This window comes from Blennius ocellaris (genome assembly GCF_963422515.1).
Source record: "Blennius ocellaris genome assembly, chromosome: 10".
Taxonomy (NCBI): Eukaryota; Metazoa; Chordata; class Actinopteri; order Blenniiformes; family Blenniidae; genus Blennius; species Blennius ocellaris.
The window spans coordinates 15,510,719-15,619,300 of record NC_137659.1 but is presented as its reverse complement, the minus strand read 5'-3'; the positions used below and the strand labels follow the sequence as shown (position 1 = coordinate 15,619,300).

Here is a 108,582-nt window from a genome sequence, read left to right as displayed (position 1 = left end):
GGGGATGTCAAAGCCAAACACGCAGCTGCTTTGCTTTAAAAGCACAAAGCCGCTCACACGCAGCATCAGATAAGATCACTTCGGTTGAACACCAGTTGTGAAACCTGCTGACTTTCCGAGACGCAACGTGTGCTCCCTTTTGCAAACAAACACCAAAGTTACATCTGCTGCGAAACTGTCAACATGAATAATAAATAATGCATCCAGGCTCCTCTGAGTACATGCATAAGCTTTCCATCACAACGTTTCTGAGCTCCCGTGTTGAAATATTGAAGTCCCACTAATTAGTTTAACTAACAAGTTTAGAGCTGTTGCACATTTTGCAGAAGGCCAACCGCTGCCATCATGGAGTGGCAGGAAGCTCTCTGGTGTCACTCCCGGAGCTGATAACGCTGCACACACAAAGGGATGGCAGTTGACCCACCACTTAAGGTCTGGCCGTGGTGAAATTTTACCTCATAGTCTTTATCTGATGCCAGATTTTCACTCTGTTTAACACAGTTCAATACAAAAATCCAGAAGACCTTATTTCAGAGTTACTTTTATGCCTGTACGACAAGACACAATAGTACAAATGATTGTAACAATTTAGATGGCTTAATTTTTAAAATAGATGCCTGGCATTGAATTGTGGAATATTTCAGATAGATCATTACAGCTCAAGAAGATGTTGGTTTCTCTGATCGAGGACAATATAGATTAATGGTCATAATTGTTTTATTTAACACTTAAAAAAAACTATTGTAGAGTTTTGTACTGATCTTTACTGAACAAAAGCCCTTTAAAAATAGCAAAAATATTTTTTTAATTTACAACATGCATTTAAGTGAAGGGATTCATCCTTAACAGGACACGATTTCTTTTACTGCAAACACACACACGGTGGTTTCATGTCCTGTAATTAATCAGCTCCTCATTAATTTTCCAAAATGTCTTAAAGTGTCAGTTAGTGCTACAAAAGACACATATAAAAACATTTAACTGTGTTAAATGGGTTTTTCCTCATTAGTGTGATGCTTTTACTGTTGCTTTTAGATGTTACTTGTGTTGACAATGACGACAGTAACACTGCTGCTGATGATGACGATGATGATGGTGATGATGATGATTACAATGATGATGATGATGATGATGATGATTCACTGCATTTCCATTAAAATAGAAATGGCTGGTCTATATTTGTTCTTGCAGCCATGGTGACGTCAGTGAAAACATGACATCAAAGGATGTGTAAAAAAAGAACCAAATAATGTGTGAGTCACAGTATTGAGGACGAGACGTAAAGTGAGGCTATCTATCTATCTATCTATCTATCTATCTATCTATCTATCTATCTATCTATCAATCTATCAATCTATCTGTCATCTATCTATCTATCTATCTATCTATCTATCTATCTATCTATCTATCTATCTATCTATCTATCTATCTATCTATCTATCTATCTATCTATCTCCACCTGACACTTCCTCTCACAGTAAATCCAGGGGGTGTTAAAGGGGTAAATCCCTGAGATCGTGTCCACGGGGGCGAAGAAGGAAGCAACTGGGGCAGATTCACATGCCTGAAGCTCTGTCAAACTTTGTCAGTATATGGCTGAATGTGGGCCATCGCTGGTGCAGCTTGACTTACTGAAAAAAAATTAAAATGGGGCCACAAGAGCCAGTGGCAGCAACCTGAGAGGCTGCCAGAATGTGGGTTAACTGTAGGTTACATAACGTGGATTGTAGACTAAAAGCTTGGTAATGGTTTGCTCTCTGACTATCAATAGGATCGCCTTTTAGGCACAGAATGACATTGTTAAAGAAATAATGCATTTGTACAGAGGTGCAATTTGTCACTTCAGCGTTGTTTACATGACATGTGAAAACAAATCTGAGCAAAAAAGAAAGAAAAGGTTGAGCCTCTATCAGTTTACGGATGGATGACTGCGTTCAGAAACTGAAGGAATACAAAGATTTGTGACAAACTGACTCGTATGTTTGCTGCCGAAGCAAAGTCGTAACTGGTTGTCATGTGAAATATTACTTTTGCTCCCATGACTCATCGCTTTGTCATTTATCTTTGCACTGAAGTGGCCTCAGAAGGATCAACCTCGAGAGACACGACAGCCCGGCGTGTGGTCACAGCATGCGCTAAGGAACAGGAAACTCCAACAGTATTGCACAGATGTATTTTTGTCCAAGCAGTGTGATTGTTCTATAAATAACACAGAAGCATCATGGAGCACTTTGATCATGTGTTAAAGAGTCACACCGCAATTTCAAACAATAGATCAATACTGAACACACTCCCAACAAAACCTCTTATAAATGACAAATACAATTTCTTTCCAATATCAGCGCAGCTTGGAATTAATTAAAACATTTTTTTGCATAAAATCTTATATAAATCTTTGTTATTCATGAGCTGTTTCTCCACTGTGATCTTGATCATTTTCCTCCATGCACCACCTCCCTGGTGTTTTACTCCCCATGCAGGTTCGCGGAAGAGAAACTCTGCTCCCAGCCAAAGTGGGTCATACTCTCATAACATACTTCCACATGAGTGCTGAGGCCGAGACAACCGGTCCCTCCTCTGGCCAGAGTATTTGGACCCACAGATATTTACGTATTAGTGTGGTTTTTAGCTCTCCGGGCATATTCACTGGTGTGAATCAACACGGGGGTGGTCAGAGCAGGACGTCAGAAGCATTTTGTGCTTGTCCATTTTTCCATGTATCTGTCTGACCAGCTGTTGATCTGATGCTCTTTTTGCCTTTCTCCTCAATGAGGAATGAGATTTGTTTTGTATCCAGTCGATAATGTAGTGTGACTTGTGTTTAAAATACACGGTTGCTTTCATTTTCTTAATCACTACATTGTTGCTGAGATTAAAAAGTGCTTCTGGTAGTACTTCAGAATAGCAAATGATATGTCTGGGGCATCAAACAAGGAAGTGAATTCCTTTGCTGTTGCGGGAAGTTTCCTGGAGTTTACAAGTGTCTGCGCACAGTCAACACAACTGGGAAACACCAATATTAAGAGGAGTCACATTCCAGTGAAAGAACATGAATACCAAAGAGAGTGTGTGTCACGTTTAATTAATGTCTCACCCGAATTTTATAGTAAGTTAGAAGGCAAATCCAAACAGCAAAGCCAGCATGAAACAAACAAGAAGAATTAACAGCTGTATTTAATTATATTTTATTTGATGTAATCCTGTGGGGATTTTTTTTATACTTCTTTAGAAGTAGAACTGACTTGATTAGGCCTTGATTCATAAAATCATAAAAAGTAGTAAAACTGTGAACATGTGCCCAGTGGGACCTTTTATAATGGTGTCTGATTTGGAGAGTAAATCACAAGCTGGAGGTATAAAGGTTATTTATTTACCAGCAGATCACCAATGGTAACAAACAGCTCAGTGTGACAGACAGGACTGTGTGTGACGTCACCGCCTGCGTCAGGACAGACAGAGAGAGAGAGCACTCACATCCCACAAGAGGAATATAGCCGCTGCTCCTCTTGGCTTCTGTTGGCCATAACACAGTCATAACACAAGATAAAAGACCTCGATGTTTTATTTTAGCGCCTTGATAATACATTTAATGATAACATCAATTCCAATGAGGAGGATCACCTGTAATTATATCAATACAATAAATCAAAACGCAGGCGCTAATACAGTAACACTATGCATAATTCGATAAATATGACATCGTTAACGTTACATATATAAAGGCAACACTTGTTATGTCATTTGTGTTCGGACTTTGCATGTTTCTCTCACGGGTTCCGCTCATGGGTGACTCCATTTTCTTTGCTCTAGAATAGCGGGGGCTCAAAAAAAAAAAAAAAAAAAAAAGAAGCTTATGAAACATGGCCAACATTAATAAACGGCTTTGTAAAGTGGGAACTGAACTTTTGACACAAAACGACAAAATAAGATGCGTACTCCCCATTTTATGAGCCTGCTGGTTTGAGAGCGGAGCTGAGGGCAGATTTAATGGAACCCGTTGCCCCGCTCGAGTGGCATAATCATTAAATAAATTAGAACGAACGACAAAACTTTGAAACGCTCTCAATCATACGCCTAACGGTTTTCGGGCTACGCTTGAGGCGTGTGCGCATGCGCATTGCCTCCTTTCACCGTACGAGGGGTGAACCATCTTGACGCGAGGCGTTGTGTCTTTGTGCGCTCGCTGGTACTACTGTGTGGCGTCACTCAAACACACAACGCTCAGCTGGCTGCTCCGACTGCAAGAGCCGCAACTTCGCTCACTTTCCTCCTGTCCGTCATGTTGCCTTCTACTGCTTGGTGAGTACTTCTCGAATTAAGTTACTTATTTAGTATTTAGTTTGACCTCAATGTGTGCTTATTACATTCGTGGAACTTTATTTTGAACGGAGCACTGACAGTTGTTTTTATTGTTACGTTTGAAATGCGCGTCTCCGTGTGAAGGGATGTTTTTATATCTATCGAGAGGTATTTGTGTGTGTGTGTGTGTGTGTGTGTGTGTGTGTGTGTGTGTGTGTGTGTGTGTGTGTGTGTGTGTGTGTGTGTGTGTGTGTGTGTGTGTGTGGCAGCTGAAGTTTGCCTCTCTGGTGCAGCAGTGGGGGAACAGTGTTGTTATTGTGAGGGACAGCGTGTGTGTCTGAGGTGAAGAGGTCAGCTGTCTAATGACCGTTATTAGGAGGAACAGGAAACGCCTCCCGCACTCCTCCATCGAAAAACGAGAAAAATAAAGAAGCACCTTTGTGTGACATCCGTGTTACATTCCTTCAGGGACCTGCACTGTGAATACAATAGTCGTGTTGTTGTGCGTCCTGGTGGTCAGTTTATTCCACTATGAACCCCTCCCACATTGGAACGTTTCTCTCGCCAGTGTTTTAGTACAGTTCACCCCCCCCCCCCCCCCCCCCCCCCCACCCCAACCGTTTCACGTGAACGCGCACGTGCACCTTAAGCTGCTGCTGCTTTGGACCTTTAAATTATTGATGTGCTCTCAGTAGATGCCTACTAGAAGTACTGTCAAGTCTATATACTCTGTCACATTGTAAATGTAATAAATGTGATATAACTAGGACTAGGCAGTAACTAGAAAAACGGTGTATTAATTACTCAACATGTCTCCATATATATATATATATATTTAAGGGTCATTAAATGGCCCTGCAAAGGTTTTTTTGTTGTTCTTCTTTTTAGCAGAGGCACAGTGTTGCAGCTGCCTCCACTGTGTAAACAGTGCAATGGCACAAGAGATGTCACTGGTATTTGCTGATGGCTCCAGGAAGTTGTTTCACTGGTTTAAGGTATTTTTGCTCACAGCAGACAATCAGAAGCCCCTTACGGCTCCTGGACCCCGATTGACTGTGCAGCAGTTACAAGCCTCCATCAGCACCCAGCCTCTCGTTGCTTTACGTTTACAAGTTTCAGATCATTCGGATACAAATGTTTTCAGTGGCTCGTACTAAGGAGGTGTTCAGTGCCTTTATGTCTGTAGTTACTAGGGAAGTTCAGTCTAAAAATTCAGGTCAGGTGTCATGCTACTGTTACATATTATGCATCACAGAATGACGTTCACGACATTCTCAGGTTAAACGGCTGTGATTATTATTGAAAGTATGAATCCATGCACACTGGAGCTATTTTCCATTGTCACTCCGCCACTGAAATAAATGTGAACAATCTGCAGCTGCAATATTCACACGCCACTCTTTTTCTGTAGTTTCACAAACCATGACCGATTCCCTAATAACACTCATGTTAGGGTTCATTTTCCATGTTCAGATCTAAAAATAGCAGCCGCTTGAACCACGGCACAGCCCCAGCATTCAAGCTCTGCTCCACCGTTTCCACATATTCTTCTCCAAAAACTCGAGGAATCACAGGAATGTTAATTACTCTGTGGGGGAATGAGAAAGAACAGTTTTTCCTTCTTCTTTTTTTTAAAACTCTCAAATGTTCAGCTGGTTGTAAATGAAAGTAGGTCACCACTGCATGTTGGAACACTTCTGAAACATCAATTTGTGAGACAATCATGATGAAAATGTTAATTAGCCTAAACAAACTTGTGGAAATAAAACCGGCTCGACGAGTTGCTTTGGAAGCTTTTAACATGAAAGAGTCCTCTCAAAAGGTGCCGTGTACCTTTCTCGAACAAAAACATGAAAACACGTCATTGTTGCTTTGTTTCTGAATTGCGACTGTCTGGTTTTACGTTATCTGTTGGTTAGAAGTGCAAAAGGTGGAGCTGCTGTTTGGATCAACTCTCACAGATTATTGGTCTCAGCATTTATTGACAGAGTGTAATATTTTTTTTTAATATAAGCTTCAGATTAGGCTCCACGTGCATTATAGATTGATCTTAAATGGACAGCAGCAAAAACAGAAAAAAAGGAGTACAAAGCAATAAACTGTTTTTCCTGCATCTGTTTTCCAGTTATGATTTCTGTTATGTTATGTTACCCCCAGTGGACAAAAGAAGAACCCCAGCTACTTTATGAAATATTGCAGTTTGTGTTTGTAATCCGTTTGGACCCATATTTTTCACTCCCCTAATCCAAACCAATGTCTTTCCCTTGTGCATCCATGCAGAATGTATATTAACCACAACAGCCAAACAATGAGAGGCACAGTGAAGAGGAAGTTTGCAGAAATGGATGACTATCCCTGCTACCCCTCCTCCTCCTCCTCCTCCTCCTCCTCCTCCTCCTCCTCGTCTCCATCATCACTCTCCTCCGCCGCCTCCTCGGAGTGGGAATCAGACGGGGAGAACATCTCATCTGACAACCAAGACTTCAGACCTCACAGTCCTTCTTCACCCACCACCTTGCCAAGTAAGTCCCCCCCCCCTACTTTCAAATAATACAAACCTCTTCCTTATCTGCCCACTTTTCCTTTCACGTCAGTGTTTTATAGCAGCGTCTCTTATCACCCTGCTGCAGCAGTTATGACCGACTGATAGGAAAACCTGACCTTAGAGCTGAGAGAGATAAAACACAGCCGACGAGTCCCGTCTGAAATGTCCGTCCAGTTGTGTTGATGGTCATTTGCCTACTGGAAGTTGGCCAACAGGAAGTTGTGGAAACAATTTGAATAGCCGGTTCACTTTAAACAAGTCGTGGTAAATGATTCAGATCACTTGTAGCACTTGTGATGGAAAATATAAACACATGTGGAAAAAGCTTCCTTAAAAAACAACCCAGATGGAAATAAAGAGAGAGAGAGAGAGAGAGAGAGAGAGAGAGAGAGAGAGAGAGAGAGAGAGAGAGAGAGAGAGAGAGAGAGAGAGAGAGAGAGAGAGAGAGATACTGCTTAAGAAACCACAATTTACATCTGATGTATGTTTTTGAACTGTTAGTTTTAGTTTAGTTTTTCTGTTGGTTTTGTTGTTGCAAAATCCAAAACAATCCTGGAGTGCAAAACTCATAACACACAGGAGCAGGAAGTGTGAGAGTGTGAGAACACAGAACAGCATGCCGATGGTTCAGAGAAGCACAGATCCCCAAAAGGTTCACATCCATTGTATCTGTAACGAGGCATCAGCAGTCGGTGAGAAGAGAGCGAGGGGAAGAAAAATCCTCACGGCCCTGAGAATGCAAGGGAATGAGGAAGGAGCAAAAGAGAGTGAGACATTTCCGAGAAAGTGAGAGACAGTGGTTGGAGATGCAAACAATCAGAGGGTTGGCAAGAGGCTTTCCTTAAAAGAATATGTGATGTCATTGGTCAGACTCAGACTCAGTACTATCTGCACCCCCCCCCCCACCCCATTAATCATGGACACGTTTGGATACACGACCTTCCTTCATCAGCTGGTGTACAACTTCAGTTATGTGTGAACGTCAGACACTTTGTTCAAGCCAAACCTTGACAATGAACCATGATGTATATATCCGATACTTCCCTTCCAGAAAGAGTCTATTGACTTCAGATGACATCAGTGACATGTTGTCCGTCCCCGTCCCTCCCTGTTCTCATCTGTCCTCCTCCGCTACAGGCCTCTTTCTCGGTATTTTCTTTCCACATGTTCAACTGTTGGCACAAAGTGCTGCGGTGAGGAACCTGCAGTGTGTCCTCTAGTGGCCACCCACAGATTGACGGAGCCCGTGTCACAAAGCTTGAAGACACTCCTACAGTGCCTGAACATAACACTCTATTGCTGGAAGTCTTTGGAGCCTGACTGTCAGTCAATGAGAGTTTTATTTATCTCTTTCAGTGGAGTGAAGCCTGTTTGCTTATATAACAAACAATAGAATTTGTACTGTGCAAGACAAGAGAAATGTGTCGGATTACGAAATGAAAATGATGGATTTTAATGTGTTTATTGAAAGTATTTAGAGATATAAGCATGCCTTCATAAGAAATGTGGATGATTAGAGCAGTTTTAAACATGGAAGAATGTTTTACGTTAAGATGAAATTTGCAAATTAACCCTTACTAGTGTATTTTTAAAGATATCTTTCGTTTGAGCATTTTTAATACCTAAAAGTTTTATAATTCTTACTGTTTATATTTTTACAACATTTCAAAGACATTACAAGTAAAAATCGATATGTGCCACTGATATATTACAAAATATTTTGTAAAATGTTACACTGACCCAAATAACAAAATCTACAGTCAAAAAATTATATTTTAAATTGGACAAAATCCTCAGTTATGTCTTTCTAAAGGATTCACTGGTATCATTGTATTGCACAGTTCTTATCATCTGGGAGATGATGCATGTTCTAATTATCGCTAACTTATAAAGGTTAGTTTTAAAGAAACAGATATACACAAAAAGATATGGATATGACCAAATATGGTCAAATGTCCAGTAAAAGTTTAATAACTGATGACAAATCTGATGTTGAATTGAAAGATGTGCTGACGACAAATCACTACGATTTATTGATATAATTGCTGAAAAGGAAGAGTAGAAAACTACACTGTAAGAGAGAAGCCCTGCTACCTACTGTTTATGACTAACTTGAAAAGTACTCTAATAGTTTTAAATTAAGGCCTCCATTATTAAAATCATGCCTATTCTTTTTCTGGAACAATACTTATGATACCTAATGAATGAAGATTGATTAATTGCGTTTTAAAGTGATCTATAGCCAGAAGGGATCATCAAGTAAGTTTGACAATGACTTTTAACAGCTTCAATTAAAAACCTCAAATAAGCATAAGTGTAACCCGCTTTTGCTGCTTGTCCTTTTTTGAATGGCCGATTATTTGAGTTCACGACAGGCTTTGTCAGATTGTCACATTGTTTTGACTCATTGTCAATAATGTGTTTTAGGTCGGTCCATCCTGAAGAGGCCGGAGCTCACAGGCGCTTGGTGCAGCGTGCGCTTCAGTCAAGTGACGGTGTTCAGTTTCCCACGCTGTCAGGGCTTCACCAGCGTGCCGGGCCGTGGGGGCGCCACCCTGGGCATGGCGCAGAAGCACAGCACCCTCCAGAGGTACACCGTGACAGAGCACGCGCTGGAGCAGCAGCACAGGCGGAGGGAGAGGCGGCGGGAAAGACTCCGAGAAGAGAGGCCGGAGGCATTGAAGAAGAAAGTGAGTGTGCCGGCGTCCTTTGCTCTCCGCCGCTCGTCTGCACGACGACCCCTGACTTTATCTGCCGCGTTCATTCCAGCTGGTCGCCGGTGGGGCCGCTGGCCAGTGGGAGGCCGACGTGCTCACTGTGGATCAGGTCCCGGAGGAATCCGCCGACGCCCACGCGAGTGACGCCGAGGTGGACGGTCGAGGCTTCCTTCAGCCGTTCTCCTCCAAACAGCGGCAGGCGCTCCTGCAGGCTGCGGGGGTGAAGCACATTGACCGGGAGGAGAAGAGGCAGCTTCACGCCCTGCGGCTCTCCAGGGAGTCCTGTGGATGTGACTGTCAGGGCTTCTGCGAACCAGACACCTGCGCATGCAGCCTCGCAGGCATCAAGTGCCAGGTACTACCACCACTTTTGTTTTTTCTTATTAAAGTCAATTTCCATGAACATTTTGAGAAAAGATTAAATGCGGTGATTAAAAACAAAAGTGTCATTTGTATCCCCAAAGGTCGACCGCTCCGACTTCCCGTGTGGATGCTCCAAGGACAGCTGTGGAAACACTCAGGGACGCATCGAGTTTGACTCCAGGCGTGTGCAGACACATTACATTCACACTCTCATGAGACTCGAACTGGAGGCCAGACTGCGGGATGAAACCCGAATCCCGGAGAGCCGGTCAGAGCCGCCAGGTGAGCTTCAGGAGTGCAACAGTCCCCCGGAGCAGAAGGCTCCAGAACACTGCTGTCCGTTTGGGTTCGCTTTAGAGGAAGATGGCCTTCCTCTCACCATGCCTGCTATGCCTTCCTTCCATTTCATCCCAGAGTGTCTGGTGGAGGAGGAGAGCAGCTGCAGCAGTGACATGACTGAGTCCTCCTCCTCCTCCTCCTCTTCCTCGTCGTCCTCCTCCTCCCCCTCCTCTGACTCTGATACAGGAATGCACATCGATGAGATTCTTCTTGAAGTTGATGGAGGCCAGACATGTTCTGGCACTATCTGTGACTGTAAAAATACTACCTACTCTTCATGCAGCCACCAGAGACACACAGGTGAAGCAGTGGTGCAGCTCAGCAGCAGCAGCTCAGACACTGTGGGACCGCGGACAATCAACTTGTTCACTGACGGGGCAGGCAGGACGTCAGTGACCGGTTACCTTGAAGAGAACGCGAATCAAGCCAGAGACTTCTTGGACGATAACTCTCTGCAGGACTTCCCCAGCACTCCCTCACCCACTCTGGACTATTCCTTTGGCACATACATGGACCTGAGTCTGTCCTCTGGTTCCGACCTGGAGTTCTTCGACAGCGACTACCCCCGTGGGCCGCTGCACACGTCTTTCAAAGGACACAGGCACACGGACACTCTCCAACACCTCCAGCTGTACGGCGCTTTCAGTCGGCCTTCCTATGAGTCGAGCACACAACTCCTGGAGTCGCTCATCGGTGTGACTGAACCAGCCACAGAGCAGATTTATTCAGTCACACAGCTTTCATAGACAATTTCCAGCATGTTCGCGACGTAACGAGAAACTGTGAAGGAATGAGACGTGAACGGCGCTGGTTTCATGTGTTTGTGTAAAGTTCTGTTCATGTACAGAGAATGATAAGGGGCATATTTTCACCAAGCAGGACACTTTTTCTATTGCCTAAGAAATGATTTGCCTTTGTTTCAATGAAATCACATTTAAGTAATTAATATATGTTTTTGGTATTTTCATGATTTTTTTAAGAATGATAACTGATGTTTTATTTAATTGTATTTAGCCTTGTTCACCTTATTTCTTTCCAGAAACATGGAAGATATGTTGCCCATTCAGTAAAAGGAGGTGCAATGAAGCCAATTTAACATTGCATGTTGTCCCAAGAAAAACAGCCGTATTCTGGAGGAAGATGATGAGATCCACATGATCTGATTCGAGAGGTTGTGAAGAATGAGTTGCACCATGGATTATCCGTCATGCGTTCATAATATTTCTCTATGAGAGTAATAAAATAAAAGATTTTTTTATTTATTTCATCTCTGAATGGACTTTTGTTGTGTCTGCTATTGGTTTGTGTTGAAACGGAAAGAAGACATTAAGGATTATGGAATAATTCAATCAAGTGTAAAGTAGTCTGATGCTTTAAAATAAATGGAAAGAAAACCTGGAACTGGTTCGCAGAGTTAGAACAGATTCTTTTGCAATTTGTGGGGTGCAGTGCGTTACACACCGCATAGGTCACCAAGTCCATCGCAAAATGTGTATAACAACATCGATGTCTTAACTAAATATATCTTATGAACAACAACAAGCAACAAAAAACGAAATAATGAATGTATGAATAACCTCCATGAAAACAAAAAACAAAGGATCAATTAGCACCCAGCAGAGAAATTTAACAAAGGGGTTAATAAATATAGTCACCAAAATCGCACAACGTGCCATCAATGGGACACAATTTGGACAACAGATAATTAAATCTTTCAGCTTTAAAAAGGCCAAAGATTAAAGTAATTTCAATGATCTTGTCCAGAGAAAGTTGATGTTTGGAGATAAGACAAAGTTGTAACCGAATGTCTTTTGGGTTCCTCCTTGGGGAGGAGTGAAGGTCTGATGGTAAGAGGAAAATGTTGTGAAACGTGTCAGGAGGTTCATGTTTGTTATTAATTAATTTATACATAAATATGCATGTTTGTAGAATATTAATAGATTAAATTGGAAGAATTACAATTTTTTTTGGGATCATGGAATATGTTATCATTCTTAAAAACCTTTTTTTGTTTGAGGAGTATTAGATTCCACAAAAAACTTGTACTTTTCATAAGGTCCTGAGTCTATTTCATTATCACTTTTCCTTCAGTGTAACAAGAACGCAATAGAATCACAGACGGTGCTCACTGCTCACTGCCGTTTCGCTATTATCACAGCTTCATTACTTTATCTCAGACAACAAGGACGAACACTTATATTATGGACGTGAACCGAGTCAGTGCACATGCGCAGTACGCCTGCGCGTGTTCGAGTATATCGACACTCTGTTGTTCTGGGCTGCTGACTGACGGCCTTCAAGTTCGTGCCTGTATTTTTATTTTTATTATTATTTTATGAAGGAGCCGTGAACAGATATGGGTTTATCTCAGAGCTCAGAGGTGTCCGAAGGAGGGACGTACGGATACCATGTCCACGTGGTAAGACCTTTTGACATGAAGCCGGCGGGGGCGTGTTGAGTAGTTTGATGCTAACTGATGCTAACAGATGCTAAGAGATAAACAGCGGACTGGTGAGGTGGCACAACCGAGCTCACTTTAATACATCTTCACAAATACGCAATCAGACAGCTTAAACATATCGTTCCTCCACCCAGCGTGAACATTAATTATATTACTCCGAACCTGTTAAAATAAATAAATGATTTCAGGGTTTCCCTTCAACTTTTTCACCTGAGAAATATAATAGATATATTAAAGTTGGGGCTGAAGTGATTAAATACTAATTCAAAATTCAACTTATTGAAGTGACTTCTTATTTGTACTGGTTGTTAGAGAAATCAGAGGAATCTGAACAAAAAAAATTGAACATGTAAAATATTCCTTCATGATGACACCCTAATAATAAATAAGTACAAGAGATAAATGTAAGTAGGGTTTTCCAGCTAAATGAAAAAGGATTGAGAATAACTGGAAAGTGTGTGTGTGTGTGTGTGTGTGTGTGTGTGTGTGTGTGTGTGTGTGTGTGTGTGTGTGTGTGTGTGTGTGTGTGTGTGTGTGTGTGTGTGTGTGTTGTGACATTTAAGATGACGTAAACAGGAAATACTGTTGTTAGGTATCATGGAGATTTTCTAACATAATCATCATCCCATATCCAGAATAAGCAAGTTATAGTATAGGAAACGGTCCCACTTAAAAAAAATTAAAAAAAACACCCCCTTAGAAAATATAGACACATAGCAGGTTTTGTTGTCTTACTAATTAATGTTATGAAAACAAATAAATCTATGAAATAGGAAGGTTTTATAAACCATGTTAAAGTGCTTTATGTTGATTTTTGCAGGTGCAGCCAAATTCGCCTGCAGAAAAGGCTGGGCTACAGCCTTTCTTTGACTTCATTCTTTCTCTGGACTGCAAAAGACTCGTAAGTTCATTGATTGTCATGGAGGAAGAAGCTACACAATGAGTCATTTGCAAGAGTGTAATAAATAGGAAAATGTCAAACTAAAATGTATAACTGCTATAAACATTTCCTTAAACTCCTTCCCCTTCCATCTGCCAGAATGAGGAGAATTACATGCTAAAAGAGCTCCTGAAAGTCAACGCAGAGAAAGCAGTGAAGATGGAGGTGTACAGCATTAAAACCACGAGCGTTCGAGAGCTGGAGGTGGTGCCCAGTGACGTGTGGGGAGGGCAGGGTCTGCTCGGTGCCAGTGTCCGCTTCTGCAGCTACCAGGGAGCCAATGAAAGCATGATGCATGTCCTGGTAAGCGGGAACTGTATAAATCCAATGTTCGTGAATTCAAAGTGGAATCTTTCATTTCCTCTGCAATCAAAGTGCCTAATCGATGTCCTTCCACGGACTAAACTCCCAGCGTGAATTGCTGCCAGCTGAATGACCATATCGAGTTACCATATACGCACTTCTGTTTGAATTCTCAACAGCACAATAATAATGAATCTTATCTATCCACTTGTAGGATGTGGAGGCCAGCTCGCCGGCTGCAGTCGCGGGGCTTCAGCCACATAGCGACTACATCGTCGGGTCAGATCAACTGTTGCAGGATGTAAGATTTTTTTTTTTTTAATCCTGCCAGAGAAGTATCTCGAGCGTGTGACACGACGGAAATGCACGTAGGAATACATTTGAATGACAAAACGGGCCGTCAATTGTGCGGTGGTGTTTTGTTTTTTTTTCCAGCCAGAGGAGTTCTTCTCACTGATTGAGGCTCGTGAAGGGAAGCCGCTGAAGCTGCTGGTGTACAGCACGCAAACCGACGTCTGCAGGGAGGTGGTGGTCACACCCAATGCGTCGTGGGGAGGAGAGGGCAGGTATGGGACGCAACTGAAATGAGCTCATATAACAGAATGCTGATTTGTTAATATCACTTTAGGGTGATAAGGTTTGTTTTGAAATTCAGAAGTAGTCATTATTTCTAACCAGTGGTTCATTTTACTAGAGTTAATAATTATTTTATAAAAAGATTTTTTTTTTAATAAATGTTTGCACTTGCTATTAGTTCCTTCCGAGTTTCAAACATATGGTCTGTGGACACTTTGGCCCACAGATGACCGTCGCTGCAGACTGGGAAAATTTAAAATGAAATTGAGTTTAATCCTAATGACTATCATGAGTATTTTAAAATGTTGGTTTGTAGTTTGGGTTGCGGCATCGGGTACGGCTACCTGCACAGAATCCCTGCAACTCCTGATGTCCCACAAGAGGAGTCAGACCCCCCGGCGCCCCCAGTTTCCTCAGACCCCCCGGCCTGCTTAGCTCCCTCAGACCCCCCGTCACCCCCAGAACCCTCAGACCCCCTGGTGCCCCCAGAACCCTCAGACCCCCCGGCGCCCCCAGAACCCTCAGACCCCCCGGCACCCCCAGAACCCTCAGTCCCCCCGGCACCCCCAGAACCCTCAGTCCCCCCAGCCCCCGAAGAGGAATCCTCTCCAGAACGGCCTCCGCATGGTCACACACAGGTCGGTATTATCAGCAGTGTTCCGACCAAAACTGTTCATCGCTAATTAAACTTTGTTTCAACGACAGGCAAGTACTTCATGTCATTAAAGTGTCATCTTACCTGGTTGCCTGCAGGCATCTTCGTCTCCGCCTCCAGTCCAAAGTGAAGATGTGTTGGACTCCGGTCAGATCACGCTGCAGGAAGCTCCTTTGCCTCCGCCCATTCAGAGAGTCATGGATCCCGGTCAGTCTACATACCGAATAACACGCATCGCCTCTCGAGCGTCTCACAGCCTTCACGGAAAAAAGTCCTCGGCCTGAGCTTTGCGATGTTTTATGTTTTGTTTTTTTTCCAGGTTTTCCAGATTCTGAAGACGGGGTGATCGGCGACGACCTTGAAGATTTGGTCGATGGGCTGGATCTGTCCATGTCCTCCATCGACATGTCCAACACTTCTCTGTCTTTGTAACCAATAAGGTTGAAATGTCAGATGCAATTTCTTGCTTTTAGGAGGCAAAATTAGAGGAGACGGGTTAGTTTCTGGCTCACTAAAATCACGAATACTTCCAAAGAACAGTATGCATCTATTGCTGCGAAGCACAGTGGCACTTTCACATTCTCTCTATTCTTTACTTGTTTTGTTGTATTTGTTGTACTGTGTGGAAGTTTGGGGCAAATGTTACTCAGAAACTTGCTAAAAGTGTTGTAAGAAACAATAATGCAGTAACCCTCCTTTTTTTAATGTCAGATATATTGAAATTTATGGTTGTGGTAAATTTTTAAACTGAAAAGTATTATGTAACAAGGAAGAGGGTTATACATTGACAAAAATACTTAAAAAAAAAAAAAAAACTTGTTTTTGGTGGTAGAACAGCTTCAAAAAAGTTAAAATGTGAACTTTTCTTAATTCAACTTGACAAAGAAAACAATCCTTTTGCTGGTATTTTGAAGAGGAAAAGTATAACAAATAAAGTTATATAGTTTTTTTTATCTATGGGCAATAAGGTAACTTAGAAATGTAATGTTTGTTTGTTTTTAAAAACAGGGATAAATATTGTGTATTAATTTAGAGTAAAAACAAGAATTCATATACACAATGAGGTAAAACGGGTGGTGGACAAACAAGTCCCAGTTCTTCCTCCTCCTTTTTGAACATTTGTTTCTTTTTTTTAACTAGAACATTTGTTTTAAACTTTTATTTAAAGTCATTAATTTCTGAATCATCAATGTTTTTCAAGCTGCCAGACTTGCATATCCAAATTGGTTTGTCACCATCTGAATGTTTTGATGTAAAACACAGGGCAGCTGCAGTTTTAGATTTATCCCCCCCCCTCCATTACCTGATTGTACGTGTTTGAGACGCTGAATTCACTGTCAGTCCTGTAGCTTGTGTTCAGTTCGTAAACTGTGTTTTTACCGTCGCCTCCCATTTCAAGGCTCTTGTGTTCATTTGGTGTTATTATCTATGTAAATTCTGTGATCTATGCAACACCAGACAGGTGCAGCCGGCAGGTTGGCCTGTGGTTTCATCCCGTTTTTAAAAGGGGAAAAAAAAAAAAAATTCTTTTTCATTGTCACAATAGGTGCTAGTGTGTCAAATAAGGAAAAGTATTTTTTGCTGCAATTTTATCAATGAATTGTCTGTTTTATTAGGAATGAGTGCGGTCGTTTTGATGGACGAGTGAATCGTTGGCGGTTAAACAAAATATCACTACAGTGAAAGAAGTGTCCTTTGTTTTTCTTCCTTCGCATTATGAAAACAATTACAATTCAAGACAACCATTTATAGTCCCCATAAATCTGTCATTGTTAAACCATTCCAATTTATTTCTTTGAATGCCTAAAATATACATATTTCACAAATTATTACAAGGGATACTGCAGTGTTGTGGCCTAATTGTGGTAACCATCCTGCTTTTGGCCAATTAGCGCTCACTCAATACAATCCCTCCCACCCCCCCTCCCTGCTATGGCATCACACACACGCATACACACACACACACACACACTCCTTGTGGCAAAAGTAACTCGAGAAGATTTACAAGGAAAGGACCCGTCGTTCAGCCTGGTGACATACCAGGAGAAAAACGGGTATCAGAAGCGTTTATTTCACTTTGGTGAATTTCCCACAGTGGTTGAATTCATATGTACTCTCGTAGGAGATTCCCCTTCAAGTTATATTTATGTTCCATTGAACTATTAAATCTAAATGAAATATACATTAGGAACAGCCCTCACTGTCATCAAAGTCACTGCTCATGAGCCAAACACAGAGCATGTAAGCATGAGTTACTGTTAAAGATATAAGTCTTATACATAGTTTCCCAATTCGCTAAAATGACTTGGACGACTACTAACATTTTTATAAGTCAACTGCAATTTCTGGCTTGCGTGAATACAAGAGATGCAGTTTGGTTTTTTTTGTTGTTTTTTTGTTTTTTTTAACCATCCAAGTCACATTACCTTCACGATCATGAAGTGAGGGTCCAGGGATTTGGAGAAAAAAATAACTTGGAGGGTTTTTTTTTTGTTGGTTTTTTTTTTTAAGTAAACTGTACAAGAACAGAATAAAACTGCTGCAAAACAAAATAAAAGTAATTTAAATCAAAAATGTTGTACATATATTTACAAAAAAAAAAAAAAAGAAGAAGAACAACATTCATTCCATTGATATCAGCACAGCTAAAAAGAAAAAAAAGAAAAGAAAAGACAAACAGGTGCTTGTGGCAATGAGGTTCAAGCTCCGGAGTAATTAGATGTCTACGCCAAGGTTAAGTTCAAGTTAAGATGGAGGAAACGGAAGAGATGAGGACTCCTGGAAGGATTACGACCAAGTGTACTCCTAAACCTGTGATACTGCTGAGACGGGTGCCGGTGATTGGAGCACGACGAGTTTTCTGGAATGTACTAGAACAGTCTACTACATCCATGTGAACACACACGCGCGCGCACACACACACACACACACACACACACACACACACACAAACAAGTATGTACTAAGTATGTAGTATGTGCCAATCAGGAAGGAAAAACATCAAAAGATCTTAAAAAAAAAAAGAAAACAGAACCAGTATGGACCACTTATCTCCTGGGGGTCTGTTGGCTGCACCGGCCTGTTCTGGTCAGTTCCCTATGATACATCGTGAGCCGCCTCCTGACAAATTTTACCGGGGGTCTCATTGATACTGCGACTCTTGACCACACAATGCGGGCGGGGGAGGGGGTTTAAGGGACTACATGTCAGGTGGTTGGTGATTGGCAAAATGACAAAAAAAGTTCCGCTTTTTTTTAAAAATCCTGACTTTCACGTGGACTTCTGCCTATAGTGAAGCGTCAAGTCCCCTCCGCTCTTCCAGATAAAATGTTTAACTGTTCGCAGGTCCATGTTGGGATCCAGAACCTGGTCGGGGAGGAAAAGATGAGGAAAAGTTCAGGAAAAGATGAGGGAAAAGTCACCCCCCCCCCCCCCCATTTTGAGGTGAGCGCCCCCACCTGGTCTTGACACATGAGCTCGATCTTTTCTTCGGCGAGCATGGCCATGTCCTCCTCCTTCTCCTGCTCCCCGGGCTTGTCGTTGGCCGAGGAGCTGGTGGTCTGCGACTCGTTGTCCAGGTTGATGATCTTCTCGTACACGTGCTCCATCACCTTCCTCACCTGGAGCATGTCACTGGCGGAGAGACGGTCCCTGCGACGCACAGCGCAGCATTAAAAGCGGCTCCACTCAGCAGCGTGGCTCCGACTTCCCTTGGTTAGTCGCCTGTGCCTATTTTAAGTTTTTGGAGTCGAATCTATTCGCGCACAGATGTTTGGTGGCAAAATAAAAAAAAATGGAAAGTGAGCCATAAGACGTGAAGATAATAATGATTAGTTGCCGTCGGGATATGCAATAAACCTAAGTGGTGGCAAAGCCTGTAACCTCATTAATGCATCTGTTCAACAAGCATCAACATTAGAGAATTATGTTTTAATCCGCTGGATGGAGCCTCACTGATAACTAGTGTGCTTTAAAAGCAAGCAAGCGACGTCTGCTAACAGGAAACGGGCCCCAAACAAATCAAAGTAAAAGCCTCCTGCTTGTGTTTTGAGACACAATTAAGTGGGTGACTTACACTTTGTCCTCCAAGGAAGGATTATATTTAGTTAATCGTGACATATTCCAATATAACAACCTCAATTTGTGTTTCTAAAAAAAACAAAGTCTCACCGAGTACAGATATAAAAGCATCAATAAATTTGTAATGGTCGCCTTCTCAGTTTTACGTTCACGTGGATGACACAATCTGCTCAGTGAAACAAATGAAAACTTACTTTTTTAGAGTTTTTGCACCAGAGGAAGAGTGGGGCTGGAGGTAGAATGGGATTTTGTTGAACTTGGGCATGTTTTTCTGAAACGGATGAAGAAGAAGCACAAAACAAACAAAAAAAATACATTAAATCATGGCGAAGGACAGCGAGTTGAGAACATGCAAGAAAACAAAATATGTTTTCTAACCGGGACCTGACTTTTTTTTTTTTAAACCGCCTTGGTTTTAGTTTATTCCCTGCAGTCACACTGCAGGCCACGTCACGGTACACCATGTACATCTCCATACTTTGCATTTGCCTGAAATCAACACTTTTGATGCATGCAATCACACGAGTGTGACGATTCTATGTCTACATTAAAACATACTTGTTCACACCAACATTAATTTATGCAAATATTTGAATTAGATACAATAGGGGGGGCACGACAAAGTTTATGTTGCTAAAGCAGTATTTATTAAACAGCACAATGATGAAATTGTTGCTTTTTTGTTCTCTCACTTGAGTTTGCAACGCAGGTAGAGATTTCTTTGCAAAAATATTTGCGGTCAGGCAGATTACATCTTGGGTCAAGTGTGCCTGGGCTGCCCCGCCCCCGGATTCACAGGCCAACATTTGAATTTCAGTAAAACAAACTTGTTCGCACCTTCTCTAGCTTTCTTCACACCGTATCAGAATCGCCTCATTCGAACACAAGTTGGTGATACTCACATCTACAGTTATATCGATGACCCACTGTGGGACCGTCTCGTTCAGCAGCATGGATTCAGTCTCGCCTCCTGAATCTCTACATAGCAACCTGCGGCACAAAGACGCACATCATCACCAACTGCGTTTGAGTGTTGTTGTTTTTTTTGACAGGCTTGGTTTCACATACCTCCCGTAACAATGACTCTCTGAAATTAAAGAGTTAAAATGCTATCTTAAGCATAAAACGAGGAGCGCGGGAAGCGCTGGTGTTTGGACAAGAATTCTGTGTGGGTCCATAACAAGGAAGAACGCCTGAGCTTCGAACTGTCTACCAAGAAGAAGAAAGGGGAGGGTCACACCAAATACATTATTTTTGGTTGATTCCCTTTGTATTTGGTGTGAAAAATCTATCTATATATACCTAAATATTCTTACTTCTCTTTTTCCACACATGCAGAGGACTTAACCATAGTATACCTAAAAAGAGTCCGTCCTCCTGCTTCTCCAAAGATGACCGGAGTGTGTGGCGGCACCTGGAAGTATCCGTTTCCTTTTTGGACCCTGTTCTCCTGCTCTCCGTTCACTGCGGGAACACGCAAGACAAACTGAATGAATCACTCGCTGAAAGCGGCATAAGGTGACCAACTCTTGATTGACTGGGAAAAAAAAAAAAAACTTCCTCAATCCCAGCATATGTTTGCATCGTGAGGACGACTCAGAGGAAGGACTCACCGTGGTTCGTCTCGTTCTCCTCCTCATCCATGGGGTTGATGCGAGTTCTGGGCCAGAACTCCAGTAGAGCCTGCAGCAACAGTCCGCCCAGGTTCACTTGGGGGAGGAAAGAAAGAAAAAAAAAAGAACAGCCAGGATGAGACGCACTGTCTTCACACCGTTATTTCATATTCACCGGCGTACAAAGTGTGACGTCCTACACTTTGGGTCGGATCCGTCGGAGCTGGAGAAGCCGGCGTCCTTTGCAGACACCCAGGCTGCGAAGCAGTCGCTCTCATCCAGAGTAATGGTGAGCATCTGGTGGGAAACACGGGGGGGGGGCAGTGAGTGTGACGAGCAGATGAAAGAAAACCCCCAAAGAAGAAGCTCTAAATTATAGAAACCACCAAAGAAAAAAAAAAAAAAAAAAAAAATCAGCATGAGTAGGTTTGGCACTTACCCCAGTTTTCAGATCTACAGAAAACCAATTTGGCACATAGACCATCTTGAACCGCTTTTTAATCTCCTCGTCGAACTCCACTTTACCCAAATCCTCACCTTTGCAAGCCTGGAGGGAGGAAATAAATCACAAAATGTTTCTTAAAAGTGACAATGTGTTCATGCAAGGCTTTTTTGTTTTCACTTGAAAGCGATTCACCAAATTCATTTTGGTGAACCAACAGTTCTAAGTGTCCCGAGAGAGGAAACGATTCATTCAGTATGTTTGTTTGTCTTCGCTTCCATGTGGACGTTGAGCCCCATAAAGAATCAGCGAAACAATTCTGCTGACACGTCATATTGTAAACGGTCTGCACTATTACCAGAAGCTGTGTAAGCGCTTAACAACTTCAATCCAAGTCGCATATTCAACAATCGAGAGAGACAACGCTGCCAGCTGCCGGGGGCCTTTAGGGACGACAGTTTTGCTTCAGGACGTCTGACAGGCAGGTTGTGGTTTACCTTCAGGACATCCCAAAAAGCCACGTTGTTGTTGGTATCTTTGGTGAGTATGTGTCTCTTGTCATTAAGAATGTGGCACTGTATAATACTGGCCCCTCCTGTGAAGACAAGAGATTTTTTTTTTCTCAAAATATTAAGAGAAAGCAACTTGGAAAGCGTTTTAGTCTCGGACAGGAAGTAAAGAGTTTACCCTTGATGACTTGTTCTGGCTGTGTGCAGAGTGGGGTCAGAGGGGTGCTGCAATCGTTGTCATACTCCCCCGATGATCTGAAGTTGTGCATTCCCTTTAGAGACTGCACACACACACACACACACACACACAGACCATCATCATCATCATTGGCCACCTTCAATCTTGCTAATCTCTTCCTTCCTCCAGCCGGCGGATGCAGCTCTGATTAACGTAATGCAATTATCTTTTGTGTATCACCAACACAATTGCAAAGCTGGCTTGATATTCGGTGAGAACCGCAGGGGGATTACAGCTGAATAGAATTAGGCACGGCTACATGAACAAACCGCTATCCGCACTTCATCACGCCAATAGTCAACCGGTGATCTCAGAGGCGTCACGCATGCTTACCCATTTATTAACAGATGACTTGGTGGTGGAGACCCAGATCGCTGGAGGCGGGTCAGCAGATCTGTCCAGTTCCATCTGGGCAACAGAGACAGACGGCAAAAAACCGGGTGGAATGATTCTTAATGGGAGGTGAAGGAAGTGTGGAAACCACACCCGGATACCCATTCACAGCAATACAGTTTACAGAAAGGGTGCTGACAAATCACAGAAAATACTAAACAAACCCAACAAAGTTTTTTCCCCAGTGTAAAAGTAGCTTTGAAACATTACATTTTCAACGGGAGGAATGGATTGTGAGCGGCACTGCTCGATTCTCAAGTTTCCAGCGTTTACACAGTGTGGCTCCTTACTTTGAGCACCGGGGCCTTCTCCTCACAGATGAGCACGCGGATGTCGGGGTTACGCAGGTCGGTGCAGTAGATCTTTTTATCTCTGCCACCGGGAATACACGTGTGTGAAGGCCTCGTTGACCTGCAGGGCCCCACACCCCCTCGTCGTGCACCCGGTAGGTGGCGATGCACCTCTGCTGGCCGAGTGACCACAGGCGGATGGTGCCGTCCGAGCTGCCCGATAGACACTGCGAGGAAAAAAAAAAAGGAGTGGCGGATATAGACTTCTAAAATCCCTCATTTTGGACGGTTGACATACTGTCGGGGGGGGGGGGGGGGGGGGGGGGGCTCACCTGAGTGCCATCCCGATTTAGCAGCAATGACTTCACATTGTCTGTGTGGCCTTGAGCTTCATCAGCTTTGCACATGTTCGAGGATCCCACACTCTAAGAACCTGAAAAGGGTAAACGAACGGAGCGGTTCAGTAAATGTCGAAAGTGTGATTTCTGACACATCCGAACAGCGTACAATGTTGACACCAAGACCAAACACACCCAATAATATGACGACACTGAGTTAAGAGTTTCTACATGACAGATGTTGACCCAAACCTTTTCTGTGGATCCTGAAACAATGACCGTGCCCATTTGATTCATAGCCAGACTATAGATGGAGTCCTTGTTCCCGCTGAGCGACGAGGCTGTTGGGAGACGAAACTGTGATGAGAACAATGTGCAGAGAACCATCAACAGTTGTCGGCGACGTTAAAATGTCCACGTACTGGTGACAGTGTTGTTGGAAGCAGTGAGTGCCGTTAGCGTGTTCACGTCCCAAAGAAAGATCTGCCGATCCAGGCCCGCCGATGCTACTAGCTCCTTGTCCTTGGCGTAAGCCAGCGCTTTCACGTAGTCTTTGTGTGTTCGTAACGTCGACATACAAAATCCTTTATGCGCGTTCCATACTTTCACTGTTGTATCTGATGAGGCAGATATCACTACAAACAGAAGCGTGTCAGTCAGAAGAGCAGATTTATATATAAAAAAAATATTTTTTTTAAACTGCCAGCAGTAGAAACTCACAAGTTTTGCCATTGCAGCAGAGAACTATGTCATTAACCCAGTCTGTGTGATGCTCCATAGATGCAATGTACGGGTCCTGCTACAATGATAGAAAAGACACGTTTTTAAAATAGTTACAAGGGACATGTGTACTTCCCACAGAGCCATATAATTAAAAGTGCCACAGAGCAATTTGGAGGAAATTATTTACACGTACACATTTAAACACGTCGCCTTATTAGTGTGGTTTGTGATTCTGCTCAGATGAGAAGCACAAACCCTCGACTCCCACTCTGTGATCAAGATATTTTATCAACGTGGAGGGAAAATCCGGTGCACATTGGATGGTTAATTTACTCAACATAATCTAATATCCTCTTCGTACACGTTTCATTTTATTCATGTCAGTCTGGGTTCTTTTGCATTATTCTAATAGCTTTGAAAATAACGAATAGACAACCAACAAATGCACTTTTTTTTCCCCTCCTGGTTTATTTTTCATAAACCTGTTTGAGTATTCCTCTTTTGAAGTGTAAGAAAAATGTATACATAATGCAGAATCTTCTTCATTTTAGAGGAAGTACATGACGTAGTGATTGTAACATGGCCAGCATATTTATTGACATGCAACAGAAAACTAACAACAACTTTACGGATCCTGGATGGCTGTCACAATTAAATGATTTCACAAATGGAGCTGGATTCAGTTGAGGGAAACAAACCCCCCCATCACATAGTAACAATGGAAATAACTAATAGTTCACCTCAACAAGCAATGAGGAAATGTGTAATGAGGGATTCTGGAATTTGTACACATTTGCTACCACCAGGTTGCATAGAATCTCAAATCAAATCTAATCAATTAGTAGGAATAATCCATTTGTTTGCTCAGTCCAAATCAGATTTATTTGTGTTGCTCCAATAGCAACATACCATCCCATATTTAAACCAAAGCCAAGCATGCAAGGGTAACTGTCTTCTTATGTTGCAAGACAAAGGAGTTTTATTATCTACTGTTCTGATACCAGAAGACTCTCAATCACATAATATTGTTAGCCCGAGCTGCTGAACAGGACAAGGACGAAAGAAGAGAGAAAAAAATAAGGTATTTCTATTAAATGGTAGCTATTAAAAAGCAAACCGGAGTATGTACATGGCCCCAGCTATCATCTGAATCCACGTCAGCCTCTGACATGACAATCGTGAGCTCAAGCATGTGTGAAGCATTTATCCAGTTATATTAGCATCAAATGGGAGAAGGCATACCGATCAGCGGGACACAAGACATACACGGTGAAAAACAACCTTTTTTTTTTTTTTTAACAAAAAAATAGTCATGGCAATATAAAAATGTATATTTGCACTGTAGACTGGGCTCGTTTTTTAAACTGGAGGTATTTCTATGGTCAAGAACAAACGCAATGTGGGGGGGGGGGGGGGGGGGGGGGGGTTATCGGCAGTCTCTGGTATGGATCTCAAACAAAGGAGGCAATATATATTGTGTGACGAATGATCTGGATGTGGAATCGAGGAATCTTGCATATGAATAACACATCAACAAACATTGTCATGTGAATTGTCTGTGTGATTTGACCTTAAAAATGTATTTCTGCACCGTGACACCTCCATGTCACATTGCATGCCATATTCATAGTTGTCTTATGACAAGAATATGAACTCCAAAGACATGAGTGATGTGAGCAAGGTGAGATGAGATGAGAAGTAAGAGGAAGCTGTACTTTGTGCTGGTAGACGCTCCATATCCGGATGATGGAGTCCCTCCCGGCTGTGAAGAGCCGGTTCAGAGCGGGATCGAGCTGGAGCGCGTTCACCCCGTTTCGATTGTATTTCTCCACCTCATCTCTAATGACATACGAAACCTGAAACACACAGGGAGGAAGCATGTCAGATGCTTCTATCCACACCACAGCTGCTCGTTTCCACAGCGCGCGCACCGCACACATACACATACACACCCCCGTGTTCACTACACGCTACCACCGCGATTCTATCAGTTAACTGTGAAAACGCGGAGTTGAACTAAAAGCATGGACGATATAATAGTCACGCTTGTGAAACATTGTAGTTTTGCGAGTGGAGAGAGTCGTATTTGAAGCGGACATCAATGTAGTAGCAGCACGACACAACCGGTAAGGCACGTACGTTTCCCCAGGAATTAGACGGAGACCGGACTCAGTGTAGCTAGGCTACCGTTAAACACCGTGACACCATCGCACCGACGGCGCCACAGCGAGCTTCTGGCACGAGCCGTCAACGCGGACAGCGATCTTTACATGTATTTCTCGTGCGAGTGTGTGCCACTTGTTTCGAAAGGCGTTGCACTCGTTGTCATTGGGAGGCAGCCGTTAGCGGAGCGCCGTTGGGAGCTCGCGCAAGCTAAGCTAACGCGGTTAGCCGGCTTGAGTCATCACACAAGAGGAGCAGCGCTGACTTTTCAAGATGCTTTTTCCCCCCCTGACGCGGATTCGCCGAAGTCCTTCTTCAGCCGGTGGGGGGGTTTAACCTGCAGTTTTCGCGCACTTGGTAACATCGCAACTCTTTGGATTTACCTGTACTTTCCTCCGCCCAGCAGCATTTTGCCTGTGATGCGTGGCCATCTTGCATGTTGACAGTCACTTCATGTGATGCTACTTCCGGAAAGAGTCCAAAACATATGGGCCTGAGCTCCATGGGAAATGTAGTTTTACACTCCAATCCACTTTACGTTTCTCGTCCTCGACACGCTCGAATAAGAGGCTCAGTTTGGAACACAACAATTATGAGCACAGAGCAACAGTGAGGCAAAGTTGTTCCCTAAACAGATTCAAGAGTGAGGAAGGAAAAAAGGATCCCAACGGGAATTTTCACCAGGTTGTTAAAATCTATACAGAATACTGATGTTTAGAAAACAATGCAGGAATATTTATAGGAAGTAGATCGATATACAAAGCCACAAACAAGTATGCCCAATGACTACAAAGAGACAATAAGTCAACAAACAGATGCAAAATGAGCCAGATACACAACTGAAGACACAAAACTGCTATAAATCCTGTCTATGTGGAGGTTTGTTTTTTTTTTTTAATGTATGTATCTTAATAAAATCTCCAATTCGATTTAATTCAATTGATTTTATTTGGAGCATACGTCACAATAATCGGAATACGGCTCATACTGCGCCTGAGATAGGATCGCCACTAGGGGGCGCTGTCCATACAAAACCCACTGCAAAGTGGGTTTTTCAGTTCTTGGAATTTTTTTTATTTTATTTTTTTTCCAGGAAAACAGAACTTCCCTCAATCCAAATGGAACCACACGGTCAAACTGTTCGGACGGCCTGACGTTGTCTGAAGTGAGTTCTATCCCAATTCGTTGACTTTGAGGAAATCTAATTTTTCGTCACTGCCGATTCAGAGTGATGTGGGTTTCAAACTGCAATGTGTGTACATGAAATAAAAGACACTTCGGTGAACACTTTTGGAGAAACTTAGATCCCACAGTGAAAGCGCACTGTTTGCAGCACTTCCCACTGCGTCTCCCTGAGTGGAGCATGATGAGGATGAGGATGATGATGATGATGGGACTCATGCAAGGCGAGGTAATCCTCTGTGGTGCCGCAGCATCCATCCTCATCCTCCCTCCCTCATGCTCTTTTGCTCAAGGACAAATGGAGGAAAGCGCAGCGGCTCAGGACCTCTCCTGCACGGAAGGTCCGTCTCACTGATGGGAGGCCGGAGGACAGACGGTTCAACGCACCTGTGGCTCACTTCGAACTGCCCAAACCCCCGGCGTTTCCCGAGAAGTCACTTCTGAGCGATCAACTTTGGATTTTGGCGACACTTTTTTTTTTGCGCCTCCTGTCCCCCCCCCCCCCCCCCCCCCCTTATTTTGTCTTCACTACGACGACAAAAAAAAACAAAAAAAAGCAATGCGACCCTTTTAATAAGTAGACATGGATTTTGATCGACAGGTTTGGCTGCTGATTCTTCTAAAACCTGAAAAACCTACTTGTGGAAATTGTGCTGTAAACCTCAAAGTTTCCTCTGTAAGTATGTAAGGATTTCTTCTTTTTCTTCTTCTTTTATTATTATTATTATTATTATTATTATTATTATTATTATTATTATTATTATTATTATTATTATTTTAGTTCTCATTGATTAGACTTTCTGAAGTGGTACTGGATGACTTGGAGTATTGAAATACGTTGAAAAGTAAGATGAAAAATGTTGCATTTACACTTGGGTTTTTTTTGGGGGGGGGGTCCTAATGTAACCTCAAATGTGATGTGTGATACATTGCACATTCATAAACCACCTCACATCTTTTCAATCTCCTTATTTATTGCTTTGGTGGTTTCCTTGCTGCTGGCATTGGAGTGACCTTTGAACGATTGTGGGAATTCGTTCCAGATTTGGGTGTTTCTCATCAGTTTATGAACTTAACCATCCTCCGTTTTGATTTTATACGTCTATATCTCCTGTAACCTAGGCATTTAAGCTATCTGCTGCAATTACATTGAAAGGTTTCAACTAAAGAAGTAGGTCATCAGTTCAGCCTGTGCACCTGGGATCCCAGTGTGAAGCTGTGACACATAACATGACCCAGTCAGGACAATATGTCCACTGACTTTCAAGCAAGCCTTTCACTCCTTACCAAACTTTTTTTTAAGCCACATATTGCTTATTTCGTGATGTATGGTCACTCGATGGCTGTTGTATGATCAGAAATTAAAATGAAAGAAAAACAACGCAGACAAATTCGGAACGGCCTTAAATCACTTTCTAATGACTAAAATAATTTCATGCATATTCAGATCATAACTCGTGACTTTATTTCCACGATTTGGATTTGCACGAGTTATGGTAGAAATATAGAATTAGTGCAGAAAAACACCCATCAGAAGTTGAGAAGTAAATAATTTTGTAAAAGTCACTGTAGACTTGGGAAAATTGCCTGGTTAAAAAAACTAAAACAAAAAATAAACCAAAAAGAACAATTTTCCTTTCAGGGATAATAATTCATGTTTTGTATAGTTACACTTACCACCTTTGATCGGCCGTCTACATTCGCAAAAAAAACAGAAAAAGTGGGAAACTGTCAGTGTGACGACGATTCAATCTCCCCAAGCTGTGGCCTTTATATTTGTGCACCCAGTGGAGATTCAGATGAAGGATAAAGGATATCAGAGCCTGGCTTCTATCTCTCCGCACTGGTTGTTGTTTAAGGTCTTCATTATATTTAAACCTCAATCATATTGTCCCTTGATGAACGTAAACACTTTATAACAAATGTATTTTTCTGAAGAGGCCAGTGGACAGATGCTGAGATTATGCTTCACTCACTGAGGTTTTATATTTTAACTCCGCACAAGATGATTTACCTGCAATTCAATGTGCTCAAAATTATTTAGTTGTGGGTTTTTGTTTTAGATTAACGAAGTTGGAAAATGAAAACAAAAAACAGATCCAATGAAAAGAGATGATGTTCTAAATTTTAATTCAATTTTAGGGGACAAAATGTAGATTTATTTTATACCGTTGAATTATGAGTAGTTTTAAACCTGAAGGTCACGTCATATGTGATCTCCTTTTTAGTGCACATGGATTCCCGAATGATCCTGCACAATTTATCATTTTTGAACATTATTTTAAACCACTTATAGATACACAGGAAGAATTAAGAATAGTACGGTAGGTCAAGTACTTTCAACCAGACGCCCTGACTCAAACTAGAGTTTGAATACAAGCAGACCTTTCTATTCTTAATATGTATCACCTGTTTACAACAAAACAACAGAACAAACAAAACACATGACATACATCTTTTTCACTTTTAAGCAGTCATATTTCAGACTCACTGTGTACTTGTGTGAGATTGTGCATGCTCTACTTGTAATCTAATTATCTTAATTATTTCCAGAGATGACGGCGATGTCACATCTGGCTATTACCAGAATTACATTTCATTCAACTCAGATACTTGCTCTGAGTGCAATGCATCAAAACCATTTCCAACGGCATGCAAAGCTAAACTGTGAACGCTGGCGGGTGACATCTTTGTGCATGTAAATTCACATTTGTTACCTTTTGATAGAAGAAATGCTGGGACTGTTTAGTTGAAGGGTTCGTGAGTCTTGACACCATGACAGAGCGTGCTTTCAACCTGTTTATCTGCTTTATGACGTGGAAAGTGGTCCGTAACCTCTTTATTTTGACAGCAAATGGGAAACGGCGTATGAGACCGGCTGATCTGAGATCAACCTGGGCCAAATAAGCAGATCAAGTCAAAGCAGATAACTAGCGTCTGGCTGGATGTGTGAAGGGATCAATGCATTTCAGGACAGGAGAAAATGGAAAACTCAACGAGCTTAGTCGAAATGAATGAGATACAATAGTATTTTCCTGTCAAAAGCGGAACAGAGAAAAGTAATCCTCTTTTTGGAGAGCTTTGTGAGTTATCAAAATACCAGAGTCTGTCACTGGCTAAAATGAGGGTGAATTTTTGGTCTCAGGAAGGTCTTTAGTGTTATCTTTTTTTTTTATAGCTTTGGTCTCTGATCAGATAACCTACAAATTGTCATAATGCTCAGCCCGGAGGGACAGAGTTTACCCATTATGAACAAAGTAGATGTACTTCTTTTAGACTTCAGATTTGGGACTTCTAGAAGTAGGATTTAGGCTTTGAATTCTATACTTAGCAGCATTTTGGGCACAAATAACCCACTGGTTAAGTTAGGGGGAAAACTGACTGCAGATTTTAAACAGGTCTCGTCTGTCTCTTGTCATTTTTTGGCAGTAGAATCGAACTCTTTGACAAATCCCATAATGTACATTGTACACATCTCAAATGTAGTCAGGATATTTACACAAGTATAGAATATAATTGTGCAAAAGTGTTTCTCAGAAGAAAAAAAAATTAATCCAACGTCATAGTTTGCTTCAGTTCACATATATCAACATTTGTCAATAAATTGTTTGATTAATTTTATCAGAGTTACGGTTTCTGTAAAATACAGTGATGTACAGTGACGTACACTAACTATGACCTGATACTGTATAATAGCACCAAATAAAAGACAGAAAAATCCTAATTCATATCGTCGTATATCTCACTAGAAAGTTGTTTTAAGGAGAGGAAATGTTGGACCTGGATATTTAGTCTCTTGAATGTTTAAGAAGAGAAATAAATGCTAACATATTCACTCAGAGACACTAACTAATCTGAAAAATCTGAATAAATCAGTGTTGGTGTCCACAGAATGAATAAAACCTGATTATTATTTGCATCATTTTCAATTCATTGAATATAACACACCCACACACACTCATTATTCATGGCCATGACCCCCATTTCCCCCCTTTTCCTATGATGTAATCAACAAGTGATCGCCATTTTGCTATCTAGTTCACATTAAATCATTACGTGTCGTTCTACCCAGGAATGATCCAGGAATATATTGTAAGCACTGAAAAACAGCAGAATGTCAAAGGTTTGTCGTGGAACACTGAACTAATGTGAAAGTATCAGACTGACGTCCAGTTGGTTGCAGATTTGAACTTTGATGTCATAACGAGACCGTTGCCCATTGCCATCTTAAACCAGTGCTGGTTAAACCACCCGGTGTGAGCTGTAGACTGTGGACTTAATCCCCCTGACACAGAATTATGGCTACTGTAGCTTGACTGAGATTACAGAAAGCAAGTGGTTACTGGTATCAGCATACATGTATGCATCCATACGGCCCTGAGCTCAAATTTGAGTAATGTTTAAGAGAACATGAGAGGAGGAAATGTGCATAATTGTGCTCTGCAAAGACCCCAAATACTCCATATAAGATTGTTGGGTGTATCTTGCAAGTACCCTCAATATTTTATTTTTCCTGGCGCTTGTCCGCTGTGTTAAGATAAAATAGTTTTTCTCCTGATATAAATTCATATGATATGTAGGTGTGGTGGAGTTCTGTGTGGAGTTCTGTACTCCCTGTGCATGTGCAGGTTTTTCTTACTTTCTCTGGTTTCCTCTCATAATCCAAAGGTGTGTATCAGGGCCACATAGTGTCCCATTTGGCAGGTATTTCCCTGACAAAGTTAAGATAGTACACATGTTAGCAAACAGTGGCATTTATACCATTTATTCTTCGCAGAATTAGCATATTCTCCTTGAAAGCACGTGTGTCCTGTTTTCTTCGACAGTCCAGAATCATGATTTCGAGGCCAACTGGAATGCCGACATTTTCAGTAGGTGTGGAATATTAGTGAGCATGGTCGTCTGTCGTCGTGAGCTGCGATCAGCTGAGCTAAACTCAAATTACCAACCGTGTGATGGTCTCTTCTAAATTAGGAGAAAATCTGAAACAGCACAACAAACTATCAAATATAACTATAAAAGATGCAGCAATATTGAAGCTGTTGATGAGCAGGTTGTGAAATACTCCGAGGGAAATGGTTGATACTTGTGTTAAAAAAAAATACCCAAAGGCTATTTAACTTATAGGTTCTAAAAAGCATTAGAGTCAATCCATCCATTTTGCTTAGCTTCATCTAACCTGGAGTTTGTCCCAGCTGACTATGGGTGAAGGTAAAATACTTCTTGGATACATAATCTAAAGGATGCAATTTCAGGAAAATATTTCATTTGCGACGATTATGAAAAGTAAAATACTTTTTTGTTGTGCCTTCTACTGATACAGAAATGATTTGGATTCCTTCAGACGTCAGTTCACGTCACGTTCACGCCTGAACCGCTCCACTTTGCAGATTACTGACGGTTTCTCTGACCACCTTCTGTCTCTGTGTCTCCTCATGTCCCCATTCTCCACTCGCAGCTGTAAGTAAACTCTAGTACAGGAGAATCAGGATGAAAAGATGGCAGCCATGCTTTTACCAACGGGTCCTGATGGCTTGCGGCCGTTCACTCGCGAATCCTTGGCTGCCCTGGAGCAGCGGATTGCGGCGGAGCAGGCCAAGAACGCCAAGGATTGCCAGGAGGCTCAGAGGAACGCGGAGTCTCCCAAACCCAGGGCCGACATGGAGGCGGGCAAACAGCTGCCGCGCATCTACGGTGACATCCCGACAGAACTTGTCGGGATGCCTCTGGAAGACATCGATCCGTTTTACTACAAGAACCAGAAGGTGAGAGTTTGTCAAGAGTTTGTGAGACTGACGGAAAAGTGGCTGGTAAGACGTTCTGGTGGATTTGCAACAATTAGAAAAGACATTAATTCTAACTTTGGTAAAGTCCATATTATTACAGTATCTCAGTTTTTAAAAAGGCCATAATCCCATAGGGTATATAAAATGCCACCCACCTGTAAACAGTATATTTAACATTGAACATACCTTGAATTTGAGGCAGTTTTGATTTGGTTCGATTCAATAAAATCTGCTTTTTGATTTACACGGTTTGAACGTGAGGGGAGATTGTGGATGTATTGGATGAAGCAGGTTTTGGAGAAGAGCCGCCAGACAGGAGAAGAAGAGAAAGACGTTGTCGTTATGAAGACCAATGAGATGCATCTGCAGACGGAGGCGCTTGAGAGGAAGCCGCCTCCCAATGGGGGTGGCCTCTGTTTTACTGGCACATCCTGTGAACCATAGGAGGCGGCAACACTCCTCTATGTTCCACCAGCCGTTGTTATCATCAGTTGTACTGTGAATTTAAATCCAAACAGTAATCTGCACCGCCACCAGTCCACTAATGCAAGAAGTTCTACTTCATAGTCTATAGAAGAAGGAGGAACTGAAAAACAAGTTGAACTCAGGTCTAATTCATTTAAACAATCAGGTTTTAATGCATTAAGATAAACATGGATAATTATCATGATTAGTATTAGTAACATTGTCTGTAGAGGTAGAACGTGCTTCACATTTCACACATGAATCGAAGAGTTTCAAAGAATAATTGACACCAGTTGGGTCAGCTTGAAATACACTTTAGTGTTTAATGTTGTGATGTTGTAATCTCCCCTCCTGTTAAAACTACACCCACAATTTCTTCTTGGTCAATTGCACAGTTGTTTTTTTTGTTGTTTCAGTCAATAACAGAACAAGAAGTGTTATAACACCACAAAAAGATCCTTCCTTTCAAAAGCTTAGCTGGATACTAACTTTGACCGTCATTTGTCTTGAGGCAACATTTTTAGAACCATGCTCAGACAACTGGATCCTGAAAATGATCTTAATTCTGTTGATGGGCATTGATGAGACCTGAACTGGAACATGCTGGTGTAGAAGTACCGTCAGGGAGGTACAGTGGTACATTAAATTGTCATCTGCGCTCGTGGTACCAATCCTTCAAAATCAGCAGATGTTTTCTGTGCCGAATTTATGACGCGCCGCTTTAAAGCAGCGAGCTGATCATGACCAGCGCTACTGCTTCTCTTGAGAGATCTCTTGTGGAGACAGAAATAGGATTAGCAAGTTTTGATTTGCAGAGTCGGTAGATCAGGCCGCCGCACGTTAATGTGCCGCTTATGGCGAGATGAAAAAAAAAAAGGGCCGTGGGCAGCCATTCTCAGGGTCTCTTTGTTTTGGCATGTGATGCGCTGCTGGATGGGAGGATTATCCAAAGAGGAGGGGAAAAAAAGAAATATTAAAATAAATGCCACATCTGTTAGGGAAAGGTTCAGCCCACTTTGGAGTTGCCTCCATTATCTGCACTGGCCCTACTGTATGGGCGCTTGCTGCTCACTCGCTTCTTGGAGGCAGAAGTTGTCCACAGATGGTCGCCGGCGAGGTCGATTCACAACAGAAGCTTTTCCATCTTCGTCACTCTGTCAGACAGCAGCCGAACTGCGACTCAGAGCTGCTGTTCAGTTTCTCTACAAAGCCCTGAAACTTTACATACTGAAACTTTATTCATAGATGTAATGGCATGTCACCTTTTTTTTTTTTTTTTTTTTTTTTTTATTTATCAATTGAGAATGTATTATTTTGTAAATATTGATCCATGTTTCTCTTTTTTCTCTTCTTTCTCTTCTTTGCAGACTTTTGTAGTACTTAACAAAGGGAAGGCCATCTTCAGATTCAGTTCCACATCCGCACTTTACATATTTAGTCCTTTTCACTGCATCAGATCAGTCGCCATAAAAATCTTAGTTCATGCATATCCTTTTCAAGAAGCCAGTTTGAAGGTTATTTTGTGTTTTCTGAGTTTGTTTATGATGCTCTTTACATGTCTCGCTGAGTCCAACTAAAACAGATGTTAAGTGCTGTTGATTTAACATTCAAGATTTATTATAGTTTAACTTATTCGATGAGAAAAAGGTCTCGTACAAATATTCCAATACAATTTTCAGCGTCTTCACATGTGGAATAACATGAATTGCTCCACAGAGAGCCAACGACTGTGAAGCGTTGTCATTTTAATAGTAGTTTTATCACATTATTAGTTGAGATTTCAGTATTTGCATGTCACACTGGTGGATAAGCCAATTTGTAATATTTAATGATTTCTCCCTGTGGACTTCTATTGGATTTTTCCATAGTCCCATTTTTGAAACGGCTCTGTGACTGTGCTCTCTGGCATCACAAACCAAATCCCTTCATATCCCTCTTTTAATCTCTGAAATGAAATAAGAGCAAGGAGATTTCACGTCATGTGATGGCTGCCTATTAGTTCTCAGACGGACAATTCATATTTTTCATACAGGATGGAAAAAATTTTTTTCTTGGATGTCTTCTGTGTTATTGATTACAGAGTGATGATAATGTATATAAAATACCAATACTTCATATAGTTTTTGTAATTGTTGTAAAATAGAAAAATTGCAATGATATGCTCTTATGTGGAAGCAGAACAAGATTACCTAATCACTGGGATGAATTAGCTTTGTTTTTTGGGTGTTTTTTTTACAATTAAACTTGTGTGGATGTTCTTTTCATTTCATTCCGAAACGTTTTAATTTTTATGATCACGTCATTGGTCAAAGTCCATCAGATCCTTTGTTATGATCTTATCCATGAGGACAGTAATGATATCACTCTCCTGATTTGATGCAACATGGAATTTACTTACATTTCCTATAATCTCCTCTTACTGCAGTCATAAAGCTGATGTCACGCACAGTCACCGTTTATCCTAATGGATATATTTCATAGGATCATTATGAATCATTCCGTTCTCCTTTGTTAATATTGTCACCAAACATTGTTCTGTGAATTTGTCAATCGTCATGTCACAATATGCTTTCCTTAACCGTTTTCCACATTGTTCAGCTACTTTATAATGTTCACAATTCTGACCAATTGCTTCTTCATGGCCATGTCCGACCCCCCACCATGGACCAAGTATCTGGAGTAAGTATAAGCAGTATTTCAGTTGTTTTGTGATTCGCAACTGTGTTACATGTGTTCTAATATAGAGTTTTCAATGGGGTTTGTTGATTTATCAGTGACGGGTAACGACTCACTTAACATGTAAGTATTTCATGATGCATGTGATATTATTGCATGCGAGACGGCATGGAATATTGAATGAAGACGACCCAAGGAATATTGTCCTGTGCATGATGTTAAAGATTTATCTCAGCATGCAACATATCTGCATTTATGCCTTCATTATTTTACTTTGTACACTAATTGATCGATGAGGAATATAAAATCGGACTTCTTTTCATGTGAAAGGTTACAGATCTCAACCTATCATTTGTCTGTGATTTGGCTATAATTAGATCAAACAAAATGAGAAAACTCCAAGTGTCATATGTTGTACTGTATTTGAAACATGTTTGTGAGTATAAATGACAATCATAAAATACCAGTTCCCAAAAGATCGATAGGCTGCGTTAAATGTGAATAAAAACATAATGCAATCATTTCAAAAAGGTCTTTTATTTATTATAATACCAAAAACGTCTTAACATATAACAGCAAGTGAGAAATCATATGAGTGCAAGACATATGTGTGTATTTGATATTTACTGGCATCATGTAATGTTAAAAAAAAAAAAGTAATGTGAGTTATTGTTGGAGTTCTTGCAGAGAACTCTTGTCCCATTCTGTTCTGATGTAGCACCACCTTACAGTCATCAGCATTAATAGCAGCCAAGGTTTTTGTTGCACGTGTTCCGACATTTTTCTTTTTGACGTATTGCAGCTTGAAATTCAAAATTAGCATGTTTTATTGTCAATTGCATCAAATTTACATTTTCATTTGACAGCTCAGTCCAACTTTTTTGAAATTGGTTGTTGTTTATACACTTTTCTTATTTTGAAAACAGTTTCAGCATGTTATTTCATATTTTGTCATTCTGTGACATATTTCCTTCATGAGGTTATTTTGAAGTCATATAACTGTGTTTACCGCTAATTTTGTGATAATCTTTAAAGCTCAGATTTCCTGACTGCATTTAGTGCTGAGGCATTAATCTCACTCTTCTGCTGTAAATATCTTCCAGGTACACCTTTACTGGCATTTACACTTTCGAGTCATTAATAAAGATATTAGCGAGAGGATTCTGTATAATGCCGTTCACCTTCTTGAGGGACCCGTGGAACTGGCTGGACTTCTCTGTCATTGTCATGGCGTAAGTCTCTCTCGTACTAATAATTTATAGCGACACTGTAAAAAGTCACATCTATAAAGTGTACGGATGAGGGACGAGACTGAAAAAAATGTTTTTAACATTATTTGTGTGAAATTGCTCAATATGTGTAATGCGAGCAGCAGATTAAACATGGCTTGAATAGAGAAATTGTGGAGTACAAATAACATTTTTGTGAGAAAAATCAGAAACATAAAGTGTGTGCACTCATGAAGAAATTATAATTTTTAGTAAAGAATGCAAAGAATACCCTCGGTCTGGTGGAAAATGCTCTTTTGTTTCAAGTGCTCATGACAAATCTGAATCAGCAGTAGAAGCACATTTTTGACAACATGTAATTACTGGCAAAAATATTTATATATTCTCAGGTAATAGTATAAAAAGCTGTGTTATTGCCGGATCCATTCAACAACAGAATGAAAAAAACACATTTCCAAATTGCTCCCATATAACTGGTTTTATGCATTGGCTTTAAGTTGAAAAGAGAAATCATATGCATTTCTGTCTGACATGTTTTCTCTTTGTATCAAATTATAGATACGTGACAGAATTCGTGGACCTTGGAAACGTCTCTGCATTGAGAACCTTCAGAGTGCTGCGAGCACTGAAAACGATCTCGGTTATTCCAGGTGAGTTCAAACTCATGACCCCCGATTCAGACTGGGCTCAGGCTGATTTAGCAAAGTCAGGCAAGGAGGATTCAAGGACAGTCTGACCAAGATACAGTAATAAGAATTAACAACTGAAATGGCTGAGGACAGCATATATGGTATTTACAGGCACGGCGTGGGGAGACAACACAGTACAGCCGACAACACGCTGACAAATTTATGTGCAGAGTTACAAGATTTTACGTGTCTTCTCTCCAGCTGTTTGTGACGTTACAAGCCAAGCAATGCACTTGTCTTATCTCCTCGTTTGAAGGTCTGAAAACCATCGTCGGCGCCCTGATCCAGTCTGTGAAGAAACTGGCAGACGTGATGATCCTGACCGTCTTCTGTCTCAGTGTGTTTGCACTTATCGGCCTGCAGCTTTTTATGGGGCTCCTGCGACAAAAGTGTGTCCGCAGCTTTGCCCACTGCGTCAACTCCTCGTACAGCAACAACACGTCTTTCATCTGCAACAACAGAACCTGGAGCTCCACCACTGACTTCATCACCAGCGAAGGTTAGTCACAACAAACCGACTGCATTGAAACCTGTACCGTATCTTTAGTATCTAATTAACCTCAGCAAGATTTAATTTTTTATTTTATTTTTTTATTCTAGAAAATTTTTACAAAGTCGAAGGAGCAAAGGATGCCTTAATATGTGGATACGGAAGTGATGCAGGGTAAGTGAGCGTTCTCTTTGCTTACGTCTTCATCCGCAGGGTGTCGCAATGACAAGGTTCACCTTCGAGTGACTTTCGCTTCACTGCCATGTCATTCATACATAGAAGCATGTGCACAGAGCTCAACACTGGTAGTTTTTTTTTTTTTTTTACTTCATAGAATAATGAACATTTTAGCTCTAATAGTTTGATTGTGTGACGCAGCGACATAACGCATGGAGAAATGATGATGAGGCTGCACACAAGACGACATGTGGCATGGATCATCAACCGGCCCTCGTGGAACCCTTTAGTCAGCTGGAGTTAGCAGCTGGAGAGCACTGGGGGGTCTTTGGAGATTTCATCATCTCAAAAGCTCTGTGACATGATGAGGTTAACTGGTGGAGGCCGGGTTGACTTTGGAGTGATATTGTGCTCTTGTCCTACGGGGAAACTGGCACTCATGACTTTGAACAGAACCTCAGACAAACGTGCATTCTCTTACAATGTGCAAAGAATCTAAAATATACCAGAAGGTATTCAAAGATTTATAGCTGCAATAGATAAAAATGTCAGGAGACGAAGATTCATCTGCAAAGGTATGTTTCCTGTGCAGTGATGAACTTTGTTCCCAATCAAAGGCGCAGTGTGAAACCATCCAAATATTGCTACTCAGCCGACGCACTGAATAATCCTGTAAATCCAAATGCATTTGAAACAAGCACAACAGGATGACTCTGACCATGCCAGGCCTAGTTCAGGGGTTATAGTGAACTAAATACCCATCTGTGTGAATCTGAAATCCTGCCGCTTTGACAAATGGCTTCCATTAGGTGCTCTTCTTAATAATACAAGATAATGGATGATAGCAAATAAAATGGTGATCATATAAAGCAGGGCATTTCAATTATGTCTCTGTTATTTATCTTCTTCTTTTTTTAAAGCTGATATATTAAATCTTTAATTAGATATTTTTAACATAGTGGTCTTTCTGTCTCAGCAGATGTTTCCCCTGAAGTTGAAACATTTTAGCACAAAATACAAATATCTTTTTCAAAAGCATTACAGGTTCTATGCATATTGTCTGTTGTCCAGGTATTGAGAGCTCATCATCGATATGCTAACAATTAAGTCAATCTGGTCTTGTCACCATTATGTAGCAGAATGACAGAGGGGAGGTTTTAAATGTTCCTTGTTGTTAACCCGCCTTTTAACGCTGAGGAGTCGCACAAAATAAATAGATTTAGCTTCAAATGTATTTTCATTTTTGCCTCTAGCCTTTCTGCTATATGAAGTACATCCATCCATCTTTGATACTGTTTTATCCACCATTGTTACTGAAGCTGATCCAAGCTGACTATTGGTGAAACCCTAGCCTTACACTTTTTTTACTTTTACAAGCTTTTTATTTTTATTCTGACTCTGTAATCTCTCCTCCAAAAACAAAGCAACTTGTTCATATCCCAGGTAGAATCATTCTATTCAGTGAATTTTGTCAAAGCAAGAAGGGGAAGCATTTCACGACATTCAGTGTGAAATTATGTCATTGAACTCCCTCACATAGAAGGTCAGTAATCTCAGACCGTGACTTGTCCAGCTGTTCCACCCACAAGTCTCTGAAATTGAACTGTTTTAATGTCTGTCGATTGTTTTTCTGTCATTGTGTGGAGCTCCAGCTTCAAATTGTAGCAAAATCCAGTCACACTGAGATTTGGCAAATTTTTCAGTTTTCGTTTTTTTTTATATATTTCTATCTTTCTGGGGGAGAGGGGTGGTTAATCTCACTCATAAGGACTTTTTTTTTTGTTTTCTCTTGTAAATCTTAAAACAGCTACATCATGTCCTAGAAAATCGTATCCGATAGATTTATATCTGTCTTTATTAAAAATGTAAGATTTCATGGTTCGACTGATGTTCCATCAACAATGACACAGATTAGTGGTCTGGTTTGCAGTTTATAGGTTAAATCAACCATATGCTTGCTGATGTTTTTTGTTGGCAAATGATTAAGACGGCTTTTTTAAACTTCTGGGACATTTTAGATGCAACTTTCTGAGGCTGGATGTGGAGACAGGCAAGATATTAAGCAGGTCAGGATGGAGGACGTAAAACATAGAGGATGCTTAATCTTTTGAGTGTATTCCAACAAGTAATCCCTGAGTAGATTTCCAAATTAAAGCTTTGGATACGTTATGATGACACACTGTCACACGCATGCTCACAAGCGCACATAGACACGACTTGGCACACATGCACACACACGCCCACGTATTTTCAGATGATATTTTCAGCCTCGATGGTTAACAAGTTTGTGGGAAATGATTTGCTCAAAGGCCTGTCCTGTTTCTAGTGGCGCCGACTGTAGAGTCCAGGCAAATGCTTATCCCCCCCCTCCCCCATATGTAAAAGCCATTGTGCATTAAAGATTATTACTGCCTGTATAGATAACGTTAATGTTTGCCCTTGACTATACTCATCTCGGCATAGAAATTCACTACCTTAACGCCACACAGGGAAAGTGACAGATGTTATTCTGTGGCAGCGAACTGATGTCATACTGTCAGAGGTCCATCCCTCCATCTTCCGCACTGATTTATTCAGCGCAGGGTCATTGCTTAACCCCTTGTCCTGCTGGAGGGAATACTCATGGTTGCTTTGTGTAAATCAGTTATGTGGCCGCATGGTAGCAGTTTAGTGCTTAGCGCTGTTGCTGTAGCGAGGATATTCTGATAGTGTCTTTAAATTGTTTGTACAGGTGGATGTAAGTGTCCGACTGCCTGTCCTTGTTTGCCCTGTGATGGACTGGTAACTCGGGTGGGCCAGGGTTCACTTGTCGTCGCTCATGATCGATTCCATGTTAGAAATAAGAAATATAGACGATAGTTGGATTGACATTCTGTCTTATAACTTGATTAAGCCGTTGATTTCGAAATAATAATGATGGCGATGATTGCAAATGGACCATTAAAGACACAGGAACAAACTGAGGGCTTAAATATGCACTCTGGGAGGCAGACCATGACAAGACAGACCAAACCACACCCAAGTTTTATCAGGGGATGAAACTTAGAGCAGGCAAGGAGTAAAAAAAAAAAAAAAAAAATCAGACATTAGGAAGCATGAGCAAACAAAAGAAAAAAAAACATGGATACCAATGAAACAATAGAAATAAGCTATGACAATGTTTGGAAGATTACTTTAATGAATGAAGTATTTTGTTGGTGCTTAATTAAGTATGTTACAAACTAGTGAATCTAACAAACTTGAGCGAGTCGTGAGGGATCCTTCTATGGCTCCTATATACAATCTGCCTTTATAATGACCTTATACCGTTACAAGTAAGTGCTAGAAAGGGAGATTTATTAGGTTTAAACTAATCATATTTGGCTTTTAGATTAAAACTCCCCCTTGAGTCGAGTCTACTTCTCACAAAGCATCAAAATATGAAAGAAGGGACAGTAAAAGGAATCTGCAATCTTTGAAGAGACCCTGCAGGGGTAAATGGGTAAGCAGATCGTTCACTGGTTGAGGCGCGTCGCAGAGCAACAGTGCCTCAGAAAGACGTCGCCGGCTTCACCCAGCCTCCTCTGCCCTCGCCGCTGGATATTAGTGAGCATTCCTGCTTAGCTGTCTGTTTGGTGAGATCTACAGCTGTCCTCACAGCAGTACTCTCCCGCCCAGCTGTTTGCCAGCCATTACGAAATTATTCCTAACTCAGATTGACATGACAGTCCGGCTTGTTCTCAGCTGCTGGACTTAAATATTTGCTGTAATGCCACTATGCTGACAATGAAGATCAGAGATAGAGGCACGGTGCTGAAAATTTTTTGAATTGCAATTTGATATCCATCTGGATCAGCATAATCCCTTTTGCTGCAGTGCATTTTAGAGCTCCGGTCTGAAACGTATTTCACGTGCCCTCTTCAGTAGAAACAATGGTGAGGATAGTGTATGTACTTACCGACTCATCCTCAGTGGGGTCAAAAGCAGCAGAGTGAGATGTAGATACTGGAGATATTTTCACCTCTGGTAATGCTGCCTTGCATGACAACTCGGCTATATTTGTCCCAGCTGCTTGTCAATTAATTGTGTCCAGTCTTTGTTTATCACTCCCGTGCTCTAATCATCGTCTCTCTCTTCTGCCTTTGATTGTTTAATGCATCACAGGAAGTGTCCAGATGGATTTGACTGCATAAAAATAGGAAGGAATCCAAACTATGGCTACACCAGTTTCGACACCTTCGGTTGGGCTTTCCTGGCACTTTTCCGACTCATGACACAAGATTGCTGGGAAAAACTGTTTCACCAGGTGAATGAGCCCCCAAATAATTGCCTGTCATTTGTTTTGTGTAAAACTCACACTGTTCATGTATTGTTCAAAGTTTGTTTGTTTTCTCTTAAATAATAATACTAATTTAAAAAAATAAATCTAATAATGTAGCTCAGCTAGTTACTTGTAGACACACTCTTAGTATCAGTAGCATTTGTTATGCATTTTCACATTTTGGGTGTCATGTATATTCAGGCGTATCTTGAAAATTCTCAATGTATTGTAATGTTGGCACTTGGAACTCACTCAGAAAGCTTTTCTTTTGTTTCTAAATAGAAATCTGGGACAATTTCTAGGGTATAAATTGCATAATTCTGCTCATTTCTAGCCATTGTTATGTTAACTGTTTCTCCAACTACTTGAGTGACTCAATACACCATCTTGTGGTGCAAACTTGGACTGCAAGACTAAACAGGCAGGGGACAATTTAGACATTTGCTGACTTTGATATCTATACCAGGACTCCAAGTGCATTTGTGGTGACATTATATTTATTCTTTTTCATTGATTGCTTTAGGTTAAACTGATTTACAGCGAACAAATATTGCATAATGTACTTTCAAAGAGACAGAACCTAAAACAGCTTATTGAAGAGTGGGTATTGGATATTAACTTAGCAGCTCCATGAACCCACATAAAAGTTTTCCTTAAATCATGCAAAAATACTTACTTGAAATAGGTAGACATTTTCAGCTATCTTTTCAACAGCAAATTAGACCTTGTTTTAATAAGAAAGAATTTAGTATGTATTTTACGTATTTATCCCTTTTTTATTAATGTAATTAAGCTTGTTACCCTCAACTGTTACCCTTCATTACACTGCCTTAATACCAACCTAAGAGCATGATGCAGGTTTTAAATGTCAGAATGTGTTCTATGATTTTTTCGTTTCATTTTATTCACATTGTGTCCTTATTTCTGCAGACTTTGCGCTCAGCAGGAAAGACCTACATGGTTTTCTTTGTGCTGGTGATCTTTCTGGGATCCTTCTATCTGGTCAATCTGATCCTGGCTGTTGTGGCCATGGCCTACGAGGAGCAGAATCAGGCGACCATCGCCGAGGCCTGGCAGAAGGAGAGGGAGTTTCAGCTGGCGATGGAGCACCTTAGAAGAGAGCAAAGAGTAAGAGCAATGCAAAAGCAATGCTTTCATAAATTCGAGTATGTGTAAGCTTAACAGAAACAAAATTTCTCTTCACACTGTGATGTCTTCTTCTACTCTTGAAGTTGGCAGCAAGAAGACAGGCACAGGAGACAGATTCAGTGTTGTCCCCAGAGCTGTCGCCATTCTGCCTGAAGACAGGAAGTATGCGACGGAGCAGCAGCAGAAGAAGAAGATCTCACAGGACACTTTCAGAGGAGACAGCAGAGGAAGCGGCTGACGAGAAATTGGAACCCGAGGATGAACCAATGGTATAGCAATCGGCAGACGCCCCGCGAGCTATCTTTTATGGTTTAAACCGTTGGAATTAATCTTATCGTCTGTGTCTCTGTAGCCCCCGCTGTCACCCATGCCAGTCCACCCACTGCTGGCCACGCTCTCCTCTCACCCCCTCAGTACAAGGCGAGGAAGCCAGGTCAGCATCTTCAGCGTTTTCCGGGCTCGCAACAACTCGGAGGCGGACTTTGGGGATGACGAGTACAGCGTTCATGGCGACGTCTTCAGGAGTCGTGCCAATTCCACAGCAACACCCTGGAAAAGGAGAGCAGGCAGCGTGAGGAGCCACTGCTCTCAAGTGTTCACCCCCAGCCTGAATGTCAACGGACGGCTGAACATCTCGCTGGACCACAACGGGGTCGCCTCCATGGGCTTGCTCACCCCAACATCCATGCCAGCTTACAGCATGGAGAGAGTCAGGGAAGACACAGTAAGTGAGAGAATCCTGCACGACCAGATTTTCCTCAAAATCTCTCTTATTGGATTCACGTTACACTGATCACTGAATGAAAAGACAATCAAGCTCATTTCATGTTATATTTTTTTTTTTAGGTATTTTCAGTCTATCGGAAGCCATCCAATGCAGAAGATACAAGCCCCAGACCTTTTCTCCTGCCCTCCCCGACAGTGACGGAGCCTCCGCCATTACCCAGAAAGAGAGGCTTTAGCTCCGTCAGCTTCCTCAGCGATGCCATGGATGGTACGTCCATCTCAGCATTGAAAACCTTCTCAGAAAATCATCTTATCTGTGCTAAATCTGCCTGTGAGAATTAGGTGTAGAAACCGTACCCATCATACAGCTGTCCTTTCAGTAGATGACTATAATCACCCATCATTTGTTTGAATTTGTTGCTGAAATGCTGAATATGAGCTCGTTGTGTGTAGAATCTATTTCAGAACATGACATACGATAACATAGCTCTTTTGCATAGAGTGAAAAGGACAAATGACACAATTTGAATAACACAAAGCTGCTTGTATAAAAATGAAACCTTCTTGAGTTTACACTCTGGTTTTTGTATGATCAGATCAAACGTTTATTTTCAGTCATTAACCTTTCCTGTGAGCTGATTTCTTTCAAATCTGCAGATATAATTGACCCAACCAATACTGTCATGTTTTCAGTCTGTATATTAACCTGCCCGTTACATCGAGTACGTGCAAATATTTAACCCGTGTGTCTCTTTGCAGAGCTGGAGGAATCAAGACAAAAGTGCAATCCGTGCTGGTACACTTTCGCCAAGAAGTATCTGATATGGGACTGCTGCCCCTGGTGGTTGAAGTTGAAAGAGTGGGTGAAGCTTATGGTGATGGATCCGTTCCTTGATCTGGGGATTACTATATGCATTGTGCTTAACACCCTCTTCATGGCCCTGGAGCACTATCCCATGACTGATGAGTTCAACACGATGCTCTCCATTGGAAATCTGGTAAGAGCATTTTTAGCAGTGAGTGTGGGGAAGAACAGTTTCCAGCATTTAACACACTCCGTCCTGAGTGCTGTGACGTGCAGAGGAGAGTGCTGAGATAAAGTTTGTGCAGCACTTTAGGTTGTTCAGGACAGGGGGTCAAGTGTTGGTAGGAATCTCCTCTTCAGATTATTTGTGATTATTCTTGGTAAAAAGGATTATTTTTAGCATCGGGAGTAGCAGACTTAGACCTCCTGTATTTTCATTTTGACATCTCCTCCTACTGGCTAGATGATAAAGTCTTTGCTTCTTCAGCTATGGAAACACAGTCTTCAGAAGACACATTTGATAAATAGCAGCGTCTTTGACAATTTCACTTCATACAAGTTTCTTTTGAGAAGTTGTTTCTGGAGTTTTTTGGACACACATAGAAATAACATTTTCACACACACAATTCCTAAAAGGATGATTAATTGATGGATTTGGGTAATTATGTGTCATTTTCGCAATTGTTGTTCACCACAGATATGAAAGAGTTAAGGCATGTAAGCATGACTTTTAGATGGCCTGAGAACAGATGTGAATCCCAGCTCAAAATCTCAGCTAAAAGATTTTAATAATCATCATGTGTCATAAAGCCAAAACATCTTTCAAAAGGCAGATAGAGACGATGGAATGCTGAAAGCCGAATGGAAATATTTGGTGTTAACAGAAAATGCAACACGTGAATATACCTCTTGTAATTTGTGTTGGTTCATTTTTCTCTTTTTTTTGTGTGTGTTTGTTTTCTCCAGGTTTTTACTGGGATCTTTACAGCTGAAATGGTGCTGAAGCTGATTGCCATGGACCCTTATTACTACTTCCAACAAGGCTGGAACATTTTTGATGGCGTCATTGTTTGCCTCAGCCTCATGGAGTTGGGTCTCTCCAATGTGGAGGGTCTGTCCGTCCTGCGATCCTTCAGACTGGTAACAGCAATCCGTTGTGCTTATCACTGATTTTTATTTATTTATTTATTTATAGACTTTCAAAAGAAGGAACCTAAAGCAATTTATACATAAACTCTTCACTCGTATGTCAAATATATTTCACAACTCTGTAATTTGTTTCCATCTTTAGTTACGAGTCTTCAAGCTGGCAAAGTCTTGGCCCACTCTTAACACTCTCATAAAGATCATTGGCAACTCAGTGGGTGCCCTTGGTAATCTGACGCTGGTGTTGGCCATCATTGTCTTCATCTTCGCCGTGGTGGGCATGCAGCTGTTTGGCAAGAACTATCAGGACTGTGTGTGCAAGATCTCCTTTGACTGTCAGCTGCCTCGGTGGCACATGAAGGACTTCTTCCACTCCTTCCTGATTGTGTTCAGGGTGCTGTGCGGCGAGTGGATTGAAACCATGTGGGACTGTATGGAGGTGGCTGGGCAGCCCCTCTGCATCCTGGTGTTCATGTTGGTCATGGTCATAGGGAACTTGGTGGTAAGTCCTTCTTATCCAAATATCAACATCTCTAATAACTAATGTTTCATGTGATTTCTTATTTTTTTGATTTTGTACAAATGCCACTAAAGCTGTCAATGAAAACCAGGTCCAAGTGAGCAGCATGGACTATGCAGTGGTCAAATGCTGAGTTTACACATTTATTAAGCATTAGTCAATCTCGAGCAGTCACATTAAATTTTTTTCATATTAATAAATGTGCGCCTTTCAGAAACCATATCCAAAATATGAGGCTAACTTGAATGAGATGAACTAGAGAAGGAAAGCTGGAGAAAGTCCATCAATGCATAGTCATGCAGGCTCAACACAGAAAGGCCCAAAGGCCTGTAATGGAGCTGACTAACTAAATAAATGAATTTATGTTTATGTTTCGTTTATGATGACTACAAAAAATGTGTTTCAATGCTACCAGCTGTTTCAGTTTTCATATGCAATGAATAACGCCACAAGTAATCAGGGTTATAATTGCACAAGTGAGAACTCTTGATTGCATTGCATTATGGCAAATGAAGCATCCTTCAATTAAGTTGCTTTCACTTTTGCCAGAGACACTTGGTTGGAGTGCTTTTCGATGTATGCATGCTGCTTGTAGTAGTATTGGTGTTGTGTTGTGTTTGCAGTCTCAATCTTCCCATCGTTCAGATTAACATTAGCAGATCATGTCTGGACTACGTAAGCCATCTGTTGTCCTTCCTCAGTCATATACATATGTGGACATGTTGTCCTGCAAACTGTAGCCACAACAGACACAGTGAGTTCAAGAGCAGCTTTACAGCAGCACCATATCCTACAGAGGTGAGCATTTCATGCAGCACTTGTAAACGGAGCCATTTACAGTGAAACTGTTAGCAGAGTACAGTGTCAAGGATAAGACGAGGCCACAAAACATTCCAGACTTTGCAGCAGGTACTGATTTTCACACATCGAATGCAGCTTGTGTATCATGGCATGCAGCTGTTCTTGCTGGAATTGCAAAATGTGTTTGACAGGTCTGTTTGTCCACACAGCGGGGCCATAGCGAGGAAGCATATATTCCCTGGACCACCCATATGGTGATTTATTGTCCAGCTGTCTCGATGTAAGCTAACGTTAATGAGAACAGATAGAAAAAAAAGAAGAAAAAAAATCCCGGAAGTATAAACAGCCGGCATCCAAAGGATTCATTTAGTCAGTATTGCTTTACTTCAAACGTGGCTTAATTCCAGCGTTGATACTTGATATATAAACTGAAGTTATATAACACTCTTTAGTGAGTCTCTCAGAAAAAAATCAGGTTGTTTTTTTGTTTGTTTTTTATGTCTATTTACACTTTCCCACAAATCTTTCTTATAGTTTTATAGTTCTTGACACTAAAATTAAATTACTATCCAATCTATTAAATGTTATTTTGAGATGCTACCAGTCTGTTGTTTCTCTCTGTGATATTCAGCACATTTGGATACTAACTCTGAACATCATCTGCATAAAATTTAGATAACTTGAATATCCTGCCCTGCTTTAAAAAGAAAAAAAAGAAAAGGATAGAGCTCATGAGGCTATGATAGTGTGGTTCCTGCTGGATGTGGTTCAAACACCTGTTCCCAGGATGCCCTCAGTCCCCTCTGCCATTAAATGTTAGTTTGTCCCACATTTAATCCTATGCTCTGAAATATAGCTGTCTCGCAGAAATGTTTTAAAACCTTTCTGGTTAACTCTTAACATGTTTGTTAATCTTTGGCAGGATAATGACGGTCGCTGTCTTTCATGCAGAATTAAATACATATTAATGCATACGTCGGGCGTTTCAAATATAAAGCCACAATGACACAGGTCAAGTAGCATGTAGAGTCGGTGTTTCGTTTTCAGCACATGAACCAGTTTTTTTTTTAATGCAACACCTGAAACCATCGTAATGATTACTATGACATTATCATTATGATTTTGAAAGGATTTTACTGTGCCTTTCTGCATGAATTTGCATTTTATTTTAAACTTATGTTTGCGTTGTTGAATGCATATGAGTGTGAAGCATACAAATCTCTATTTCTATTTTCGTGAGTAAATGGGCAAAACGTGTCTTTATTAATTATCTGCAGGTGAGATGTTGTCTTTTTGTAGCTTTTCTTAATGTTTGCTTCCTGACTTCCGCTACATCTTAAACACTCCTCAGCAGTGTCTCTTCACTAATTTAAAGTCACACTTTAATGAGTTCAATGAAAAAAAAACTGTCAGAAGCGTCACTTAGGTGTCGGCTGTTGGATGCAGACGCCTCCAGTGGCTCTATTGCCTCGTTAGAGCAAAGAACAGATCACAGTGGCGCTCCTTATGGAATTTAATGGACAGAAACTCTTTGCACATGAATCGTGGGAAAGCTGTTTATCCAAGGGATTATCCAGGATGCTTAGGGGCGAGAAGGTCGGAGGGCATTCATCACTAATCATCTGCTCATGCTCCCCATCTCTGACTGGCTCAGTGGCTAAAGATGATCCTTCCCAACTGTGCACATCACCCATGCACACGGGGAGTGTGAACACGCAGAGCACACACACACACACATACATCGCAGAGATGTGCCTGATGCCGCCGCTCTCTAAGCTAGTGGGCAGATTACTCTGGAGTTGGATGTTTTGAAACTTGACTTGAGAGTGGCTGCAACATCCGCAGCCATATGTGTGTGTTGCATATCTTTGCAGAATATCCTGCTGAATTACAATGCAGGATTTACCAATGTTGACAAAATAAATGGGACATCATGTCAGGCATTAGGTGCACTTGTCCTTTAGCTGACGGACTGAACTATGCTTTGAATGCTTTAAATACAAAATGCATGTAGATCCAATGACTGCGGCGAATGTAGCTCTACTGCTATTTTGAGGCTGAGGGGATATGAATGAGAAGCATTTGCATAATGTCTGTAACATAATGTCTGTCTGTTCGCAGGTGCTGAATCTCTTTCTGGCTCTGTTGCTCAGCTCCTTCAGCTCCGACAATCTCTCTGCCCCAGAGGAGGACGGCGACTTGAATAACATTCAGATCGCCATCGCCCGCATCCACGCTGGCGTCTCCTGGCTGGTCTCCAGCGTCACCAATCTCTTTAACCACAGCTTGAAGGGTCAAAAGCAGAAGGCCAAGGAAGTCAGTCAGGCCATAAAGCCAGTTGGGAATCACGTGGAAAGCAATGGAGGAATTTTTGGATGCTATGGAGAAAAGTATGTCATCCCAGAGGAGGACAGCTATATGACCAACCCAAACCTCACCATCGTTGTTCCCATCGCACCCGGGGAGTCGGATGTGGAGTTTCTGGAGGAAGAAGATATTTCCGAGATCTCAGAAGACGAAGACAACAAACCAGTGAGTTTAGCTAACTTTTGCATTTTAAATGTAATTTCTATTCATTACTGTTTTCCCGACATTTGGGGGGGGGGGGGGGGGGTAAAAAAGAAGAGTTTTCATTATAAATCTAAGCTGTGATGTGATGTCAGTAGATGTAGCACTTGAAAAAGCAGTTTGCTTTTTTGAAGAGGGACCAGATGCAACACACCCTGACATTTTACACACACTCACAGCATGACTGAATTAATCTGTGCGATGAGTTCACAAACTATGACGAGTGTAAATCAGGGGTTGTCAGAGAGGAGGGAGGATGAAACCCCCCTCGCAGCAGGGCTTCGACCATATTACACCCTCCCAACTCTTATGTATGTGTTGTCTTAATCCAAGCAGTAATGAATGCCAGATTTCCTGATCATTTTTATATTATAAGATCAAATGTTTAACCGTGGTGACAACCAGCAGGGAAATTATTATTATTTTCAATGAATCATTTCAGCCATTTTAGATTTATATGAGTGCAAGAAAATACAATATACAATACAAATGTGCAATAGAAATATCCTGACAATGTTCAAGATGTATACACTATTTTCAATCCTGCCATACCATTTTCGAAAGTTCGAAAGTCTCCTTGTTTGACAAAAAGCCTTAAAGTTGTCTCTTTGTTAGTCAGTCACAAGGAGGTTCTCCGTTGTCCTTGGATCATTTTGTTCTGTCTTTTAGGTTTTTTTTTTGGATCTTCTCCGCTCTGTTTCCACCAACATTTAATTGTATTTAATATATTTCATATTGTCTTGCTGTGTTCTACCACTGCACATGTCAGAAGTATCAACCATAGTGAGAGGTGAATGACAGGGCAGTCAGTGGCTTTAGAGGTGGGGGTGTATGTGAAAACACAAGGCGCTAATCTGTCCAGCAAACAAGGTTAATTCAGATGGACACTCATGTCCTGATTACAATCCAGATTTCAGACCGGTCAGGTTATTAAGAGTTAATGTCACGTCACGCAGTGAACATCTGGCCAATGGTCTCTCAAAATGATGAGCTTGTCAGGGGAAAGGGCAGCCAAAACAGAACATTATCATTGAATTATTATCACTTGATATTGTGAAAACAAGGTGCCACTAGCTTAACTCCATGTTGTTTAGTATGTTGCGATGAGTCACACTCGACATGAAGTAGTCTTGTAATTGTCTTACGAGCACCAAAAGCACAGATGTAAATTGCATTTAATTACACTGTTAATTATGTCTGAATTCCTTTTACATGCTTTACTTTAAAGGTGCTGCCGTTATTCATTCACTGCCTGGTTGTAATAGTTTATCGGAGGTTTTGAGTAAAGCAGAGCTGTTCATGCTTTTGGCAGCATCAGAATTTGAAATGTTCGCTGTGGAAACTACGTTACTAACTACGTTAGGGTCTGTGTCGTTCAAATAAAGCCCTGGCCATCCACAAACATGTCAGCATTTTTCCAAACTCCATGTGGGAAATTAATCAAGATGCAGCTTATCATGCCTCAGAGCAGCACGGCCATCAAGAGACATATTGTATAAGAATAAGTCTCATGCGATATAATACTGTGGCATTAACTTGTGCTTATGTAAGGTGTCGGTTAGGGAGCACGATGTGGCATCCACACATTTAGATTTACTATATATTTTGTCCACGATCCGTATGGTAAACACAACATTATTATACTTTGCCACAAAGACACACAATATGAATACAAAATGCCGGCTTCATGAAAAGGAATCATTATCAAATTTGCAGCCCTCCTCTTGCAGCACAGGAATAAACATTAGATTAGGACAAATGTTAACGTTTTCATTAGAAAGCTCTGGAGGGAAGGTACACAGAAAGTCCCGAGGGCTGTCCGTTGAGGCGGTGGCCGTGTCGGTCCTGTCCTGCCTGGCAGGCCGACAGACGCAGGCCAGATGTGGAGCCAGGCCCTGCAGAGCAGATTAAACTGACACAGCTGAGCGGCCTGTAGTCTGGCGTCCTCCCTTCCTCTTTCCATCCCATCCCCTGCTCCACAACTCAGAATTAGGCATCAGGGAAAATGGAAATGAAAAAAGCCTCCTCCGACCTGCCATCAGCTTAGCGGGACATCAGCAGCTGCTCAGTGTTAAAGACGGGTGCATTTTACGAAGTCGTTCCTGCGCCCCGCGGGACATATGCTGTCCAGGTCTGAAGATGTTCTGAAACTCTGGACGAGATGTAGAAAAGTGTCGACGGGGCATTCTGTCAGGGTATTTAGGTTTTAATACAGCAGCTTTTCCAACTCGCCATCGTGACACACTTGAAAAATGCTCAGATTCATGAATTGTTTTAAACCAAAGACACGTCAATTTGGATCGTCTCACATGGGGCCGTGGAACCTAAGATCTTTTACAGTCCCACTGACGGAAAAGTAAAAATAAATAAATAACAATAATAATTCTACTGGAGTTTTCTGGTCTGTGATAAGGATAACAAGACTTTTTGTGTTTCACAATTCTCACTGGTATCTTTCATCCAATGAGCTTAAATTAGTTTATTCTGTTTTTCCTAACTTTTTTTCTAACTTTTTTTCCTAACTAGAGGTAAAATTTCAAGAATAAGCCATGTCTTATGTTGCTCAGTAGTCATATCCTCCCTAAAGTGTACATCTTTCATGGTTGCTTCTATGTGGCTTTACTTATAACCAACTCTGCATATAGTGCTGACTCATCACATACTATCAATGCATATTGTTTATATATTTCAATACCGATGCTGCTCTTGTAATCTTTCCTGCACGTTCTGTGGATGTTCCTAATGCCATTTTATAAGATTAAAAATCCACCTTTGTCCTACGAATCTTTCCCAATATGTTGTTGTTGCAACACACACACAAATCCCATCAAAATTGTATTACGGCTGAGAGGAGATTGAAAGGTAGGCATAGTGTGTCAAGGTAAACGAGGTTTGATAGGATAAATCCACAGAGCAGAAACCGTTCGGTTTAGAGTTACCCTTCGAAGGAAATTGCATTTTAGAAATGCCACAGCAAGTTTTGGAAACAGAAAAGACCTTATTGTCGATCTGCATAGCACATTAGTAATGGGTGTCTGATTAATCTGGTGTTATTTTAACAGAGATATTTTACTCTGCAGGAGCAGATCAGCCTGTCAGAGGGCAGCACAGTGGATCTGAGGAAGCCGGGAGAGGAGGTGGACAATTTATCCGAGCTGGCTGAGGAGAGTATGGAGCCTGAGGAATGCTTCCCAGAATGTGAGTAATGAATGTGATGAGCAAACCAAGGTTACAAAACTAATAGTCCTGTTAATTGCAGATGTTTGAAAACTCTGCCTACTTACAATATATAACTTCATGATTATAATAAATGGCTTTATTGTATGTTCTTCTCCTTATTGTCCTCCTTGCTATTGTTTTTTTTATTACATAATGATGGAAGAATGAAGAATGAGAGAGGTGGGGAGGAAGATGGGAGGGGCTCTGTTTTTAAAATGCCCCCCTTTTTTTTGCTACCTTTGATTGTATGAAAAGTGCTTTGCAAAGATTGACCGACCGATACGCTGCCTTGTTTTTTTTAATGTGGCCGTCAGTTTGCACGAGGCACTGTCAGTGCTGCAACATCGACACCAGCCAGGGTCTGGGCCAGGTCTGGTGGAGGCTGAGGAAGACCTGCTACCAGATTGTGGAGCACAGCTGGTTTGAGACGTTCATCATCTTCATGATCCTGCTCAGCAGCGGCGCTTTGGTGAGGCTCAAAGGCACCGCTTGAAGAGTGAAGCAACGCCATACACAAAGTCATTCCGTTTCAATTAAGTACAAAGTTGACCCTTTTGCCGTCACGCGATCAATATCTGCATCCCATTTGCTCAGCTCTTCTCCTCGGGCTTAATGGGCAGATGCAGCTAACAGGGTGAATGTCGTTTCATCCCAATGTCCTGAATGCTTCATTATGAAGCAGCAACACTGAACAGTGGGCCTTTTGCACTCGCAGGAACCTGAATCAGTAACTCCCAAACCATCATAATTTCTTTGGAAATACAATTCTAAATTTGTAATTTAAATAGTTTTTCAGAAAAAAAAATAACGCTGGAATGCTGCAGGTCTGAAAAACTCGTGTTTTATTTGCTATTAAAGGATTAATTGAGCTTGAACTCAGCTGAGGGAGGATGGACGAACAAAAGGCTGATGTCAATGAGATAAAACCCTAAACTAATGCTGGATTGAAATCTGCATCATTCCCTCCAAATCCCTTATGTATGTAATCCATTGATAGAGAAAACTGTAAATCATGAACAATATGTATTTACATTTAACAGTTATTGATGCTAGTCAATGCGAACTTCTGTAATGATTCTATACACATTTGTTCTTATCATTTGTCAACTGTGATGATGTTGTGGGTTGTTTTTATTCCCCTCCCACTGCAGGCATTTGAAGATATCTACATTGAAAAGAGAAAAGTCATAAAGGTGGTGCTGGAGTATGCCGACAAGATCTTCTCCTATATCTTCGTGCTGGAGATGTTTCTTAAATGGATTGCATACGGCTTCAAGAAATACTTCACCAACTACTGGTGCTGGCTCGACTTTCTTATTGTGGATGTAAGTGATCGTATTGCTGCATCGTGTTTTGAGATTTCAGGGGCGAGTGTAGCTTGCTGAATGTCGCTCATATTTATGGGATTTTCCTTTCTGTGGCTGAACCATACAATAAGTGGATGTTGTGTGTTACGCCAAAACAAGCTTTAGAGAAGCCCCAAAGGTTTTTTTTTTTTTTTTTTATTGGCTTACGATTTCTGGTTCTATTCTGTCAGGATTTGGTCACGATAATCAATTGTTTACCGGTAACAGGAGTTATCTGGTGCACACTTGGGGAACTTAAATTGGTTCTGTAACCACATAGTTGTCCAAAGTTGCGCTGAGCATGCAGCCAAAGGCCTTGACTTGACTTCCTCTGATTTCACCTGCCGTTATACAGATTGCCACAGACCGCACTATTGTTAGGGTAAGTTGTAGTTAGCAGGTTCCAGGTGAGTATGGGCTCCGAGGTCGGAAACTTGCATCCGCATCACAAATTCTTATGCTTCCTCACTTGTAAATGCCCTTTGTTTTGATATCAAAAGCCACTGTCCCGTTACCCAAGCAATTTTATTTAAAAATGGTTGATTTTCGAAACTGTCTTTTTAATCGCCTACTTCGGGACCTTGGCTTTTCTATCGAAAACAAACGCAGTGCCATCCACTCTGAGGTTTATCTACAGAAGATCTGGTGTACTGTCTACGATACATCAAAGCTTTGTCTGAACAGCAGACATTTCTATTCTCAGCTTTACTTCATCAATACACCAGTTGAATTCATGTCTAAATTAGTGTCTAAGTTATGTACCAGGCCTTCTTTGTTATGTCTTAAGATATGAAATATAGCAGTGGTCATCATAATTATTTTCTGTTGACAAAGAAAATAGCATTATACTGTCTGTTTATTTTTGTAGGTTTTTGTCTGTACTCTCGTGGAGCCAAAGACTTCTGTAGTGCTGAAAATTAATTTTGAGTATCTTCTTTAGATATATTGGACAAACACATCTATAAATAGACTTTTATAAAGAAAAACAGACTATTGGGACCTTTTTAGCCCTAAATTGTTTCTGATTACCTTATTGGCCCAATTAAAAACAAATTGGAAATTAATTTGGCATATAGAGATATAACTTCTTTATAAAACTCACTCTATTTGATATATATACATATGTATATGCATATATAGCTGAGTATGCATACATGGACATGGTTTGTCTATACGTGCATACTTGTCTGTGTTTTGTCATTATCAGTCATGACATGAATCTCTCTCTCTCCCTTCTTTCATTTATATATCATTTTCATTCATAGCTGTCATCCATGGGCCATTCAACAGCGGAATACCATTTTGTTTTGTCTGTTTTGAATGTAGAATAGAGTGGAAGTCTAAATTTCCTTTAAAAAAAACTATATTATTAAATATCAAAAATGAAAGATTTGTGTTCCTAACTGTGGAATGTCCCAAAATATACACTAGATATGGCTCTTTTATTGTTGCTTTTCTCTGTATGTCTTCCGTGTATTCTAATTAAGACATTTAGTTCTGCAAGTAGAGTCATTTGTTTAAAATCGACACATCTGAGATTATATATGTTACTTTTTTTTTTTTTTTTTTTCAAAGTGCTGCTGTACTTCCTTCTAAAGGGTTGAACACAAACTCACCTGTAGATATAAAATGATTGCACGACTCTCACAGTTCATTTCTATTTCTGTATCCTCTTTAGGTGTCCTTGATAAGCCTGGTGGCAAATTCTCTGGGTTATTCTGACTTTGCGGCCATCAAGTCTCTTCGGACGCTCCGGGCTCTGAGGCCTCTCAGAGCTTTGTCCAGATTTGAAGGCATGAGGGTGAGAAACATGTTTTAATGTTGTCCTTTAATGCCACTTACTTCAGCAAATGCATATTTACCGTATATCGACAACTATTGTGGCCAGAATTGTGAACAGACATTGCTGTTAGGTGGTTAATTGACATCAAGCGAACCTTAACAAACCCAATAAAATGTATATATTTTCACTTCAATAGTTGATCACTAAAGTCTGAATAGATTTGCAGAATCACTATATGATGTAATATTCTCTGATGTTTCTTCTGCTTTTACCGTGTGGTGGCCATTAATGATTTTCTGTATCAATGACAGTAATCATCACAGGATTGGTTACAAATAAAAGCTGGTTCAGATGCTTTTGTCACCCGTAAGATTGTTAAGTATAAGTTCATGAAATCATTATATCTATTGGCAAATTGCACGTTTACCATGCTGTTATTAGCATTTATATCAAGTAATGGATTGCACATAGTAATGAGTCCTTGGAGTTACATTTTGTTGTTTATTTAATACGTTTTAGATTTAAGTTTTGTATTTGAAGATGGCAGAACAGCTATCAGACGATAGCCAACATGTTTTTTTCTGTTCAATGGATCGGTTAAGAAATCTGGGTAGTGGTGAGCAAATGTAGAAAATCACTAAGAACGTCATCTCACTTTTCAGATAATGACCCTTTTCTTGTGTGTGCTGCTCTTCAGGTGGTTGTGAACGCTCTTATAGGCGCCATCCCCTCCATCATGAACGTGCTGCTCGTGTGTCTGATCTTCTGGCTGATCTTCAGCATCATGGGGGTCAATCTGTTCGCCGGCAAGTTTGGGAAGTGTGTGAACAGAACGGGCTTCATCCACAGCGTCTCTGTCGTCAACAACAAGTCTGAGTGCCTCTCCATGAATGACACACAGTTTTACTGGACAAAGGTCAAGGTCAACTTTGACAACGTGGGACTCGGCTACCTTTCCCTTCTGCAAGTGGTGAGATTTCTTTTTTTTTTTTCTTTCTTTCTTATCCATCAATGAGTGCCAGTCAGTCACACCTCTACTATCACCAGAGATCACCTGGATATTATGACTTTTCGTCTATTCTCACATTGTGATAGCCTTGAGAAATAAAAGCTCATATAAACGTTTGCTATTATTTGAAATGTAATGTGAAAAAAACCCCAAAAAACTCAAGGATTTTTGTGTTTTGTTTGTATGGAGTTTAATACATCCTCTTGGTCTGCTCAAAATTATGAGCACAAAATTAATACTTCAAGTCAACTTTATTTATATAGCACCACATACAACACAGTCATTTCTAGGCGCTTTGAACAGAGAGAAACACAACAAATATTGAGAAGTATTGTCATTTACACATACCCTTTTTCTGTACAACAAAATAAACATTTATCAACTGAATAAAATGACAACGATTGTCACAATAGTTTGAAACAGCTCAACAAAGCTTTGAAGTATATTCAATAGATCCATTTATTGCTGTCAATACAAACCGTTGTGTGTATCCCAATGGCACTGCATAAAGAGACGAATCACCTCTACTACCTCACATGATTCACAAAACAAGGCGTTTCAGACTTAGATTGGTGCACATGCAGACGATTGTTGACCACAAACTCATTTTGAGCTCCTTCCCCTCATTAGTAGCCTCTCATCTTTTCATTTTGAAGCGAAACATACCTGTGTAACGATCACTTGTCATTAATATTGTCCCCCTTTGTACCAGTTCTGCCTGGTTTTTGGAATTAACTCCTTTGTGGGGATTAAATTGCTGCTTGTTTTTGTTTATTTCAAACGCTCATATTTAGGCTACTTTAGGCCCATTTTAACATGGAGCAAATGTTCAAGAGGATTGTAATACTCCATAGTCAGAAAAAGCAGTCATTTACATGGTGCATTTATAGTTTTGCTCTTTGTGTTCAGACAGTCTTGCAAGAAGCAATCTGTTTACACTTATGTTGGCTTGTTTTCTGTCCTATGAGTAGAAGATATAGAGATATTTCTTTCAGCATTAGTCAATTTGTCTTTCTGTAATTAAAGTCAACTGTTCACAATATCAATGCAAAGAAAATAATGCTGTGTTCCACTCTAATATTACAGGCAACATTCAAGGGGTGGATGGAAATAATGCATGCAGCTGTTGATTCAAGAGGAGTAAGTATATCCATTTAATGCCAGGGCCTTTTTTTTAAGAAAGATATATTAGTGATCTGACATGTATAACGGCTTTGCTTTTAGGTGGAGGAGCAACCCATCAGAGAAATCAACCTCTACATGTACATCTACTTCGTTATCTTCATCATATTTGGCTCCTTCTTCACCCTCAACCTTTTCATCGGTGTCATCATTGACAATTTCAATCAGCAGAAAAGAAAGATAAGTATTAAAAACACTGCTGGTATCACTTAGATCTCTTGACGCTTAACATTTATCACCAAGCAGGAGAGATTCACATTTCATGTATCTCATTTGAGTCAGTTCGGCTCTCAATGCAAAACTTAGAATGAAGAATTAGAGGCTTTTTTGTAACGTCGTCTTGATGTTTTATTACGTATATAAAACACTTCCACACAATTTTCTTGTCTTTAATAGGAAAACTGGACCTGCTTAAGAATTATGAAGAATTATGAATCCTGCTGGATTCCGTGGCTGAGAAATCTTCCTCCTCAGACTCACAATCAGCAAATAACCGATAAAATACTTTATCAACAGAGATAAAATGCTTGGTGATTGTGTATCTCTCTCTCTCTCTCTCTCTCTCTCTCTCTCTCTCTCTCTCTCTCTCTCTCTCTCTCTCTCTCTCTCTCTTTTCTTTTCTTTTTGAATTTTGCAAGTGCAGCTTATATTCAGCTGCGCTCTATAGTCCGGAAAATGCAGTAAATGTTAATTAGAAAGTCCCCCTTTTTTTTTTTTTCTTTTTTTTTATAAAATGGTAAAAATAATGTGTTGCATTTCCTATATACTTAGGTGGACAAGATATTTTCATGACGGAGGAGCAAAAGAAATACTACAATGCAATGAAGAAGTTAGGCAGTAAAAAACCCCAAAAGCCTATACCAAGGCCGACGGTGAGAACAATTATTTTTGTATTTTTTCGTTCTTTGTAATGAACAAATTGTGTTAAAGTGTTAATTTTTCTCATGTGAGAGTTAGTGTGTCACCATGAGTTCTTTGACTTGTCGAGTTTCGTGTTTGTTCCCCAAATCCAGAACATCCTTCAAGCGTTCTTCTTTGACCTGGTGTCCAAGCAAGCCTTCGACATCATGATCATGATGCTCATCATCGTCAACATGGTGACCATGATGATGGAGACCGACGAGCAGTCCCAGCATATGGAGTTCGTCCTCAACATGATCAACCTGGTCTTCATCGTGATCTTCACCACCGAATGCCTGATCAAGATCTTTGCCCTCCGCTGTTATTTCTTCACCGTTGCATGGAACATTTTTGATTTCGTGGTCATAATTCTGTCTATTGTGGGTAAGAAGCCATCTTTTAATTTATTTTAACATGTGTTTTTGGCCAATAAGCAGAAGTTTTACGCTTGTTATGGCAGCCGATGCGCCTTACAAACAGTTGTTGACAGTTAGTGTTTCTCTCACCTTTTTCGTGAGACCAACTTTTTAGAAGCGGCACAGTAATCCAGTAGTGTCCAACACAAGCACATATCTTATCAGTTCAACAGCCATGACACCAGTAAACACCTGGGGTGTTTACCGGCGTCTACGCTGCTGATACTAAGTCTGACTTTAACCACACGTTGAGAAAGTCGGCGTTGCCGGACGATGTTCAGAGACAAACCTCTTGTTTTATTTGTGTCTGTCCTTTCAGGAATTGTTCTTGCTGACATCATTGAGAAGTACTTTGTCTCCCCGACCCTTTTTCGAGTCATCAGACTGGCGAGGATTGGACGTGTACTTCGACTAATACGCGCAGCCAAAGGAATAAGGACTTTACTGTTTGCCTTAATGATGTCCATGCCGGCACTCTTCAACATTGGCCTCCTACTTTTCCTCGTCATGTTCATCTACGCTATCTTTGGTATGGCGAACTTTGCCTATGTGAAAAAACAGGATGGGATCGATGACATGTTCAACTTTGAGACCTTCGGGAACAGTATGATCTGCCTTTTTCAGATCAGCACCTCCGCAGGTTGGGACAACCTCCTGAGCCCTATAATGGCCAGTTCCCCAGATGAGTGTGATCTTCGCTTTGTCAATACAGGCACCAACACCCGGGGGAACTGTGGAAGCCCCTCTATGGGCATCGCTTTCTTTGTCAGTTACATTATCATTTCTTTTCTCATTGTGGTAAATATGTACATAGCCATCATCCTGGAGAACTTCAGTGTTGCCACGGAGGAGAGCACTGAACCGCTGAGCGAAGACGACTTTGAGATGTTTTATGAGGTTTGGGAGAAGTTTGATTTCGAGGCCACACAGTTCATCGAGTTCTCCATGCTGTCGAGCTTTGCCGACACGCTGTCGGAGCCGCTGCGCATCGCAAAACCCAACAAGATCAAGCTGATCGCCATGGACCTGCCCATGGTCAGCGGGAACAGGATCCACTGCCTGGATATCTTGTTTGCCTTCACGAAGCGTGTCCTGGGAGAGTCGGGTGAAATGGACGCCCTCAAGCAGCAAATGGAGGAGAAGTTCATGATGACAAACCCATCCAAAATATCCCATGAGCCTATCACCTCCACGTTGCGTCGGAAACTGGAGGAGGTGTCGGCCATCATCATCCAAAGATGTTACAGGAGACATCTGGTGCGCCGGCAGATGAAGCAGGCGTCTTACCTCTACAGACAAATAAACTATGAGACCGTGGTGGATGTGGAGAACGCTCCAGAAAGGGAGGGGCTAATCGCATCCATGATACAGCACTATGGGCCCGCGGGAGTGGAGTTCATACAGATAACAGAGGACGTGCTACTGTCCTCGCCACCATCCTACGACAGTGTGACCAGGGCGGCCTCCATGACGCTCTCTGAGGGGCTCAGAGACTCAGAACTCATGGAGCCGGGGGAAAACTATGAGGAAACCTTTCTTTGAGACTCAATCGTGTGTGCAGAGTGATTGTAGTGCTTTGAATTGCTTTGTTTACAGCGGAGAATACAAAGTATGTCAAAATCACACAGTTGAAGACACTGTAACTTTACATTTGACCAGATAATGAGAAGACATGGAATGTTTAAAGAACGCACAGCCTCCAATTCAAATGAAAAACCTCTGTGTGACATCGTCCACCTTCAAGATGTCGAGGAGAAGTTATTGTCGTATTAATTTAAAGGTGAACGTTCACAGCTTCTAACAAAGTTTGGGCAAAGGGCAGCTTACATAGCACAATTCAATTCCCAGAAAACTATACATATTCTACATTTTTCTAATGACCATCAACTCTGTGACAGGAAACTATTTTGAATATTAGATTCATATTCATAATTTTCAGTGTTCACATACATACTGATTGATTTGATCTCCAATAGAACAATTACTACATTAATTTAATTGATTTTGCAATTGGTCGGAGTTCTATAAATACATAATTGTAGAAGAAACCCTGAGCCTTCAATATATGGGTCCAGAGTAAAATTTTCTTACCGTCAGTTTGAAAGAAATGCCACAGAAAACTCCCTGAATCCGTTTCAGCTAATAGACAAAGGCTACAATACAATTCATTACAATCAGCCATCAGGGTAAATTCTTCCATCTTCTTTACCACTTTGTACAACTCAGGGTCATGAGGGGCTGGAATTAATTCCTGCTGACTATGGACAAAACGCAGTGTTAATAGGTTACGGTCCGTCACAAGGCAAACACAGACAGACACTCATTTCTTATTCCCAACTTTGGTCAATTTAGAGATGCTAATCCACCCAATACACATGTTTTTGGACTGTGTGTGTGTGTGTGTGGGGGGGGGGGCAGTCCACTCAGAAAACCTTCACACAGGGAGAACGTGCAGACGCCACAATGAAAGGATTGAAAATGCAAAATCTGACCAGTGATTCTTCACTGTGAGGGAAGTGTTGACCACAACAACACAAACAACTAATTCAACTATTTGTTTTATATCTTTACGAGAGCAGCTTCATATGGTTGTTGATACAAAACATTTCTTAAATGTTTATTCTTGAGAGTGAATACTCAAGATTTATATGACATTTTATATATATATATATTATTAGCAAGCAATATAATGTTGGCAGTTATGACGCTCATTTTGAAGTTTTACCATTACAATGTCACCTCAAGATCTTTCTAATTTACAGTTAAAGAAAAGAGCTCATACCAAACTGTAAGACAAAATTAATTCTCAATGTATTCCTGAAAGGAAATCATGATGCTTTAGGGACTTTTATGGTTTTTACTGAGCCGTGTGATCAAATGTATTCATTTCATAATACAGTCACACGAAGGGAAGCACAGATAGTTGATACTCATATAATGAGGAATGTGTTTTGTCATGAAGAAGTACCACATACAGTTGTTTGTCACATCTAATGATGTTAAACCTCAACTGTCATTCACGACGAAGGGCTGTGTGTACGGATAATCCCTGAATCATGTGCCTGATTTTTGATTGTTGTCTGCACACTTCACTGAATCTCTTTGGATAAATTGTATTGATCTGATGGATGTGGACTGGAAGAGCATGAATGCGCTGAAAGCTCATTTTGTAATTAAGTGTGTAAAGAGCTTTGAGGCTGTACATTGTATGTAAAGCTAATTTCTACCTATTTTTTGTAATGTATTTATATTGAAAGGCCATTTTAATGACTCTTGTGGAGACCATAAGAAGATATGATCAAATTATCTATATATAATGTGTTCATTTTTATATAAAAAACTTTCCTTGGTAACCTGATTGTCTGTATTGCAGTTAGGTTAAAAGTTTTATGGACTATTTGAATAAAATTAATTTAAACTCTTTTCCATATTTGTGGGTTTTCCAGCTGTCAGTGCAGTTTGATTCATATGGTGATACATAGTCTGGATTGTTTTTATGTATCTGTCCTCAGTCTTCAAAATTGTTATAGTATTGTCCTTTTCACATCCATATTTAAAATGTATAGATTTTTTGTTTTTTTTCCAAGCAAGCATAGCAAGACATTCCGTGTCGGCCCATTTTTAGCTGATTTGACCTCATTACAAGTCAGGGACTGTTAAATCTCTCTGTCTCTGAGTCCATGTATCCAAAAAAAAAGACAGATGTGCACAAAACCTCTGCATCTCCACGGCTGTCTGTCCTTGTGAGTGCAGTGCCCTTTAGAGCTTACAATTGTTCGCAATAGCGCCGCCAGTGTCATAAAAAAATACATTAATATATTTTCTTTATGGAGATAAATTAGAGAAGTGGTTTCAGTGCAGTGATGTCGCTACATGATCCACTGCAGTCATGGAAAAACAGTCAATGATAATATAACACTTGAACTCTTTTTTTTTTTTCCATTCATGAACTTATTTTTTTTAAAAACCAGATTAAATCTATGATACCTTGTCCTATCGGCAAGTTATACGACCAATGCATAATTTAGAATTGGTGCTAAATTCAAGTTTATAGTTGTACACTCCCACATTTTCAGTTTAAAAAAAAAAAAAAATCATCAAGGGTGCCAATTTGGATTTAGCCCCAAAGAGATTTCCTCTCTGGTTGTCGGGGTGGTCAAATCCAACTCTGACCAGCTGGGATAGAGGGATAATCTGTATGTAAAAAAAAAAAAAAAAATCACTTGTTTTAATTACACGCACAGCCACACAAATACATGCACTCTCTCTCTCTTTTTCTTCTATTCATCATTCACTCACCAACACACAATCATACATACTGCACCATATAAATACATTGACACATCGGCTCCACACACGACAGTGTTTCCATCCTTCCTCACTCAGAATTTCATTTGGGTTTGTCCGAGAAGTGCCAGAATAATGTGCCTTGAATGACTGTAACTTGGTAATTGATCTGATTTTTAAACGTTTGGACATGTGGCAGAGATTAAAGCTTCATCAGTGAGAAAAAAAAAAAAAAAAAATTTTTAAAGATTAAAAAGGCACTATGTCTAATTACCAAATGTGCCAGCAGAGAAATGCTCCAATGCCAGTGAAATGTATTAGAAGTAACTGCATAAAATGCAAACTGAAACTTAAATGAATTGTATATGCCATATACTAAATTAACATTGACTTAAATCAATATCATGACTCATTTTCTGTCTTGTCCTTGTGACTCTGTGAACGCAGTAGGAAATAGTTTGATTTTTAACATACATTTGTGTGTGTGTGTGTGTGTGTGTGTGTGTGTGTGTGTGTGTGTGTGTGTGTGTGTGTGTGTGTGTGTCCTCAAATCTGCTATTGACAATCTACAACTTTGAATTATGAGAAAGTCTATTTATGAAATCTCAGATAACTTTGGTTTTAGTAAAACATGCTGAGATTTAAATGGCCAATCTGTATTTAAAGTTAATTTCCAGTTCGGGGTCATGAGGGTCTCTGGGTCGATGCCAACTGTCTACATCCTGGACACGTCCCCAGTCCATCACAGGGTGAAGACAGAGTGACAGACAATCACACACACACAGTCACATTTTTAGGCAACTTAATCACCAGTCAGACTCAAATACATGTTTCACGACTGTGGGAAGAAACGAGACTACCCACCTATGCTCAAGGTGAACATGCAAACTCCACGCAGATGGGGTCCATTGCAGTTGTGAGGACAGCGTGCTCACCTTTTCACCTGTTCTGCTTCCGGTGACTCTGTGGAATCTGTCTTTAATTGCCTCTGTTACTGGATCGTGTTACATAAGGCCTAAAACTCTAAAGCTATTAGCTCACTTCACATATGATGAACTATGACTGTGGCCAAAGACAACAGGAGTAAAAGCCACAAATGTGAAAGCAAAAAAACCCAAAAGTGATTATTTATTTATTTTTAATTTATTTATTTATATATTTAATTATTTAATCATTTATTTATCTATGTCTCAAGACTCTTGAGGACCTCAAAAAGTACTTGATGTCAAAAGGTTGCAGACTTTGGAGGACTCAAACACATTTCTCTATAAATTCACAGAATATATGATCTGTGATCATCATTTGTCATTTCATTTTGACAATCGGGATAGTATATAGAGTAAATCGTTTGGCAATAAGCTTTTTCGTTGCATTCGGACCAGGAAGTTGTTGTAATCGTGTGCTTCTGCAAGCTATGATTCTCAGTTGCTGTTTGTGAAAACAGAGTGAAAATTGGGTTTGGCTTGACTAAAAAAAAAAGAGAGCTGGAGAAGAGGAAATAGCCTTTTTAGGTACAGTGGCCCTTCTGTCAGCCACCATGCACTGAAGGGATTTACTTAGTCATGGTGGCTAACGCTGCCCAGATGGCCTGATGGGGCACTATCTAATTACTTTCTCATGGATCCTGTGTTTCTGTTAAATACTGGGTCATCACAATTTTGCATCCTTGACTGCCACCACCAGGGGAGTATTGCATTTACAGACTAATGTGAAGAATCGGGACCTTTACTTTATTTGCACTTTTGTCTCAAGAGAAAAAAAAAACATGGCCTTATTAAGATAATTGCATGAGTTTTCTATAGATTCAAAGATTTCAATCAGAATACTCCAGTACGCATTTTGTCCAGATTAATATCCAGATGGCTGGAGCCTATCCTGTCACACATTGAACAAGGGGCCAGGGTTCAACGTGGACAGGTCAACAGTGCATCACTGCACCGACACATAATTTCACACATGCAAACCCGGGCAAAAGCAAATCACCAATCACCCAAACAAACGTGCCTTTAGATTGTGGGAGGAGGTGAACCGGAAGGGAGAGGGTTTACACAGACATCTAATATGAGTGAAGCAACATTTTATTTGGCAAAACAATTTAAATTTTACAAATATCTGTATTGGTAAATGCTTACAAAAAAACCTATAAAGCTATATTACATCTAAAATTGTGGTTTTGTTATATTTATTATGTAAAAAGTCACCTGAATTATTTAAAACAAAAAAGGACTTGCTGGGAATGGCTGGCCTGGTTGTGTCCTTCTGGAAACGGACTGCAGGTGTCGCTACAGTAAACAAAACTAAAACAGACCACGAAGAAGAAAGGTCCGGAAGTGTTGCTCCGCTGTGCTCGTGTTGACATGAAGAAACTTATCTGAGATGTTTTAAATCGCTGGAAAGCGACAACAACTCAGAGGAGGAACGTTTCAATGGAAGTAAAATCCATTTGCCTTCCTTCAACTATCTGAAGCCTTCGTGTGAACAAAATGGGTAACGTGTCAGTTTCTTTACTGTTTACGGTTCTTCACAGTTTCTTCTCAGTAATTAACACGTCCCTTGTTTGTTTTTTGTTTTTGTTTTTTTAATGGAGATAATTTATGTTGTAGTAATACAGGGACATGTATCCATAGTTTCATTCCCGCATCAAAGTTTTGCACGTGTGGTTAGTTTTTGTTGATTGTTGTTATATCGTTTTACATCTCGAATTAATAACAGTAAACAGTTATGGATGTAACCAGTGGCCACCACTCTTAATAAAAACTAAAATGATACATTGCCCTTGACAAAACACCCTGATGAGAAATAAAAGAGACTTTTTCTAAATAGATCACACGTTGCATACGTTCTCTGTCACTTGTGGTTTATTGGGCTTTGACTTTTGTATGGATAACAACGATCCATATGTAAGTTGAGTCTTTGCACTTCAATTGTAAGGTCAGGCAAGGCAAGTTAGCTTATATCCCACTTTTCACAGGGAAATTCACACAAGGAAATTCACAGTGCTTCGCCAGCAAATAAAGGAAGGGCATTAAAACAGTGATGAATAATCTTGTTTGTCCACAGTTGAGTGTAGTAATAAAACACTGTTTCACCTTGTTTGGCTCTGGGAACACTTGGTAAACCTCTTCCTTAGGACCTCAGGGTTTTTTTTAATATGCTACGTCTCCATGTAAATCTGAGATTTATTTAGGCCCGAGGCCATTCAACGCCTTATTGCCCAGAAGTAAGATTTTGAACTCAGTCTTTTGAGTTCACACTTTACACACATCAGAATGTGTTGTGGCTCACAGCGACTGTCAATTGGTTTCAGGATTCTTGTATTTCATTAACACCTTGAATAACATTTACATTAGTTTTTGTCACACAGCTGGATTCAATGTTTATATTTCCATGACCTGTGTTTGGTTCGATTTCATGCCAGGTGCTGATTAATCTTGATCAAAACATTTAAGTGGGCCTTGTTCTACCACTTACAGAGGGTCCCCTCTCCTTGTCATCGCTGAGGCTCCTGGTTCCTCCCGTCAGGCTACTGTCGGCAGTGATGTGGAAGGTGGTTCATCTGAGGAACGTAGAGCACTACAGGAAAGTGGAGGAGTTTGTGTCATTAGTAACTGAAGTCATTCCTGGCATCCTGACAGACACACAGATGCAACTGCTCAAGCTGGGCTTAAGAGCAAAAGTAAGATACTTGCATGTACAATACAGCAATTTACTGTTCTGAGTACATATGTGACTGTGGAGGACGACTGAAATAAAAGTTTGTCAGAGAGAAGATAGTTAAGTAATGTGTAATGTCAAATTAGTTCATTTATTATGTCACATTTAGTTTCTTTTGATGACATCAGGCTTATTATCAGATTTACCAAAACCTACAGTTACAAACAACTTAACTGTATGAGCACCTTGATTCAAAGATGCATACATAGAATATTGAACTGGAGTACATGGAATAGATGCACCTTCAAGCACATCATGCAAATGTTGTTTTTTCCCAGTATGTTAACAGAATCATTTGATTGAGGACGATTTGGCTGTTGAGGGTTTGTGTAATTATAAGAGCAGTGTGATCTTTAGACAAATTGTTTGGACATCTTTGTCTCTTTAATGTTTTTTTATTTTTAATTCAGGTGATGATACAGATGTTAAACACTGAGCCATCAGACGATCTCAGAAGCGTCAGAACCCAATTAGACGACCTGCTGCGACAGGCAAGTGACGCTTTATGTTCTCGAATCGTAAACACTGACTTATCCTTTCAGTTTCGTTGTAACCTGTTTAACTCGACAGATAAATCCAGGAGGGGGAGCTCTTGAAGACAATTTTGTTCAACTTGTTCACAAACTCCTGAATGATTCAAAACGGAGAGAGCATTTCCTCAAGGTGGGCTCTGCACTTTGCTTCATACTCGTACTGTAAAATATAACTGGACAGTTCAGTTTCTTCAACACTTCCACACCTTCTGCCATTTTTGCTTTTTTTCTTTTTCTGCTGCTATAATGTTGAATATTTACAAAGCTGTGATTTGAATAAATTCCAGTCAAACGACACTGTTCAGAGAAGCTATTATATCAAACTGTTATTAATTTACTGGCAGCTGGAGAGAACCTCCAGAATGTGATTGAGTCATATGTCACCTGTGTTTCTTAAGACACTAAACCTGTGACTTTTAGCCACTTTCACCTCTTTAACCTCTGTTATTTCTTTGATAAAAATGTATTTTCATTCTCATTTTATGAAGTCGGTGGATAATCGGAGTACATCTCTCAATATCAGGTCCCAAATTACAAAAAAGGTGTTAAAGCAAAACATTCTATAACAATACATTTTGAATAATTTTGCAGCCTTTGTTATTTTCTTAGAAATCACCATATATTTTTGTCACTAAAAATACTTGAACATTTCAGATACCATGAAATATTTGTCTGTTAATTACCATCAGGGACATTCTGGGAGGAGGTTGGTTATTTTTAGCTTTTTATAGGCAACTCACATTTTGTAATAGTGGGTGAATCGAGGACTTGCCAGAACTTTGATGTCATTTAAATTATGTCCAGATGCCCTTTCTGTGAAGGCTTTCACTGCTGTATGAATAGATCAACTGTGCAGTACGGATTGGGTGTCAATGGATTGGCAACAATGGGACAAGGAGACATTTATTCTCTCTCTTCTGGCAGAATGTGTTTCCTGTAGAGTTTGGGCCTGACTTTGACAAAGCACTGGAAACTCTGATCTGCAATTTCTTTCACAAACTGGAAGAGCTGCTCGTCGTTCCAGACTTCAAGCAGGTAAAAGACACCACACTCCCATACAAGGAATTTACCAAACATTTACTGGTCTGGATGGCGTGTTGTGTTTTTTTGGTGAATTTGAATAACTGTAATTGTTTGCTAAAGATTGCAGCGTGGATAAGTGATGCATCCACCATGCTGGAAGAGGACACGCAGTGTCCAACTGGAGCTGAGGACCTCAAAGTGTTGCTCAAAAGCAAAGTGTCTGCCTGTGAATCAACCGACGTCGACTCCAGCGGTAAGTCTTGTCTATGTTAAACATCCAGCCAGGTTGAGAAGGGCTTGGTGGGGTGAATCATTGACAATGACTCACAATTGATGACGTTGAGTGATTTATCAGAAACCTATTTGCAGACTTAATCAGTTAGAACAAAACAAAACAAAACACAATCTTTACTGACACTTTTATTGGAGACAGGGATGGTGAAAATATAGCAAATCTATGAACCAACACCTGCTAGGCTATGATCCTTTTTTTTCTCTTTTGTTTTCGCAATTCAACTTGTTTTTTTGGGGTTGTTTTTTTTTTTTTAAACCATTGCATTTCTCAGGAATACTTTCACACAAATCGCAAACACATTGCAACCAGTCATTCCGTGCTCAATAAAAAAAAAAAAAATGTCTCAGAACAATAACAACGTCAGAAATCATTCATGTTTCCGCTTCCTCACATGAGATCCATCTTTCCCACACATCTCAAAACGACTCCCCAGACTCACTCCCTCAGCAAAGAACACATTTTTTTCAAAAATTGACATCACTGACATTGTTATAAATGGTTTTATGCAAAAACTAATGAATGTAAGTGAATGCTTTGCATCTTTGAATTATCATGGACATAATGTCTAAAATGTCTTTTTTTTTTGTTTTGTTTTTTGTTTTTTCCAACAGTGTCATCTCCCTCAGAGCAGCGCTTGTTAATGTCTTTATCTCTTCCTGCCTCATTAAGTGCCAAAGACGTGAGTTTGTCATCTCAGGCGTCAGACAGACTGAACGGCAGCAGCACAGGGGAATCGACACAAGGAAGTATTCCTGATGTCTCCACAGAAGATGGACATGCTGGCCGAGCTTCTGCCGCCTCCCAGGCACCGTCCACATCTGTGGAGAGCTCGCTCACATCGAGCTCCATGATTGGGCCGCAAAGGCAGAGAGTCGCACATAAATGCACTCAGTGTGGGAAGTGCTACATTTACCGCTATGAGCTCCTGGAGCATCAGCGACTGCACACTGGAGAGAATCCTTACAAGTGTTCCCAGTGTGGGAAGGCCTTCCGGAGGGCCTCAGATCTGTCAACCCACAGGCGGACGCAGTGCACAGAAGCAGCTTATATTTGCATCAAATGCGACCGGGGCTTTCAGTCGATACAGGAGAAGTTTCGGCACCATTGCGTCCGCGGCCTCAAAAGGCTCGACTGCTCCCAGTGCGGTAAAAGCTTTAAGAAAATGTACCTGCTGGGTAAGCACGAGCTGACCCACAACCAGAACCGCAACTTCACATGCAAACAGTGTGGAGGCGCGTACCCCAGCTTGAGCGAGCTGAAGTCCCACCAGAAGATCCACCCTCCTGAGCTCTCCAACCAGTGCAAGCAGTGCGGGAAGACTTTCAGCACCGTCTCCTGTTTGACGGCCCACGAGCTGCGGCACCAGCAGCAGAAAACTCAGATCTGCGCGCGCTGCGGCAAGGCTTTCAAGAACAAGCGCGAGCTGAACCTTCACATGCGCAGCCACACGGGCGAGAAGCCCTTCCAGTGTACGTACTGCGGCAAACGCTTCTCCGTGTCTGGCAATCTGAACATCCACGTAAGGACTCACACGGGAGAGAAGCCGTACCTGTGCGCCGACTGCGGCAAGGCCTTCATCTCGGCCGGCGAGCTGCAGATCCACAGACGCACGCACACAGGGGAGAAGCCGTACAAGTGCACCGTGTGCGGGAGGGGATTCACCATGGCGAGCAAAGTGACACTTCACATGCGCGTTCACACCGGGGAGCGCCCTTACGTGTGCTCCGAGTGCGGGAAAGGGTTTTCGCGTGGCAGTGAACTGAAAAAACACACCATGAACCACACGGGGGTTCGACCTTACGCCTGTCAGCTCTGTGCAAAGACCTACACATGCCTCAATCACCTGAAAAGACACTTGAAAAGTCACAGTGCTACCCAAACACAGATTTCGATTTCCTCAGATCCCGCTGGCATTAGTAGTTGAAGTTTTGGTATTTTCCAGAAATTACAGATATGATTGTTTTGATTATTTCAACATTAGAATGCTTTTTTTTTTTTTTGTCTTAATGGCAGCTATGAGGCTTGTGTGTTCATATCATTTAATAAGACATGAATCTATTAGTACTGCCTATTTCTATTGTCTATCAGTTGATGTGTCACTGCAGTAAATGGGATTTACAGGCCTTCAGTATCCTAAATGTGTGATAATAAAGATTGTGGCAATTATGCAATCATTGCTCATATCTTTTAATGTGGATTTTTTTCTGTGGTTGCCCCATGAACTTCCAACCCCTTTGAGATGGACTCTGCACTTTTCCCAGTGTCATCTGGAATCAACTCCCTGCAGCCTGATTAAGCCAGCATAGAAGATGGATTAGTGGTGAGGTGAAACATAAATATTTGATGTGTGTGTGTGCATGCACGCACTGCGCATTTAAACTGGGTCCCTGGGCCAGACCATTGACTCCCATCACCTCCCCAGAGGCCGACCACTGCATACTGAAAATAGGATGGGGGTCAACATGGCAAGATTTAATTTCCCCGGAGGGGATTAACAAAGTATGATCAAGTTTGAAAAATTAAATCTGCTCTGTGATTAAATATGGATTGAAATTGTACATAAATATGAGTCAAAATTACATGCTTAAAAAGCACAATCCTTGGAGTCGGACATACATATAACCTCGAAATTTGGGCAGAATGTCATATCTATAATTTCCTAACAATATATATATATATTTTTTAATGTTTTCCTGGAGGGGGGGGACCCTCAATTTTCAACTTGTTAATTATTCACAATATTTCACAAGAAATGTCAGAAATACTGTAATAAGTAAAGACTATAATTTCGTGATGTTTTACAGTATCAATATATGTGTATGAAGTGAGCTGCATTTGCTTTATATGGTGGGTTTTTTTATGTTGCCCGGTGAGGCGGTGCTCTCCAGTTCAATACAGTCCTCGACCCATTTGTTTTAGCGGGCTGCACAGTAAAGCAAAACAAACGTACCCGCGGCTGACGCGCTGCCCACTCAACGCGCTTCAGGAAGAAGTTGGCGCCTGCACTAAGTTAGCTAGCACGCTAACAGAAACCATGAAAGATGTCCCGTAGTGCGCACATTTCTCTGCGTCGTGAATAAAGAAACCCGAAATGAACGACATGGGTACGTATTCTCTCGTGCAGCTCGGCAGCCGTGTATATTTTGACTTGCTATTCATGTAACCGAATAGCAGCAACAGAGGATTAGCCGAGGCTCGGCAGGCCTCGTCTAATCCCTGGAGCGAGGATTGTTTTGGCTGCTAACACACCGGTTTCACCCACAACACAAGCGGCGTGCAGGCTCGCGTGAGCAAAAGCCCAAACGCCAAAACAAGACAGGGACGATGCAACATCTTCACCATCGTTTGTTGTGTTGCAGAGGCTGTTCAGAGAAAACATAATTTCACGAAGGAGCAGCCATGGAGAGACAAAACCATTTGACATAAGCGTTTGCTAATGTATCCGATAGCAGACATTAGCGTAGGTTGCTGCTCTATATGTGTGCAAACGTTAAACCTGAACTGCTCTGAGCAGAAAGCATAAACAAACCCAACGTTGGTGGGGAAAAAGTAAACTGATTATCAGTCCAGTGATGCCCAGTGTGTAAAGTGAGATGCTGTGTCAACACAGCACAGAAGTGTGTTTTTTCCTTGTAATCTGTTAAATCTTCAGTTTGGACTACCATTTGCATATTTAACATTTACCCCAACCTGTCAGTTAACTGCATGGGGCCAACATGTGACGATGATGTTCAATAATTGTTGCAAGCAGAAAGCTCTTATCCTGTGTTAATTTCTTTTTACTGAACTCTCTCTCTCCTCTAAAGAATTCAGTGTTCCCCTGTCCTCACTGGCCCTTCTGGTCCCACCACTGCGTCTGATGTCAGCTGTGATGTGGGAAGTGGTGCGACAGCGAAATATAAAGCACTATGGGAAACTGGAGGAGTTTGTGTCCATGGTTACAGATGCAGTTCCTGAACTGATGAGTAAAAGAGAAGGGAGGCTGCTGTCGTTGGGCCTGAGAGCCAGGGTAAGTAGATCATGTGTGTGTGTGCACGTGTCTGTCTCAGGGTCTATAAAAACACTCGGATCACATTTGTTTCCTCCAGACGACCCTTGAACTGTTGCGCTCTGAGCACCCTGAAGATCTGAAGGCCGTGGAAACCCATCTCAACCGAATTCGATCCTCTTGCATTGAAGAAGTGAGTAACTCACCTGAACTTGTGTTGCATACTTTCATTTTTTATATTTACAATAATTGTTAAAGTGAACTGCAAACTTCCTGTCATCCCAATTACTTTTATATCCACTGACTGTTGTCTTGTTTTGACTTCCAGACGAACGATCCAGTGATTGAAGCACCAGAGGCAAACTTCATGAAGCTTGTGCAAGGCCTCATTGAAGATACTGACGGCAGGGAACACTTTCTCAAGGTAAAAATTAGGATAAATCAAAATCCGTAGTGTGCTGTTTACAGTGTTCCTTTTCTGAAAGAGACAAAACAGTCATTTTTGTTGTTGTTTTGTGCCTATAGACTACCTAAAGTCATTCACACTTTACACAAAATGTTTTGTTGTTTTTTCTTATGATATTTATTTGATTGCTTTTTCTTAGCCATTAAAAAGTAATTTTAGTTGTTTTGTTACAACTCTTTATTTTCTCCTGGAAATCTGACTTGGATTGGACATCCAGGCTTACTTGCTTATTGTGCTTTGTTAGTTTTAATCTTATCTTCAGGACCGATTAATTGAGCGACGTCTTTCTTTCTGTGACAGAATGTGTTTCCTGTGGAGTACGGCCCTGATTTCGACACGGCGCTGGAGACCTTGGTTTGCGAATTCTTCACAAGACTAGAAGAGCTTCTCCCGATACCAGACTTCAAGCAGGTAACAAAAGGATCTTTGAAAAGTAATGAAAATAAAAGTGGTGTCTCCAACACATAAATAAGAATTGTCTTCACATTGTTTGCCTTTGTAGACGGCGTCCTGGATAAGTGCTGCTCCCACAGTCCTGGAAGAGTACATGCAGTGTGTCTCAAATGGAGAAGACCTTAAGTTCCTTCTCCAGAGCAAACAGTGTCATGGGAAGCTGGCAAAGAGCAATGTTGGTATGTTGACGTATTTAAACTGCACAGCGCTTCAATTCAGCGGGTGTGACCACATGTTAATATTTCTTTATCACGTCTTCCCTCCCAGCTCCCTTCCAATCAGATGATCTCCTCATCCCCTCTCTGTCCCTGCCGCCATCCCTGGAAGTGGCAATCGCTTCCCACCCAAGTGCTTGCGATGACGAAAATAACGACGTCCCTCAGATCGTCATGTTCGATGAAGAACTGTCGACAAATCCTTCCACCTCCGCGGACTTTCCGGACTCTCCAAAGAGGACCGACATGTCCTCGTCTCCCCGCAGGAGGCAGCAGTCGGGAATCCACAAGTGCCCCGAGTGCGACAAATGTTTCAAGCACCACTCTGTCCTCATCGAGCACCAGAGAGTCCACAGCGGGCTGCAGCCGTACAACTGCTCCGAGTGCGGGAGGGCTTTTAGAACGGCCACCCTGCTGGCCTGCCACCGGCTCAGGAAATGCAAAAATGCAGCATATCTGTGCATTAAATGTGGAAACAGTTTCCCAACCTCGCTGGACAAGTTCAGACATCACTGCCCGAAGCGGGGGCGCAACTACGATTGTGGGCAGTGTGGGAAAAGTTTTCCTAAGTCCAGCAGCTTGAAAGAACACCTGCTCACTCACGTTCAGAGTCGTCTTTTCAAGTGCAGCCACTGCGGCGTGGGTTTTTCGGGGATTGGGGATCTCAAATATCACCAGCAAGTAGATCACGACAAACCTTATCAGTGTAAACAATGTGGAAAGAGTTTTATCTCCTCGAAGAGTCTGACCAAGCATCAGCAGCGGCACGAGGAGGTCGGGGAGATGGAAACTACGAAATCGATGAGCGGAGGCAAACACAGGAAAAGTAGCTCAGGTCATCGGACTTCGTCGGCTTCCCTGTCGTCCAGGAAATCTTCAGTTAAATCAGCCTATTCACGAGGTAGAGTCACTCACAACTGTCCGCTGTGTGGAAGGAGCTTCAAATATCGATTTGAGTTCCTTGAACATCAAAGGTTCCACACGGCGGTGAAGCCTTACAAGTGCTCCCAGTGTGGGAAAGCCTTCCGCACAGAGGCTCACCTCTCCGGACACAGGAAGAGGAAATGTAAAAACGCCGCCCATGTTTGCACCAAGTGTGGCTGTCAGTTCAGGTCCCTGCATGAGCGCGTCCGACATCAGTGTGTGCAGCTGCTGACGAAGTACGAGTGTTCTCATTGTGGGAAGACGTTCAAGATGGCCCACCTGCTGAGGAACCATCAGATGAGCGAGCATCAGCTCCCCTACAGCCCGAACCACCGCTTCAGGTGCCGGTACTGCGACGAGACCTTCCCGGGGATCAGCGAGTTGAAGTATCACCAGAGAGTGGACCACGAAAAGCCTTATCAGTGTCAGGAATGTGGCAAGTGCTTCCTCTCCGAGAAATGCCTGGCCAACCACGAGCTGCGGCACAACGACGACCGGCCGGAGAGCTGCCTGGTCTGCGGCCGCCGGTTCAGGAACCGGTACGACCTGAAGCAGCACATGCGCACTCACACTGGCGAGCGGCCGTACCAGTGCACCCACTGCTCGCAGTGTTTCACGACAGCGGGGGGACTGCGGAGTCACACCAGGGTTCACACGGGCGAGAAGCCGCACGTCTGCCCAGACTGCGGGAAGGCCTTCTCGCAGATGGGCGCGATGCGCACCCACAGGCTCACCCACACGGGGGAGAGGCCATTCAAGTGCACGGTGTGCGGCAAAGGGTTCACCATGGCCCACAAGGTCACGGTCCACATGCGCGTGCACACGGGGGAGCGGCCGTACGTGTGCTCCCAGTGCGGGAAGGCGTTCACGGGCGGGAGCGTGCTGAAGCAGCACATGCTGAATCACTCCGGGGTGCGACCGTACCACTGCCAGATCTGCCCCAAGACCTACACCTGCCTGACCCACCTGAGGAGGCACCTCAAGAGCCACTCCAGCATGAACTGACTCAGATCTGGAAAAGCAGACTGCGACATAAGCTAACAAGTTTTCACATGGACTGAAGCGCTGCATTGGACATAGAGGGTACTAAAACAAAAATCCAACCGATTCCACTGACTTTGGTGACGCTGTTGCAGTTATTGTTAAACGAAGGAGTCTCCACTTCATCGTTAGGTGGAAAGTAAAGGCAACAGGAATTCGAGGACGATGGCAACACAAACCCATTCATCATTCACCACCGGGCTTTGTTTGTTTTTTTCTCCTAGTTTTGTGTTATTTTCAGTTTCTTATGCATGAATACTTTCCTAAAATATGTTCTGGACCCTTCCAGAAGTCACAGGAATATGTTTCTCAACTACTTTTGCGTTACCTTACAATACCTCCTGCATTTCCTCGGATCCACGGAAAAAAAAAAAAAGGCTGAGCTGCATAATGATATAGTAGCTGGTTCCCACAAAGTGAGTCATGACAGTGAGTCACGTTTCGTCTTTACTGAGAAGTGTAACAGAGCCTAAAAATGGGTTTTGAGACCTGGATCAAATCAGCATAGTGAAATAAACAGGATGTCACCAAACCAGATGCACTTGTGTATGAAGGATTTCTTTTTTATTGTCACTTTCCAACATTTTTCCCCTTTCCATTTAAAATGAATCCAAATAGTTTGATCGCTTGAATCGAACAACTTAGTCACGTACATCTCAGTGCCTACAACTGATTTTTTAAACCTTCAGGGAAGTTTTAACAACAAATTATGAGAAGAAATGTTTGTTCCGCGGTGTTGTAGTCCACAGGTGGCATCACTGCCAAACTGTGGGTTCACATGCTTCAAAGCCTTGACCCTTTAAACATTAGTGGCAATTTACAAACTGTCCATATGGATTCTTGAATAAAAAATATTTTTGTTCTTAATGAGTACGTAGTCCGGCCAGCGGAGCAGCTACTTGATATTAACTTCCTCTCACAGTCTGAAAACATGCACTTGAGGCTAAGTGGTCACACTAAATTTCCAGAAGGAGTGAATGTGAGTTTGTGTTGTTATTGTTGTTGTTGACTGGTACCCTGTGTAGAGGGTACACCACCTCTCTGCCTCTTTGCACTTTCTACAGCTTATTGACCGAATCTGAAAAGTGTGTGTGATCCAGACGGATACACAAGCTCTCCACATGGATCAATGTTCTAAAAGTTGTTGAGAAAAGTGTTGTACGCTGTGATTCAAAAGCTGATATATTGTGAATATATCTGTCGAAACGCCTTGGAAGTCACACAAGTGTGAGTTGTGTCTTTGTAAATACGGTGGATGACATCTTGAGGGTACAAGAAATACTGTGCAACACTTTGCCCTTGGGCCTTTTTTTGTTTTGTTTTGTAATCCCCACAGTAATGTGCATAGTTTGGGAGTGTCAGATTAAATGACCATGCTTACTCAATGCATGTCGGCTGATTTTTATTCAGAGGCCTGTAATAGACGTTTCATTTTCTAGTATAAATGAAGAGGGTTTCACTAGATGGCAGTAGTTAGCCGCTATCTATGTATTGCCAGCTTTTCCTGATCAGGGTGTTCTGCTGGTCAGCACTGCTTTGAGTAGAACCTTTTCTCTCTCTCTCTCTCTCTCTCTCTGTCTATTTAGTTTTTGAGCACAGCTTTCAAACAATTTACTTCACTTGTAGTCTGGAGCATGTGGAGAATGTGCAAAGATCCCTGAGCAGACTGGAGGTTGATGAGTGACTAAAGCTGCGGAAGCTAATCTGGCTCATTTCCTGTCATTAACTCGCTTTTGCACGGTTGTGAATCTTGATTAACCGGTCATTTCCTCATGTTTTCCTGGAGCCTTGGTTGCATCTAAAGTGATCAAAAAAAAAAGGCCATCACAACATTTGTTTTTACACTTTACTTTGCATGGGACTGAATGTCGCCTGGTTTGTCAGAAAAGGTTTGATTCTAAATGTTTGTTTCCTCTGCCTTTGTACTTTAACCTCAGGCAAATGAGGCTTGAGTCATATAATCTAACAGGGAAAAGAACTGGGATTAATCTCTCCCACATGTGCCGACTTTCATGTTTTCGCTGGAAAATCTACCCCCCCCCCCCCCAGTTTATCCCTTGTTTTCCAGGCTTGTGTTTCTTCTCATCCATAACCGCTCATGCGCAGCAACTTTTCAGTCTTTCTTTTCTCAAACAAACTCATCACGGAGGAATACGTCCACCACAGATGACTGCGGCGGTGGTGTGTTAAACACTGCAAGATGTTTGTCAGATGTCAGGCTAGTGGAGACACTGTCTGCACTCAAGTTGTATTTCTTGTCTGACTCATAAACGCGTCTAATCTTCCCCCTCTAAGAATCAGTGTCCCGTGGCAACTCGGCAATCTGTGCCCAATGATGTCCCGCAGAGGCTCTCAGCTTTAGGCTCCATAAGTCTGTGCATTTATAGCTTTCTTTTTTTTTTTTTTTTACCTTGACCTTGTAATGACTTCTTAGTGAGATAATTAAGTGATTGTAGTCCTGCAGGCCTCCTTGAAGACTGTAAAAAAAAAAAAAAAAAAATCTCAAAAGTTCATCTTCTTTCAAAAAAGATTGGCCAAGTAACTGAAAATAATAATGAAAAAAAAAAAAAAAAAAAAACTAACTGCGTTGCTTATTACATTCCTCTACAGTTTTATGGATTAATGTATTCCTGATGAAAACGGGCATTGAGACATTGCAAATGCATGCATTGCAGCTTCCACAGAGCCTCCACAGCTGCCAGGAACCCAACAGATTTACTGTGAGAGCTCACTAATAAATACAGATCATTACCAGATGTCCGTCCTTCTCGTGTCCTCATCCCTCCTTTCCTTCCCTCCATGACGGTGATCTCAGTGGAAAATCTGAGACCAGACCAGACTTCCCTCATGTCCCACACACACACACACACACACATACACATGTCCACAGCAGCATCCACCCACCATCAACAACTTGCCAAACTAACCTCCACTTCTCCCCCCCCCCCCCTCCCACAGAAAAAGCCTGGCTGCACCTCCTAACTTTTTCCAAAGGCCCTTCCAAGACCGAGCAGAATGAGCGCTAGATGGCGCTGTGCTCCTTCCTTCTTTCATTAGGAGACCAGAGAAGCCCATCCTCCCCTCCCTCCCTCCCTCCCTCCCTTCATCCCTCCCTCCGTCCGAGTCCTGCTTTCAAGTTCAGGTCAGGTCTGAACGCCAAAGTCAACCAGATGTGTTGGAGCCCCCACCCCCCTCCATCTTCCACGGAGAGGAGGTCGTTTCTTACTTCCACAGAATCCAGATTTGCTCAAGATGGCCGTCAGCCGCTTTTCATTAAGTTTGCTGAGAAATAAAGACACTTCCGTCTGCATCTGTTCAAAGTTGCGTCTGTCGAGTTTCTGCAAAACCAGCCAATTCAAACGAAATGCAACAAAACTCCAGAATTCTCACTGTATCACTTACGTCAAAGTATTAAACAATAAGACTCCATGCAGGCTCACATTGAAATTTCCAGACAAATATAATAGTTGTTATTAATTAGTTATTAATTGTTTTGGGTGTTTTTTTGGTTTTTTGTTGTTGGGAGACCTTTTAAGGAAGCGTGCACGTCTGAAGATTTGCTTTCAACGTTTGGCCCCGTGCGCTCTGGTGTTTCTCGACTCTTCATCATCTGACGAGGGAGCGCGTGAACTCCTCCTCCTCCTCTTCTCCTCTCCTCTCCTCTCCTCCTCCTCCCTCAGCGCGCGCGCACGGCTCCGGTCCTCCTCTGCGCGCTCTGCCTCTCGACAAACTTCTGCGGATCTCCGGGTCTCCAAAAGTTCGGCAATTCGGTTATAGAGGGACCGGGACTGGGGCCGCAGAAGTTCGGTGGTGTTGTTGTTGTTTTTTTCTGGGGTGTGGTATTTTGTTAGTTTTCAGTTGTTGATTTTTCTCCAGTTTTAATCATGGGGACTCTCAGAGGTCTCCTTGCGCTGCTGTGCGTTTTCCTGGCTGGAGCGCAAACGCAGACCCAAGGACGCAAGTTTGCGGGTAAGTTTCATGAAAAGATTCTTGGATTTGTTTTGTTTTTTGTGTTCTTGGAGTGTATTGCATAATATTGCATGTCAAGACAAAGCTCTGTGATTAAGAACATGTTTACTTTAGAGCTTCTTCTTCTTCTTTTTTTTTTCTTTTAAATTGCCATTGGCTTCATGCTTTTCCAAGACCGGAAAAAAAATAAATAAATCCTGCAAATCATCAGCAGATGAAGCAAGTGAAAGGACCCTGATTCAGAAACTCAGCCTTCCTCAACCGGGCCCTTAGGCCTGTAGCTGGTTCCGTGGGCCTGGATGATCCAGGACCTTAAGCAGACTGACGCGTCTGCTGCCGAATGTGAAATTATGGCCAAGAACTTAAGTATAGGAGGGCATCTTAGTGCTGCTCCCAACTGTTCGGATGCAGGTGCACACAATCAGTCTCCATGCTGCACCAATCATAAGTCTGTCTGTAGAAACATGATGACTCCCATCCATAACACCAGAGTGATACTTAGATCTCACATATGGATTGAAGGCCTCATCTGTGCAGATCTCACCTGTTTTGAAGCTTGAATGGCAATTCTGGAATGCAGTGAATAACAGAGCAGAAAGAAGGATAGTTAATGAGTGTGTTGTCTTGGTTTTGTTTTTTTCTAAATTCTGTTTATTGGTTCATTTATTGTTGATGATATTTGTTGACGCCATCTTTTGTTTGCTTCATGAACAGAGTGTCCTGTTGATCTTTTCTTCGTACTGGATACGTCTGAAAGTGTCGCCCTCAGACAGCTCCCGGGGAACTTTTATATTGACCAGATCAAAGATTTCGCCAAACAGTTCATAGATGAACTCAAGGACATGTAAGAAACAAACACACAAGACTCGGTGGCACCTTTCATTTTGTTGAACACTACAAAGTACTCTGTTCTGAACCTTAGCTAATAGTTGCCTATCTTTAATCTGAATCATGTCTTCACTTCGAAATTTTATGGACTTATGCTATCCCTGAGCTTTCGTTTAGTAACTACAATGTGACATGTTCAGTTTCAACAATGGTTTTTACATTCCTCAACAGGAATGTAAAAACACTGCAGACATGCACAAATATCTGCAGTGACATCGGGAGTGTTCAGATCATAGTAGTTATAAACAAGAGTCGGCCTTTACAAGCAATCAAAGAACTAGGTTAGGTTCAGTGATGGACTTTACTGTACTGTGACGTCATCACTGGGCGTGTTTACGCACGTGAAACAGGGAAGAGATTGTCAGCACGTGAAGTACATGTAGGCCACGACCAGACACGCCCACATCACCATCCCCGAGCATTGAGCCACTGGTGGCTGTGATTCATGCCTACAACTGGAACACATTTGACCACTTCCACCAATAATGCTGGATGGAGTTCTGCGTTACATTTTTCGAATCTAAAATTATTCCATGTGCTCCTGTGAGTGGCATAACATTTCTATTATTTCTCGATACTGCCAGATTTGTTACTGTAATATACTATTACTCTAGTGATAGTTGTTTGGTCAGTGCTGTATAATCACAATCAAAACATGCAATGTACTGTAACCTTTTTTTTTTTCCAAATTAGTTGTATATTCTATTAAATAAAAGAATGGTGCCCCCCCCAAACTGCCCTTGAGCAGAGTACACAAGCTTATTTCCATAGTTGAATGTTGATCGACGTCTACCTCCACCACCCCTGTGGTCATCCAGGCGTCACCGATGCGACCGCGTCCTCACGTGGAACTCGGGAGCGCTGCACTACAGTGACGACGTCATCCTCGTGCGGGAGCTGAGCGACCTGACCACTCAGCGCGAGGCCCTGAAGAAAGACATCGACGGCATCTCGTACATCGGCAAGGGCACGTACACCGACTGTGCCATCAAGAGGGGCCTCGGCGAGCTGCTCGTTGGGTAAAGACGACACGCCAGCGTGTACACTTTGAACGAACGACGGCAAGCGACGTCGCCTTTGAGTCTGCGTGTGTGTTTGTGTTTTCTTCAGGGGTTCCCACTACCACGAAAACAAGTACATCGTGGTGGTGACTGATGGTCATCCTATCACTGGCTACAAGGAGCCTTGTGGAGGCGTTCAGGAGGCCGCCAATGAAGCCCGGCAACACGGGGTCAAAGTGTTTGCCGTTGCCATTTCGCCTGACCAAGAGGTAGAAAACATGTCGTCTTTATTATTTTAGCGACCCCCCTTTACTGTCAGAAGACACTCACTCGCTCTAAACCAACAGTCATTTCTCAAACCCACACCTCGGGGCAATGTGGCATCACCAATTGAGCTCACATGGTGAACATGTAAACTCCACACGGAAAGCCCCCTGGATCATACTTGAACCCATGACCTTCTCTTGTTTGTAGATCAACTTCCTGACATTGTAAACTGAACTTTTTTAAAAAGACACATTACATTACAGCGTGACCTGACTGCCTATAACGCCCAATTTACCAGATGGTAATGTTATAAATGAAAAGTATACTGACTGGATACCTTCATATATTGACTCAAGTCAACCTCTGTTTTTGTGTATTAAACATATTTGTATCTCCCACATAAAACACTACGATTGTAAAGAAATACAGTCTTCTATAATGTGGTAGCACACGCATGTGGTTAGAATTTATCGAATGACCTATGTTCGAAGACAGTTCTGACAAACCCAAAAGTTAAAACAAAGAAGAAGAAAAATAAGTGCAGGTTATCAAGGCTTCCACGAAACAAAGGTTCTGTAAAGATTAGGTTAAATAGGTTAAAGCGTAAGAAAGGAAATTGAAGTGTAGCGGAGAAAATAAAAATGGGTCATTTAGCCTGTAATGGAGTGAACAGTAAACTGAAGTGAAAGTAAATGAGGATAAGTCAAATGTGTTTACCATAGCCTGTCCGTTAGGAAATGTGTCTGAAGCCTGAAGACGAAGACATTCAACAGTGTGACTCAGACATTTGAACAGTTTTCCTGCAGACTAAACCAGCATGTGAAACATGCATCTCCAGGTTTGTATGTGGGCTGCTGCCAAAAGTGACTGTTTCTACGGTTGCGATGCTCCGAGTCAGTATGGTGCCAGAGAGGTGTTTGAAAATCCAAATGCCATGTCACTGGAGCCCAAACGGATTGCTGGTTGTTTCTCTCAAGCTTGTAAGTAAAGATTTTTTTTCTGTTCTGTGTCTCACCAGGAAACCAGGTTGTCGCTCATCGCCACCGATCCAAACTACAGGCAGAACTTCACTGCTGCTGACGAGACCAGATCCACCAAGATCGAAACTATTCGAAACATTATCGACATGATCGTACGTCTTCTCTCCTCTGCTCTCCTCTCCTCTCCTCTCCTCTTGTCTCCTCTCCTCTCGTCTCCTCTCTTCTGTTCTGTTCTGTTCTCTTCTCTTCTCTTCTCTTCTCTTCTCTTCTCTTCTCCTTTCCTCTCCTCTCTCCTCTCTTCTCTTCTTTTCTCCTCTCTTCTCTTCTCTTCTCTTCTCTTCTCTTCTCTTCTCTTCTCTTCTCTTCTCTTCTCTTCTCTTCTCTTCTCTTCTCTTCTCCTTTCCTCTCCTCTCTCCTCTCTTCTCTTCTTTTCTCCTCTCTTCTCTTCTCTTCTCTTCTCTTCTCTTCTCTTCTCTTCTCTTCTCTTCTCTTCTCTTCTCTTCTCTTCTCTTCTCCTCCTCACACTCAAACCTTTGAAGCCAACTTTAATCCGTCTTTTATTTCCTTTCTTTTCAGACAAACGAGACAAAGGATGTGGTACGTATGTTCTAAGATTTGTCTCAAACCAAATCACAAACCAATTGTTTCTACACCATCAGTTCCCCACGCGGGATTTCTCACATCTTTCAAAATCTGCCTGAAATGTTTAGATTGATTATTTAGCCGTTGTACTCATTTGTAAATATGGTTTCCCGTCACAGTTATTTACTTTTAGCTGAATATCTTCCCTCAGAAACATTATAAACCAAATTTTTTCTTTTTTTTTACCTCAAAGCATTTTTATTTCACTTTGCAGCTACTTGAGTATTTAGCGCGATAAATCTGACTGAAGGGGGATGTTTACACTGTCGATGTTGATTTTTCTTCAAATTTTAGGTCATTACCTTCCTTCTCAATTGCTGGCTCATTGTTTTTTGATGTAAACTTTGCTAAGCGCTCACTTACTCAGGAAACGAGGAGGGGGTCGCCAGACTGAAATCAACTCATGAGAAGCTTGTTGAAGAAGTCAAGTTTTTTTTTTTGTTGTGTACTTTATACTTTATCAACATCACAGCGGCTGTTGAAGTTTGAGACATTGTCTCGCTGGACAGTGAGAGGCAGTGAAATGTGCTGACCTCTGTCATACCGTACGGCTCTTCATCATGTAACACATACATAGAGAGAGTGACACATACCGTATATCTTCTTGATTAATTTTTTTTTCTTTCATTTCTCCTTTTCCCAGTGCTGCTCCTTTGACTGCTCTGTAAGTATTCACAGTACGGAATACAAATACTATTTAAACTCGTGTGTTTTTTGCAGTTATGCAATTGTTTATTTTGTTGTCCTGTTCTGCAGGCTCCTGGAGGGCCTAAAGGACCTGATGGAGATCTCGGCGCTAAGGTGGGGGCTACAATCAGCAGAGTTTCCGAAATTCACGATTTTTTTTTTTTTTTACTTAATTTTTATTCAATTGAAATCTTCTGAACCCTTCTATGTTTCCTCCGATGCCAACAGGGAGAAATGGGCAGACCGGGAATGCCGGGAGAGAAAGGAGATATTGGTGCTGTGGTAGGTGATCATAATTCTCTGTTCTGCTCATTTACTAAAAAAATAAAAAGAGTCGATGTCGGCTGACCTAATGTCTCTGTTCCTTCTTTACAGGGCAGCATCGGTGACCCTGGTCCTGTTGGTTACAGTGGGATGAAGGTAGGGGGAGCAGGCCTTCACACAAACATTTGTACAGATAAACATGAATTCTTTCAACCCACCCAGTCCATTGAACTCACTGAACATCCTTTGTCTCACTACAATTACAGGTATTGATGACAACAGCGGTTTTAAACAATAGGAAATACATAGTTAAAATGTCTTTTACAAGTTATATGCTTTCACAATTTGAAATATTTGGTAGGTCTTCATATATAGGCTGCTACTTTCATACTGATGCACTTCCACTCAAACTTGCCCCTTATTATTCCACACGTTTTATTAATTATATGGAGCTGTTTTTCAATAACTCGGTGTCACAATGTAGACCTTTGAAAATACACTAAAGACATCTTTTCTGCTCTTATTCCAAATATTTTGCAAAATGTCATTGTTGAAAGTAGAGAGCAGTTATATGGTTTCAGGACACATTAATGGAACTCATAATATTGCAGAGAAAAACTGTTCCGGTGTGTCGTAACGTAAATGAAACTTCAACAAACTTAATGGAAAAAAATGTAAATATCAAGTCAGCACAAGACTAAATATATGTTAATCCTGTAGAATATAAATAAATATTGTAAGCATTTATAGATAGATAGATAGATGTTATGTCTTTGTGATTTTACTGATGTGTGTTCTTCTGTTTCCAGGGAGACCGTGGGCCCAGAGGGGGAAAGGTACAACTTTTTTACAAAGACGAGTATTTTATTTAATGAAACACGATTGAGTCCAGGTTTTGCACTGTGAACTTCTACGGCTGACCGGTGGTGCTTGTTTTCTCCTGCAGGGTGAAAGGGGACACAAAGGCTACAAGGTAAGCTCTTCTTTACAAATCAATCTTAGACAAGGATGCTAGTCATCTCTGACATGTAATTACTTCTCCTCCCACTTTCAATGTCTTTTCTTTTTGTTCACCTTATCTGGTTTGCCTCCACAGGGTGACAAAGGTCTGAGGGGAAGAGATGGTGTTGATGGACGCAAGGTGAGTAGAGTACAGTCAGTGCAGTTCTTTTTTTTTCGTTGTGATGAATCTGTTTGACAAGCACTTTTTCTGTGGTTTTTCTCATCAGGGTGAAGCTGGGTACCCGGGGCTCTCCGGCTGTAAAGGTTCCCCTGGATCCGATGTGAGTTGTTCTATTCCAACATCTGAGTAACCCCCCCTTCTGTTATGGTCTGAACTCTCAAGAATAACACACACTGCACACATGTTGAATCACTTCCAGATGGAAGCTTATCGATAGACGTCAACTCATTATGACATTGACACATGTTTTAAGGACCGTATACACACAGTCAGACACACTTGAACTTTTGATGTGTTAATTTCTCCCCTTCGGACACATCAACACACCCAAACAAGCCACTTCAGCATCCGCCAGTGGTTCGGCTTCTCTGTTTCACAGATTAGTTACTAGCCACAGTTGCACGCTCATTAATATTGCCGTGGCCTTGAGCAACATCACACCGGGGCTTCTGGAGCCTCCTGGGCAGGCAGAGAGAGGACCTCCACTCTTTAATCACAACTTCGTTTACATTCTCTGCTGTCACACTGTTTAAATGAAGCCATATAGTCCTCTTGTAAACACAAACACACACATAGACACACAAGTCCTGCATGAGATGGAGTGTTGCGTGTTCCAGCTGCTTATATTAATGTAGCTGAAGCCGTCTTTGTGTTGTGTGTTCCCAGGGCTTGCAAGGAGAGCCTGGACCAAAGGGAGACCCTGGTCCTTATGGACAGAAAGGAAGCAAAGTAGGGCATCAAGACATTTGTGCCTGAAGATCTCTGATTGCCTTTTTGGTGCTTTTTTTTTTTTTTAATTGAACGTGTTCTGTCTGGGTTTTTTTTTTTCTCCAGGGAGATTCTGGAAACGACGGCGAACCAGGTCGGCCTGGAAACTATGGACCACTGGGAGCGCAGGTATGTCATTGCAGAATGAACGAAGGCTGACGACATGAGACACAGCAGAGACTGTGAAACATGTTCAAACACCTGTTGTGTCGACAGGGTGAACGAGGCCCGCGGGGAGCAAACGGGGACAAAGGAGAGCGTGGTGATGATGTAAGTGTAAAGCCTCTTGGACGACGGCAGAAATATCAAGTTCATGACTTTTATTAATTTCCTGCTGTGTGTGTGTGTGTGAATGTGTGTGTGTTTCAGGGAGCATCTGGACTAGATGGAGACCGCGGCGAGAGAGTAAGTGGGATTAACTTTAAGTTAGTGTGTTTATGCGTCGGGGCTCCTGAGTTATGTGTTAACATCTTTCAAAAACCCTTATAGGGACAACCTGGAGAGAAGGGAGAGCAAGGATCCCGGGGAAACAGAGGTCCAAGAGGAGAGCTAGTAAGTGATTCTGTTATCAACAAGAAGCAACTGAAAGTCCATCCCCGGCCCCTCATGGTCTATCTGATGTCAACACCCCCCCCTGTTAGAAATTCATGGGAAATAGTGTTTGGCTTCTGTACTGAGCCAATTGTAACCATGGTGACTGTAAGGAAACTCAAGCTGTTTCTTAAGTCAGACCCCATGTTCTCCAAACATGGAGTCTTCATTTAAAACTGAACTCCATATGCTGTATTTGTCGTTTGTCACAGACTTAACTGCCTTTATTTTATTTTTTATTTTTTTGCATTTATTCTTTTCCTTCGCAGGGGGAGCCAGGGCCCCGTGGAGAGCAGGGGAGGGAGGGCTCAACCGGCCCCAACGGAGACCCTGTAAGAGTCACGGTCGCATTCAAATATAAACAAGCACAAACAGAAGCCTCGAGCGCCGTTTGTTATCCAGTTCGTATGGCGTTTAAGAGGCGGCACAGCCCCAAGTACAAGCCACCCACCTCTCTGTCTCGCATTCTCCCCCCCTCCTTTTTTTTTTTTTTTTTTCCATTCGGAGAGGGAACTGCGTAGAGAACGTGCATGCGCATCGATTTTTGACGTTGAGTGGGAGGCACCAGGCGGAAGGTTTAACAGGCGCGGACCTGGCTTCTGCCCCGGAGTGCTGCCCACTCCTCCGTGCTCCGTCTCCCCTCTCCCCTCATTCTCAGATTGTCCTCCTCCTGGGAACATGGGCGCTCACTCTTTCCCCTCTGACTCACTTCTTCTATCCATTCAGTCCAGCAAAAGCCTCAGAACGGTTTTCTTAATAAGGCACCGGGCAGCGCAGTAATAATAATAATACGTTGCAAGCGTTAGCTGCGGTAACTTCCGTGATGTCAGAGCTCTCAATGGTTCTTTTGTGTTTTTTTTGACTGTTCCTCATTTCCCCATCGGAGCTCTGGTGAACGCTGACGAGCTGAAGTACAAGACGTACCAAAAACATGGAATAACTGACAATCTGGGCCCACCTTATGCAGTCAGGGAAAAAAATTTTTTATCCTCACATGCTCTTGCTTTCTGTTCATTATTTGCACCCAGTAAAAACTTCCACACTTCATTTTAGTAGCACAACCCTTATTTCCAAAGATTTGTACGTTGTACCGTGAGGTGAAAACTTAAATGATAGGCTACAAATTTGCTAAAAATTTACAAACTTTATCGCTTTAGATAAAATGTGCTGCTTTGAAAGATTTTCCATTTATAAATGTGACAGTTTGTCTCTTTACTTCTCGAATGTTCAGTGTAGTTTTACCAAAAAATCCGTTTGCCTTCAGGTCACCACTGAGGGTCCCTGAGTGACGGTTTGACTCAAGAAGAGCATCTGTTGAACATATTGTGCCAAATAAATCACTTGGGTGACAACATCTGCTTTGAAGGCCCTGGAGGGGGCCGTCAAAATCAATTAACGAATTTCATCTGTTGATTAAATACATTTACTTTCGATAAATTATGGGATCTGAGTTGATCAGATTTCAATCAGACTACTTATAAAACAATTTTAAAAAGTTTTTGCTGACATACTAAAACATAGACAAATCAGAGTAGGAGGTGTTTGATATTCACAATTAATTTTTTTCCCCACAACTAATGCACAATGAATTTATCTTGTTGGTTCTTTGTTGATATCTTGATGTTTTACTGTGTCTCAATAATGTTTGTTTGTTTTGTTTTGAAGGGCGAGGCTGGCAGGGCTGGTTCTCCCGGCTACAGAGGAGATGAAGGCCCACCTGGACCAGAGGTGAGTCCAACAAGCTCGGTTAATTTCACAAACGTTTAAAAGCAGTGACGGCATCTTTTGTCAATCATCCTCTCACTATGATCGATATGATCCCATATGGACACTCCATTACCTGCCAAAAATGTTTTCTTGCACAAGAAAGTTTTCGTGTTCTTGTTTGACCTTTTTTTCAGTCTTTTGAAAAAGGCCAGGCTCCGCATGAAAAAGATGACCTCATGTAGTCGTATGCAATTCATTGAATCCTTGGTGAACATATAATGGTTCATAGGAACCGTAAAAGTTTTTTTTACGTTGTCCATTCGAACAAATAAAGTCGGAATCATAGGAGCTCCAACTTGGCACGCGACCGTGTTGATTTAATTCCAAAATTCATAAAAATAGAAACATTTATTACATCAACTACAGTCATGAATCTGTTTGTTATTGTGAGCCATGCCTCCTGGAACTACAGGCATCTAAAAACCTTTATAGTGAGCAGACCCTGCTTATCACACAATCTGACACATGAGCTTGCCAAGACTTGCAAGAGATGCCAGGTACTGATTGTTATGCAGTCCACTCTGCCTGCCCTGGGGGTTTCTGCACCAGGACCAGGCCATATCTGATTTAAATGAAACCAGATGCAAGACTGACATGTTCATCAAATTAACTAAACATGCCATCCTGTATGGCTTTGTTTGAACTTGATGTAATAATATGGTTGTCCGACTTCTGCTGGACTCAAACAATTAATATCAGTGTCGCCTATTTATTTTCTCAAGATGGTCTTTTTTGGATTGGTCAGTGATTTTGAAGAGAAACATTTTTGCTCATTGATCAAAGGAACAAGGAAACCTTTCCCTCGACCTTAATAACTCACTTTTGTTCAATTTGGCCTTAACGTGGATCTCTAAGTGACTGGATCTGAAGACATAAAGGGTTAAAGGTTTCTCAAAGTTTTTCCAATTGTATCCACTCACGTGCTGTTTTATGCATCTTCACACTGGGTTTTTGTTTTGTTTTTTTCAATATCCAAATGTTGAAAACATTTGGAAGATTCAGTACATCATGTGTTTTCAATCTTACCGTTTCTTTCATCTCGAAGGGACCTAAAGGCCCAAGAGGAATCAAAGGAGCTCCAGGAGACAGAGGCCAGATGGGGGAGAGGGTGAGTGGAGGAGACAGAGGGGGAGAAAGAGTGGGGGAACACACACACACACACACACACACACACACACACACACACACAGATGTGTGCCATCCATCATAAGTCAGTACTACGTTGGTTATGCGCATGCCTGTGTGTGAATGTGCATGTCTGTTGTGGGAACCTGAAGCTGTTTGCACACTCACATTGTGGGGACAAAAAAAATCAAGTCCCCAGGAAGAAAAACATTTTGAGACGTGTTTGAAAGTAAGTAGTACTTATTATTAAGGTAAGGGTAAGTCGCAAGGGAATGCATGACATGAGTGGGAAGACCCTGCAAAGATAACTAATGTTGAAAATATTAAGGTTTGCAGCAGACGAATGCATACGTATATATGTTTTAACTTAAATGTTTCTCCCTCTTACTTTCAGGGAATCGATGGTGTCCCAGGAAATGGCACTGCAGGTTGTCCTGGTTTCCAGGTATGTGCTCCAGGTAGTCAATGCATCCTGCATATGACGAGAAATAAAAGTGCATTTTCTGAACATTGCTGTGTTTTTTTTTAGGGTTATCCCGGACCACGTGGAGATTCTGGCGAGCCGGTGGGTTATCTTTCAAAATTATTGATTTTGTAATAATTGAATTTGGGGACTCTTGAAGCGTTTAGTTTAGTATTCTGACAAGTTACCAGCAGTAAAGCCTTTGCATGATCTGAATTAGATTGCCGCATATAATTTGCATTTTACACCTCTGTTTTGAATGTGGCCAACCTTGCTTGAAATGAAAACTGCGTAAAATTGATTATCATGTACATGTTATTCAGTGATCTCTAATATCCAGTGTGTAACCTTTAGGGTGGCAAGGGATCTCCTGGACCCAAAGGAGATGACGGAGACGCTGGAGAGCCAGGCTTTGATGTAAGTTTGCCGCTAACATTTTCAGTTTTTCCTTTTTGGAGCTTCTGCTCACTCTTGATCTTGATATAGTGTTCTTATATCCCCTTTTGGCAGAAAGTAATGACAGGATGTGAGTCACATGTCTCATATAATCGGCAGATTTACATCATTCTTTTTTTATGAGAGTCTTTGAAGACAGTAATTTATAACAGCATTTCATCTTATACAATAATGCTCATCTTTTAACATTGGCTTAAGTGTAGACTTTTAAAATTATTTAGCATCTTTAATTTCTGCCAGGTCTTTATTTTTGCTCCCACACTCTCCTCCTGTTTAGCAGCTGGAAATGCTTTTGTCTGTGTGTGTGTGTGTGTGTGTGTGTGTGTGTGTGTGTGTGTGTGTGTGTGTGTGTGTGTGTGTGTGTGTGTGTGTGTGTGTGTGTGTGTGTGTGTGTGTGTGTGTGTGTGTGTGTGTGTGTGTGTGTGTGTGTGTGTGTGTGTGTGTGTGTCTTTGGGGAAGAGGGCTTTGAGCTGATGCAGCTGTGTATATGTCGTTGTCAAGGATACCAGGAAATGAGCTGAGACGATGAAGGAGCTGTTGTGCTTTTGGGTTTTGTGCGTGTGTGTGAGACCATCAGCATCCATACACTATGCCAGTTTGAACATTTTAACCACCAGCTCAACCTGCCTGTGTTTATATTAAAATTGCTGCATTTCCAAGGTTCGCGTTTCCTGACATAAACACTTGTGCTTTTCGCTGACCTTCACCTACCTGACCTTTACTACCACGAGACGGTTAATCTCCCGAATGGTGGTTAAACTTGTAAGCGTTGGATTTACCGTGCCAAGTCAGCTGACCGCTCATCAAGACTTTGCAGTGCAGCAACACCCAATCGCCACGATGTTTACATCTCTCATTTTTCTGCTCGTCGCTAAGGAGCAACGGCGGCCAGCAGGAAACATCTCGTAACCTGAGTAAATGAATCCGCAGCTGTGTTTAAGCACCATAAACCATATCACCCAAGCAAAAACATGTAAGCGAGTGACTGTAGGAAACATCCTTGTAAAGAGGCGAGAGCACTTACGCTGAAATGCACTAATGTCACGCAGTAGCCCATGGTTAAAGTGGTTTTAAATATATGACCAGCAGAGGTGAGAAGTAATGAAATACAATTTTTTTAATACTCCACTTAAGTATAGCTGAGCTTATAGTGTTTTTTCACTGTTCCAGTAGTCTCAAAAGGCATTACAGTAGCCTTTGTTTTGCCCCGTTTACTTGAAAACTCAATAATGTGATCAAATTGAATTGCATGTTTATACGTTCTAAGAATATCATTTTTCAGTAAATAAATCCAACTGTGACTCTTGGCCATTTATAACGCGCGCACATAATTCCACATCCAACTTTACCTGGAAGCTTTCCAGTTTTGAAGATGTGTTTAGATGATTCTTTTAATACTACAATGTCAAAATAAACATTCTCCTTGTCCAAAGTTTCATCAGAAGTAGATGAACATGGAGAACTTGTTGCAGTCAATCTAATCAGATAGAAGCATTTACATGATGCAGTTTTAATCTGATTGTCTTTTAATCTACTTAGGAGCCATGGAACAGAAGCTACTGTTTGTCACTTGTACCCATTCGTGCAAAAACTCGAACAGCTGAGCACAACATAACTGCACTAAAAGGTTTTGCATAAATATGTGTATTTGTTATGTGACAATAACATGCACCAGAGACAGTAATGAAAAGGGGAAGGAGAACTCCACACAACTATCCTGTGTGGCTCTGTTGCTTTTGGTGTGTGTCAATGTCATTAACGTAAAGAAAAAAAAAAAACACTTTGTTTTAAAGTTGTAAAAAGTGCTATTCAGGTATTAATGTCCTTCTATCATGTACTATATAAATATATGGCCATATCAGCAACTGCTCACATTGCCTTTGCACAAAAAGTGAAAACAGATGGAACATGACAAAGTTGGCTCTGACTTTAAATGTACCTTAAAGGACCTTTAAAGCTTGTTGATTAACACGCTATGTCTCATAGTGTACAAACAACAAAATTGGGTTTTATGGGAGACCTGCAAGCCATAACCAGAGAAGCACTCTGCCAAATTGTCCAACATAAGGCTGCAACTTGTTTTTAATTGCACAAATACGTCTAAGCTTTTGGAGGCGCTGGCGTTGTGTTGTGTTCAGTTCAGATAGAGCCCGGCTGTTTGCTCCACAGTTACCGGGCTTCGTCTTGATCTTGGCGAACTGCAGCTGCCAGTAGCTTTTTTATTTACTCCACACCACAAAGGAGTGGTGGTAATAGTCTCATCGAGGAGCAAACCAAAACCGAACGTGTTCCTGAAACAAGAGCTGCCCACTACTTCTCTATGGGCCATAACGAAATCCCCTATGAAAAATACATGACTGGATGCCATTTCTTTTGTGTGTCTCTATGGAAAATTTTACTTCAGCATGTGGCGGCCATCCCCACATCCCCACAGGCATTCATGAGACTTTTTTTTTTTTTTTTTTTTAATTCTCCAAGACAGACATTTTTTTGTTCCCACAAATACTTGTCCATTCACTGTTTTGGACATTGCACTCGTGGGGTGGGGGGGTCATCGAGGCTGGACATAATGAGACTTCAAACTGGCTGAAAGCTCGTCCAGTACCTCCAGTCTCATTACAAATTTTGGAGCCTCCGGATTTAGATTGTTCACATTTTTTCCACACTGTACAGGCATGTAGTTTGTTGACCGCACTTTCTTTGGCCAGAGGGGACAGCAGGTTTTAGACAGAGGTGTGTCAGAGAAAATAAAGATGGCGCCAGACCTTTTGACCTTTTGACCTTATTGAGCCTTCAGTTCAGAGACTTTGGAATGATAATAGGCACACGTCCAGCAAAGGTACGAGCAACAGTCCCATCTGGCCGTGAGTCATCAAATATGATGCCATGATATAACCGTGTGAGCGCGTGTGCAAGAAAGTTGAGGTATGAGCCATGTCCTTTACATCAGCGTTTGAAGCTGAGAATCTATGGTAACTGAAACCACATGTGCCGTGTGTGTATATATGTATGTGTATGAGAGGCCAGGTGGTTGGCATTACCTTCTCCCTCGTTCCCGCCCGTCGCTGTCCACCACCGGTAGACGTTTTGCAGTGTTTGAGTGCAGATCTTCTGGTCTGAGTCGACATCTGACACAGATCAAAGAGCAGAAGTGATTCATTGGGGTGATTTGTGTCGTCACGGCCTTGACTTGCTCCTTTAGCCTTACTGCACCTCATGGATGTATCCAGAACAGAGAAAAAAAACTTTTCACTTTTTTCTATTTTATATCCTTGAATGCACCTTTTTTATAATATCACCTTTTTTTCTTTTTGATTTTGTTTTTCACTTTAGAGTAATAACAACAATATTGACCACCTATATGTACTTAACTGTGGCACACTGGATCAGGACTTGACCTTGAACATCGGGGGGGCCAGGGTTTGAATCCCGGTCCCGGCAGGGAGGGCAGGAGATGAAATAACTTGCTAAGTTGCCATGACTTTTGTGACGAGCAGTGAATACACACTACATATGTGTATAACACATTTAAGTAACTGAGGGCTCTAGAGACGGAACAAAAAACGAGGAAGAGAACAGTTTAAACTAAAGATTAATTAAAAGCCTGAATAAGAAATATCCCAAAAATAAATAAAAAATGTTGGGAGTGCTGTGTATGAGCTTCTTATGAAACACTAAAGAAAAAGTCATATGGAAAGCCAAACTGACAAAGGTACCTCTTTGAAAGGAGATAAGGAGAGTTTATTTCCTTAGGAAGGATGTTACAATGAGGGAGGGGGCTGAACCATCTTTAAACCTCAACCTGTCTGACATTGAGCAGAACTTTGTTTGAGGACTTCAGCTGCGACAGGAAACAGATCACAGCATTCAACACTGGAGGGGTCCACAGGGAAGGCTTTAAAAACTGGGGTGCCGTATGTGTCGACCCACGAATAAACAACTAATACAGAAAATATGAAATACCTGCTTTAAAACAGTTGCTTCTCCTAAATCTTCACGTGTGTCCGAGAGCTTGTTTGGAAGCCATTTTTGGAAGGAATCTGCTCTCACTTTGCAATGTTGCATCAATGTGAAATTCCTTCAGCGTCTTGTTTCCCCTCCACAAACAGAAAACACCTACATCTCTTTAAAAGTCTGTAACATCGTCTGTGGGAACCAGGAACTTAAGGACAGGATAATTTCCCCCTAAATTGATTTACACTGCCAAGCCTTTTATTCTCCACACTTCCAGAGTCGGGGTTGTAATCTCAGGCGAGGGTCAGAGTACAGCAGCTGCAGGCGCTTTTTTGTAACTTTGTTCTCCAACAGCTGTACTGGTGTGACGGACCGCCAGAGAAGCCAAGGTCTGGCTGCAGGAGAATTACAAATTACTTCAGAATAACGGATAATGAGGATTTTTTTAACGGGATTCTCTTTTAAAAATAACACATAAAACGGGATGCCATTAAATACAGGAGATGGTCAATTCTGAATCCTTTCCTTAAAATATATATAAGTCCAAACTAAAAAATGTCTTGAAGCCCAATGATGGAACCATTACCTCATTATATCGTCATCGGCTGCACATGTATGCTGATGACACATAACAATATGTAACAATAATCAAATCCTCATGTTACAAGCTTTGTATTTCTTTCTCGCCAGGCAACAGATTGATCCTCAGTACTTACAAAGTTGTGCATTTGGCAGGACTACTTAGTCTTTTAAACCATCAAGTTTTCTCCAAAATAAATAAGCAAAATTTCTCCTGTCATGCTCCACTTCTATCACATAAACAATTATCTTTAATCATCGGCAACACTCTGGTAACATTCTTTTTTTATATATTTATTGCAGTATTCAAAATAAAGTTCTACTTCTCACAATCGAAATGAGCACGCACGAATCCAGTTGTGCTACCGTGTGGTTTACTCAGATTTGATGCAATTCCTCCATGATGTGTAGCTTACTGAGGGATTATTGTAAAACAGGCGCTACCTGTGTGCTACATAACTGCTCTGTCCCCTGCAGTCATAAGGACATATGTCAATTTGTGAAACACACCCAGAGGACACAAATCTGTCATCTTGTCAAGTCGCCCCTGCAGGCTACTTTCATTATGGCTGCTGTATAAAGAATATTAAAACAATATATTTTTTTTTTCTTTTTACAGAACAACGAACCAGGGAATCCAGGACCTAAAGGGGCCAAAGGTCACAGAGGGTCTGATGGCCAAGCGGTAAGAATGCACAGGAGTGTGAGCGTGAAACGGAGACTTTCTGTGGGATTGTTTATGGTTGAAGGGTTGTCTGCATGCGTTTAGCAAGCTGAGACGTCGGTTAGGACGTTGTGGACACGCAGAGAGTGAACCTCCTCCTCTAAACCTCAAATAAAGTCACACTGCAAAGACTTCCTGACTTACAAATTCAACGCCCAAATTTAAGGCCAATTTCTGTTTCCTGCTTGCTTCAGTTTCCAACTTTATTTTGCCCACTTCGTGGTGAGTTCATTACTCTGAGTCCAGTTCCCCCGACTCAAAGGAATGAACTAATATCGTACCATTTCTCTCATGATACTTCTACTCGTGATACTCATTGCTTAAAGCCTTTGAAGTTGTATTAAATTACTTCACACTGTCACAACAGGAACCCAACATAATGAATCAAATCATGTTTGTATTTCGTGCCATTTTAAAAGAGAATTATAGGAAAACACAAAATGTAGCCATGCTAACAATTTCTGCAGTTTTCTCCCAATCTGTGATACTGACCTCCCGGCTTATTGATCACTGCTGAAAACATGAACGTCAACGATCCACTGTGGGCACTTCTATTACAACAGTCATTTGATTGCTATTTGCATTTTGATATACCTTCGATATATAAATCAACAAATCCACATGAGCAAGCATGTGCGATATCAGAAAGGAAAAACCATTTCAAAGATGGTTGAATTCTGCTTCGATTGGCTTGAATTAAAGTTTAGTAGCCAGAGAAAAGAACAACAAACCAACAAGTGTTAAAGCTCATCAAGATGCTGTACACCTCGTGTTGGATCAGTAAGTGTTTACAGCTTTTAGCAGAGTAGAACTGCTGCATGAGTTGAGCACGGCTGTCCTCAACGGAAGGCTTCACATATTGAGCCACACAGGCAGCTCCTCTCAATTACTTCGATGATTGGATGGTTTTTGGTCTTTTCATGGAAATAGTTAACGGTATTAAAAATGTGGAGTCACCAGGCTTTTCAGAAACATGTTCAACACAAACAATCCAAACCCTTCTCAGCGTCATTATGAGCTGTGCTCTTTTTTCCTCTGTGTGGGCAGAGGTTTCTGCTTCCATAGACATCCAGTTAACGCAGAGTAATCTCGCCACTCAACCAAACCACATGTGAAGACATTTAAAAAAAAAAAAACCTGGCATCTGAGTTTGGCTCGCTGTGTGAAGGAAAATACTGTTATCCATAGTTCTTTTCACCAACTGGCAAGTCACGCTTGTGGAAATGAATCATGAGAAAAAATGAATAACGCTTGAAATGAATATAACAGTGTGCAAACGCATGTTTTCTTGACCGTCCGTTCAAAGTTTATCCTTTCACTCCCCGTCGACTGGATGTCTTTCCTTTTCCTGCCTTTCCTCCCGTCTTGCGTCTCCTCTGGCTCGAGTCCTACCTGCATATTTTAGCAGGAAGAATCTACGTCATGTGTTCAGAGGACGCAGCTTCTCTGCTGTACAATCAACAACCGTCTCCGTCTCTCTCTCTCTCTCTGACCGTTTTCTCTTTTCTCCAATGTGAGGTTGCCTGTGTGCACACATGCAAACTATTCTGGCGTCTTTGTCGCAGAGAAGAATGCTCTTAAACTGAGTTTAATGTCAGTTAAAACAAAACAGATGTTTTTTTTTTCCTGTAGCCAAGTGAAAAAAAAAAAGAAAAACAAAGTGCTGTGGCATTGAACTTTTAGAAGACTCAAATTGTTGTTGCAGAAAGATAGCCGCTCACACAGTGTGTGTGGGTGTGGATGTGGGCTCAATTATTGTGGGAATCTGGTTTAGAGTGATGATTTTAAAAGGAACTGTCCAAGGGGAGTACACACCCCCCCCCCCTCCCTTTTTTTCTTTTTTTTTCATTTCCAAAGAATTTTTTCAACTTGCTCTGTCATCTTAAAGTCAGAGACCACATGCACTTTTGGTTTTTTTTTCTTCTTCACAAACATAGACCTCTAACAGAGGAATGAATCACTCAACCTTCATATCGTTTGTCCTTTTATTCATTTTGAATTTGTCTTCAGGGACCTCCGGGGCCTCCTGGACCACCAGGAACTGATGTAAGTATCAAAAAGAAAAAAGTTAGAATCAGTCCATTTAATTTGAATCTTCGCCTTCATTTTACCCTCTGGACCAGACGGCTGAACGCTCCAGGATGAATTCTCTCTAGAGGGTGTGCGATGTTTTTAATCTGGAAATGATACTGTATGTTTAGTCCAAAGGCACTCATCCAATTTCCTAAACACAAAAAAACCCAAAGCGATATTCACCGACTTCTAGATGAAATATCACCATTGTCCTGTTTTCTTTTCCTTTTTAAAACAGCTTGAAAAAATCTTGAGCCCAATGTCACATTGTTTGAATGTTATGTAATGTTGATATAACACGCTTTAACATATAGCCTCCCTCTTTCTTCAGGAATGTGAAATTCTGGATATCATCATGAAGCTCTGCTGTAAGTTTTGCTCGTAGTACTCAGCGATGGAACATTTAAACTCTGCTTGGTTATCTTAACGTGCAGTTTAAAGCCTGAGCATTTTGTTGTTTTCTTCACATGTGATTAACTATTAACTTATATTTTTCTGTTTCTTTTAATATCTCTTCCTCAATGTTCTCCAGCTTGCTGTGGTAAGTTCATAGTCGTTAGTTCCACTTTTCCACAACGTTTTCATTTCCTGCCGTCATGTTCATGGTGTTTTGCGTGTCCCGTGTATTCAGAGTGTAAATGCGCTCCCGTTGACCTGGCATTCATTGTGGACAGCTCGGAGAGCATCGGTGCCTCAAACTTTGCTCTGGCCAAAGACTTCATCGTCACCGTCGTCGACAGACTGATCAAAGACCATCAAGTCAAGGTGATTTTTTTTTTTTTGGCAAATATGTACAAAAGCTCTCACCTTGAATATCACATTCATCCAGTTCTGCTGGACCTCTGATTGATAGCAGATGTTTGGCCCTTGTAAAGTGTTTGTCTTAAATTATAATAACAACGGTGATCACGCTGCAAAATCTCTGTCTTGAGAACAAATCTCAAAATAGAAAAAAGTGAATGAATGAAAGCGTTGTCTGGAGGCTTTTGCTCTTGCTTTCATGTCCCTCCAGTGACTCTCCTCTCCCAGCTTGGATGTAATTAGTGAGGATGGGTGGGGACGCAGAAATGTTGACAGAGGAAAAGCGCGTGCGTGTAGACGTGACACAGACCGAAAACACAAAGTCACCATGGAGTGTTTTTCTTTCCAGTTTGCATTTAACGAATCCAGCGTGAGTGTGGTCCAGTACAGCGGCTCGCGAGCCCAAGAGGTCGTCAAGCTGGGCAACAGCCTCGCCGAATTCAAACAGTGAGTTCACACATCCAACCCGTCCAGGCCGTTTTCTCCCTGCAGTGAAGGTTCATCTGGCATTTCAACTTTGGATTGTATTAGTGGTTCACATATTATTCAGTGTCAGTCCTCATGACACAGGCAGTTCGAGCAACAGATAATTAATAAGTGCCCAAACTGTTGTATTTTATTTGTTTTCATCCTGAGTGTGAAACCATTTACATTTCTGAAGTCTGAAATCTGTTGCGCCTCTTAACAAGCTGAAAGCCTAAAAAGTCATTTATAATTCAACTGTGCAGGTGTGGCTCAGAAAAGAGACAGCCAATCAGAGAAAGGGATGAGACGTCACTGCTAATTAGGGACACATACACAAAATAAGTGGGACTCGGAAGAAAGCAAAGTGTTTAGCTTAGTGTGGAGACTGGAATGAGGATATGGGATAATTGTCAGATAAGTGCTCCGGATATCATGGATACTTTATAGATGAACCTCCTGTTTGTGTGATTGTTTGATGCCTGACATTCCGAGGTGTACTTGTCTCAACCATCCTTCTTTTCACTGCAAAGGCACGTTGCCCTTGTGGCATCAGAAACAACTCATTAAAAAAAACAAAAAAACAACTGCACCACTTAAAGTGAAATGGCTAATTTTTGTTTTACAAAAAAAAAAGTATTTGGAAAAAGACTCCGTCAGGTTATCATTAATTTTTCATGTTGAGTGGTATATTTCAGGGTGACCACATGGACAGCAACCAGCAAGGCAGTCAAGCTGGTGTCAAATTACAATAACTGAACAATTCACGTCGACAGCCGCGGCGATGCTATTGCTTGTTTGAAGTCAGAATCGCTGCATGGTCCAATTTTGAGATTTCTTTTTCTAATCAATTATTAATTAATCATGAAACAGTACTTTCGATAAGTTGGTCATTACAGGAACAAATCTGGCATTATAGCACTTCTTTCAGGTGCCCCAAAGTGGCTAACAACTAGAATCATTATTTCAATGTAAGTGTTTTGTGGTTTTCTTCGTGATTATGCGCCTCAATAGCAAGAAATAAGCTAAATCCCTTTTGCCTGTTTCCTTAGCTTTGCTTTTGGGAATAAAAAAAAAAACACAGGCTTAAGTTAGACTGCCTGCTTGAAAGGGAAGACATTTTGAAATGGACGAAGTCAACCTAACTCTTCTACCCTTTAATGTGTCTGGATGCGAAAATGATATGTATGATCGTTCTTCCATGTGGTGTGTTTTTGAAAAAATGCGTTCGGTGTGTTTGTGTGTCTCCAGGGCTGTGAGAGACTTGCGCTGGTTGGCCGAAGCCACCTATACCGGCGAAGCCCTTGACTATGCTCTCAACAATGCCATCGGCGAAATGAAGAAAGAGAACAAAGTCGTCCTCGTCCTCACCGACGGGCGTTCTGATATCAGCAGGGATAAGACTCCCCTCAACGTGCTCTGTGGTAAAAACCTCCAGGTGAGTCCGGTGCATCTGCATGGAATCTGTAAATACGCCACACTTTTGGCCCGGGTGATGTAAACAAACACTCCTTCATGGTCCTCCAGGTTGTTGGTTTAGGCGTGAAGGACTACTCGGGTCGTGAGCCGAACCAGGAGCAGCTTGAGTCGGTGGTGTGTAAGAGCGACCCCAAACCGGGCTTCCCCATCGTCCTGGACAACTTCGCCGAGTTGCTGAATGACAATGTCCTCCAGAACATCACAAACAACATCTGTCAAGGTACGACGACCACAGTGCAAAGTGCAACAGGACACATATTCAAATATTCTGAGTCAAATTCTAAAGTAATGATTTATCCTCATGTTTTTCTCTCATGCAGCAAAGAAATGTCCCGACTACAAATGTCCCAGTAAGTGTTTTCCTGTTTCAAGATTGTGCTATATCTTGTCGAACTCGGGTTTTCCCCTTCTCATATTTACCTGAATTTCCCTCTTTTTGACACTTTTACATTGTAATTGATGCATCTTGTGTGTTTATTAACTCAAAGATCAAATAATGCCAGCAACTTTCTTGATTTCTTTCGGAAACATTCCGACGTAGAAATGAAAATTCCTGCAGCAAAACAATAGAAATGTAAAAAATATGATAACAGCACCCAGTTAAGATTTAAAACGTCAGCAGATTAATGGGATATAATGATTAAAAACATGACATAAATGAATATTTACTATTGGACCAAGGTAATCGCTACGCTACCGCTCCTTTTCATGTTCTCCTGTTACCTGCCCTTACATGAACAGTTAAATTCACTTTCACATCAAATTTGACCTCACATTTATTAAATATCTTTGAGAAAGATTTAAAAAAAAAAATCAAGGTTTAGCTGATTTAACATCAGCCTCAACACATATTTCCTTTATGGGCCTTTATGACACAGATGACCATATAAGGCTGCAGATAGTAACAGCCTGACCATAAAGCTGGTGTTAAATTACAGGCCCTTGATGCGAGAAATCCTTACTCTTTTGAAATGGTTCTACCTGGTCGCTGGCCAATCAGAAGCTCGTACAGAAAGTGATGTGAGGGGCTGCACAAAGAGATAAAATGAAGCTTTGCAATGTTCAGATGCAGTTTCTTTCACATGCATAGTGTGTTTATCGACCCAGTGGAAACAGCTGTTGGAAGCAGATGTTTGTACCTTTGTGTTGCAGTCACTTTCGCTGAAAGTACCGACATTCTGGTGATGATGGACAGCTCAGCCAGCGTGGGCCAGAAGAGCTTCGACACGAGCAAGGCCTTCGTGGAGAAACTGGCCGAGCGTTTCTTGACTGCCGAGAAGCAGCGGGGCGCCACCGTCAGGGTGGGCGTGGCCCAGTACAGCCGCAACGCGGAAATGGAGCAGCCGCTGACGACCAACCTGACCCTGCTGTCCACTCGCATTAAAGAGGCGGGCTTCAAGAATGACGGCACCGACATGTTGGGCGCCATGCAGTTTGCCGTGACCAATCTACGTGGCCGCGGCGACGCGTCGGGGGGGAAGAAGAAGCTGGTGCTGTTCTCCGACGGCAGGTCGCAGGGCGTCACGGAGGCCGTCCTGGAGAAGCGCGTCCGAGAGGTGGCGGACGCCAGGGTGGAGGTCTTTGTCATCTCCGCCGGCAGCCAGGTCAACGAGGCCAACCTGCGCACCCTGGTGAGCAGGGGGCGCACGGACGACATCACCTACGCCCAGCGCCACTTATTCCGCGTCCCAGATTACCCCTCCCTGCTCCGTGGCGTCTTCCACCAAACCGTCTCCCGCAGGGTGTCCTTGCCTTAGAGCGCAGGGAGCCGAGAAAAAAATAAACCAAAAAAAAACAGGACCAACACGCTTTCAGTTTTTAGTCCCATTATTTGAATATTCAGTCTCACTCATTTAATTCATACACTGTGTTCAAAGTACTATTTGAAATGGAAAGGAAAATGTCACAAAACGACAAATGATTGTGTGGCAGAGCAATGTAAATATCTTCAAAAGATGATTTTGAAGCCTGTTTCGCCTGAGTCGACCCTCCAAGGCAGACCACAGCATGTTCTGTACAAATCCTCACCCCCTTTTTGCAAAGCCCAGTTAAGACGCTGGCTCAAACCATGGCGCTTTTTAAACCTCGTGCACACAGTCAGGATGAGTCGCCTGCCTTGGAGGTGAAATTCAGGTGCGTTCCAATTCAAAAAACGGGAGCGTTTAAGTCCTGGAAAGCCAATCACAAATCACACCTCAGGACGTATTTCCATCTGGTATCTGGATCGAGCTCATGTCTACTCAGGTATTCTACAATGCCTGTTTCACTCTGAGCTTCGGTTAACCTCAGCCAAGCCACGTGTCACCAGGACCGGAGCTCCCACCGTTTGAAAAGGTTTATGTCTACAGTCTCTTTTGGACTCCTTTTTGTAGCTCTTACCATTCTTTCAAGTTGTGTCATGTCCTCCGCTATGCCAACACAAGCGAACAACCACAGCTGTGAACTCGAAGCACATTGGCCGGGGATTTCCTGCCAAACTGAAACAACCTTTGATCCTAAAAACTGATTGGCCTTTATCTTTATTTAGATTAACCCCCCCCCCCCCCCCCCCCCACTGTTAGAGCAGTTAATTGGTAAATTGATAACATGTTCCAGTCTAAATGGAAAACTCACACCCAACATCACTTGAAGCTCTATTAGATCCCCAAACTGATGGCATAACAGGATGTGACATCAGACAGGCCTTCAAACAAAACCCATCAGTACGACACCTGGTGCTAATGAAGACACCACAGCTGGACTCAACATGTGTGTTTCTGTGTGTGTGTGTGTGTGTGTGTGTGTGTGTGTGTCTGGATATACCCCCCCCACCCCAATGCGTACATCATTTTTACGGGTGGGTTTTTATGTGTAACTTCAGGTGATTTTTCTGTAAACAATTATGCCAGAGTCCGTTCGAATGACAGAAACCTGTTTCTTGTTGTCGGACACACACACACACACACACACACACACACACACACACACTCCCTGCACACCTTCGCAGTTAATCAGTGAAGGAGGAAAACATCTGTCATGGTTGAAGGCCGGAAAATAAACCTAATGGGACTGGTGAGCCCCTCACAGCCAACACACACACACACACACACACACACATGTCCCCACAACTTCTCCATCTGCGACTCGGACTCACTGAACTGTTGTTATTAACTGTGGTGCTATTAGTTTCAGTGTATCAGCCTCTACCAGTGTTGTTAAAGAAGATTTTGTTACCGGGGGATACCCAGCCTTAGTGGTTTTTGTAAGAGCTCCTTCAATAAAGGTTGCTACACCAAAATGTCTCGGGATACGTTTTTTGTTTTTTTTGCACACTTACAATCTTCAAATCTGAAGTTTTCATAGCCAGTTTAAGGATGCAGTTTGAATACATCTTTACAGATCTGGGGGTTTTTTTCTCTTACACTTGAACAACAAACAGTTTTGGGAAGATAATCAAACAACACAATCAAACTTTTATCAGTCTATCAGAAATCAAAAATAATTTTTAGATACAAGTGCGAACAGTGTTGAAGCTCACGGTAAATGATGAGGATTAAAATGTAATTGTCAAATCAACCATCTATCAATATGTTCCTCTTTAGACTGTGAGGAAACCTATACTACCTGCACAAAATTAACACCGGCACGTGTAGAACATGCAAACTCCACACAGTAAGGCCTCCAAACCTGGGGTTTTCTTGCTTTGAAGCAAGGCTACTAAATAGGGAATTAAGTAATTTTTTTGTTGTTGTTGTTGACTGCAGATTGTTTTAATGATGGCGTTTCCTTTGATAAAGGCTTGAACCATTCAGTTAAAGAAGCAATGGTGAACCTGAATCCTCATATGCCTTGAGCCAGTTTGTCAAAGCATAAGAGTTTACATTTCTGAAAAACCACACTGTATAGCAGGCGAGTCAAACACATCTTAGTTTAGGGGCCACAGTAGTCACACATCTTGAGTGGAAGATTGTCTTTTGTTGTGGTGCAGAATGTGCGTAATAAAAATGGTTACTACAATTTCAACATAAAATCAATTTTAATGATTCCTTCTTGTGCAAAATACAGTGAAATATTAAAAAAAAGACTTCTATAAATGTTGCCTTATGGCCCTCAGTGTCCAGTATTCCTAAGATATTAGTTTGCTCTCTTTGAAATCTTTACAATTCATTGGTGGTTTGATGGGCTGGTTTTGGCCCACGGCCCTCATGTTTGACACCACCGCTGTAGAGTCTCTGAAAGCTATTTATTTACACCCTGTGCCCCGGAGTGAGCAATCATAATGAGTTGAATTTCAAAATAACTTCTAGTGTCTTCAATAAATATGTGTTTTCCTTGTAGGGAATGTTCATCTCACTTGCAAGATCAAGGTTTTAAAGAAGCAAAACATTTTTTTTTCCAACACAAGTGAAGCGCGGCAGTCGACGAGTGCAGTCCAAACTCAGACCCACAATATCTGCAAGTATCGGCCTGTGTAAATGCCCTTGAGCCAAACACTGAAACTCCAGTTGCGCTGTAGCAGAGTGTGACCTCTGACCCGCAGAGGTAAAACTATAAACAAAACTCTGTAGATACAAAATCGCTGGATCATTTGCGGTTTTGTACACAGAGAAGAATTTTAATGTCACCGCAAAACACACACAAAATCTTCACTTGTGTTCAAATGTTTCCTATATTTTGCTTAATGAAGCACGTGGTTTTAAAATCACTGACAAATCCTAACATCCATACCTGAATTCTGAGTAACTTGTCTTATGCATGTGTACGTAGGAGCACTGCAGGGACTGTCCCACACATCTCTTCTTGTGTTGGACTCAGTCTTGAGGGTCTGGAGCCAAAGCCCAACTTATCTGATCATTTCACAGAGCCTGGGCATGTGTGTGTTTGTTTGTGTGTGTGCACATGTGCATGGGTGTGTCTGTGTTGGGACTGATGCACAATTTCTTGTGTGCATGATTCGCAGCATGCATGCGTCGATGGTTCATGTGCATGTGGCTCCTTTGATGGAAGCGTGCACGGAGGAGTGTTGTTTAGAAATTTGTCTTGGCCCTTCTGCAGTTTGCCTGCAATCCCCCCCCCCCCCCCCCCCCCACCCCCCCCTTTTTCCTGAAGATGTGGCGCCTGCACTCTTTCACTCACCTTGCTTTCAGACCGAGGCACTGTTTCTGTGATACGATTCAGTCGAGAGATAGAGATAGATAGATAGAGAGAGAGAGAGAGAGAGAGAGAGACATGTGGAAAAAAAATACGAGAGAAGATTCCAAAAGGAAGCAAAAATGTGTGTGTCTGTGTGTGTGTGTCTGTGTGTGTGTGTGTGTGTGTGTGTGTGTGTGTGTGTGTGTGTGTGTGTGTGTGTGTGTGTGTGTGTGTGTGTGTGTGTGTGTGTGTGTGTGTGTGTGTGTGTGTGTGTGTGTGTGTGTAAGTTTATTAGCAATATCATGGAATGTCTTCTTTTAGCTTTTCAGAACTGGAGAGCGTGTCTGGAAAACATCTTGACGGAGTGTAGTTCTCCCATTCAAACACAGACAGTCAAAGAGATTAGGACAGTGTCGTAAATAATGTCAAGAACCGTCCCTTTGTGTATCTTCACTGGCTGCAGCTGAACACAGATCTGCCCTCTCACCCTGGAGGGGTTTTCTTGCACTATATTTTTTGCTTCACATATTTCTGTTCTCCTTTCTGCAACTTTGCACTTCAAGCAAACGGGGGGTTTTTTCTTGATAAATTCTCTGTGAAACCGTGTCTTTGCGGTGGGAGGGTAGGGGCGGGGGGGGTGGGTGAGGGTGGGGGGGGGAGTTGAGGCAGTGTTTCCAGAGTAGAGGAGCTGTTTATAATGTTGCCAGCGGTTCTGCAGAAATCCCCCAGTCTCAAACACTCTGCAAGTCCGTGTGTGTGTGTGTGTGTGTGTGTGTGTGTGTGTGTGTGTGTGTGTGTGTGTGTGTGTGTGTGTGTGTGTGTGTGTGTGTGTGTGTGTGTGTGTGTGTGAGTGTGTG

General features: G+C 41.7%; 7 protein-coding genes across 7 annotated transcripts; 6 read left to right on the top strand and 1 right to left on the bottom strand.

Annotated features, from left to right (window-relative positions):
• Window positions 1–4,189: 4,189 nt before the first annotated feature.
• On the top strand, window positions 4,190–11,520 carry LOC308135480 (cysteine/serine-rich nuclear protein 1-like). Its single transcript, XM_080503496.1, has 5 exons — window positions 4,190–4,299; window positions 6,580–6,821; window positions 9,272–9,534; window positions 9,614–9,916; window positions 10,026–11,520. Exons 2-5 carry the CDS (start codon window positions 6,581–6,583, stop codon window positions 11,007–11,009), a joined length of 1,791 nt encoding a protein of 596 aa, XP_080359622.1. The 5' UTR covers window positions 4,190–4,299; window position 6,580; the 3' UTR covers window positions 11,010–11,520.
• A 1,023-nt stretch (window positions 11,521–12,543) lies between these two features.
• Window positions 12,544–16,970, top strand: gorasp1a (golgi reassembly stacking protein 1a). The gene is made up of 8 exons (XM_080504097.1): window positions 12,544–12,682; window positions 13,545–13,625; window positions 13,764–13,967; window positions 14,182–14,268; window positions 14,403–14,533; window positions 14,860–15,181; window positions 15,297–15,405; window positions 15,518–16,970. The coding sequence occupies exons 1-8, from the start codon at window positions 12,620–12,622 to the stop codon at window positions 15,628–15,630; spliced, it is 1,110 nt and encodes a 369-aa protein (XP_080360223.1). The 5' UTR covers window positions 12,544–12,619; the 3' UTR covers window positions 15,631–16,970.
• A 159-nt stretch (window positions 16,971–17,129) lies between these two features.
• LOC308135325 (WD repeat-containing protein 48-like) lies at window positions 17,130–26,427 on the bottom strand. Its single transcript, XM_080503243.1, is given in 21 exon segments — window positions 17,130–18,564; window positions 18,657–18,849; window positions 19,473–19,549; window positions 20,181–20,268; window positions 20,637–20,742; window positions 20,892–20,987; window positions 21,092–21,188; window positions 21,331–21,438; window positions 21,831–21,928; window positions 22,021–22,123; window positions 22,414–22,488; window positions 22,764–22,853; window positions 22,855–22,893; window positions 22,895–22,990; window positions 23,096–23,148; window positions 23,151–23,196; window positions 23,354–23,442; window positions 23,524–23,736; window positions 23,822–23,900; window positions 25,540–25,680; window positions 26,371–26,427. Coding segments are annotated over 21 exon segments (2,031 nt in total). The 5' UTR covers window positions 26,419–26,427; the 3' UTR covers window positions 17,130–18,468.
• Window positions 26,428–32,667: 6,240 nt separating this feature from the next.
• LOC308135066 (sodium channel protein type 2 subunit alpha-like) lies at window positions 32,668–62,093 on the top strand (the record flags this gene model as incomplete). The annotated part of the gene is made up of 26 exons (XM_080502939.1): window positions 32,668–32,934; window positions 34,788–34,942; window positions 36,019–36,099; window positions 37,200–37,328; window positions 37,884–37,975; window positions 38,271–38,513; window positions 38,615–38,678; window positions 42,825–42,966; window positions 43,912–44,109; window positions 44,214–44,399; window positions 44,483–44,854; window positions 44,977–45,124; window positions 45,616–45,854; window positions 46,628–46,801; window positions 46,953–47,309; window positions 50,250–50,660; window positions 53,777–53,894; window positions 54,230–54,384; window positions 55,067–55,240; window positions 56,940–57,062; window positions 57,742–58,014; window positions 59,140–59,193; window positions 59,278–59,419; window positions 60,007–60,107; window positions 60,249–60,519; window positions 60,871–62,093. 26 exons carry the CDS (start codon window positions 32,668–32,670, stop codon window positions 62,091–62,093), a joined length of 5,892 nt encoding a protein of 1,963 aa, XP_080359065.1.
• A 5,096-nt stretch (window positions 62,094–67,189) lies between these two features.
• LOC308135186 (uncharacterized protein) lies at window positions 67,190–72,327 on the top strand (the record flags this gene model as incomplete). The annotated part of the gene is made up of 6 exons (XM_080503061.1): window positions 67,190–67,325; window positions 68,312–68,514; window positions 68,963–69,215; window positions 70,010–70,120; window positions 70,229–70,361; window positions 71,015–72,327. Exons 5-6 carry the CDS (start codon window positions 70,259–70,261, stop codon window positions 72,325–72,327), a joined length of 1,416 nt encoding a protein of 471 aa, XP_080359187.1. The 5' UTR covers window positions 67,190–67,325; window positions 68,312–68,514; window positions 68,963–69,215; window positions 70,010–70,120; window positions 70,229–70,258.
• A 1,072-nt stretch (window positions 72,328–73,399) lies between these two features.
• LOC308135012 (uncharacterized protein) lies at window positions 73,400–78,012 on the top strand. The gene is made up of 7 exons (XM_080502876.1): window positions 73,400–73,507; window positions 74,210–74,412; window positions 74,492–74,584; window positions 74,720–74,815; window positions 75,158–75,268; window positions 75,360–75,489; window positions 75,578–78,012. Exons 1-7 carry the CDS (start codon window positions 73,495–73,497, stop codon window positions 77,452–77,454), a joined length of 2,523 nt encoding a protein of 840 aa, XP_080359002.1. The 5' UTR covers window positions 73,400–73,494; the 3' UTR covers window positions 77,455–78,012.
• Window positions 78,013–81,171: 3,159 nt separating this feature from the next.
• col6a1 (collagen, type VI, alpha 1) lies at window positions 81,172–105,890 on the top strand. Its single transcript, XM_080503903.1, has 35 exons — window positions 81,172–81,459; window positions 82,174–82,303; window positions 83,166–83,366; window positions 83,458–83,617; window positions 84,634–84,747; window positions 85,172–85,192; window positions 85,881–85,901; window positions 85,994–86,038; window positions 86,153–86,206; window positions 86,300–86,344; window positions 86,998–87,024; window positions 87,135–87,161; window positions 87,285–87,329; window positions 87,418–87,471; window positions 88,038–88,100; window positions 88,206–88,268; window positions 88,356–88,409; window positions 88,509–88,544; window positions 88,629–88,691; window positions 89,000–89,062; window positions 90,396–90,458; window positions 91,543–91,605; window positions 92,017–92,067; window positions 92,152–92,187; window positions 92,440–92,502; window positions 97,694–97,759; window positions 99,809–99,844; window positions 100,203–100,239; window positions 100,404–100,412; window positions 100,503–100,636; window positions 101,022–101,119; window positions 102,386–102,572; window positions 102,662–102,833; window positions 102,934–102,963; window positions 103,766–105,890. Exons 1-35 carry the CDS (start codon window positions 81,375–81,377, stop codon window positions 104,368–104,370), a joined length of 3,021 nt encoding a protein of 1,006 aa, XP_080360029.1. The 5' UTR covers window positions 81,172–81,374; the 3' UTR covers window positions 104,371–105,890.
• Window positions 105,891–108,582: the final 2,692 nt, after the last annotated feature.

Bases quoted from the DNA above. Each gene is read 5' to 3' on its own strand.
- LOC308135480 (XM_080503496.1), top strand. From the start codon at position 6,581: ATGTATATTAACCACAACAGCCAAACAATGAGAGGCACAGTGAAGAGG. The intron at 6,822-9,271 runs GTAAGTCCCCCC...AATGTGTTTTAG, and splicing joins TTCACCCACCACCTTGCCAA to GTCGGTCCATCCTGAAGAGG. The intron at 9,917-10,025 runs GTACTACCACCA...GTATCCCCAAAG, and splicing joins TCGCAGGCATCAAGTGCCAG to GTCGACCGCTCCGACTTCCC.
- gorasp1a (XM_080504097.1), top strand. From the start codon at position 12,620: ATGGGTTTATCTCAGAGCTCAGAGGTGTCCGAAGGAGGGACGTACGGA. The intron at 15,182-15,296 runs GTCGGTATTATC...GGTTGCCTGCAG, and splicing joins CTCCGCATGGTCACACACAG to GCATCTTCGTCTCCGCCTCC. The intron at 15,406-15,517 runs GTCAGTCTACAT...TTTTTTTTCCAG, and splicing joins TCAGAGAGTCATGGATCCCG to GTTTTCCAGATTCTGAAGAC.
- LOC308135012 (XM_080502876.1), top strand. The intron at 74,585-74,719 runs GTGAGTAACTCA...TTTGACTTCCAG, and splicing joins GATCCTCTTGCATTGAAGAA to ACGAACGATCCAGTGATTGA. The intron at 74,816-75,157 runs GTAAAAATTAGG...TTTCTGTGACAG, and splicing joins GCAGGGAACACTTTCTCAAG to AATGTGTTTCCTGTGGAGTA.
- col6a1 (XM_080503903.1), top strand. From the start codon at position 81,375: ATGGGGACTCTCAGAGGTCTCCTTGCGCTGCTGTGCGTTTTCCTGGCT. The intron at 86,345-86,997 runs GTAGGGGGAGCA...TTCTGTTTCCAG, and splicing joins TTGGTTACAGTGGGATGAAG to GGAGACCGTGGGCCCAGAGG. The intron at 88,101-88,205 runs GTAGGGCATCAA...TTTTTTCTCCAG, and splicing joins ATGGACAGAAAGGAAGCAAA to GGAGATTCTGGAAACGACGG.